This window comes from Suillus clintonianus (genome assembly GCF_016758775.1).
Source record: "Suillus clintonianus strain FC179 chromosome Unknown DEU56scaffold_82, whole genome shotgun sequence".
Classification (NCBI taxonomy): Eukaryota; Fungi; Basidiomycota; class Agaricomycetes; order Boletales; family Suillaceae; genus Suillus; species Suillus clintonianus.
In genome coordinates, this window is record NW_024539306.1 from 55,003 (window position 1) to 169,291 (window position 114,289).

General features: G+C 48.6%; 38 protein-coding genes across 38 annotated transcripts; 16 read left to right on the forward strand and 22 right to left on the reverse strand.

Moving 5' to 3' along the window:
* Nucleotides 1–591: 591 nt before the first annotated feature.
* Nucleotides 592–3,100, forward strand: DEU56DRAFT_892178 (FAD binding domain-containing protein). The gene is made up of 12 exons (XM_041356314.1): nt 592–789; nt 846–965; nt 1,022–1,180; nt 1,243–1,441; nt 1,497–1,597; nt 1,654–1,688; nt 1,745–1,921; nt 1,983–2,038; nt 2,092–2,101; nt 2,156–2,180; nt 2,232–2,258; nt 2,310–3,100. The coding sequence occupies exons 1-12, from the start codon at nt 760–762 to the stop codon at nt 3,000–3,002; spliced, it is 1,632 nt and encodes a 543-aa protein (XP_041204796.1). The 5' UTR covers nt 592–759; the 3' UTR covers nt 3,003–3,100.
* A 969-nt stretch (nt 3,101–4,069) lies between these two features.
* DEU56DRAFT_872983 (uncharacterized protein) lies at nt 4,070–7,137 on the reverse strand (the record flags this gene model as incomplete). The annotated part of the gene is made up of 14 exons (XM_041355823.1): nt 4,070–4,329; nt 4,379–4,523; nt 4,563–4,591; nt 4,661–4,863; nt 4,903–4,909; nt 4,934–5,050; nt 5,154–5,216; nt 5,270–5,423; nt 5,509–5,893; nt 5,988–6,097; nt 6,150–6,321; nt 6,371–6,564; nt 6,619–6,990; nt 7,045–7,137. 14 exons carry the CDS (start codon nt 7,135–7,137, stop codon nt 4,070–4,072), a joined length of 2,304 nt encoding a protein of 767 aa, XP_041204797.1.
* A 1,923-nt stretch (nt 7,138–9,060) lies between these two features.
* Nucleotides 9,061–9,873, reverse strand: DEU56DRAFT_916242 (uncharacterized protein; the record flags this gene model as incomplete). The annotated part of the gene is made up of 4 exons (XM_041357841.1): nt 9,061–9,184; nt 9,239–9,575; nt 9,628–9,705; nt 9,759–9,873. 4 exons carry the CDS (start codon nt 9,871–9,873, stop codon nt 9,061–9,063), a joined length of 654 nt encoding a protein of 217 aa, XP_041204798.1.
* Nucleotides 9,874–10,145: 272 nt separating this feature from the next.
* On the forward strand, nt 10,146–14,726 carry DEU56DRAFT_916243 (uncharacterized protein; the record flags this gene model as incomplete). Its single annotated transcript, XM_041357842.1, has 15 exons — nt 10,146–10,490; nt 10,549–10,922; nt 10,978–11,006; nt 11,091–11,109; nt 11,167–11,273; nt 11,327–11,961; nt 11,997–12,126; nt 12,182–12,231; nt 12,289–12,629; nt 12,686–13,039; nt 13,096–13,292; nt 13,355–13,628; nt 13,683–13,713; nt 13,779–14,536; nt 14,600–14,726. The coding sequence occupies 15 exons, from the start codon at nt 10,146–10,148 to the stop codon at nt 14,724–14,726; spliced, it is 3,771 nt and encodes a 1,256-aa protein (XP_041204799.1).
* Nucleotides 14,727–19,919: 5,193 nt separating this feature from the next.
* Nucleotides 19,920–20,702, reverse strand: DEU56DRAFT_916244 (uncharacterized protein; the record flags this gene model as incomplete). The annotated part of the gene is made up of 3 exons (XM_041357843.1): nt 19,920–20,327; nt 20,383–20,568; nt 20,646–20,702. 3 exons carry the CDS (start codon nt 20,700–20,702, stop codon nt 19,920–19,922), a joined length of 651 nt encoding a protein of 216 aa, XP_041204800.1.
* A 265-nt stretch (nt 20,703–20,967) lies between these two features.
* On the forward strand, nt 20,968–24,088 carry DEU56DRAFT_960939 (uncharacterized protein; the record flags this gene model as incomplete). Its single annotated transcript, XM_041359324.1, has 7 exons — nt 20,968–21,053; nt 21,103–21,499; nt 21,552–21,842; nt 21,898–22,638; nt 22,708–23,647; nt 23,700–23,791; nt 23,888–24,088. 7 exons carry the CDS (start codon nt 20,968–20,970, stop codon nt 24,086–24,088), a joined length of 2,748 nt encoding a protein of 915 aa, XP_041204801.1.
* Nucleotides 24,089–28,904: 4,816 nt separating this feature from the next.
* On the forward strand, nt 28,905–31,480 carry DEU56DRAFT_892181 (FAD binding domain-containing protein). The gene is made up of 12 exons (XM_041356315.1): nt 28,905–29,129; nt 29,186–29,305; nt 29,370–29,528; nt 29,593–29,794; nt 29,843–29,949; nt 30,004–30,038; nt 30,103–30,279; nt 30,331–30,386; nt 30,440–30,449; nt 30,512–30,536; nt 30,586–30,612; nt 30,666–31,480. Exons 1-12 carry the CDS (start codon nt 29,100–29,102, stop codon nt 31,353–31,355), a joined length of 1,638 nt encoding a protein of 545 aa, XP_041204802.1. The 5' UTR covers nt 28,905–29,099; the 3' UTR covers nt 31,356–31,480.
* Nucleotides 31,481–35,359: 3,879 nt separating this feature from the next.
* Nucleotides 35,360–36,342, forward strand: DEU56DRAFT_872986 (6-phosphogluconate dehydrogenase C-terminal domain-like protein; the record flags this gene model as incomplete). The annotated part of the gene is made up of 3 exons (XM_041355824.1): nt 35,360–35,905; nt 35,959–36,004; nt 36,053–36,342. The coding sequence occupies 3 exons, from the start codon at nt 35,360–35,362 to the stop codon at nt 36,340–36,342; spliced, it is 882 nt and encodes a 293-aa protein (XP_041204803.1).
* An 89-nt stretch (nt 36,343–36,431) lies between these two features.
* Nucleotides 36,432–40,022, forward strand: DEU56DRAFT_560286 (uncharacterized protein). Its single transcript, XM_041346811.1, has 9 exons — nt 36,432–37,017; nt 37,076–37,146; nt 37,203–37,344; nt 37,403–38,228; nt 38,278–38,383; nt 38,431–38,578; nt 38,625–38,899; nt 38,950–39,723; nt 39,773–40,022. The coding sequence occupies exons 1-9, from the start codon at nt 36,748–36,750 to the stop codon at nt 39,915–39,917; spliced, it is 2,757 nt and encodes a 918-aa protein (XP_041204804.1). The 5' UTR covers nt 36,432–36,747; the 3' UTR covers nt 39,918–40,022.
* A 105-nt stretch (nt 40,023–40,127) lies between these two features.
* DEU56DRAFT_743291 (uncharacterized protein) lies at nt 40,128–41,489 on the reverse strand (the record flags this gene model as incomplete). Its single annotated transcript, XM_041349000.1, has 1 exon — nt 40,128–41,489. The coding sequence occupies one exon, from the start codon at nt 41,487–41,489 to the stop codon at nt 40,128–40,130; it is 1,362 nt and encodes a 453-aa protein (XP_041204805.1).
* Nucleotides 41,490–41,569: 80 nt separating this feature from the next.
* DEU56DRAFT_823528 (uncharacterized protein) lies at nt 41,570–42,904 on the reverse strand. Its single transcript, XM_041354204.1, has 2 exons — nt 42,821–42,904; nt 41,570–42,764 (listed from the first exon to the last, which is right to left on the reverse strand). Exon 2 carries the CDS (start codon nt 42,576–42,578, stop codon nt 41,691–41,693), a length of 888 nt encoding a protein of 295 aa, XP_041204806.1. The 5' UTR covers nt 42,579–42,764; nt 42,821–42,904; the 3' UTR covers nt 41,570–41,690.
* Nucleotides 42,905–43,539: 635 nt separating this feature from the next.
* On the reverse strand, nt 43,540–45,090 carry DEU56DRAFT_823534 (uncharacterized protein). The gene is made up of 9 exons (XM_041354205.1): nt 44,810–45,090; nt 44,663–44,755; nt 44,588–44,610; nt 44,494–44,527; nt 44,371–44,440; nt 44,266–44,316; nt 44,138–44,210; nt 44,026–44,083; nt 43,540–43,971 (listed from the first exon to the last, which is right to left on the reverse strand). Exons 1-9 carry the CDS (start codon nt 44,845–44,847, stop codon nt 43,773–43,775), a joined length of 639 nt encoding a protein of 212 aa, XP_041204807.1. The 5' UTR covers nt 44,848–45,090; the 3' UTR covers nt 43,540–43,772.
* Nucleotides 45,091–46,392: 1,302 nt separating this feature from the next.
* On the reverse strand, nt 46,393–47,707 carry DEU56DRAFT_823540 (uncharacterized protein). Its single transcript, XM_041354206.1, has 8 exons — nt 47,645–47,707; nt 47,501–47,590; nt 47,426–47,448; nt 47,332–47,365; nt 47,209–47,278; nt 47,104–47,154; nt 46,976–47,048; nt 46,393–46,830 (listed from the first exon to the last, which is right to left on the reverse strand). The coding sequence occupies exons 1-8, from the start codon at nt 47,680–47,682 to the stop codon at nt 46,613–46,615; spliced, it is 597 nt and encodes a 198-aa protein (XP_041204808.1). The 5' UTR covers nt 47,683–47,707; the 3' UTR covers nt 46,393–46,612.
* Nucleotides 47,708–48,634: 927 nt separating this feature from the next.
* On the forward strand, nt 48,635–50,664 carry DEU56DRAFT_823546 (uncharacterized protein). The gene is made up of 3 exons (XM_041354207.1): nt 48,635–48,770; nt 48,808–49,038; nt 49,096–50,664. Exon 3 carries the CDS (start codon nt 49,105–49,107, stop codon nt 50,488–50,490), a length of 1,386 nt encoding a protein of 461 aa, XP_041204809.1. The 5' UTR covers nt 48,635–48,770; nt 48,808–49,038; nt 49,096–49,104; the 3' UTR covers nt 50,491–50,664.
* A 717-nt stretch (nt 50,665–51,381) lies between these two features.
* On the reverse strand, nt 51,382–53,421 carry DEU56DRAFT_560440 (nucleotide-diphospho-sugar transferase). Its single transcript, XM_041346812.1, has 5 exons — nt 53,153–53,421; nt 52,999–53,088; nt 51,904–52,951; nt 51,762–51,851; nt 51,382–51,695 (listed from the first exon to the last, which is right to left on the reverse strand). Exons 1-5 carry the CDS (start codon nt 53,258–53,260, stop codon nt 51,505–51,507), a joined length of 1,527 nt encoding a protein of 508 aa, XP_041204810.1. The 5' UTR covers nt 53,261–53,421; the 3' UTR covers nt 51,382–51,504.
* Nucleotides 53,422–53,707: 286 nt separating this feature from the next.
* Nucleotides 53,708–54,764, reverse strand: DEU56DRAFT_743289 (uncharacterized protein; the record flags this gene model as incomplete). Its single annotated transcript, XM_041348999.1, has 6 exons — nt 53,708–53,811; nt 53,882–53,994; nt 54,077–54,195; nt 54,244–54,342; nt 54,406–54,519; nt 54,573–54,764. The coding sequence occupies 6 exons, from the start codon at nt 54,762–54,764 to the stop codon at nt 53,708–53,710; spliced, it is 741 nt and encodes a 246-aa protein (XP_041204811.1).
* A 153-nt stretch (nt 54,765–54,917) lies between these two features.
* On the reverse strand, nt 54,918–57,789 carry DEU56DRAFT_973997 (uncharacterized protein). The gene is made up of 14 exons (XM_041359532.1): nt 57,564–57,789; nt 57,406–57,498; nt 57,344–57,357; nt 57,183–57,288; nt 56,940–57,135; nt 56,776–56,887; nt 56,640–56,722; nt 56,304–56,591; nt 56,057–56,251; nt 55,949–56,007; nt 55,817–55,886; nt 55,687–55,766; nt 55,546–55,633; nt 54,918–55,486 (listed from the first exon to the last, which is right to left on the reverse strand). Exons 1-14 carry the CDS (start codon nt 57,765–57,767, stop codon nt 55,227–55,229), a joined length of 1,848 nt encoding a protein of 615 aa, XP_041204812.1. The 5' UTR covers nt 57,768–57,789; the 3' UTR covers nt 54,918–55,226.
* Nucleotides 57,790–58,196: 407 nt separating this feature from the next.
* Nucleotides 58,197–59,065, reverse strand: DEU56DRAFT_823565 (uncharacterized protein). Its single transcript, XM_041354208.1, has 3 exons — nt 58,852–59,065; nt 58,644–58,800; nt 58,197–58,585 (listed from the first exon to the last, which is right to left on the reverse strand). The coding sequence occupies exons 2-3, from the start codon at nt 58,644–58,646 to the stop codon at nt 58,358–58,360; spliced, it is 231 nt and encodes a 76-aa protein (XP_041204813.1). The 5' UTR covers nt 58,647–58,800; nt 58,852–59,065; the 3' UTR covers nt 58,197–58,357.
* On the reverse strand, nt 59,066–60,740 carry DEU56DRAFT_823575 (NADP-dependent oxidoreductase domain-containing protein). The gene is made up of 10 exons (XM_041354209.1): nt 60,656–60,740; nt 60,447–60,583; nt 60,310–60,397; nt 60,158–60,249; nt 60,023–60,103; nt 59,822–59,945; nt 59,697–59,763; nt 59,511–59,639; nt 59,398–59,447; nt 59,066–59,331 (listed from the first exon to the last, which is right to left on the reverse strand). The coding sequence occupies exons 2-10, from the start codon at nt 60,517–60,519 to the stop codon at nt 59,175–59,177; spliced, it is 861 nt and encodes a 286-aa protein (XP_041204814.1). The 5' UTR covers nt 60,520–60,583; nt 60,656–60,740; the 3' UTR covers nt 59,066–59,174.
* DEU56DRAFT_823581 (uncharacterized protein) lies at nt 60,571–62,105 on the reverse strand. Its single transcript, XM_041354210.1, has 6 exons — nt 61,979–62,105; nt 61,372–61,926; nt 61,274–61,316; nt 61,072–61,221; nt 60,824–61,016; nt 60,571–60,773 (listed from the first exon to the last, which is right to left on the reverse strand). The coding sequence occupies exons 1-5, from the start codon at nt 62,035–62,037 to the stop codon at nt 60,858–60,860; spliced, it is 966 nt and encodes a 321-aa protein (XP_041204815.1). The 5' UTR covers nt 62,038–62,105; the 3' UTR covers nt 60,571–60,773; nt 60,824–60,857.
* On the forward strand, nt 62,106–62,904 carry DEU56DRAFT_823584 (SOH1 family protein). Its single transcript, XM_041354211.1, has 3 exons — nt 62,106–62,385; nt 62,446–62,565; nt 62,615–62,904. The coding sequence occupies exons 1-3, from the start codon at nt 62,120–62,122 to the stop codon at nt 62,703–62,705; spliced, it is 477 nt and encodes a 158-aa protein (XP_041204816.1). The 5' UTR covers nt 62,106–62,119; the 3' UTR covers nt 62,706–62,904.
* On the forward strand, nt 62,722–65,107 carry DEU56DRAFT_560493 (triose-phosphate transporter family-domain-containing protein). Its single transcript, XM_041346813.1, has 7 exons — nt 62,722–63,126; nt 63,182–63,370; nt 63,456–63,544; nt 63,623–64,061; nt 64,119–64,258; nt 64,316–64,476; nt 64,541–65,107. The coding sequence occupies exons 1-7, from the start codon at nt 62,960–62,962 to the stop codon at nt 64,688–64,690; spliced, it is 1,335 nt and encodes a 444-aa protein (XP_041204817.1). The 5' UTR covers nt 62,722–62,959; the 3' UTR covers nt 64,691–65,107.
* A 503-nt stretch (nt 65,108–65,610) lies between these two features.
* DEU56DRAFT_916261 (uncharacterized protein) lies at nt 65,611–67,070 on the forward strand (the record flags this gene model as incomplete). The annotated part of the gene is made up of 8 exons (XM_041357844.1): nt 65,611–65,699; nt 65,751–66,140; nt 66,194–66,481; nt 66,539–66,611; nt 66,660–66,756; nt 66,809–66,828; nt 66,878–67,010; nt 67,060–67,070. 8 exons carry the CDS (start codon nt 65,611–65,613, stop codon nt 67,068–67,070), a joined length of 1,101 nt encoding a protein of 366 aa, XP_041204818.1.
* Nucleotides 67,071–68,821: 1,751 nt separating this feature from the next.
* Nucleotides 68,822–70,334, reverse strand: DEU56DRAFT_823604 (autophagy-related protein). The gene is made up of 4 exons (XM_041354212.1): nt 69,919–70,334; nt 69,567–69,859; nt 69,270–69,506; nt 68,822–69,206 (listed from the first exon to the last, which is right to left on the reverse strand). Exons 1-4 carry the CDS (start codon nt 70,236–70,238, stop codon nt 69,007–69,009), a joined length of 1,050 nt encoding a protein of 349 aa, XP_041204819.1. The 5' UTR covers nt 70,239–70,334; the 3' UTR covers nt 68,822–69,006.
* Nucleotides 70,335–73,909: 3,575 nt separating this feature from the next.
* Nucleotides 73,910–74,581, reverse strand: DEU56DRAFT_743356 (uncharacterized protein; the record flags this gene model as incomplete). The annotated part of the gene is made up of 1 exon (XM_041349003.1): nt 73,910–74,581. A coding segment is annotated over one exon (672 nt), but the record flags the coding sequence as incomplete, so codon positions are not given.
* Nucleotides 74,582–74,985: 404 nt separating this feature from the next.
* DEU56DRAFT_823611 (ClpP/crotonase-like domain-containing protein) lies at nt 74,986–76,777 on the forward strand. The gene is made up of 6 exons (XM_041354213.1): nt 74,986–75,472; nt 75,528–75,563; nt 75,615–75,706; nt 75,769–76,174; nt 76,235–76,318; nt 76,371–76,777. The coding sequence occupies exons 1-5, from the start codon at nt 75,199–75,201 to the stop codon at nt 76,282–76,284; spliced, it is 858 nt and encodes a 285-aa protein (XP_041204821.1). The 5' UTR covers nt 74,986–75,198; the 3' UTR covers nt 76,285–76,318; nt 76,371–76,777.
* Nucleotides 76,762–78,132, reverse strand: DEU56DRAFT_823620 (small subunit of acetolactate synthase-domain-containing protein; the record flags this gene model as incomplete). Its single annotated transcript, XM_041354214.1, has 4 exons — nt 76,762–77,064; nt 77,116–77,563; nt 77,613–77,808; nt 77,866–78,132. Coding segments are annotated over 4 exons (1,018 nt in total), but the record flags the coding sequence as incomplete, so codon positions are not given.
* A 720-nt stretch (nt 78,133–78,852) lies between these two features.
* On the forward strand, nt 78,853–80,391 carry DEU56DRAFT_872999 (uncharacterized protein; the record flags this gene model as incomplete). The annotated part of the gene is made up of 8 exons (XM_041355825.1): nt 78,853–78,988; nt 79,016–79,063; nt 79,098–79,284; nt 79,305–79,391; nt 79,413–79,561; nt 79,607–79,810; nt 79,870–80,120; nt 80,299–80,391. The coding sequence occupies 8 exons, from the start codon at nt 78,853–78,855 to the stop codon at nt 80,389–80,391; spliced, it is 1,155 nt and encodes a 384-aa protein (XP_041204823.1).
* A 591-nt stretch (nt 80,392–80,982) lies between these two features.
* On the reverse strand, nt 80,983–81,644 carry DEU56DRAFT_823626 (uncharacterized protein). Its single transcript, XM_041354215.1, has 2 exons — nt 81,166–81,644; nt 80,983–81,109 (listed from the first exon to the last, which is right to left on the reverse strand). The coding sequence occupies exons 1-2, from the start codon at nt 81,390–81,392 to the stop codon at nt 81,097–81,099; spliced, it is 240 nt and encodes a 79-aa protein (XP_041204824.1). The 5' UTR covers nt 81,393–81,644; the 3' UTR covers nt 80,983–81,096.
* Nucleotides 81,645–86,481: 4,837 nt separating this feature from the next.
* On the forward strand, nt 86,482–86,849 carry DEU56DRAFT_983084 (uncharacterized protein; the record flags this gene model as incomplete). The annotated part of the gene is made up of 2 exons (XM_041359931.1): nt 86,482–86,525; nt 86,579–86,849. Coding segments are annotated over exons 1-2 (288 nt in total), but the record flags the coding sequence as incomplete, so codon positions are not given.
* Nucleotides 86,850–88,099: 1,250 nt separating this feature from the next.
* On the reverse strand, nt 88,100–89,752 carry DEU56DRAFT_759080 (uncharacterized protein; the record flags this gene model as incomplete). Its single annotated transcript, XM_041350287.1, has 9 exons — nt 88,100–88,252; nt 88,447–88,607; nt 88,650–88,675; nt 88,736–88,861; nt 88,894–89,007; nt 89,170–89,284; nt 89,377–89,517; nt 89,580–89,608; nt 89,679–89,752. 9 exons carry the CDS (start codon nt 89,750–89,752, stop codon nt 88,100–88,102), a joined length of 939 nt encoding a protein of 312 aa, XP_041204826.1.
* A 515-nt stretch (nt 89,753–90,267) lies between these two features.
* DEU56DRAFT_561274 (uncharacterized protein) lies at nt 90,268–91,383 on the forward strand. The gene is made up of 3 exons (XM_041346817.1): nt 90,268–90,457; nt 90,512–90,586; nt 90,636–91,383. The coding sequence occupies exons 1-3, from the start codon at nt 90,378–90,380 to the stop codon at nt 91,276–91,278; spliced, it is 798 nt and encodes a 265-aa protein (XP_041204827.1). The 5' UTR covers nt 90,268–90,377; the 3' UTR covers nt 91,279–91,383.
* A 6,339-nt stretch (nt 91,384–97,722) lies between these two features.
* Nucleotides 97,723–100,080, reverse strand: DEU56DRAFT_916271 (uncharacterized protein; the record flags this gene model as incomplete). The annotated part of the gene is made up of 11 exons (XM_041357845.1): nt 97,723–98,067; nt 98,116–98,263; nt 98,331–98,431; nt 98,483–98,791; nt 98,847–98,882; nt 98,951–99,145; nt 99,193–99,281; nt 99,328–99,483; nt 99,562–99,690; nt 99,758–99,911; nt 99,964–100,080. 11 exons carry the CDS (start codon nt 100,078–100,080, stop codon nt 97,723–97,725), a joined length of 1,779 nt encoding a protein of 592 aa, XP_041204828.1.
* Nucleotides 100,081–100,294: 214 nt separating this feature from the next.
* Nucleotides 100,295–103,732, forward strand: DEU56DRAFT_960985 (uncharacterized protein; the record flags this gene model as incomplete). Its single annotated transcript, XM_041359325.1, is given in 14 exon segments — nt 100,295–100,616; nt 100,672–101,027; nt 101,059–101,184; nt 101,234–101,272; nt 101,304–101,436; nt 101,493–101,575; nt 101,656–101,768; nt 101,788–101,908; nt 101,963–102,138; nt 102,186–102,282; nt 102,340–102,412; nt 102,499–102,801; nt 102,975–103,037; nt 103,083–103,732. 14 exon segments carry the CDS (start codon nt 100,295–100,297, stop codon nt 103,730–103,732), a joined length of 2,655 nt encoding a protein of 884 aa, XP_041204829.1.
* Nucleotides 103,733–105,757: 2,025 nt separating this feature from the next.
* DEU56DRAFT_823674 (uncharacterized protein) lies at nt 105,758–106,045 on the forward strand (the record flags this gene model as incomplete). The annotated part of the gene is made up of 1 exon (XM_041354216.1): nt 105,758–106,045. A coding segment is annotated over one exon (264 nt), but the record flags the coding sequence as incomplete, so codon positions are not given.
* A 1,337-nt stretch (nt 106,046–107,382) lies between these two features.
* On the reverse strand, nt 107,383–107,912 carry DEU56DRAFT_561526 (uncharacterized protein). Its single transcript, XM_041346818.1, has 4 exons — nt 107,800–107,912; nt 107,698–107,748; nt 107,616–107,643; nt 107,383–107,505 (listed from the first exon to the last, which is right to left on the reverse strand). Exons 1-4 carry the CDS (start codon nt 107,830–107,832, stop codon nt 107,438–107,440), a joined length of 180 nt encoding a protein of 59 aa, XP_041204831.1. The 5' UTR covers nt 107,833–107,912; the 3' UTR covers nt 107,383–107,437.
* A 246-nt stretch (nt 107,913–108,158) lies between these two features.
* Nucleotides 108,159–109,296, reverse strand: DEU56DRAFT_743331 (uncharacterized protein; the record flags this gene model as incomplete). Its single annotated transcript, XM_041349002.1, has 3 exons — nt 108,159–108,264; nt 108,315–109,121; nt 109,175–109,296. Coding segments are annotated over 3 exons (1,035 nt in total), but the record flags the coding sequence as incomplete, so codon positions are not given.
* Nucleotides 109,297–109,811: 515 nt separating this feature from the next.
* On the reverse strand, nt 109,812–110,945 carry DEU56DRAFT_960991 (cytochrome P450; the record flags this gene model as incomplete). The annotated part of the gene is made up of 5 exons (XM_041359326.1): nt 109,812–110,263; nt 110,328–110,436; nt 110,492–110,498; nt 110,542–110,634; nt 110,692–110,945. 5 exons carry the CDS (start codon nt 110,943–110,945, stop codon nt 109,812–109,814), a joined length of 915 nt encoding a protein of 304 aa, XP_041204833.1.
* Between the last annotated feature and the right edge of the window lie 3,344 nt (nt 110,946–114,289).

Here is a 114,289-nt window from a genome sequence, read left to right on the forward strand (position 1 = left end):
CACCTACGATCTAGGACGACATTATTCTCATTTGATTATTGAGCCTTTTTTAGAGCACACACTGCCTGAGCGTTGTTCCTGTTCTCTCAGGCTCTCCTCGTGATATCCTGATCGCCTAAAGGCACCTATCTAAGCTTGAGCGCTCCTCCTGAGCGTTCCCGGCCCATCCTCAATACAGTCCCAACTTTCCCTCGTGCATTTTTTGGATTGCTGCAAGTAGCCCAGCGCTCGTAAGTTGTTTATCCACTACGCACATTACATCGCTTACAACAGGGAGACCGAGAGCGTCTTCCACTGGAATATATCGCGTTTATCCCTCGACAGTCGAGGCAAAGGTGTTGCTTATCGAGTTCACTTATACCGTCGAATCTCTTTTTCCCCGGATCCGAATATCAATTCGACGGGGCGATGGCCGCCCCTACTGACTCCGGTATCCAAGGAATTGTGATACCCTAGTTTCGCTCGTTCCTGGGATTCGGTCATCATAGCCTACGTGAAGGAATGAAGAATACTTTTGTCTTCCCTAAGGAGAAACCCCGCAAGGCACGTGCAAGTTTCTTCAAAATTGGAACAAACTTCAATACCATACTCAAAGGGCGCGCGTCTCGCATGAAATATTTAGTGAGCGTCTTGACAAATTATCTGAATCCGATAATAATGGTTATCTGTCCGACTTTGCGGCCCTGATGGACTGTGTTCTTATGATATAAGACACGATTGTCTGTTATACTAATCCAAAAACCTCTAAACTCTCCACACATGAACTCCACACGTCCTCCTGTACTAGTTGTAAGTAACACACTTATGATAGAAGGTTGTGCCTCAGCTGAATTCCTCGTTCTTAGGTAGGCGCTGGGCCAGCGGGTTTGGTAGCAGCGTTGACACTCCTCCAGAACGGCATCCCAGTCCGCATCGTTGATAAAGACCCTAACCCTCGCATCGGACAGCGTGGTCCCGGAATGCAGGTTTGTCATACATCCACTTCTCTGATGCCCCGCAGCCTCATCAATGTGTAATCTAGCCACGCTCCCTTGAACTCTTCAACTTTCTGAATGTTCCAGAAGTCCACGACCTGGGGAAGCGTCCCCCTATAATCCGTTCGTACAAGCCAGGGACTTTGGAAATTTTGAGCGAATCTTCCTTTTCCCCGTATATGGAACCTACACCTGCGATACCATTCGTGCGCAGAGACGTTGTCCTCCCAAGCTGTCATGCTGAAATGCGATTCATTTTGTTTTCTAGACTTCCAGGGTAATGGGTCAACAGCTCCTAGATACGATTATGCGACGCCACCTAGACAAGTTCTCTTGTTCTGTCGAAATGGGCACCGAAATGTGTTCGTTCGAGCAGACTGAGGAAGGCGTTACCGCTGTACTAGCAAAGGACGGCACATTAGAATCTTTCAATACCAAGTGGATGATCGGCGCCGATGGTGCTAAAGGTGAGATGCGGTCAAATTCAAATGCGGCAGAATGTGTCTGAACATTGGTTTGCAGGTGTCGTGCGCAAGCAGCTTGGGCTTACATTTCTGGGCGAAACTAGAGACGATACCCGGTTTATCACTGGAGATATTCGTTTGAAGGGTGTTGACAGAGTGGTGCATCCGATTTCTACTTGCTCGATAGAAGAGTGCTCCTGATCCTGTCTCGAAAGTGTTGCCACCGGTTTGGACATTTCCCAGAACGAGGGTATGTACCATTGGCATTGATGTACTGAGGCTTGGAGATGTATTGACGACCCACAGCATGTTATTGCGTCCAACAGACGAAATCGGCGAGGATGGCTGGCAATTTCTCATCTTTGGTAGTGACCTAGACATGACAAAGGTCACTCGGAGCGAGGAGCCGATCTTCGAGATCATCGCGTCAGTGATACCAACAGAGGTTATATTCAACAAGCTGGTCTGGGTGAGCGAGTTCAGGTGTGTTTCTCTTTGCTCTTTGTATATCGATGCACTTTCAACGTTTGTGGGTTTGCTTTAGGGCCAATATCCGGATGGTAAACAAGTTTAGCGAGGGCCGAGTGTTTGTTGCGGGTGGTATGTGGTTCTACTTTTGGATGATGTGCCTGTATTGATGGAATTCGCCATAGATGCTGCTCAGTATGTCTATTTTTCGAGCGTGTTCTTGGAAAACTGTTGCTGACATATGTCCAGCGTCCACAGTCCAACCGGTGGTCAGGTCTGTGTGCTCTCACCAACTGCCGATGCATACTCATTTCTCTATAAACAGGGACTCAACTCTGGTGTACAAGATGCTGTGAGTCTTGTAAATGTATCGTGTATACCAACTGACCGGGCTGTGCACTAGTTCAATCTAGGATGGAAGCTTGCGCTCGTCGAAAAAGGACTCGCCGACAAGTCCCTCCTCGAGACGTATAATGCCGAGCGTCTGCCTGTCATCTCCGAGATGCTCGAGATGACCACCTCGCTACTTAACCGAGCAGTAAAGACAGGAGACGTGACCATCCGACGAAGTCCTATCGTTTTCATGCTCGGTATCAACTGCCGGTTCAGCAGCATTGTCCTGGATGAATATATGACTCCAGTTGAGGGAAGACCGATTAACGCCTACGGGGTGCTTGACGAGGAGCATCTGGAGGCTGGAGATAGGGCGCCTGATGCTCCCAATATGCTCCAGGTGGGGCGCGGAGAGTCTCACGTAAAGACGCTCTTTGGTCTGTACAGACCTTGGTACCACACAATACTCGTGTTCGCACCTAGTCTTGCAGATTCTTCCCCAATCTTGGGCGCGCTGGAGGCATACGACAAAAGTGTTGTTCGATCGGCAGTCATTCTTCCTCCATCAACACAAGTAACGCCTGTTGCATCCCCTGCTAACCTCGTTCTTGTTGACGAGGAGAACTATGCTTATTCGGCTTATCTTGTGGAAGCTGGCCGTACGAAGGTGTTTGTGATACGGCCGGACGGAGTGATTGGAGCAATTGTACGCGGTGCAGAAGGCATGAAGAAATATTTCTCGGGAATATTTTTGGATGTGTAGTGGTCTGTTCTTTTTTACCTTTGTTATTATTTTATTTTATTTTATTTAATAGGATATTTGTAAATGGGTTATGGTAGATATGTAGGTTTATTACCCCCTGGGGGCCCCAAATTAAATATTGCATATTTAAGTTATACATTTCACAATATATGACCCAAAGAAATGTGATATGCACCACATTTGTACACTTACATACCACGAAATCACTACAGTTGTGTGTGATGGTCCGCCAATGCAACACATGCAACAGCAGACCATTATACAGAACTGTGTATATTAATAGTAACATATACATATACATAATGAAAGAGTGTGATGGTCTGCCTTCAAGACAGTTGCAATGGCGGATGTATATATTTAATAGCAACATATACATATAAATAATGAAAGAGTGTGATGGTCCGCCTTCAAGACAGTTGCGATGGTGGATGCATATATTTAATAGCAACATATGCATATATATAACGACATAGTGTGATGGTCTGCTGACACGACATATGCAACGGCAGACCATCACACTCTTTCATTATGTATGTGTATCCAAAACTCCCTGGCAGTATAATGTATTATATACTATAATTGTAGAAGGTATGTGATATATCCATACCTTTAATCCTTATATGGTGATGTATCCTGTCTGCTATGCCTTTCCCGTGACTTGAGTAGCTGATACATCACTGTCTGATGTATCACTCTGGGTTTCCTGCACTGGTGCCGTGATATATCAGTGATATATCATACTGTCTGGTCTGTCTGACATAGTAGTATGATACTCCGCCATGATATATCACTCGTGACTCAGCAATATATCACACTGTCTGGTATGCCTTTCTTGCGATCTGTGGTAGCTGATACATCACCGTCTGATGTATCACTCTATTCCCTGCACTGGCACCGTGATATATCACTCTGTTGAGTTTACCTGTGACTTAGTCGCTGATATATCAGCATGGTATGTGCCGAATTAAACATAGAACATAAACCTCCGTCATGCATAAAACATCTACCAAAAACGAATCTGTACGTATGCTAAAGTATTTGTATTAGTCCACAAGAGGCACAGCAGTTCATGAGGGGATGGCTTCCCACAACAACCTGAACCGCGCAGACATGCTCCGGCATAGCATTGCCTGGTGATGTGCATATGCAACTGCCCCCTCTGTGAATGCAGATGAGCCAAATTGGTGTTGCGAGCCTTGCGCATCCCACCATCCAGCCTGCCACTCCAAGAAGGCAAGAACACAACACACTTCCTCACGCAGGAGCTGGACTTCCTCCTCCCACCGATGAGCCCGCGCCTGCACCTTGCACCATTCCACACGTAATACTACAATATATCAATTGAGTGATACGCAGAGTCATAATCAAAGACTTACAATCCTGCAATCCTTCCTCCTGATTGTTTGATACCCCAGCCACTTTCCATATCCATGAAATGTTCTGTTGGCCAACCGTCTTCCCTTCGTCATGTTTGAGTGGGACTGCATCTTTTCTCCTGTCCAGTGGCTTCAGTATCCGCCGCTAGTCGTCATTCTTGCCTAGTTTTGATGCGAGTATAACAAGTGCATCTCGGGCAGCTGTGTACTTAGCTGATATTGCATCAATTCAGCTTTCAGCAGAATGGATGATGCTGTGAGCACAAGTGTTCGCACACTGACCTCGAATGAAGGCGTACTTATACTTGTAGAGGTGGTAGGTCATGTTGATGACAGTGTGGAGGTCATTTAGAGCATTGTTGGCCTGCGCTTGACGCAGATCCCATTCGTACTTTAGTAAGCAGTCGTCACATGGGAATGTCGGGGGCAGTGATGAAGGGAGAAAGAGGTTGATTTTATGGGCCTTGTCCTCAGAGGGAATGTCACTGGGTGAACATAGGCAGGAGATGTAGGGCATGTATAACAGTTGTACTCAGGACCAGGTGCCAATCCTACGGTGGAGGCTATTGATATGTTGGAGTATCTTGACTTTTTGGGCATCAGTGGCATGCTGTCTGATGGTCTTCACCTCAAACTCAACACGTCGTCTACATGAAGCTGCATGAGCGATGACTACAATACTTGTACTTGAATACTTACTGTTGATCCTCTAGTTCCATCCCCGATGATATAAGGACCAATGGCGATATATCATCGTCTAGGGATATATGTTCACCACACTCGATTTCTTCCACCTCAGCCTTCGATAATGCCAGATGCATGGCAGCCTGGGTCACAGCTCTCAAATTACTCCTCAGTGACACAGATCGTCAGGTACAAAACAATGCTCACTAGTTCTTGCTTTGACTTCAAACAGATTCGTCAAGGAGCGGTCTGACTCCCACATCTCGATCTCTTTCCGCCATCCAGCTAATTGATCTGCATCGAGGGCAGCCTCGAACTCCTTAAGATCACCGGCACATTCTTCAGCCTCAGGTATTGCAGCCTTATATTTACGGAGGAGAATGGTGTGAGTGCAACTTAGCATTGAATTGTTATTGATAGAAAAGTAAGTTACCCATGGTGCAGACCTTCTTCCAATTCCAGTTGTTGAAATGATCATCTATAGTGTCTCGGCTCGATCCAGGTCCCATCTCGCAGGTGCTTGTAGCGATAGGGTTGATATCTGCCCACCCGCGCTCCGGAGCTTCACCATCAGTCCGCCCAACACCTTTGATAAAGTTAAATGAGAACCTCGTTTGGCAACTGGTGATGTGCGCTGGCAGATGGAATTTAGGAACCAGGAATGTGACGAGCTTGTTGTCATGGTCAATGCGATACTTATGTGGGAATGCTGACATGTGTGACCAAAGGTTTTTGTTCCACTGGCAGGCTATGTCATAAGATATATTGAGGACGTGAATGTCGTGTGAAGACTGCATGCTTGAAAAAAAAAGGTAATCCATGTTTATGTACCTATTAATGGTGAGTTCAGAAACATAGCTATGATACGGTAAACAAAAGAAAGCACCTCTCCCCTTTTTGTAAGTCACCAACTGAACACGGTCACTTGAAATTGTGCCGTGCACAATCAACTGTGCCTACACCCGTTGCTGCAAGTCCACGTGAAGCTCTCGTATCCGCCAGGTTCACAGCGGAGTGGCTAGAACATGTGCTCTTCTATGTTTAATCATAGTTAGTGCTATGACTCGGGCAAACATATTAAACTTACCTCCTGAGCATTGCCCACCCTATTGCACGAAGCCAGGAAGCCCTTGTACCCAGTCTCCTCCACGAAAAATGTGTACCCATGATTCAACCCAGGATCAACAGCGTCTGATGATACATTACGCCGAACCAGTCGGAAGTTGGCGTCAATTGCAATGAACATCACATATAAAAATCTGTGGCCACATTAAGAATGAAAGTTAAAACTTTTATCAGCGTGCTTACTGGAATTCCGGTGGAGAATTTTCCCACCCAACAGGTAGATTCTTGTTTGGATGGGGACATGCAGGGCATAAGACGGCGCAAGCACCGGCCTCTGTTGCTTTAATGCCCCCCAGATGGTGACCCTGACCGCAGTGCTTCATTTGCATCACAAAACACCATTCACAAATCATCCAACGGAGACTATCATAATGATTCTGAATGATATGTGTCAGTAAGGATATGTTTGGACGCAAAACTACATTACCTACCTTGGGGACATGGGTGCCTATGTTTTCCGTGAGGCGAACAACAGTATTGTAAAACTCCCATGCCGATCCTTTAGATTCAAATGACAGCATTTGAAAATACTCTAACACGCGAAAGGTGGCGGCCGATTTAGGGTCTGATGTTGTGGCAGGAAACAAGTGACCACATAACAACTGAATGATGTGCGGCTGAGCAGACTGGCATGCACAGAAATCAAGTCCGACTTCGTGAATACCATTGCAGTCAAGGATAACGAAGTCGTCGTTGAATGCAGGGATCAGATTGATGCATTGGACACCAATGGGATGCCCAAGTTGAAAGCGGGCCCCCAAGGTCTTCAATGTAGTAATCTGAAACGAAGTACCGTTCCAACACTGCGGCAGCATTGTACTTTCAGATTTTTATTTGTGAACAAAGAGTGTACATACCTCAATCCTGTGTAATGGCTGCCTCTCGTGTATATGCACAGCACATGTGGGACACATCAACTCTCCACCATGACAGTCTTGGCACCGATACATCAGGTCTGCTTCCCTGCAGGAACATGCGGCATGCACAAAGTCCCCACGACCCTCCAAGCGAATAAACTCTAGCAGAAAGAGGTCAGCATCTGAATTCCACAAGCCCAATGGATCATCCTGAGGAGACCTTAGTTAGAATCATTACTGCGATATCAACCAACATATGACTTACTCCAGCAGTATGATTTCGCTTGCCAGACCCCACAAATGTGTCAGCATCCTTGCTAACATCATTGAATGATGAAAAATCAAAACCATCTGTTGGTAGGTGGTGTATGTCTTGCGAATCAGACTCTTGGAATCGGTGTTTGGCAGGTGAGTGTGGAACCATGTAGTATAATGAAGAAACAGAAAGAGAACCGCTGGGTGTTGCCTCAAAGCTAGTGTGCTTGCGTTGCTGCTCCTGGCGAGTCTCTTGTGGAGTCACTGGAGTGTCGTTGGTCTCATTTCTCACTGCTCTTCCTGCAGCATCATTGTGAGCAAAGAAATTTTGCTGGAAGTGCCAGAGTGTTCGCTGCCTTCGACTAGCAACCATAGTTGACGACAAAATATTCAGCACTAAGTAGACAGCGTGCCCTGTGCCAAACATCGGTTTTTTCCAGTTCATTTACCCCTATGTAGATCCAACTGCAACTACAGAAGTACTTATTATGACAGTATTGACCGAGTTAAGACAATATAATCAGATAACATGAAAACACAGACGCACAACTCGTTCAGGAGGCGTTTGCCAGCTGAGTGAACCTGCCGACACAGCATCGTCATATGCTTCAGTACCCCCTTGATCTACCACGGCAATAAACTCCCTTTCTGCAGCAAGTCGTCGTGTTGTGAGATGGAGCAATTGCTCACATTGCTGTGATAGAGCATTGTGCCCGATCCCTGGTGCGCATAGCCATACATTCTCAGCTAGGTTGGTAGCGCGCTGGTGCAAATTGCGCACAAAAGTACACACATCTTTGAGTTCAGGGGATATTACATCCCAACCTTCTGTATCGATGTGTTGGAGTACCGCACAAAAGTGACTCAGGATGGTATTGTGCTCAGGAACTCCTGCTTTGTAGCCGAGCTCCATGTATAGTGTATCAAGGTCTTGAAACATGGCAATAATGGACTTTGTAACAAACATAGAGATGGTGTTCAACATGTATCACGCGCTGTCACTCAAGGAAGATGTACATTGCTCATTTGAGACTGCTTTTGCCAACGATTTCATGACTTTGCCTGCTCTATAGCCTTGTTTCTAGAACAAACATTAATTCCAGAAGACAGCAAATTAATCAAAACTGACCTTGCATAGTGAGCTTGCTTGCTTTTCAATCTAGCATTGCGACGATCTTCGTCTGACTTGTATTTTGGTGGCATCTGAATCAATGATATCTGTAAGCTTCAAAGGGTAGTAAGCATTTGCAATTGATTTGCAGACAGGCCTTTCAAATGGTAGCCACACTTCGGGACAGACAGGTAATACACCCTTTTCAATATTAGCCACACTTCGGGACAGACAGGTACTACACCCTTCAATAATAGCCACACTTCGGGACAGATAGATTTCTACATTCTAGTATGCAACGCACAATTTCAATAAATTGAATTAAGCGAATTAAGCCAAGAATTCTGAGTTGCACGCAAAAGCTTACAGGATGGGTCCGTCAATGAGTCATATAAGACTCGTTGAGCATGTCCCACTCATGCGCAAAAGCTTATCAATTCACATAAGACTCGTTGAGCACGTCCCGCTCATGCACAAAAGTGTGTCAGACATTAAATCCAGAGTAACCATGGCAAATCGTTTATGAGACCCATTGAGTAAGACCGATTGAGCGTGGCCTGCAAGTTTAATATGTACAGCCATAGCGGAGTGTTTATAAGACCCAGCAAGCACATCCCGCAATATTTTAATATATACAAATGATGGAGTATCTAGAGCATAGTGGCCTCGCCACACCACATGTTCAACATACGCCAGAGATGTTCCCTGGCTGCATCGAGCATGCTAAAGTAATACACGGAAGTGCCGGTAGCACACATTTTGGGGGCAGTATAGCTTATTATGTATCATCAGAGACGGCACGGATCAAAATAAAAAAAGACCACGTACATGTCACTAAATAGTCCGACTCCAGAATGACCCACACTTACGAACCAGTTATACCGACTAGCAGGGTCAATATCAACAAGTGTTTCGACACTAGCATTGGCATCGATGGCCTGATATTCTGGCGCATCTTCTTCCCCACCACTGGTGAGAGGGTCGGACTGCAAACTGGAATCATCATCAGCATCATCAGCAACATCATCCGCGGGGCCGATCCAAATGTCATCGATTGAGACATCGGCGTGGTCCTCTGCAACTTGATCCGCAAGGCCACCACAGTCTGTGTCATCGACTGAGATGTCGGTGTTGTCGTCCGTAACATTCGTGAGGCTGTCGCCATCTGATTGTAAGTAGAATCAGCAAAAAAAAACTAGTAAGCAAGTCAGACATACCATGTTGTGCATGAATTAAACAGTCTTCACCTTCCGGGCAGTAAGGCCAACCATATGGTCCTGGAGCTTGGGGGGGAACTTTGGAAAAAGTATGTCAGTCAGTGCTATAGGGACTGGAGTAAACGACTTACCATATCTGCACTGAACCAACCAGATGGCCTCAATGAACTGCTTGAGTCTGAAGCAGGGATGAGGTAGCATTTGAACAGGTCGGTTGTGGGGGCACCTGATATCTGAGTGGGACATGTTTGTAAAGCTGAATGAAGGCAGTAAGTTCAGGTTAGCAGTAAAGAAAATAGTATTTGTACCGCTCATTGATTGATTGGCATTGATTGGTTGGCGCAATGAAAAAAAAAAAGCTGAGTAAGGATGTGGTGAGGAGATTTGCGCTTTGTTTGGTATACGCGAGCAACCTGTCTACATTCCCCCCCCCCCCCCTGGGAAACAACACGGGAAAATGTGAGCAAAGACCATACCAACCAGAACAAATGAATATCGCACTGACATTATATGTTCAGATGGCCCCTCCGAGGTGGACAACGGCAGAGGAGCTTTTATGGCTGCAAACCGAAGTGCCAACATACCTGCAGATGCAGAAAGAAAAAAAACTTAATCGATTCTTCGAACTTCTGTACCCAAAGTGGTTCAGCAATTTCCCTGAACACATGAGAATTTTTTCAAGTGAAAACTCACCCAACGAGGCCGCCAACATCAATCAATCTGATCTGGACTTAGAGGAGGCCATCAATGAGGTCAACACCGAGCTGGATCATGAGAACAGTATAAGTGATGTGGAAAAACTCACCAATTTGGACACAGAACAGACAAAGGTGCTCAATGACGCCATCAACCAACGACGTAAAGTGTGTTTCTTGATGTTGAGCTAAATATAGATTGGAATTCTGATTAGCAATTGAACAGAAATTGCGGGAGTGGTTTAGAAACAATACAAAAGGAAAGACTACACCTGGTGGGACATCGACCAGCAAAATGCTATCCGCGTTGCTTGGCCAGCGTGCACGAGGCACCCGAGACCTCAAGGAAATTGAAGTATACTCCCAACTTCACTATGAGTCAAAAGTCAAGCCCTTAGTTTCTGATGACATCAAGGAGAATAAACTGGTACTACCTGATCAAAAGCTTTGTGCTGTCCGGCAACACACAAGTGAATGTTTCGCAAAGGAGCCAGAAGATGTGAAGGACGAGGTTCACGATGAGACAGTACATATTAATGCTGCCAGAAAGTTGGGATCAGTTGCAGCAGGGCAAGATCGGACAAAGGAGGAAATTTACCAGTAAGCAATTGTTTGTTTTGTTTGACTTCAACTGATTAATTCCTCACTGATCAAGTGCAATTCAAGAGTTGCCCATCGTGCTGGGTCAAATATTTGAAGAACTTTCGACTTTAACGGGAGGATGACACTACTCACTTGTTATGGGTGGACCCGACCCTTTGTGCGAAGGCGATATCATGACATTGAGGTGCGTTTTCTTACTATTATATTAACAAGAATTTGATTCATCACCATTGTTTAACAGTTATCATCATGGTAAAACCCTGGAGGGTTTTAGCTTTAAGGCGTCAACGCCTAACTTCCATGAACAGTTTTTGTTGCCATTTGAAAGACACCTGGGTCGCATATATGGTATGTATCATCCTCGATTAGTTCATAGCATAACAACTGATTATTCTCAATAGGTTCTTCTGCAAAGGGAACTTCGGTTCCTACATCTACATCCAGTTCCCCTCCTCCATCGACTACTGACCTATCTTTGCCATCTCCACCTAGTTCGCCTCCTTTGTTGACCATGGACCTCACTCCAACATCCGCACTTGCTTCATCTCTTCCTCCATTGACTACTGACCTTGCTGTACCAACCCTGTCTCCTCCATCAACCATGGTTGATGTGTTGCCTGTCCACGAGGCCACATTGGCGCATAATTCAGAGCCCTTGGTATCCTCGGAACTCACTGTCACGACGCAAGCTGCGCTTAATCCAGAGCCCTTCATATCCTCGGAACTCACTGTCACGACGCAAGCTGCGCTTAATCCAGAGCCCTTCGTATCCTCGGAGCTCTCTGTCACGATGCAGGCTGCCAATAATCCAGAGCCCTTGGAACCCCTGGAGCTCGCTGTCACAATGCAAGCTGCCAATAATCCAGAGCCCTTGGAATCCTCAGAGCTTGCTGTCACGACGCAAGCTGCCAATAATCCAGAGCCCTTGGTATCCTTAGAACTCGCTCTCACGATGCCAACTGTGCATAATCCAGAGCCCTTGGTATCCTTAGAACTCACTCTCACGATGCCAGCTGCGCATAATCCAGAGCCCTTGGTATCCTCGGAACTCGCTGTCACGACACAAGCTAGACGCTTGGGACGCCCAGGATGTCCTTCCACTCAAGCAAAGGTCCAAAGGAGGCCAACAAAATTGGTGGTACCAGCTCGCAGCAAGGAACGAAGGCAGCACCTAAGAGGAAGTGCAACACTGCACAGCCCAGTGCTTTAAATTCCCCTTCATCATAGGTCAACATACTTAACATATGACCTTACAGTTTGGCTCACCGATAACAAAGGCGTCGCATCCGAGTTGGGTGCGAACACTGTGGATACGGGGCTGCCAAAGATCTAGAAGCAACATAGAATAGACACTCACCTTCAGGCAAACAATACAAGGACCAACTACGCTGGGCACGTCCGACGCGGGTGGGAATGGCTGGCGAGCCACTTCGACAATTTGAGCAGGTCTGCTACAAGCCCCAACAACGTGTCCAAAGACTCACCAGCACTTAGTATGCTGCCACTGCCTGCTGGTGTCGCAACAGATGCAGACGATGACGTATATGATGATCCTGCATTCAAGGACGTGTTCGATAGCATACCAAACGGATGCTCCGACAAAGCATTGGCACTCTTTATGTCTCTGAAAGGGTTCCATGAGAACTTGAGTAAGACAACTGTCGAGAGCATCCGTTCGGCATTTAAGAAGCTGTGGGAGCTATCGTGAGCATCATCATACATGAGTTAGAATAGTAACTGACCACTGACTTGTGTCCCAGAAATGGTGACAGATTCCGTGGTAAATGGCACTTCAACGAGGCCAAGCAGTGCTGGGAGGGAAATCCTGCTAATTCAGGGGATGTCTATGATGTGCTGTCATCGGTCAAGCACAAGGCAAGTGCGGAGGGCAGAGATCGGACTCACTCGATGGCAATGACAAAAGACTACATGAATCAGACACTTCGATGGCATCAGGCCACGTGTCCACTCGAGATCGCGCTGCAGATGATTTGGAAGGTAATGAGTGGCACTCAGCCTTCAGATGTGCATCTAGACCTAGAAACAAGATCACGACTCACCCGTCATCTCGAACAAGTCACGTTCGAAGCCAACACATGGACACTGTGGACGAGGTGCGAACTGCCGAGTTGTCCCCACACGCATATCTGACCTCCTAGTATATTTGCAGATGTTTTGAGCTCATCAAGTTGCAGCGAAAGGACATATCACTCGATATGCCCATGTTGGATGAAGTGCTAAAAATGTACCTCGCAGGCAAGACACTGGCACTAAGTGAGTGCCAGTCTCACTTTGAGATCTTCCTCTCGAACCGTAAAGGGTGGCAACGGAAGGTCGACAAGGGCCAGTGGGAAGCGGATTTAAGATGTAAGCCTCGGTCACATTAAGTCAAAAACGATAACGGATGGCTGAATCACTTACCTCGCCAGCAAATCACTACAAGATCTATCCACGCCCAGACATCCTGGCCTGTGACAACTTTTTTTGGACGTTGTTCTGGATCAAATGGCTGGAGCACTTTCACTATGGACGCTCACTTCAACCCAACGACTTCATCTTTCCCGCAATGGGTGCCAGCAGGGTGGTACAGCCTGGCCAACTGATATCTCATGATACAGTACAAAAGTGGATCAACGAGGCTACAACAGGCACTGGCATTCTCGGCAACTTCTCAACCCACTGCTTTCGTCGTGGGGGTGCACAGTACTGATTTATGTTTGCTCCCGTGGGTCAGCGGTGGACACTCACCAAAGTTAGGTGGTGGGGTGGATGGGCCAAAGGCGAGCATGTGCGTGTTTCAGTTTCTTGGATCTGGTGCTGCATTTTTTTTTTGCTCATCACGTCTATTTGCAGCGCGACACACTTGTTCGTTATCTACTCGATGAATTACATGCCTATGAGAATGACTACAGTGATGCCCTTGCCCCCATCACCCGTGGTGCTAACGCCTCCCTCACTGGTGAACAAGCTCTCATGAGACCGGTGTCTATAGAAGAGCTTCGCATGGTTCATTCATCTGTCACGACAGATGTCAACAACCTGCGCAACGACATCAGATCGGTTCACAACTCACTGTGCACGCTAACCAATGTGATGGTGCAGGCAGCCTGCACCACAGCAACTGCTCTGCAACTTCAAGGTGATTCCTCCCGGCGCTTCGCCATCATCTCTGACTCTCAGGCTGAGTCATGTGCCTCCAAGTCTTGCACACCACAGCCAACTCCACCATACACCCCATCCCGCGAAGGAGGACACCTCACAGCCACACACCGCCCTTCACCCAGAGCTGTCACCAGCCAGAGCAGCATCCTCACTTCACAACAACCCGCCGCTACTAAAACTACCCCACCATCCAAGAACACCACCTCCCAATCCCTCCCTACCGCTGGCCTTGTAATTCCCCATGTGCCTGTCACTCGTCCAAACGGCACAACCAGCCCGAAGAGTAAGTCCTGGAAGGAGATCGTCGAGCATTGGCTCGTCGGCAACCCAGACAGGGGATTGAGGATGCCACTCAAAGATTGGCCGAAGGAGTGGTACCAAGGCGCCAATCGACGATTCGCGTCAAAGTACCATCAAAGGGCAACCATCGTGCTGGAATTCATCAACGAGTAAGTCCACGCTGATACCATTTCCTTTGCCTGCACTACCCACCATCCATATTTCGGCTCCAGGTACGAGTCGAACGAGTCGTGTTTCCTCACAGCATATCCAGAGGCCGAAATGGGACACACGCAGTTGCTGAAGGCCATCAACAAGGCACGCACTGCCCTCATGCAGCACGTCTCTCGCAAAAAGTGATGCCGACTCGGACCACTCTTTTCAACCGCTACTGATATTTTTGCTACCCTTCGATTACAGCCGTAGTTGTAGTATTAGACCTACATATTATGGCAACTACCATTCTTACCATAGACACTTTTGACGGCAATTACCAGCAGCGCAATTTGACCTAATCCATGGCATTTGTCAGGCCCTATTTTGCTGGGTGTTTTGGCTTTCACAGCCGCATTTTTTGGATTTTTGAAACTCAACTATGTTTTCAGTCACAAATGTGTTTTCCACATTTGTCAGATGTTTTGGTATGTTTTATTCCGCAATTTTGGCCTCCAAAAGCGGAAATTCACAAAACACATCCTGTTTTGGTCACCTCCTCATGTCAGGCCTCCCCACATTATTCCCACACTCCGCATTTTCGCATTTTTAGCCACCTACTGTGGGAATTACCCCACAACACCCAAAACATCATCCCAATATGGGAGGGCATCTGGGAATTCGAATTTGCGGGTCCGTCCGTCCGTCCGTCTGAGTCTGTCCGGGTCTGTCCGTGCACAGGCTCTTTGTTGAGCCACATCTACTCCTCCTTGATGAGCTGACGAACCATTTGGATATGGCTTCCATCGACGCACTCGCGCTTGCAATCAAGGACTTCGAGGGTGGTGTGGTGATCGTGTCACACAACTTCCGTTTGTCTCTCGTTCGACTTTAGTTTCTCCTTCACACTCGCCGCCATTATCTTCAATCCGCCTTGCTCCCGTTCTGCACGACGCACGAGTCTTACGTGCAACTCCTACAAGACTGTAATGGAGAAGAGTTTTTGCCAGCACCAAACTCCTCTCGTCAAAATGATTTTGTTCCTCGCGTGTCCGTCGAATTGCTGTCTCTGACAAACAACACGTCGGCACTTCTCGCAGTGTCGTTTGCGAGCCACAACAAAGGAAGTGTCCCAAGTATACAAGGAGCAAGATTGGTTGCATGACATGTAGAGTCAAAAAAATAAAGGTATGCCACTCCACACTGCCACTCGAATATCTATTCATTCCCCAACTCAGTGTAACGAGGCGAAACCAAATTGCATGTGATGCACTCATGGGCAGCGAGACGTGCGTCTCGTCCTGTAGTATCCCCCAAAAACCACTAACAGTCGTGCAGTGCACATGGCCAGAAGGCGTTCCTGCCCGCAAGAAATCCACACCCCGGAAAGATAGTATCGACGGGCACCCATCCACTGCCGACTCATCAGGACTGTCCAAAACTTCAACACCTCCTACTCGGGACAGCACCCCTCCGAAACCTCGCGTATCTAACGACTACAACCGACCTCCAATGTCCCGTCGGCATAGGCATGTGCATCCCTTCATGGTACATGTTAATTACTAACCGGAAGTTTTTTTTTTTGTTTTAGCGATCTTTTCACTCCAGTACCTCAAGTGAAATACGAGGAAGACCCGAATCTCAGGCTCGGGCCAAGAGGTGGACGCTTGAGCCAGTTGTACGAGGATTATGATTATGTCCTCTTTGAAACGGCTCGCGATACTAATGAAATAAAAAAAAGGCGCTAATAGAGTCCCAGCTAATAACATCAGGCTGGCTCACGAGGTGCTGTAGTAAGTCGTGGAAAGTTCTCATGCTCGGTGTCTCGAGTCGAGTGTCGATGTCGGAGTAAATATTGTGTGTTCGATCTCGATTATTAGTGGACTAGTATGACACTAGTACTGGCTCTGTGGACATTAGCTAGACGGACAGAGCCGGGTGCAGGCGGTTGGACCCGGACAGACCCGTAGACCGCCAGACCCGGACTGCCGGAAATTCGGATTCCCAGACTTTCTGCAATATGGTATACCACATAATTATAATTATTCCCACACCCTCCCCACCTCACTGCAGCTTCACCACTACACCACAATAGGTCCCCCCTTGTATCTAAGTAGTAGTTTGGTATATACATGTATAATATTATATAATAGACCGCTTTTTTTATCAATTTGTGTGCCTGCTCATCCTCCAGGGCCTTTTTCAAACAGGGTAGGGTACAGAACATTTTCGCATTTTTGCCCCTTTGATAGGGGGGTGTTCCAGGACATTCAGAACATATTTATGAGCATATATGAGTAGATTCCCATCTTTATTTCACCCCTTGAAGTGTCCTACATCAATAGATATAGCACATATGCAAGAAAACACAGAATATGTTCTCATGTGATTATTTCTAGGTGAAGAGCCTTGCAAAAATGATTCCCAGCATCTATTTAACAATAGGAACAATGTATCAGGAGCCCAGGACCATAGGATAATTCCCTGTTGCATGGTGTGCCCCCCCTCTCCTGGTGGTTTACCCCCTGTGAAACTTTTTCCTGTAGGACCGGACCTCAATTGAGGTAGGGGGTCTATTCTTATGTATATTTGAGGTAAGTCTATCATATAGCTGGCCCAGGACACACATAGGATCCTGCTACAGGAACAAAAACATAGAAAATCGCATTTTTGACACTTTTGATTTTCTTAGTCCCTTACACTTGCGCAAATGACCAGGCTTGCTCATATATGATCAGTAGTACATTCACAAATATGTTTGTGCCAAGGATCAGCCCTACATAGGGTGCAAATGTGATATATGATGTACAGGGGCTTTTTCTACTGATAAGAAGCCTACATAGTAATCAAGCCTGTGATAAGTAATCAAAGACCTTGGACATGTCCTATATATGCCCCTGATGATATATTTGAAGATTTAGAAAGATCCATCAAGGACTGACTGAATGACAAGTAAAACCACATATGTGTGAAAAGTGACAATTGACATCTTTTCACACAAAGTTACATTTATATAAGATACAGGTCAAATATTTCATTAACAATATGTAGGATACATTGTAGACTACTAAAGGAACATATACTACATACTGCCCTGAGGTTGAAGGGTGGTGGAAGGGATGTGGTGTATATCTGAGTTGACCTAGCATTAAAATGCTACTATTGCTCAACTGACCATTTTCGATGTTTTGGGTCTTTGAACTTTCCCACACTCAATTTCTTATCTATTTCACTTCCTCAGCACTCAATTCTTGTAGGATTGTTCTGTACATTTAGGACTATGATACTGAGCATATTTGAAATCTACTCCAGGTGTCTGATTATTAAATTTCGATGTATTGAAAGTATGGGATCCTTATCAGTAGAAATAGCAAGTATTCACACTAACTCAAACCTCTGGCCTATTTTGAGCTGATCCTTGTCACAAAAAGCAAGTATATATACTATGATAATGATATATGAACAGGTTGTATTATTTATGCAAGTGTAAGGGACTAAAAAACATCAAAGTGTCAAAAATGCGATTTTCTATGTTTTTGTTCCTGTAGCAGGATCCTATGTGTGTCCTGGGCCAGCTATATGATAGACTTACCTCAAATATACATAAGAATAGACCCCCTACCTCAATTGAGGTCCGGTCCTACAGGAAAAAGTTTCACAGGGGGTAAACCACCAGGAGAGGGGGGGCACACCATGCAACAGGGAATTATCCTATGGTCCTGGGCTCCTGATACATTGTTCCTATTGTTAAATAGATGCTGGGAATCATTTTTGCAAGGCTCTTCACCTAGAAATAATCACATGAGAACATATTCTGTGTTTTCTTGCATATGTGCTATATCTATTGATGTAGGACACTTCAAGGGGTGAAATAAAGATGGGAATCTACTCATATATGCTCATAAATATGTTCTGAATGTCCTGGAACACCCCCCTATCAAAGGGGCAAAAATGCGAAAATGTTCTGTACCCTACCCTGTTTGAAAAAGGCCCTGGAGGATGAGCAGGCACACAAATTGATAAAAAAAGCGGTCTATTATATAATATTATACATGTATATACCAAACTACTACTTAGATACAAGGGGGGACCTATTGTGGTGTAGTGGTGAAGCTGCAGTGAGGTGGGGAGGGTGTGGGAATAATTATAATTATGTGGTATACCATATTGGGATGATGTTTTGGGTGTTGTGGGGTAATTCCCACAGTAGGTGGCTAAAAATGCGAAAATGCGGAGTGTGGGAATAATGTGGGGAGGCCTGACATGAGGAGGTGACCAAAACAGGATGTGTTTTGTGAATTTCCGCTTTTGGAGGCCAAAATTGCGGAATAAAACATACCAAAACATCTGACAAATGTGGAAAACACATTTGTGACTGAAAACATAGCTGAGTTTCAAAAATCCAAAAAATGCGGCTGTGAAAGCCAAAACACCCAGCAAAATAGGGCCTGACAAATGCCATGGATTAGGTCAAATTGCGCTGTTGGTAATTGCCGTCAAAAGTGTCTATGGCAAAACTGGTAGTTCCCATTTTACTAAGTCTAATACTACAACCAGGGGTGTCGATTAGTACCATACTAGCACTCTCCCTACCTTAGCCCACTCATCACTAACAAACACCACGTTCACATACTACTTACATCCAGCGCGTGCAAACACGTTCCTCGACACTTTGGTGCGTTTGATTTGAACCGCATTCTATTTTTCTTTGCTCTACTCTACGAGAAAACTCACGCTGTCATGCTGACCTGCGAGGTTCTGCGAACCCGAGCTCAAAAAGGTGAATGATCGAGATCACGTGCCTGCGCTTAGCGTTCTGGCTGAGCGCCACCGTAAATTTCTCGATATAAGTGTGTCTAATCTTTGGTGGCGTCAGAAAATTGACTATGTCATGTGACTAGAGGAAAGGGCCGAACTTCGTCGGCAGGGACCTTGTTTACCATTCATCATACTGTTTGAATGATAGATAATTGGCATTTGCTTTATAAATGCGAGTTGTGACGGAAATACAGACTCAAATATGAATCTGTACAGTAGTTGGTTGCTGTCATATCAGACGAAGAACTTGAATTCAATATTAATTGTACCATGGAGTTGAGCAGATATTAGCGCTGGCCTGCGACACAAAGATCGATCCTGCGCACTTGCTTAAAGGCCAGAGACGTGCCTGCAACGTTATTGACCGGCATTTGGCAGAAACACCAGCCAGGCGAGTGTGATCACAACCAGGAGGTGGTGTAGGAAAATTGAAGACTATCCAGAGAATTTCTGCAGCAAAAGAGTTGGTCACATGTTTGTCAAGGCTGCATACACTGGCATAGCAGCATCAATTATTGACGGAAAGACTCTGCACGTCATTGAAAAGATTCCCGTCAATGGTTGTGAACAGTCACAGCATTCTCACCCACAGCAGTGACAGCACCCATCGTCGAAATCTGAAGTTGGCGGGTCCAAGGGAAGAAATATATCCAGCTCATCGAGCTCAGCATTCAACTGTTTGACCCTTGCTGCCTCTTCCTGTTGGATTGAAGTGATGAACTCGAGATCCTGGGAAGCACGCCCTGCGTCGCGATCAGTCACCATGCGTGTAAAGAGCGCTGCCTCCTCAAATGCCCGAATAGTTTGATCCTCCTGCTCCTGCTGCTCACAATCGATGAAATCTCTGAGCCTCGAGAGCTTCTCTGCCTCCCAAGCCAAAGCCATTGAAAGATGCCGGCGATGTTCAAGTTCTGCCTCCTTGTAATAAGCAGCACGGCGCACTCCTTCAGAGGACAACCGCTGCAAGCCCTGAGAAAATATTTTGCAGGTCTAGAGACGTGATTAAATGTCACTGAGAGTCGGAGCATAAAGTATTGTAACATACCATATCATCGTCAAGGTCTGAATCCATACCGCCAGTCAATCGTCCCATCACGCTTGCCATCTTACGCTCAGCCTGCGGAGTGGGGGGAGTTTTCCAGACATAAGGGTGGTAACTGGACTGCAAATTCTGCTTTAAAACGTATGCCACCCCGCCTTTTTGTAGTGGGTGGACCGACATCAGCATGTCCTAAGGAAGTGACAGATGCTGCAAAGATTTGAATTAAGTGTTGTCTGAGGTGTTTTCTGAGATGATATGATGAGTACCTGGGGGTGATGAGGGACAAAGGCTACTAGGTGGAGAAGAGCTTTGGGGGCTATCATGGTAGACGCGAGTGAAAGCTTCAGCATAATCAACCTTTGGGAGAATCAGACTTGACTTTGAGCTATGCAGTGGACTGGTTGGCGGGGTTTCGCCACGCGGATACTGGAACAGAGACTCTGGAGGATACATAAGTGGTGTCTCAGTCGCTTGGTGTGCACTGTGTTCAACAGCAAGCCCCAACAAAAGTCGGAGTTTCAAAGACTTAGTGCTTTTCGAGTGGTGTGCAAAGTATCGCACTGGTGGTACCTCAGAGTGGTCATTCCTATGGCGTATCCTCAGCTTTACGATCCATATAACCCCGGTTTTCAGCACAAGGAACCCGACTCTGAGTTCGCAGAGTTGACTGAAAAGTGAGCAGTACTGTGCGGTGTTAAATGACTCACTGATCTATTTCTCCAGTTCGCCCTTCAACGTTGCTGTCGTCTTGTGTCCTAACTGCAAGAAACAATACCAATCAGCCGAGGCAATAATTGAGCATCTAAATAGTGCAGACTCATGCTGGCCAGAGAACCTCACCAACAGATCAATGCTTCCAGTACCGCAGGCTCTACAGCGACCGCCAGAGCAGACAAACTTATCAGCAAAGTATCACCCCACCTCTGGCTACCATTACATTCTTCCAGATCAACTGCCTGCACAAAATATGTTTCAAGAAATGCAAGACCATCCTCTTCAAGAAGCCAGGGAGACTAATGTATGGTATCCATTTGATGGGCTGGGTGAATGGTCACTCGCGAAATTCCTTGTCGAGAACCTCTCTCAGACGCAGATCGACAAATTTCTCAAGTTAGATTGGGTGCGTTGTCTAATTGTCATCAAGTAAATACTTAAATGACATACTACTTCAGTTCCAGATGAGAGAGCGGCCGCAATTCAAAATGAAGGACAAGTTGTTCTTCTACATGCAGCAGCTTCCTGGCTGTGGGCCGAAATGGCAGTGTACGAAGCTTAAGCTCAAGGGCTACGAGAGTGAACGACCGATTCACCTCATTTGGAGGGACGGGTTGGAGGTTACGAAGCAACTTTTTGCAAACCCCGTTTATGCGAAACACATGTGCTATGACCCACACCATATCTATCAAGGACAAGAACACCAAATTGGAGAATTTTGGACTTCGGATGATGCATGGGAGATTCAGGTAAGTAGTCGCACTTTTGTTTAGAGCTACTTGAGTGATTGACACTTGATAATAGGATCAACTACCGGAAGGGGCGACTATCGTTCCGATCATCGCTGCTTCTGACAAAACCCCAGTTACAAGACACACAGGTGGCCTCGAGATGCACCCATTATTCCTCACCATCGGAAATATCCAGGCCGATGTCCGCATGAAGGCTACATCACATGCGTGGCGATGTACTGCGTTCATGCCAATACCGACTTTCATTGTCAACTCTGATTTTCAAACTCTACTCCGGGCGCGTCTGTGGCACAAGTGCATGGATCTCGTATGTTCCAATTTGAAGGTCGCAGCTCGTGTTGGCAAGTATATGGTCGATCCCTCGGCCAAAATCTGTTACTGTTTCACGCCTCTAATCAGCCACATCGCCGATCTCCCCGAACAATTGATGATCGCATGCATCATGAAAAACTCGTCTCCCGTCACCACAGCGACCCACAAAGAGTTTGGTGATGAGACACCGCATCCTCCACGGAATGGATCGGACACCTACGCGCTTATCCAGCAGCTTTGCAACCGTGTTGACCCATGGGATCTCATTATATACGTTAGAGAGTCCAAAAAGCTCCATCTTAGTGGGGTGCACTTGCCGTACTGGAGAAACTGGAGGTGCTCCAATCCCGCTAGATTCCTGACGCCAGAAATTCTGCACATGCTACACAAATTCTTTTTCGATCACGTCCTTAAATGGATCAAGCAGATCATGGGTCATGAACTTGATGTACGGTTCAAGAGTCACCACAAGCGCACTGGTGTGCGCCATTTCTCTGGGGGTGTCTCTCATGTCAACCAAATGACAGGATGAGAGCACCGAGATATTCAGCGCACAATTGTGCCGACGCTGTGGGGTATCACAAGCCCTGGTTTCATCCACGCTGTGCGGGCAATGATTGACTTTATCTACCTTGCTCAGAATCCCCTTCACACTGAATCCAGCATCGCCTCCATGACTCAAGCACTTCAAGACTTCCATGATCATAAGCAGGCCATCCTCGATGCAGAGGCACGCCAGGGAAAGAGCGGTGCTAAAGACGACTTCTTCATTCCGAAATTGGAACTCATGCAAAATTTCGCTCGTGCGATCTCCCACGTCGGTTCGCTCATGCAGTGGACAGCAGACGTATCGGAACGTCTTTTAATTACTCACTGCAAACATCCGTTTGAACGCACGAGTCGTCAGAGAGACTTCGTCTTGCAGATCGCTCGCATCCTCGATCGGGAGGAGTCCATCCGGCAGTTCGACCTTTACACACTGTTGTCCTCGTCTGTATCTACACCTGGTCAGGACCCACTCATGAACACTGTCATCATGGAGGACGAAGAGATCGCTAGTACGGAGACAGATCCCACCTTTGCTTGGGTCTCCAACGCAAACCCAGCTGCCCAGCTATGTCTACAAGCGCCGCGCCCTGTTCGCAATCACTTCTTGAAGGGTATTTTGTCGGACAATGCACGGATTGCCTTCAATGTGACTGTGAAAGCAGATCACAATCGCCTTGATGCGTCTCAACTGCAGTCGTCGTACGACATCACTGATTTTTCTCATGCTTTACACCTCTACGCGACCCGCAATGGTTGTACACTCTCCGACCAGCTACTATTCAATACATGGTTGAAATTTCGCATCCAGTTATTTTCCGCATTCCATACTTGCAGGATCATGCCGAGCCAACAAATTCACGCCGAGCCACCTTCCAGTAATTTTCCTAGAGGGAACTGCAACGCCGTATTATTTAACCAGAGGGTCGATGGTCGTAACGATGGTGAGTATTACTAGATTTACCGGTGGTGACATTTCCTGATGGGCCTCTACAGGATCTTATGTCGCTCAAGTACGAGCCATATTCCAGCCAACCCTCCCCAGAGGTTCTCGTGCGCAGCTCCCCGAGCGCTTGTCTCAGGTGCTGGTATATATCTAGCATTTTGACTTCGTCGTGCCTGGCCCCGAGCCATCTACGGGCATGTGGATGGTCAGACGATCTTATACTCGATATTCAGCACAGTCGGAAAGGGTGATCAGACGCGGATCCATAATTCCTCTCACAGACGTTACGCATGCGGTGGAGATTATACCTGTCTATCAAGGACCATTGGGCAGGGACGTGAATTCTGGGAACTCAATGGAGGTGTTTGACGACTATTTCTTGAATAATTTTGCAGACAAAGAGCTGTACCACTCGCTATCAGTGATCTCAGATGCCTAGATAGATTTTCATGTAGCGCAGTTATCAATCTCAATCTTGGACTGATTCGATATCTTGATCATATCATGAGCCCATCTCTTGATCTTAGACGGGTGCCGATCTGCAAATTTGGTTTCCGAGAGTTATAATACCAAAAAGGGCTGTGTACGAGAGTATCCCTGAACTATCCCAAAAGCATCACTCTCAAGTGTCTCTCAAGACGAGTCCAAACATAGATGTACTACTCATCACAATTTATCGTTTTGTTATGGTTTCTCCCGATCGATCGATCTTTCGAAGCTTCGCATCGTATAGTGCACACATTGCATTGCATCCATTGCACTCTCGCAATGCAAAGGTAAGACACTACAATCTATATAGTAAGTCCATCACCAAAATTACTGAATCCAGACATTACCTTGTTTACAAGGTCACTCACAGCTTGTAATTGTGGCTGAAGGATAAAGTTATGCATCCGTGGGAAGTAATAGACAAATTTAAGTTGTATGCATACGATGCTCGCAAAACCAGAAATACTATCACTACCAGTCACTACTTAGTACGACTGCTACATATCGAATCGATAAGTTCTTCTCCTGATTTCCGCGTCTTTTTATACCACCATTTCTCGGTCTCCATGTCCAACTTTGCCAATCTCTCATCTTCAATTCGCGAGGTTTGCAGGGATGTGCCATCAGCAACTTTCCATCTAAATATCGCAACAGTCGAATATCGACACTGCCATGCCAGGGCAACATACACGTTGAATATGTCAGCACACCATGACTAGGAAGTGTTACAATATCTATAATGGAGTTGCTGATCATCTGACCTTGTGATGGTACGTCAGTTCCACACCGCCGACGCAAACTCCATCAGAGATCCTCCCAGTTTTGGTCAATCATCTGTCGGAGACCGCTCCGAGTATGAGCTGGCGACAGGGCCAAGGGTATCGAAGTAGGAGTCTAATTTTATTAACCAATACCAAGGTAAGCTTCGTTGTTTCATGTGGCAGCATGCGCTCATCTATTGATAGGATGTAGCCTGAATGATAGGGTTAGATAACTGTAAGGTGGTACATATGCAAATTTGTGTTTCTACTTTCGACGATTTGGTGTGTTGACGTCTTTATTTGTAGTTTGTAGAACTACGATTACCATTGAATGTAGCACTTCGTGAACTTTGTTTTTTGCCTTACGAGGATGATTGTTACAGACACTCTTTATTGATTGTTTCTGCAAGTGACCACCATGCCCGCAAGCCAAACCAGAGGCCGCCGAAGAGTTGTGCGGGAAAGTCACACCTTTAGATCCCCCCCTTCGTATGCTGACTCCTTATTGCACGATGACAGGACGTGCCCATCATTCGACAACCGGGACTGAATGTCGCTGGACACTCATCAGCAGATCAGCTGGGCTGCACATCAGAGATCCCAGAGTCGATGGGCATCCCTGAATTGCCCCCTCACATCTATCCTCCCCCTGTTTTCTCGCACGATGGCTACAGCTCAATGCCGCCTAATTCCCAGGACAGCATGCCTTTACCAAGGGCATCACACTTCTCTGGGACAACCCCTCGCGCGCCGGGGCCTGATCGAGTCCAGCGATCATTTGCACCTTCGGGCGATACCGCGTCTCGGTATCGCATGGTGTATGCTTATTTACCGCTTCGCGGTGGAGAGAAATCCCGCCAAGAGTATACGGATGGTGTTGTTTATGTGAGCCTTATATTTATATCCTCCGAGTTGTACTTATTCATGTATTAGAGAGACAACACGACGGGTGTACAAAAATCGACTACATGATGGTACCAACTCCCTCCCATTAGACCCCCAAGGGAGTCACATTTGTCGGATTCGGAAACTACGCCAATCGCTACTACCTCTCAACGCTCTACGTCAGTCCGTGCAGGTCGCCAGTACAGTCAAGGGGACCGCTCCAGCACCACGACCACAACAGTACCTTTAATCGACAAAAACAATTTGAAAATCATTACGAAGGACGCGAAGGACGCCATCATCAAAGAGACACTTAATCGATGTGGCTTCCACGATTCGTCGAGTCGATTAAGTGTAGTACAAGCTGCTCTGACTGATGCGTGTTCGTCCGTTATTGGCGAAGGTGAGTTTCCCGTTGGTGCTACAGCTAGGATACGTGCTAATGGGTAGTGATGTGCATGGCCCGGCTTCAAGCCGTGGGCCGAGCCAAGCCGGGCCAAATTAGGCCGGGCCAAGCCAGGCCAAACTGACGGCCTGACCAGGGCTTTGGCCCGGCTTGGAATTCTGAAAAGCCAAAGCCGACGGCCTGAGCCGCGGCTCCTAGCCTCTACCATCGACAACGACAATGAACATTTTGACACCAAATTTTGGTATATAATTTGGTTCATAATAAGTTATAACACATGCTGAACTTCGAAACAAACAAACGAGGACCAACACACACAACTTACAAGTCGGTCTGTGCTTCAACCAATTCAGCTCTTGTGATCCGCATGGTCAATACAACTCAACGTCACATTACAATTACTAATTACTGCTTGCGCCAGTCTTACCTTGATAGTTTTTTCAACGTTGGCGCGCAAATTTGGAATGGTCTGCTTGGCTAGGTCGAACGGACTCGTGCCAAATTGAATCAAGTTGAACAACCCCAGCGGGGCCCGTGTACCAGCCGTCGCACACATCCAGCCTCAAATCTTCCAAAACCCTGCAACCTTTGATCTTGAGAGTGCGACTTTTGCTTCTCAGGCTTGTAATTCACACTTTTGCTTACAATAGACGGGCGTTGGCAGGTCTTCACTGATCAATCAGGCATTCGGAGTGGACAAAGCGGTAGGCTGCTCATCATCTTAACACTGCTTTGAAATACCCCATGCAGGCGGGCGTTTATTGGAGACTGGCACGGAGGCATTCCTTACATTGAAGCGCGACGGAAAACTCGGAAATAGTTCGTTTGTTATCGCTCCATGCAGGTGACCGCTAACCCTGGTCCAAAGTTCCCGTCGTCGTAGTTTTCACAAAATATGATATGCTCATCGATCTCGTGGATCGTACTCTGGACAGCTCCTCTCTCACGCAGCGAAAGAAACACATGAGGAAACACGAGCCCATCTGAATCCGTCCGTCAGCATTTGGCGCCCGAAGTGTGAATCGTCGCGATTTGCATTCTGAGGCGCGCACTGGCAGGTGAGTCTTGTCAGAATCGCAAATTCCCTACTCGAGCCGCGGCTCAGGCCAGAGCCAGGCCAAAGCCAGCCGTCATTTGCGGCTTTGGCCCGGCTTGGATTTTTTGCAGGCCAGAGCCGTCTGAAGCCAGGCCAAAGCCGTGGCTTTTGGGCCAAGCCGGGCCGGAACATCACTACTAATGGGATAGCTACTAGAACACTTGATCAAACTTTGGATCGACGAAAACGCATCCGGGCTATATAAGACTGTCATCACACCAATGTCGACAATACTCAATCGTTTCAAGCAGTGTGCGCAGGACCTCGTCGAAACCCTATACCGGCTCCAAATGTCAATCTGGGCGGACCCGGTGGTCCAGGCCAATCACATCAAGTCGACCATCGATTTCCTCACCAGCAACAATTCCCTCAATTTTATATTTGGTGAATCAGTGAAAGTATGTACTATTTTTCGAATGCTACTGTTCGAAGGATGACAAATTATCAACAGATTGATGGCCACGAGTTGCGGTACCCGTTCGAGCACGAAGCAATCATCCAGATTGCAAAGTGTGCGGCATTTCGTGATGGCTACGGCAAATTCATCGACTCGGACAGTGGCTTCGACAACATCATGGCGATCTCTGGTACAGCGGCATGTTGTAGTTTGCAAGAGTTTGCGACTGGTGAATTCAACCAAATTGACTTTACTTACACTACTTTTCACGCAATGTACGAGAGACTCCTGAAGTTCATTCGCGAGGATATTAGGAGCTCTTTGACATTGCAAACTCGGTGGAACAAATTGCATCAACTTTTTCGTAGCGGAGCTCGTTGATTAGTAGATCATTATCTTACGAGTTATCTTCAAGTTGTAGATATGATAATCTCAATCAAATCGGCATCTCTTGTGGATTTAGTCAGGACTTGACCTTCCACCAATCGCATGAATGCGCTACTGAAGTCGTAAGTGTTCGTAACGCGCGTAAGTTAAGCGTTCATTTCGTCGTTTTGCAGATGCTAAGGCCTAGAAGGATCGAAAGGTACGACGCAATGCGAATGTTGTTTTCATTATCTACCTGATCTGGCCATATCAACCGTTACGGTACAAACATAAAATAATCAGAACCCATCGTACCACGCCATAGTGGGTTTTCACTGGGGACGACTTGTGCGTGTAAAGAAATTTATATGAGTGAATACTAAAGATCTGGGGATATTCGGGTTACTACGCGTCCAAAAATATTTTCGAGAAATACTTCTTCACGCCTTCTGCACCATGAACAATCGCCCCAACCATTCCGTCTGGCCGTAACGCTTCCTCGCGCAAGGCCTGAAGGCCTGACCCCTGAGTTCAAACAATAAAAACCCTCCATGAGTTAGCCCGTGACAGCATTCACACTACTCGCATGAATTCCCGATTTCGCTCCCGGACAAGGTCACAGTGTGGCTTCCAAGCAGCTTCCATAATTTTCGGGATCCCTTGCAACCGCCGTACGATGTACGTCCAACCAACCCCAAACCACTCCTCGGCAGCCTTGCACTGGGCTTCTAGAGACTTGTGAGAGAGGCTGGCGAGCATTTACGACGAACGGATTTAGCCTAGGAGGGTTTTCCTGCTATCACTCGGACCTTGTCCGGGAGCGAAATCGGGAGTTCATGCGAGTAAGTGAATGTTGTCACGGGCTAACTCATGGAGGGTGTTCAAACTTTGTTTGCACTTAGCGGTCAGGCCTTGCGCGAGGAAGCGTTTGTGCATGCCATTTGCCATCAGATGAGGGAATTGAGTAAGGTTCGGCTCCAAGTTGTATAAGAGGGCACCATGAATTCTCTGTGCTAACCCAACAACTTCTGAACTCAACAACCTCTACATATGGATTTCACTCATCCTCCTGTGCTAATCGTAAGTGATCTGCTTATGATAGAAGCCAGCACCTTTGCTGAATTTCTCTTTCTTAGGTAGGGGCCGGGCCAGTGGGCCTGGTAGCAGCGTTGACGCTCCTCCAGAACGGCATCCCAGTTCGCATCATCGACAAAGACCCTAACCCTCGCATCGGACAGCGTGGTGCCGCATACTGGGTTCGTCATATTATATATATATTCTTTTCATATCACCCTATGGTCTCATTAACCGCACGGACAGCCACGGTCCCTCGAACTCTTCAACTTCCTGAATGTCCCAGAAATCAACAATCTGGCGACTCCAGCCCTTCCCGTCCGTTCGTACAAGCCCGGGACGATGGAGCCTCTGATACAGCCCCAGTTACTCCCGACTATGAAACCTAACCCTGCGGTACCATTTGTGCGCAACACTGTCGTCTGCTCAATGCTCGAGTCTTCATGTTGATTGTTGGGTTTTGTTTTAGCATATCCTCATGATGATGGGTCAACAACTCGTAGATGTAATTCTGAAAGGCCACCTTGCGAAGTTCTCTTGCTCTGTCGAGATGGGAACAGAACTGTGCTCATTTGAGCAGTCCGACGAGGGCATTACTGCTGTTCTCGCGAAGAACGGCATATTAGAGACGTTCAATACCAAGTGGATGATCGGTGCTGATGGCGCTAAAGGCAAGATATGGTTAAATACAACAGAACGAGACTGAATTTGGTTCGCAGGTGTCGTGCGCAAGCAACTTGGGCTCACGTTTTTGGGCGAGACTAGACCCGGTGACCAACTTCTGACCGGAGATATCTGTTTGAAGAGCGATAGTATTGATAGAGTGGTGTGTTCATGTTGTACGTTCTCGATTGAAAGCTGTTCTGATCCAGTCTCGAAGCATTGGCACCAGTTTGGAAACTATGCTGAACGAAGGTATGTTCCGTTTCTGCTCTTGCGGCTTAGAGATGTGTATTGACGGTGCATTGACGACCTACAGCGTGTTGTTGCAGCCAACAAAGGAAGTTGGAGAGGACGGCTGGCAATTTTTTTTCTTCGGCCCTGAACTAGACATGCCGAAGCTCGCTCAGAGCGAGGAGCTTGTCTTCGAGACCATCACGTCCTTAATACCAGCGGAGATCACGTTCGACAAGGTGGTTTGGATGAGCGCATTCCAGTGCGTTTTGTATTCCTCTAGGTGTCGACACGCGTTCACGAATTTCTTTAGAGCCAATATCCGAATGGTGGATAAGTTTAGCGAGGGTCGAGTCTTTGTTGCAGGCGGTATGTGGTTCGATTTTAGACGTGTGTAGCCGTGTTGATAGGAGTGGTGGTAGATGCTGCTCAGTATGTCTCTCTTTGAATGTCTTCCGAGGCTCTTCATAAGCTGCTTCTAACACATATTCAAGTGTCCATAGTCCAATGGGTGGCCAGGTATGGTGGTTTGATCGGTGCAAATAATTACTCATTTGTCTATGAACAGGGACTCAATTCAGGTGTGCAAGATGCTGTAAGTCAGGTAGATCCAGCATGTACGACACAGCTAACCGTGCTCTACGCCAGTTCAATATAGGATGGAAGCTTGCGCTCGTCGAAAAAGGACTCGCCGACAAGTCTCTTCTCGAGACATACAGTGCCGAGCGTTTGCCTGTCATTTCTGAGTTGCTCGACATGACCACCACGATTCTCGACAAGGCAATCTCAGGAGATTTCTCGCTCGCACGAACCCCGAAGCTTTTCATGCTCGGCATCAATTGCCGATTCAGCAACATCGTCCTGGATGAGTTTGTGCCTCCAGTCGAGGGCAGGCCTATCAACGCCTACGGGGAGGATTACGAGGGGCATCTGGAGGCTGGAGACAGGGCGCCTGATGCGCCCAATATGCTCCAGGTGGGGCGCGGAGAATCCGATGTGAAGACGCTTTTTGGTCTGTACAGACCCTGGTACCACACGGTGCTTGTGTTCGTGCCGAGTCTCGCTGATGCTAGCCCGATCTTGGGAGCACTGGAGGCATTGGACAAAAGTGTCGTGCGTTCGGCAGTCGTTCTGCCCTCATTGGCGTTAGCGACGGATGTCGCATCTCTTGCGGACCTCGTCCTTGTTGATCAGGATGGCCATGCCCATTCGGCTTACCTCGTGGAAGCTGGCAAGACAAAGGTGTTTGTGATACGGCCAGACGGAATGGTTGGGGCGATTGTTCATGGTGCAGAAGGCGTGAAGAAGTATTTCTCGAAAATATTTTTGGACGCGTAGTAACCCGAATATCCCCTCTTTAGTATTCACTCATATTTTCTTTACACGCACAAGTCATCCCTGGTGTATCACGTTTGTAACTGGATTACGATATAGAATTACACCAATTTGTAGGAGTTCGAAACAATTCGCTGCTCGAGCGGGACTCACGCAATACGCAGCCTTGTTCACTGCTGAGGCTGTTTTCATGCAGTTCATTATCACGCCCTCCTTCGGGCCGTTTGAACAAATTCTTGTAAAATGCTTCGACGACGTGTTTTACGACAGTGTCGTTGACCAACAACAGCGTGCCTGTGACACTATGTTGAACCCGGATAACTCCAGCTGCGAGGTGGTGTAAGCACACTGGCTTACTTGAGTTCTCATAATCAATACATATACTGTCGCTGGTACTGAAGACTAAGTCTTCAGTATTTCTCCCTTTTGGTGTATCGGTTATGCGGCGCGGCAGCTGACCTACTTACAGGTGGATGACTTTGTGTGTCTTGTCTTTTCATCGCCGACAGCGGTACGACAGCGGTCTGTCCGGGACTGTCTGACGTCACCTGCCCAACACTAAACAGGAAGGCACCTCGGTCTATTGAATGCTGCCTTAAGCTTATGACGAACAACCTCAGCGTCCCTCACTCCCAAAAACTTCAAGTCGCCGATCTCGCAGGCGCTGAGACTACCCCTCCCCGAAAACTAAACTCACACCTGTCAATCCTCAGCCTCTTCAAGAAATCAAATATGGCCTTCCCAGTTACTGGCCATGATTTGCGCGATGAAGAAAACGACACAGGATGAGTAGTGGGCTGAGTGGTGGGATAAGGCGGGGAGTGGGGATATGGAAACTGTGAATGAAGTTTAGGAGAGGCAGAGAGGGGTGGTGGGTGAGGTTAACCGAGTCTCTAGAGGTAATGTGTAGCGCCTCACTCAATTCAAGCCTGCTGTCGACAGATAAGAGCGCCTGGCCTTGCCCGGCACCGGATTGACGTTTCCCGATTGCCACACAAGATGGAAAGACACTCGAGCGATTGAATCCTACCTGTGGTGTTGATCTCGTCGTTCTACACCTACGACAACGAATCGATGTGGGAGGTTGATTAGCGAACGAGAAACACCGAAAACTAGTTGGGCCGGGAGTTGGCCGAAAAACCAAGATGGAAGACGACGCTGTAAGCAAGGCTGTGGCACTTGTGAAAATGATCACATAGGTGTTTGGATAAAACGCGCCTGGGAAGGCGGAAACTCCGTCGCATCATTAGTAGTTGATTTGAGATTCGAAAAAAAGATATTTGCAAGCAGCCTTACCATTCACGTTTCGCTACGAGCGATGAGGGAGGGTGACTATATTGTGAGTTCAATAAGACCACGGTCCGATATCTCAGAAGTAGCAGATAACATACCCAGATTCCGGAACCACGCTGTGCGATGCGAGGGTTTTGGTTTGTATCGAGTCTTTATCGATGAAAGGATGTTTTGGAGGGGGGCGGAGCGTCAACGCTGCTACTAGGCCCACTGGCCCGGCACCTACCTAAGACAAATAAATTTAGTTCAGGTCACTTACAATTAGCATAGATGGGTGAATGGAATTCATATGTAGCGCTCGCGAGAGGACTTCCAAGACAAGTAGTTCGAAGTCCAGGGGATTCAGTCAACGGAATCGTGTGAAATTCAACTGCGTATTAGTATCAGCATCCTCAGGTCCTGTTTGTCATAACAAACTAGGTGCGACCGAGTATTGCATTGCAAAGCTTCAAGTGCGCAGACTCGTGTTGCATCGCCCAAAAAAGTGACGGGGTTGGCTGCCATGGGGACAAGCTAACAGACTAATTCAAGCACGTTGTCGAGACTCGACAGACAAGAATGCCTCCATTTGCCCGGCACCAGATTGACTTTTCCCGATCGTCGCAAAAGATGAGAGCGCGCTGGAAGCAAGGCTGCGAATGCATCTCAAAAATATTATCATGCAAATGCGCTTTGGAAGGGGAAGGGGAAGGTAACCGAAGGTTGCAGAATTAGTAGTGGGTTTGAGACGCGAGAAGAAAGAAATTTGGCTGCACCTGGTGCACACGCAGATCTTGGGAGTCGACGAAATGAATCGGTGACATTGCAGTAAGATAAATGCGTCAGGACAAGTTAAATGGTGAGGCTGCGATGTGCTGGAGAACCTGCTCGACACGAGAAGGATATATAGCTGTCGGCCAGATCTGAGCGCTGGGAAGTATTAACTGCATTATCACAATTGGATGCGATGGGATACATGCTGAAAGATATGGAGATAAAAGTCGGATGTACACAGTGCAGAGGCAGCGGGAGGGCATACTGTCGAGAAAGGCGGGTATGACAATAGGGAGCATCATTGACCTTCTCTTCGTCCTTTGTTTCTTTATGCAGGAAGAACTGCATGCAGCCCATCTCCCAAGTACGTAGGATTTCAGGAGTTAGTTGCCCTGCAGTAAGAAACGGAGGTTTGCTTGCCGAAGTTTGTTCAACACACGCAAATTTGGTCGTGGAAGCCATAGCCGTGGTGGAGATGTCGGATTTGGATGATTCTGATTGTGAGGATATATGTGTGTTTGTTAGCGAGGGTGGACATGAGATATTTAGGGAGGTTAACCCTGTTGAGGGTTGTGATGGATCTGAAATAACAGCAGGTGTAAGGGTTCCACTTGTTGTGGTGGTAGCCTTGCTACGGCTACGAGTTGTAACTGTCGTAGGAGGAGCGGTACAACAGTGAAGGCAGCTTATTGTTGTTCAGTGCAGGTCTTGACATAAGTCAGTACCCGACGGATGTATTCTTTTGGGTAGTCGGCGAGGAACAATAGTTACAGTAACAGCAGCGTAACGGTGGACAGAAGATTAATGCTCGGCTGATCATTAAACAAAAGTGGAAAGCCGTCATGTTTGACGGTAAACACTGAGCGGTCAAACAGCAACGAGGAAGAGCATAAGATTCTTGAGACAGTAAGAGGCTGATCTACAAGTATAACTCTAGGGGCTATATATAGGGATCAGTAATGTGTAGCCAAATATCTGATAACAAACTGCAGTGTCCAATCATAGTGAATCGTGCGATGAGCATAAGAAACACCTACTGTAGTCATGCGTTACAGAAAATGGCTAGGGAGATGTAATTGTCGCTTAGTCCAGACCAGAGAACATACATACCGAGCTGATGATGAGAATATAAGACCTGACTAGATGAAAGCCGGGAGTCATCCGAGAACAGATACTGGACCACGGCGAGTAGTAGACCTTATAATGCCCTAGGTCATCGAACGGTTTAGCTTGTTCGTATGCGACTGGAGATCGACAACGAAAACGAGCGTCTACTCTGCTCTCCGTTATCCGATGCGGAAAGAACAAGAAAAGTGGACCACAGAACTGGCAGAAAAGCGAAATCTTGGCGGGGGATTCAGAAGTTCAGGGGTTAGGCACCCGCTGCAATTAAGCGATGTTCGAGTCAGGAACAGTCTGGGGCAACGATTGTAAGAACACATCGCTTCACATTTAAACTATTGGTACGTACAGTCGATCATTTAGAGCTTCTACCCATCTTGCGACTGCTCAAGCAGACTGGGCTGGTGATGACTGACAGGCGAAGATATAAAGGGCTATCCCGACAACTGTGAAGCCAAAACAGCACCTAGGAAATGCGTTCCTGAGTGTAGGGAGTGAATAGTAACAATCAAGCCGTTGTGAAGGATATTCTCTGACACTCGTGTACAGTAGTAGTCATACACAAGGTACTCGTAGAGTCAAGGTTTGGCGTGGCAGAGCGATGGTAGCAACCATGTCATGCCAAAGACTGTCGACGTCAATATATTGATCTCAAACATGCGATGTATACGTAGCTCAATGTGCGAACTATCAGGTGCGTTGGACTGCTAAGTAACGGACCGTAGCGGGCCTCATTCGGCTTGTTCCAGAAATAACTGTCGATGACTATAAATAGAGCTAACTGCTATCGGTATCTTCACAAGATATGATATTTGGATTGAACAGTCATGTCGTCTGCAATGCCGCGTCTGGCAGTAGTCGCCGCTGGGGCCATGGGCTCTGCCGTGGCGAAGCGCCTAGTCAGCTTCGGCTGTACAGTATACACCAATCTTGATGGCCGCTCTGAAGCCACGCGAAAGCGCGCCCAAGATGCAGGGATGATTAACGTTTCCATCAATGAGCTTGTGCTCAAGTCAGATTGGATTCTAAGCATTTTGCCACCAAGGGACGCTGTGTCGTTTGCCGAAAAGATACAGGATGCTGCTGCCAAACATGGGAGCGCATTTCCCTCCCCACGAACATTTGTGGACTGCAACGCTGTGAACCCGGAAACGGTAAAGCGTATCGCGGCCCTATTTGCAGGGACGAGTGTCAAGTTTGTCGATGCTGGCATTATTGGAGGGCCCCCGAAAGGCAACTATGATCCTACATTCTATGCATCAGCAGAAGACGGGAAGATGTTGGATGAATTCACTGCGCTGTCGAACTATGGGTTGAAAGTATCTCCTCTGAAAGGAGAAGGGGTCGGGGTCGGGGACGCTAGCGCACTCAAGATGTCATATGCTGTAAGTGAAAGAGCAGACGAATAAGTTGTACGTTGCTTGAACATGTTGAACAGGGAATAACAAAGGGAACGACGGGTTTGTATACCACGATGGTACTAGGTGATTGCTATCTCCTTGTGAAGAAAACGAGTGATTGACGGAAGGCAGCGGCTCATGCATCGTCGCCTGCGACCGCAGATGCTCTCATGAGAGAGCTACATATGTCCCAGCCTGTTTTGTTGAACCGCCTGGTTGAGGCTGTACCGCCCATGCTACCGAAAGCGTACAGATGGATTGGAGAGATGGAAGAAATTGCTGACTTTGTTGGTGGGGGTGAGGGGGACGTGTACCGGGGTATAGCGAAAGTATATGAGCGGATTGAAAAGTCGATAGCGGGTGACGAGGTGGACGTAGCGACGTTGAGGAAATTTGTAGAGAAAGCAAAGAAATTGGACTAGCTAGGACCTGCTAGGACACGAGCTGGTTGTCAATGAAAATTCTTGATGGATGAGGTTAACGTTTGGTTACAGCAACGTAAATGAACTGCTGTAAACTTATATTGACCTGATACACTTGTTCCGAATTCGGGAGGATCGATTACGGCCTTGCAGGGGGTTACTATCTTTAAGCGATAGTCGAAACGTTGACTGCGTCGGACCCGTTAACCTTCAATTTTCTCTTCTTTGATTTCCTAGTTTTTGGTTGTCTCCTTATTGCTTTTTCGATTGGAGAAATCAACTCAGTTTTCGTGGTCGTCGTCGTCCTGGTGCTCATTACGTCCATCGATTATTGTCCCTTTGGCGCCTGGGAAATCTCCAGCTCATCCGCTTTTTTGAATCGTCAAGAGGCGCCATTTCTTGAACATGGCCGTTGCTGTGGGCGAGATAGCCGCTGATCTGAAACCACTTTCTCTGTCATCAGACACTCAGACAGCCCCTGGGTCACAGGCACCCTCTGCAACCGATCTAGACGCAAAGACCAATGGACATACCACGGACACTTCTGCTATACCCCAGGTAAACGTCAATGGGGAACCCATGCGCAGTCCCCGCCCGTCAGCAAGTTTTGGCCGTGTAGACGCAGAGGATGCGAGATGGGGCTCCAATTTTTGGGTGACTTTAGTAGATCCGCAGGTATTCATCTCGTCTCGATCGTCGACATGGTTTCATGTTTAGAACGCACTTTTAAAAGACTAGCACTGTATTCTTCGCGTGCCCTGCCACTGGACAAGTGAGCTGGGATCCACCAGCTGGTACGTTTGTGTGCGTGATGTCATAATTTCAAATATTGAGCTCTGTTCTTACCTGTGTTTGTGCAGTTTGCCTCCGAGCACAGAGGGAGAGTGGTGGGAGCTCAGTGATGACTCCCGTGGTGGAATCCCATACTACTATCAAACCAAGACGGGGGAGACGGTCTGGGAACGTCCAGATGGTTTTGTCATTCCTTTGACTATCATTCAAGTAATGCATTCACGTTAACTGATTCTTCTTACAAGTGTAGCTAACACTTCTCCTACAGCAATCCGCCCTGGGTCGTCGTCTTTCGCAGAATGGCATGCGCAAAACCAATCCTGAAGTCCAGGAATCCACCGCAGCGCCAGGTCGGTCCCCCTGTCGAACTCGGACTCGATCACAGGCAAGTCTAAAAGACGCACGCCATGTGTCACCCCGTTCCAACGAAGAGCCTCCGTTGCCGCGACATTCGTTGTCATCAGCACGGAGTTCGCCAGGAAGGATATCAGCTTCTGGGGCTAGCCCGACCAAGAAGTCTCCTACCGTAAGGCGCTCATTTACCACAGACCAATACGGTCACGCAAACTCCCCTCGTGGATGGACAAATGGACATCATCTACCCCCTATACCCGCATCCCCTTATGCAACTGAACCTTCTACACCAACCTCGCGAAAATCACTGTCAACGCCACCTGCCAAAGTCGCAGCGAACGGAAGCACACGATCGAGCCCTCGCAACAAGGAGAAAGAAAAACGCCTAGCTTCAGATACTGATGACAACTCACCATCGCGATCGCGGGCCAAATCATCCTCTTATGTATCACACCGACCCCCCATCCCGCAGAGTCTCAACGCGGCTGTGGAAATGCTGACGTTGTCTGAGCGGCGAGCTGCTTCTGACACTGGTCACGGGCAAGCACCGTCATCACCACCAGCCATGGATAAACCACGGCCGAGCACAAGCCATTCTCCAAAAGAGAAGGCAAATGAGAAACGAGAGGTTCCTCAAACTCCCAAACTGGCCGCAAGTAATAGTTTCTGGATGACACGCAGTACGTCGACCCATCCCACAATACTCGGCAAGACTATTAGTAGCCCTGTTCTCAACAAAGGTACGCTTTTCACTGCCGATACTTTCTTGGCTGATTGCCTGCGATCCAGAGGCAACTAAGAACATGAGCGCCGTCAAGAACCCAGCAGGAGGAAAACCGATTCCAATCACTAGGCAGCCTACTCCCCATGCCCCTACTGCTACTTTAGCATCTGGGTAAGTACGCCACATGCATGGATTGAATATGTCTTATACTTTCTCAGCACATACCCTGTCCTTCCTCATGACCTCGCGTCAGACATCCAACAATTCGTCGAATCCGACTATGCAAGGCAATACTTCTCGACACATCGTACTGGCTTCATATTCAGGCGCAAGGTTCCCGTCGCACAAATGATGACATGGCAAAAGGTTGGTGACGGTCTCTCGTCCTTACAGCTAGTTGACATACATCCAGGCACCGCTCAGCTCGCCACTTCTCACATTGAATCGCTCGCTCAAGAACGATGCAGTCCGGATTTTCAAGGTTATCCAACATATCATGGGCGACCGTGAACGTGAGAAATCGGCTGGTATTCCAATTCACAATGGTTCTACGCACTCCCTCACGGGGAGCACCGTCGGCCTACTAGAGGAAGAACGGTGGTTGCTGGGAGAGGGTTTGGCTCATGGCGAGCTAAGGGATGAGATATATTGTCAGTTGATGAAACAGCTCAACGGGAATCCCAATACGTATGTCATCCGTCTACCTTTGTTGTCCAGCGATCTCACAAGTGTTTCAGAGAAAGTGTCTTCAAAGGCTGGCAGATGCTCTGCGTACTCCTCACTGCGTTCCCGCCCTCAAAAAACTTTGAGACGTACCTGCGTTCTTTTATGCAACAGCGGACAGGTCAGCAAGAGGGCAGGGTTGACGTGATAGCCAAGCACTGCCTTCGCCGTCTAGTTGCGATCTCAAAGAAAGGTCCACGCGGAAAGCCTCCGACGATGGCAGAGATCGAGACGGCATCGGACGCCGCCTTCAACCCATCCACGTTCGGGGAATCGCTGGACGCAACCATGCGCCTGCAAGAGCGCAACTACCCACACGAGAAGATCCCCATCATTCTCCCGTTCCTCGCAGACGGGATCCTTGCTCTCGGGGGCATGAAAGCGGAAGGCATCTTCCGCGTCCCTGGCGATAGTGACTCCGTGTCGGAACTGAAGTTACGCATTGATAGGGGCTATTATACTCTTGACAGCGTTGATGATCCCCATGTCCTGGCTTCGTTGCTTAAGCTCTGGTTACGTGAGCTATGCGACCCACTGGTGCCTGAAGAGATGTACAACGACTGCATCACGCATTCTCGCGAACCTGAGACGTGCATACAGCTTGTCCGGCGTCTGCCCACGATAAACAGAAGGGTCGTGGTTTTCCTGATCAGCTTCTTGCAGTTCTTTTTGGAGGAGAAGGTGCAGACGGTGACGAAGATGACATCGGCGAATTTGGCGTTGGTGATGGCGCCGAACTTGTTGAGGTGTAATTCGGAGTCTATGACCGTTGTGTTCACAAATGCCCAGTGCGTATTACGATGGTATTCTTGTAGCTCTGTGCTGATGTCTTTACAGGTACGAACAAGTGTTCGTCTATAATCTTTTAATGCACCTCAAGTGCGATCAAATTGATACGGAATATGTTCCCGTCCATGGCCTTGGTGCCAGCCTACCATCACCCCCACAACCTCGCGTTTCTAAATCTCGCAGCAGAAAGTGACCCATGCTATCGTATATCCACCATCTTTTTCTATACCCACCATCCAACTTGGAATTGCATTCATGTACATACAGATTTCTTCTTTCGGTCCTCGCAAGTGTACCTGCTATCATTTATCATCTCTCCAACTCTACTGTCATTCATCGCGAGTAGCACAAGCTCCTACCTCTCCTTGGTTAATTACGACAAAAAAATGTATCGGTTAATACGCTATTTGAATTCTAGACGATCTTCGCCTGGTATTTTGCCATCGAGCCAATCATCCAGCCCTGTCCGTTCTGAATCCTGTTCCCGACGCCTCGGCTTCGGCTTCGGCTTGCGAGAACCACTCCACTGACCAAACTCATACCCATCCTGAAGGTCCTCCTTGAGCGCGTCCCCCTTCCACGCATCAAAAGCCGGCGCCCTCTGCTTGCCCGACGCTTTCCCCTTCCCCTGCTTCCGTCTCGGCTCCTTAATAGCAAGCTGCTCGATTTTAGCCAACATCCCAATAACCTCCCCACTCCCAAACACAGATTCCTCTTCCCAAATAGTGCGTGCGCCTACTTCGCGCCGTAGTTTTTCGACGAGCTTCTTGGTTCTGCCATCGGGCTCGACACCGTTCACGCGCATCTCTTCGAGGGCGTCGTGTACGCCTTTGAGGTCGCGGAAACATGACCACCGAGTTTCTATGAGCTCGTTGTATGCGGGCGTGGTGCACCCGAATACGTAGCTTGGGATGCTTAGATGGCGGGCGTAGTCAAAGATGGAGAGGGCGAGGTGGGGGTCACGGTACTTGTCACGGAAAGAACGCATGAGATGCGCGATGAGGTAAGGATAGGTCGGGTGTTGGAGGTCAGGGTGCGAAGATGCAGGTTGTGTTAGCTGTGGTTGTGGATTTGCGCTCGCGTTTGCATTTGCGTTCGACGCCGCTGGAGTTGGGGCATGTTGCTCCTCAGCTTTTGCAATAGCATTCCGCGCACGTTCCTCGTATTGCTGAGACTGCCCAAACACTTCCCGCATAGCCCATTCAAGCAGCTGCTGATCCGTATCGCAAAGCTCCATTTCTTCCTTCTTCTTATCAAATTCCTGATCCGCCTCTGTCGTCCATTTCAACCGTTTTGAGTGTCGTCTGAGTTTGCCGAATAGGTCTGTCATTGGGGCTTGGCCGAATGGTTTGCGCCCTATTCCGTTGAGGACGGCGAGTGGGTCGTCTTTCTGTGGTGAGAGCCTGGCGGAGGGGTTCTTTTGCTCTGAGACGGCGTCGAATATCATGTTGAACATTTCGTCAAACGCGCTGACTTCGCGGGCTGTCATTGCTTGTCTGCGTGCGCGGGTGTGTCCTGGTGTTTCTAAACCGCCAGCACGCAATCCCTTGCGTGCTGGGGTGGGGAGGATAGGTGGTATGTCATTGATGGAGTCGCCCAGAATACGGTCCCAAGGAGATTCTTTGGTGGCGAAAATGGAGTCGGTTTGTGAGGAAGTGCTACTGCTTGACGAGTCGCTAGGTGCAGCAGAGGACGTCAGGCAGCGTGCAGCAGCCCTTGCAAGACTTGCACACGCATAATTGGTGACTCGATGGTAGACGAGCATGAATGGTGGCAATTTCCAATTTGGACAAAATTGAGCTTCACGTTGTTTTGCCGGGTTGGACTTGACCGTAACACTTCACAGCCTCTTCAAGTCACATCTGTGCAGATGAGTTGCGCGTCTTGAGACTGAAGCAAGCCAGGACACAAACTCGTTCATCTAATACAAACGTTGTTGCAAGACTAATCTATAGGGTATTGCGTTTCATGTTGTCTTAGGAAGACTGTCAATACAGTCCCGAATAAGACGCAAGGTCTCGACCTTGTCGTACAACACACACGTGCAGTCATTGTTGGGGCATTTGGCATCCCAACACGCCTTCGCCTCGGGCCACTCCGTCAGTCCGATATCGACAACCGTATCTCCTAGCGGGCGTACATCCATCTCCATCACCACTTTATACTTGAGCTCTCTCCATGTATGATGATCAATGATCCACCTGCAGCGCGGGCAAGATGCCGTCGTGCTTCCTGTCACGAACGGCTGCTCATTAAGTCGTTTCTTAATACCCTCGCGTCGGTCGCGATGCAGGTTTAAAAGGTCAAGCACAGCGCCCGTGCGTAGTTTTCGGAGGATGGGTTGATGTTCTGGTGCGTAGATGTTGAGAGCGAGCGACTGCGCGGACGCATGTTTGGCCTCTTCTTCCCATCCACAACGGGTTGCAGCTGCGTAAAGGCGCAGAGGCTGATCTAAGAGCGGGGGCGTCATGATAAGAACGCGTACGAGCGACACAGGCCCCGGCATGTCGTATTTTTCCGCGGCGTATAATAATGCATCAACCTCGTCATATGTTGTGAGTGGGTTGATTGGCAGACCACAGATCATAAGGAGGAGGCTCTCTAGTGTGTAGGCGTCTTCGTCTAGATTGATGGTATCGGGGTTGTTAGGAAGTGGGTTTTGTTGGGGCATGGAGAAGAGGGATCGGAACCAGCCCGATGTCGTTTTGAGGGTCCATGAGTGGACACGGAACAGGGTATGGTTTTTGGCACCGAGTATCACATCGGCTTCTGGAGAACAGAAGGACGGGTGGAAAGCACCCTCACCCGCCATTCCGACTAAAGCCGCACCAGGAATGAGCTCCGTTTCCATCATCGGGGCTGCAATCAAGTAAAGTGAGGCGTGGTAGACTAGAGCAGAATTTGAGGTCGGTATCTTACTTCTTTCAAGTCAACGGCCTGACTTCGTAGTACCTTGCAGACCTTGCAATTGAGGCTGTCAGGCTCGTCGAAGGTGGTTGAGACACGCGAGTGATCACGTTGCTCAGTGTCTTGTCAAGTGGTACGTACCGTGCACCTTATTATATCACCCTTATAAGTAATAACCCCTGTCTCTAGTACTCGAGGCAGCAAAATCAATCACGAACTTTGCACCACAACTCAGCCAGTTGTTCAACAACTGCCATCTCACGAGGATCATCGTAAAGGCTGTGAATGTTTTTGCCAGTGATGTATGCTATTTTGGTTTCGAATATTTCCCTGGCTCTTAACTGGTTTTAATCAGCTTGAATCTCCTGGTGTGATGCGAACAACTTAATTCCATTCTCCAGTGCCTTCTACCGGGTACTTGGTTCGGGTAGATCCCCAAGGATACCGCCCAGAAGCAATTCGCGTAGCCAAAGTTCCGCGTCTAAAACACAGAAGAAAATTTCTACCTCGACCTCTGACGCAGAGCACACCTACGTGCTCCCAATTAACGGCGAACTCTGCAAAGTTCCCCGCATCTGCGCAACCAATTGTGTCCTTATCGAATCACAATTTCACCCTCATCCCGGTAGTATCCATTTTCGTCCATATGTGTTCTCCGACACTGGCAAGGGCCCTGGAATGTCTCCTGCTGGACCGTCAGCTACAAAGGCGGTCTCGAATAAAGCGGGACGATTAACGACCATTACAGACGGCGTAGATATGTATATGTGTATCCGTCCGCACTCACACACGCTTTATGCGACCGCGAATTACCCAGGCCTGCCAAGTAGAGTATTAATGCTCGACAGTTCAACGACTCGACGGTACCGTAAAGTTAACATCTCGACGTGCGCAACTTCTCTCTCGATCTGGCGTCGTAAAACGTTAAACATTGTCTATTGAATTCCAAACTTGAATATATAGATAGAAGCCCATCAAAACAGCACAACTATTGCAAACTATTACATGAGAGACGAGCGACCTTATAAATACAAGCAATCGAGTCAGCCTATGGAACACTGCTACGAAAACAGGGATAACATTGAGATCCAGACCTCACAGAGTAGCAGATATTTGAGGGTACCAATTTCGCATTCCTTCATTAAGCCTGGACGATCGAGTAATGTCCAGAGGCGTCGCGTTTGAGGGTCCAGGTCGTGCTTTCTTTAAGGGCGGCGAGGTTTTGTGACCAGATCGCAGGGGTATCGACGGGTTCCGGTAAGACTGCGGTTTCTGGATAGTCCGAGGTGATGTAGGCTCGTAGAACCGGAATGAACTCAGCCATGACGTCCCTGCCATCTCTGTGTTTTGTGTTGTGAGCTCTCTGGAGGAGAAATGGAGGGAAAATAGCATACTTGACTCCACTGAAGAAGAGTGCAGGAGTAGGTATCAGGTCTCCTTTGTTCATGAAGCCTGAAGGTGGGATACGTTGAGTTGAATGAAAAAGAGAAAATGGCGGTCACAAACCGACTGCAATGTCCTGGGTATCCCCAGTGTTGTTCACCGCCTGCACGACACCAGAGGTTACCGCCTGAGGGGGCTACACGAGTTATTTGTGAGTTGTCGAGATAAATATCAACGGAAGCCAGACTTACTGAGAAATGGAAGACATTGTTGGACTCGGTCAAAGAGGTTTTCTCGCCGTCCTATATCGTGATTCGCGTTAGCTAGGAATCGCAGGGTAGATGAGAGGCGCTCACATTGATCTTGACGCAGGTTTCAGCACCAACGATGTTCCCATCCACGAGCTGCGGTTTCGAAAAAGCGAGCCTATGCGTTGAATAAGCGATGTTCATGAGCACTATTTGCGTCATTTGTCTTACTGGCTCGTGTAGGTCGCGTGCGCTTTGTAAGGACCTAGGACGAGGGATTATATGTAAACTGTCAATTAACTAGCAAAAATGTGGGAACACCCACCCGTCTTCCTGAATGAGCTAACCCTAAATAATTGCAAGGTTTGAAATCATCGCGGGCAACAGTAAGCGCACTTACTTCCAAACTACGGGAAAGACATCCCGGTAGAGGCTGCCTTCCATGTTTTTATCGAAAGTGAGCATGAGCGATACATCCTTGCCAAGGTCGTTTCTGTGAGACGGTCAGGTGAAGAACTATGCGGGGTGATAATGCAAAGACACTCACGACTGAAAGGTCAAGTTTCTGACAAATGCGTGCGACATCGTTTGAGATGGAGAGTGGATTGTATATAAGCTAAGACAGAGACACGCTCAGTGGTTGAGAACAACGACTTTATGATTGTAGTACCTAAGACAGAGACACGCTAGGAAAATTATCGTAAGAGACGGCGTGATAACTAGAGACCATGAAACTGTGATTGAGAACAACGAGTGAGGTATGATGATACGAGACGATGCGATAAGTAGACACATGATGAGACACGTGATGGACAGAATAGGAAAAATGGAATAGGGCTTGAGTTTGCGGCAGTCAGAGCGCTCAGCAAGGAGGTCATTTATATGCAAGCCAGTTTCGACTTCTTGGCCCTTCAATGTCTCTGTAGTACCTGCCGCTGAGGGCCCGATAATTCTGGTATCCGTGTCCAGCTGATCCACAAGGCGGTAGTACACGTTAGCGCTTGTCTTGCTTCTCCACGATGCTTTTCCCGTGCAATCTTGAGCCTTCATCGGAGGTTCGTAACTGCAGTTCCAAGTAGTACCCCTTGTACCTGTCCTTCACGCTCACCTCCTATTCAAGTTGTGCCCAATCATAGCATCACCAGTGGACAGGGGTCAGTACTGAGAGTTAGTCTGCCCTCTAAGGAAGGACGGGTCGATATAGCACCCTCACCTGCCATTCCGACTAAAGCCGCACCAGGAATTTCAATGTCAACGGCCTGACAGTACCTTGCAGATCTTGCAATTGAGGTTGTCGGGCTCGTCAAGGGTGGTTGAGACACGCGAGTGATCACGTTGCTCAGTGTCTTGTTAAGTGGTACGTACTGTGCGCCTTATTATAATTAGGCCCTTGTAAGCAATAACCCTGTCTCTAGTACTAGAGGCAGCAAAATCAATCACGGACTTGGCACCACAACTCACCCAGTTGTTCAACAACTGCCATATTCGCTGGGATCATCGTAAAGGCTGTGGATTTGTTGGCCCGTGATGTGTATCATTTTTGGTTTCGAATATTTCCCTGGTTCTAAACTGGTTTTAATCAGCTTGAATCTCCTGGTGTGACGCGAGCCACTTAGTTCCATCCTCCAGTGCCATCTGCCGGGTACTGGGTAGATCCCCAAGGATTCCGCCCAGAAGCCATTCGCGTGGCCAAAGTCCTGCGTCTCAAACACAAAGAAGAAAATATCTACCTCGACCTATGACCCAGAGCACACCTACGAGCTCCCAATTAACGGCGAACTCTGCCAAGTTCCCCGCATCTGCGCAACCAATTGTGTCCTTATCGAATCACAATTCGACCCTCATCCCGGTAGTGTCCATTTGCGTCCATGTGTTCTCCGACACTGGCAAGGGTCCTGGAATATGTCTCCTGCTGGACCGTCAGCTACAAAGGCGGTCTAGAATGAAGGTCGATCAACGACCATTACATACGGCGTGGATATGTTTATTCGTCCTGACTCACACACGCTGTATGCGACCGCGAATTACCCAGGCCTGCCAAGTAGAGTATTAATGCTCGACAGTTCAACGACTCGACAGTACCGTAAAGTTAACATCTCGACGTGCGCAACTTCCCTCTCATGAAATATTAACATCGACTGTTGAATTCCAAACTTGAATGTATAGATAGAAGCCCACCAATCAAAACAGTACAACTGTTGCAAACTATTACATGACAGACGAGCGACCTTATAAAGACCAGTAACCGAGTCAGCCCATCGGAACGCTGCTACGAAAAAAAGGGAAAACATTGAGATCCAGACCGCGCAGAGTAGCAGATATTCAAGCGTACCAATTTCGCATTCCTTCATTAAGCCTGGACGATCGAGTAACGTCCAGAGGCGAGGTCGCGTGTGAGGGTCCAGGTCGTGCTTTCTTTAAGGCCGGCGAGGTTTTGTGACCAGACCGCAGGGGTATCGATGGCACCTCGTAAGATTGCGGTTTCCTGATAGTCCGAGGTGATGTAGGCCCGTAGAACCGGAGTGAACTCAGCCGTGACGTGACTGCCATCTCTGTGTGCTGTGAGCTCTTCGGAGGAGAAATGGAGGGAAAATAGCATACCCAACTTCATTGAAGTAGAGTGCAGGAGTAGGCATCACGTCTCCTTTGTTCATGAAGCCTGAAGGTGAATTGCGTTGAGGTGAATGAAAAGGAGAAGATGGCGGTCACGAACCGACTGCAATGTCCTGGATGGCCCCAGTGTTGTTTACCGCTTGCAGGATACCAGAGGTTCCCGCCTGAGGAGGCTACACGAGTTATTTGTGAGTTGTCGAGATAAATATCAACGAAAGCCAGACTTACCGAGAAATGGAAGACATTGTTGGACTCGGTCAAAGAGGTTTTCTCGCTGTCCTACATCGTGGCTTGCGTTAGCTAGTAATTGCGGAGTAGACGAAAGGCGCTCACATTGATCTTGACGCAGGTTTCAGCGTCAATGATGTTCCCATCCACGACCTGCGGTTTGGAGAAAGCAAGTCTATACGTCAAATAAGTGACGTTCATGAGTACTAGTTGCATCCTTTGTCTTACTGGCTCGTGTAGGTCGCGTGCGCCCTGTAAGGACCTAGGACGAGGAATTATATGTAAACTGCCAATTGGCTAGCAAAAATGTGGGAACACCCACCCGTCTTCCCGAATGTGCTAACCCTGAAAAATTGCAAGGTTCGAAATCATCGGGGGCAACAGTAAGCGCACTTACTTCCAAACTACGGGAAAGAAGTCCTCGTAGAGGCCTTCCATGTTGCCATCGAAAGTGAGCATGAGTGTTACCTCCTTGCCGAGGTCGTTTCTGCGAGACGGTCAGGTGAAGAACTATGCGGGGTGATAGTGCAAAGACACTGACGCTTGAAAGGTCAAGTTTCTGACGAATGCGTGCGACATTGTTTGAGATTGAGAGTGGATTGTAGAGCTTAGGTTCTGCAGTCAGAGGCTCAGCAAGGAGGTCTTTTATATGCTTCGGGTCGTATGGGCTGTACTTCCTTCACTGCTTTGCGATATAGCCAGCTTCGCCTTGGTAGGCTTGCTTGTACCTTCGTACCTCGGTACCTGCTGTCAGGGACCTGATGCATTATACCACCCTTACCTTGGTTTGCTATATAATAGTATATCAAGCCAGTTTCGAGTTCTTGGCCCTTCAGGCGGTAGTACATGTTAGCGCTTGGCTTGCTTCTCCACGATGCTTTTCCCGTGCAATCTTGAGCCTTCATCGGAGGTTCGTAACTGCCGTAGGTACCCCCTTCACGCTCACTTCCTATTCAAGTTGTGTCCAATCATAACGTCATCGGTGGACAGCCTGGGATCAGCACTGAGAGTAAGTCTGCCCTCTAAGGTAGACAACTTTGAAAATCCGAACAGTGAACCTATAGTACTTGTAGGAAGTCAAGTTGCAGTCGCGAGTACTGGCGGGTGAGCACGGACATGCGCTCATGGCACATTTCGTGACGGATGACTGCAGAATCATTATATTGCTGCTGTATGTAGCACATAAGTAGTACTCGGGTGGACCGGATTATCGAACGAGCTGCCAGGCGGAAGTTGAGTTACGGAAAACCGATGAACGTGCGTCGACTGGTACAAAAGTGGGGTACCAACTCCGCAGAAGTTGCCTAAATTGCTTGCAAGGGTCAAGTGCATTAATGTTGGCTGTAAGTCAGCATGGCGTCGGCTGAGTTTTGTCTGCTCATCTAGATTTAGAGCAACATCCAGTGATCCAGCTAGTGTATTGACTCGGAAAAACAAACTTTCGAGTTATGACTAAGCAAATGCCAACGCGCGCTAGTAGCTTTGTTGGTAACCACAGCGTCTACTCACCAGGTTAGCCCCTATATACTTGTTGGATTTAGTCAAGCGTGCGCTACGTCCAGCGACGACAACGTGCGCTACTATTGTTTCTCGCTTACCTATTGTCTCGATCATATGGTCTGTCTTTCGTATTACTTATGTCGGCTGAATCTTTTGTCTGCTTAGACCAGGACCCCCCCTTTTCTTTTGTCTATGGACTCATACCCTATCTCTACGAACAAGAGCATTCGTTCTTACTTATACTCGCAGTATCGAGCTCGTATACCTCAGACGCATCCGCGTGCACGATCTGAGGTAAGACATTTAGTTTCCACTTACATTCACCTATACTTACTTTGTGTTAGCTATCTACTTGATATAGATCCACGCGAAACGAGTTCATAACTTGCACAATACTACCTCGTATCAACACTCCCTTGCGTTGGTCCAGACGAGGTAGGTCCATTTACTCTCATTATTTAAGCCCTCATCTCACTAGGATTTTTGTGACAGTCGCAAAAAATGTCGCAAACGTCACAATCTGAGTGTTTCATCCACTCGCTTCCCACAGAGACGGTGTGCAACATCCTCAAGACTTTACTTTATGACATTATCGAAGATGATATGATAAGAACTCCTGAAGCCAAGCACCGGGTTCTGGCAGGAGGACTACCGTTCCTTCACACCATGGCATTGGTGTGCAGACATTGGCGAGACATCGTGTCTTCTACACCCGAGTTGTGGACTCGGATCTTTTGCGTTTTTCCCCAGGAGGAGCTCCGGTGGATGAAATCCCAACTCAAGAAGACCGTCAGATACCCAATCCATCTGACCGTAATTCTGAATCACTACCCTGATGATGCCGTAGACTGGGTCTGTCGTGTTTTCCGCGTCATTGCACGGAATCTTCAAAGACTGAAGAGCCTTAGAATATCCAAGTTCTATGAGGAATACCAGTCGTACGACACGCGGCCGCATCGCCACCTCGACAAACTAAAAGGATATGCGCCCCAACTCGAGTTTTTACGATTCACAGATGGAGGGAGAGATGCCAATCGTCATTTCAACCAACCGTGTTTGAAATTGGACTGTCCAGCCCTTAGGACACTTCATATCGACACGAACGCGATTTGCGGCTCGGATCAACGGTGGATGCACGAAATTCTGACACATATTGAAAACATGATCATATCATATGAATCCGATCCTCTAGCCTATGGATATTCAAATGAGACGCTTGCTCGGGCGTTGAAGGCAGTATCGCGGCCAATACCTTGCCTCACTCTCGATAACTGGAATCTGAGATCGCTTTTCGGCCGCCAAGTCGACTACAAAATTGTGGCAGAGAAAGTGATCCTGCGCACACGCTTTGATGCTTTGACCGTGCTCGATAACGATTGCCAGACGATTGTTCTTCACCAATGCAATACTATCCGTGATCTTCATGGCATACCGTTACCTTCCTTCAATTCTCTAGAGTTGAATGGGTGCTCTAGCAAAGATCTGCAGCATATCCCTAGGGTCTGCAAATGGGACGGTACTACGGTGACCATCACGAACAGCCACTTCTCCTGCATAGAGATCATCCTATACTTCCTCGGTGCACCTTTCAAAAGCCAGAGTTGCTCCCTGTGGCCCCGTGTCACCACACTCAAGCTCGTAGCCGAAGGCGATTTTGACATGGAGTTGCTGTTGACAACATTGCAGGCAATGATCAGCAGCCGGAGGGAGGCTGCGGGGCAGGAGAACCTAGGGAAGGACGAGGAGGAGCTGAATAGCATGAGATTCGAAGGCGTGCGTCCGATTATGGTACTTCATGTGCACGGCGGACAACGTCTGTCGCACAAGGAGAAGGTGTGGTTTGAGGAACGGGTGAGGGACTTTGTGTGGGATCACGAGAAAATGTGAAGGAGCAGTTGATATGCCTGGATTGGTCTAAAGAAATGTACATGTTATCTATCGTTTGCGTTCGGTCATTATTCTAGGTGTAACCGCACATAAATGTCCTAGCTCCGTCCTGGACGTTCTAAATTTGGAGTAATCCCTTGCTACTTAGGCTTGAGTTGGCCGGACAGCCTCTAACCTTCTCCGAGTTCTGACTTGAACAGTGGACACTGACAAGGGCCCTGGAACACGTTTCTTGCTGAAATCCCCAGACCACACTCCCCCTTCCCTGGGCCCCATTCACATCTCAACTATTCCTCTCTCTTATCTATCAAGGAGCCGTCTCGATGTTATCCGATACCTGGCCGAAGCGGATGTCTGCGGACCTTCAGGTCTTGAATGAAGGGGAACACTGATAAGCATTTAGTACGGCGCGTAGATAGGTGCAGTTTATTTTTGCACTCCTGCCTTCTAGCTCACGCTGTCTGCCGCCATACGAATAACCCCTGTTAAGTTGAGTAGCTCGACGACTCGACATTAACACCAAGTTAACATCTTGCCAAGTACGACTGCTCTCGGCTATCACCTGTTATCACAGGTAAAATGTTAATATTAATTGAATTATGTTATGCTCGAACAACAACGACGATCTCCTCGTTCACTGGCTGTGACGTGGGAGCATCAACATCAGTATGTATCTGCCACAGCGTGCGGATCAACTACTGTCGCATTGTAACTACAAAACCCCAAAAAAACCATCACAAGCGCAGCAAAAACATTGATGACGTGTAACATCAAATCAGTCCATATCGGAAAACGAATAAGTACCCATTGACGAACACCACATCCAAAAGTACATAGAAGATTAAACGAAGGCCTCGAAAAAAGGTATGATATAAGCTTCACAGTCAGTTTCAGAGAAAGTTTATGAGCGTGTGAGATTCAAAAAATCCCGTTTTCCACGAGCATCCATTTGTGCGCTATATAGTCCGTTTGGTTTCCGATTCATTCTCCAAGTGTCCAAGAATACGATATTCTTCAGAGGAGCTGTTTCCAGCCCGCATCACGGCACTTCTTCACGAGGCGCTTCACCTCTTGCGAACGTGCACGCGTCGTGACAAGAAGCGTGTCGGGCATGTCGACGATAACCAGATCATCAACACCAAGACACGTGATAAGACGCCCTGAGCCAGGAACCACAATTCCACCCGCAACTTGTTCAGTTAGCACTGTTGAACGGAGATGAAAAAATCAATCACGGCGACTTGATAAGAAGAGGTAAATATATTGTTTACCTAAACAGCTGTCCCCAAGGACACGAGGTTGATTAGATTCTGCAGGCAGGAGGTCTGCGAGCGAGGAGAAGTCACCGACGTCATCCCAACCTGATGTCCGATATCAGTCACTGTAGATGAAGATGAAATGTAGGGGACATACCGAATGTCGCTGGTACTACGGCAACCTTGCCCTCAGCAGCAGCAGGTTCTGCAACTGCGTTGTCGATTGGAATCTTCTCAAGCTCGGGCCAGATTTCGTTAAGAGCGGTCTGGCGTAACGCTTCGTCGTGCCATACAGCGGCAATCTTTTGTAGCCCGTCGTGGAGGTCGGGCTTATAGTCCTTGAGAAGGTCCATGAGGACAGTAGCTTTCGTGACGAACATCCCTGCATTCCACCGGTAATTTCCAGTCCCAATATACGCAGCAGCAGTGCGCGCATCAGGTTTCTCCTTGAAGCTGGAAACAAGTCTCGCATTCGGAGCTTCCTTCATGCCTAGTTTATTTCCGAGGCGGATGTAACCGAACCCGGTAGAAGGATGCGATGGTGCAATACCGATAGTGACGAGATAATCTTTTTTCGCAACCTCTACGGCTTCTGCAACGGCTGATAGGAAGGCGTCATCACCTGAAATCATGTGGTCTGCTGCAAATGAACCGATGACGGCATTGGGATCTCGTTTGGCAAGTACAGCCGCAGCAAGTCCGATGGCTGCCATTGAATCCTTTGGACCAGGCTCGCAGAACAAGTTGTGAGAGAGAAGGTCGGGCAGTTGCTCGCGGATGGACTTGACATGACCCGGACCTGCGACCACAGTAGTGCGGAGGGGCGACGAAAGTGGGAGGAGACGATCCCAAGTGGCTTGGATCAAAGAACGCCCCTTAAGAGTCAAGTCGAGAAGGAATTTTGGGTGTTCTTCTCGTGAAAGCGGCCATAGCCGAGTACCAGCACCTCCTGCGGGAATTACAACGTAAAACCCGGGAATGTCACGAACGCCAAATTGGAATGGTGTGACCGCATTATCACCTAACGGAGAGGGGAAGTGACCTGTGGGTGAGGCGACGAGGGATGGAATACTGTGCGGGGATAGGAAAGGGGATTTGGCTCGGAGTTGGGGGCTGCCGGGCACGGGGGTTACGAAGCCAGAGCCCATGCGCGAGCTGGCGTAATAGTTTCCGTTCCCGTTTTGTTGCTGCAAGTGGAAGGGATCCTGGAACTTGAGAATCCACAAAGTGTAATGGTGACTTTTGCTCTCACCTGAAACCCTTCCCGGATCTGTCGTTCCAAGCTCGCATTCGTCATCCGTAGGTCAGCGCATTCCTGCCGGAGATCAGATATCTCAGCTTGCTATTGTACTGGTGCATTAGCGACTGTTTTTTTCGAGTGTCTTACATGGACAAACGGGACTTACAGATTTCTGAACTGCGCCCATAATCTGAGCGAACATGTATTCAATAGGCGGCGCGCTACCGCTAACCTGCGCGGTAGGCAACGCAGCAGAACCAGGCGGGAGGGACATTGATAGGTGAATGTCGAGAGAAATCGGTGTCAAGGGTATTGTGTTAACTGTCGGAGTGCAGCTTTATATAAGGTACTAGGGTCGCGCGTTTTTTGCAAACGTGTATAAGGCTTAGCGCTAATTATGATCCATTTCGGGAATTGCCCAACTATTCGGTAAAGTCACGGAACATGCTATGTAAACCGAATGCCTAGGATAAACCTTTCATCATGACAACCTCATCAACGTTGGAGCACGATGGACCGCAACATGCGTTGTCGTATTCAAGTCGTACTACGGCAAACTAAGAGTTGGAAGATGGATAGCTCAACCTTGATGAATGTTTTACTCGTTGTCAATAACACCGCAGTAGTACTTGAACAGGATCCGGCCATTTGGCAATGCCCAGACGCCAGAGATAACTCGGAATATGTTTAAAGCCCCACCGCACATGTGACATACACAGAACTAGTCTTCATCGCTCTCGAATTCAAGAGCTTGGTACTTCCTTGCCTTTTTATTCGGGTTAGCCAAAGATGCGCCCTTCGGAGGTCGGGAGCTTGCTGAAGGTTCTGCCAAAAGTAGAGTCAGCTGCTTTGCCTTCTGTACGTGGCACACGCATTAAATAAAAAGGCTTACTACTAGATGTCGTATCACCCGGCGGGGACCTTTCTTTGGAACGGGCAAGTTCCGCCTCAAGAGTTTTGATTTTACGTTCGGCCACCGGATTGACAGCAGCAGGGACAGGATCTTGACTCAGGCCCAAGGGTGTGCGCTTCGGCGCAAGGGTCGTGGCTACGAGTCATGAGCTCGATAGTACGCATCAAATCTTTTGACAAAAAGGAACGCAGCGGACCTGAATTAGCGTGGGAGGACTCTGGGATAACGGTGATGACGTTGCGGGACGGGAAAGGGGGGTTTAGCTGGCATTTGCGGGACTGGGCTTGTAGTGCGATCTTGACACGAGTTAAAGTATTGAGCTGCTAACGATTCATGTGCCTTACTTCAGTGAACACTGCAGTTGCGTGCGATGCAGCTTCAGCTGCGGATAGTGATTTCAAAGCCATGTGTAGTGGATGCTTGGCGGTGAGCCCAAACGTGAGCTAATAAAACGTCCTGCGTTGTCGGCCTGGGTATAAATCCATAGCATCAAGAGTAATATTCACGTTGATGTCAGACTCCCCCTCAGTCCATTCTCCAATGGTGAGGTCACCGTTTACAAACGTTGTCCGAAGCTTTTCAGCAAAGTTCTCAAGCACCTGAGGGCCTGATTGCACGCCCTGGAACGAGAACGATCAGGGTAAAGGGGAAGTCAAAAGACTTTGACACTAACGGTAATGTTGAGGATATGTGTGGCTGACCAGGAGCCTCGCCACCACCTGCCTTCCGGTCCCTTGAGGCCTAGGTAAATCGACCATGCAGATTCCGTTACTTGTGATAGCGCGACAAATCGATCAAGGCCCTGGTAGATGACTTGTATGAGTTCGTCAAGAACCCCAAAATGCGACAGGACGTCGGTGGACATGATGAAAGCTGTCAGATGGGCCAACTAACCATTTATGTAAGTAGTATTGCCTTCCAAATCGAGCACCATTAATATTGTGGGTATCGACACAAAGTCCCCACGCACAGACCATCAACGAAAAAATCTATATAAGCATGTGCTCCAACTTTGTTGGTTCTTCAGAACATACTCAGCTAGGATCTATTTTATAGAAACTAACTCGAGTCTCGCATGTTTACACATGCCACATCCTTCAATTCCGCTGGATGACACTAGCGCTCACTCGTTCGACAGAGAACATGGTTTCCGCTTGCGGAGATCTCGAGGACGTTTGGGTTTGTGCATTGTCGAGCTGCTTGCAGCCTGGTGAAGCCGAACTCAGCGAGTTGAGCGTCTGTCTGACGGAATAGGACCACACGATTATGTTGTAGCATTTGTACGTTAGTATACGAACAATTCATCCACGTTGTGAAAAGAACATTATTACATGAGTCCTGCTTCCGAAGCATGGCGCCTTAACTTGTGTGCCCATCCATGTCTCTCAGCGTCTACGTCTCCACTGACCACCTGTGTCATCGACGACGTATTCGAGTGTTCAAAACCGCCTTGGTATTTCCTTGTCCATTGATGGTTTGTGAAACCTTGCTCCCGTATTTGTTTAGACGCAGTAAAAACATTCCAAGATGTTGCATTGCTGAAGAAATCATCAATTTGCTCGAGAGGACGACCTGAGGTTTCCGGATCTGTGAAATGGAACCGCGTCAATAGGATCTCATTGATAATAACAAGACGGATGCCGTACACATGAAAATGATAAAGGGAATTACAAATATGTTGAGGCCGAAGAGGAGCAGGAGTACACCATATTCGATTGCCTGAAACAAGAAAGGCTAGAGTAATATCCATTATTCGTTTGTCAGTATTCAATTGTTCAACAACTTACAGTAATCATAGTCACGATGCCATTACCTATAGACCATCCAACAACAGACCATGCACCTCCTTTGGCGCGAACATACGTAGCTGCATTGTGTTAGAAAACAAAATCGATCAAAGGAAATGACCTCACTCACGAAAGAGTTCAGTTGGGTAAAGCCACGGAGTTACTAACCAAGTGGCGCCAAACGTGCCAGTATACAGGAACTGTAATAAAAGGCACATGAGTTACAAAAATGACTTCACGATGTCGTGAATCGGTTACTCACCGTCATCGCTACGACACCTGCGCCGTATGCTCGTTGATTGGGCCCTCCTGTCTGCGCGTCTATCAAGAGATATGAGTGATGTTCGGACGCTGAGTAAACGCATATCACATTTGTCCAGGATACCACCAATAAGCAGAAGCAGCGCCATGCCAGCCGCCCCCCATACCATCGTGCTTCGCCGGCCGAACCTATCCAAAGTGAACACGGCAAAGAGCACGCTAAACATGTACGACAAGTTGTTAAACCCTGCCAAGAGTTTTGCCTCGTCTTGGCTAAAGCCAGCGCCCTGAATGAGATCGATGGCTGCATATGACGTCAGAGAAGTAGGGAGAGCCGGGAGAAGAAAGTGCTTTGCCGTAGACAGTGATGACTCCGATGCCAACGAGCTCTTGCATAATCTGCAGCCACACGCTTAGTACAACTCTCCACCGTAGCTCGCGCTGGCTCTTTGTCCTCGGGAATATCATGCGAAGATAACGGTTGTTCTCGGTGTGCTGTCGGTCGTGCATCACATTCCGTACTATGGCGCTGAGCTCGGCCTCGACGCCGTCGCTGCGAGTGGCTTGCAGAACTGTGCGTGCTTCGGAGACACGCCCAACTTTGGCCAGCCACCGAGGGGACTCCGGAAAGAAAGGTATGAGCACTGCGGTGGGTTCACATAAGTGAGATGAGGTAAAGGACACAGACGAACCGAGAATCGCGAGCAGAAAAACAACCTGCAGCGCTAGAGGTGTGCGCCACGCCATAACCTGATTGTGGTTCATGCTCGCAAATCTACAAATACATCAGACCGTCAGTTTACAACAGGGTGTTTGGGATGGGCTGACATCTCTATCCAATATGCTAATGACAGTCCACTTATGTTCAGGAAGAATTCAATGGCGAGAAAGCTTCCTCGCGCTTGATGTGAAGAAACTTCGCTGCTCCAGACAGGAATGACTTTGATGAAAATGAGTGTGGGGGATCAAGATAAGACCAACGGGTTATTTACCTGCGTCGATGGCTCCGACACCAAGCCCAGTCACAACTCGTGCACAGCACATCCAAGTGATGTTCATAGCGGAGGCTTGAAATACTGCTCCGATGATCGAGATAATGACACCCAATATTATGGCAGTTATCCGTCCCGACCTGTCGGCGATGGAACCGCCAAGGAGTGCTCCGATGAGGGAACCGCCGTAATAGACCTGATAGACATGTAGGAAAGACTACTCTCAGAAACTTTCCAACTCACAGATACTATTCCCCCAAGTGCCGCGAGGTTACGTGAGTTGCCCGTCGTAGGGTATATGCCCATCACTTTCAAGTAATCCTCGTTAAGATTAACTTGGGACATAACCCTGCTCATCAATGCGTTCAACAGTCACTCAAGGGAGGAAATGCAGAAAGTTGTACCCTTGGTCATAACCCTAGTCGATTAATGAGCTTTGATAAGCGAGAAACATGGAGCTACTGACATAGAAAAGGATCGCTAGACCGGCAAGTAGGTTATTAGCCCAGTTATACGAGCTTGGGTTACTGAACTTGAACATTCGCGAAGCTGAATAACCCTGCAGGTGTGGTGTGCATCGCCGGTAAGCGTGTCGAAGGTATAATCCGGAGAAAGTAGACTTACGGGCAAATACTTACTCATCCACCACTCGGGTGTGACAGGAACTTTCTCGGCATCACTTGCTACGACAATGGTTGCAGAAGTATTGAAGGAAAGTACATCGTTGCTAGCACCAGTGAAAATTGTAGAATCTACGGAGGACGATCGTTGTGCTGAATTGGTCCGCATTTCGCGCGAGGTGTAGGGTGAAAACCGCTCTGTTTCCATGGAGTACGGTAAAGAAATGGATATGCTCTCCGGTGCGATAAATCAGACTGCAGAACTGGAGGCTTACCACCGTCCGTATTTATAGTCAGTCAGGTTGAAAACCAGCCTATGTTCCTGTCACAGACGGTGATGTCAGAACGCCGCGAGGTAAGCTCGACCTATGTCTCGGTCATCGACAGCCGGTAGGCTTAAGATCCCGAGTTAAAGGTGATCCTTGTGGGACGGACTGAAATCGTCCAAGATCCTGAAAGGATCAAAGGTATACTGGATTCGCAATCACAAACGTACCGAATGTGTAGATACAAAATCCATTGTGAAATAACGGTGCCCGGACCATGCACTCCCCCCACAATGATGATTACACCATCTAGAACAATGGGCTCCAATCCCATCGGCAGGAGCATAAACTCGAAAACTTTCAGTCGATTGCCTGTTAAAACTTGAGTTTGAGCGCAGATTCGGGGCCGAACACCCGCGGCCGGCGATGCCATTCAAACACCAGAAGCTTCGAATCATCAATGCATCATGAGTACAAAGCCAAGGTTCAAACGTTCTAGGGAATCCCCTAAACCATCATTTAGAGTGCAGAGCTAGCTTGCGGGTGATGATTTTACGTAAGAACGTGGATAGTTGTTGTCGGAGTTATATCGGAGAAAGTAAAGTCTGATCCACGTGGATCTAAAGAAGTATGCCACCTGGACCAGAGCTGGCGAGGCTTTTACTATTAGTAGTACGAGTAGCGCGTTGCAAGTGCTCATTGATATGATCAACCAGTTCGTCATGCAAACACGGTGGAGCTGGCATGTGCACTCGCTGAGCTTGAACAAAAAAATCGACCATGAGGTCTAGTTGCGTAGTACCTACGGGCCCACGTACCATTCGCTCGCTCCAACCAGATCATGACATCCCATGCAACGAAATACGTCTCACTGACCTTATATTAATCTAAAATGATTGTGTGTGAGGGTTGTGCTATTAGTGTTGATTTGGGTTCCAATTCCCCAATCCTGATGCATTCCTACAAATGGCAGTGCTGGTCGAGGAGCATCAAGTCATCTTCTCGCAATCGAAATTAAGTGCTCACTTTAAGTTTTATGCAACATTGCCCGCAATAAGTCCCAGGTAGTAGTCTCAACCACATGGTCACTCGTGGGTTGCGTTGGTGTGGATACACTGGTCCAATTTCATTTCGCCTGCTTCGTCTTGTTTGTCAACTCATCGCCTCATGATAGATATCGATAGATACCAAAGGCGTCGGAACGAGGAAACCCGCTGTGGTAACCCTTTCTGAGCGACGAAGGACGACAAAGGATCATGTGACAATTAATGTCGTGGGTTAAAAACTATATTTAATCGATAAGCCTCTCATCTTGGATGACGCTCCCTCCTTGGAAATTAAAACAATAATTACGGAGCATCAACAGGGTTCCAGCTAATACATCCTTCCGCTCCACGGTCAAGTCCGTCAAGTTGCACCATCTCTTCGGGTTCAAGCTCAAAATCATACACTTGCGCGTTTGATCTGATTCGTTGTGGCGTTGCTGATTTGGGAAGCGGCACGAACCTAAGTTTGTAAAAAAACCCAACGTAAAACTCAGCTCGAAAGATGAAAAAAGATGGCGCGACCAACCCTTTTTGTAATGACCATCGAAGGAGCACTTGGGCTGCGTCTCGGCCATGCTAAATATAATATTATTCAGTCACATGTGGTGTAGCGCTTCATAGATCGCAACGTTGACTGACATTCTGTGCTATTGTTTGAATGATCGGATTATCCATTTTCCCTCGTATGATCGGACAATAGGCTTGGACCACGATCGAGTGTTCACGGCAATAGTCCACTATGGGCCGCTGCTGGCAGAACGGGTGAAGCTGCCAGCATGAAGCAATGAACAGGGTGTAACTCCTCATCAAAATACAACAACATACCTCAATTTGATTCACCGCGGGCATATCATATTTCGCATTTGCAATCTCTTCTAAATGCTTGATTCCGCTGTGTGTTACCGAACTCTAGCTCTCGTCCACCGATAAACCGAGGGGAGAAAACACACTAGTTTGAAACACCGACAGAGCGTATTTTTCCCGCACTCCGGGCATCTTGCAAAGCCCTGTATGTGGCTAGGCGGCGCTCAGTGCCAGAAAACGGATCATGGATAAGAAACAAGTCAATGTACTCTTGTAAAATTTTGAATTGTAAAAGACGTAAGAATGCTAGAGTTTCGCTCAAAAACACGAGGCGAGGGGTGACTCACCAAAACCAAACTTGGCAAGAGATTCTTCGACGCCTTTCAACGTGCTCTCGTATCCATGATTTTTACTGATACATTTCGTCGCTTGACATTTCGGTAAGATATCGAAGCCTCATTTCCTGGGCCGCCGTTACGCACTAATGAAAAGTTCGCTTCGGTCGATGCCGCTATCTCTGACGGCCTCTCCAACAGCCGTTTCATTGCGGTAAGCTTGGGCGGAATCCACATGTCTGCAATGGTTCATTGCAATGAGGGACACATCACCGACGTCACTCGGATGCCGTCATCACCTGTAGCCCGCTTGCAACGCCTCAAGAACTGACGCTCGAGTGGTGTAGTTTTGATATACGCCAAATCCAAGCAGTGGCATTGTGTGACCTATGGGATTCTCAGCCACAGACAGGTATTAAAAATTTCGAATTATTACCTGACATCAGTTCAATTCTGGAGTCGATCGTGAGCACCATACTTCCAACTCGAGGGAGACTGAGCGTGTTCATCGTGCACAAGGATCACTGCTTCAGTTGGTAACACTTCGCCTTATTTGTAAACCCCCTTGTCAGACTTTCCCGATTTAAAAAGACCGCTGAGACGTAAGAACAAAGTTACGCAAGGAAAACGTCAGGAACAACAAACTTGTGTACGTGAACTCGAGGAGGTCAATGGTAAGTATTATTCACACTGCATCTCTATTCTCATCATGAGTCAAAGTGATGGTGATACTGCGGTAAAAAGGTGTCGTGCTCTCAATGCACTACGCGCAAGGTCAGCTGTGAGATCAAGTCAAAGCTTCGAAACCCTTACTGCGACTACGTATTAAATCCATGTCTATACATTTTCAAGAATGCATCTCCGAGTCTCTTTGTCTCTCTAAGCGCTCTTGCATCACTTTCTGCGCATCTGCTTTCGCCGAGTCAAGTTTTCCAGCCTTTGCTAGGGCCAATAACAAAGCATGCACAAGGCCAATGTGGTTATGGCGACGCGAGCTGTTCTCAAACTTTGGAAATCAAATCAAAAGGGTGGCGTCGGCGACAGAACACTAGATAACTCACTGCCCAACGCTCGCGCTTGGAATTTTCATTGGAAAATCTATCCATAAGTTCGCTCAATTCAGCGTCCCTTGCTGAACCCTGGAGAGCGTCTAATCGTCTTCTCATTTCAGGTATTGGATCATCCCGAAGCGCGAGCAAGCTGAACTCGAGCTGCAGAATATGAGTTGAAATTATGGAACACAAAATCCATATGTTTACTCACTGCTCCAGTCGGGTAAGTGTGTATCCGGTTCTCGATGACTTCCCTGGAAAACAAGACAATTCAATAGTGAACCACGATGAATGCGTATCATTCAGTACCTTGCTTTTTTAACCCATCCCTCACCGGATTCATCATATTCTCCATGCCGCACTGGGAAAGGTTTCAGCCCGTCAAGTTCATACAGACTCCCCAGCACCGGAAGGTATACGACAAAATGGTACGCTTCTTCGCTCTTCTTTGGAAGGTCTAGACCATCCAGTGAGATGGCACTAGGTGGCGAAAGGGCATTATGAGCTTCTCGAAGCCAATCCGCGCTTGTGATAGTCATCCCACACGTCTGCGGGTCCATGCCCGTAGTAAAGCTCATGAGGTCCATGAATTGCGGTCCAGCAGTGAGAGAGGTAATGTTTCCCAGGGCGTTGACGACAGCAAGCGTAGCACAAGCATTGTTCACAGTTTGATGGGCGAAGAATCCCGGGAAATCTGAATCATAGTGACCAGCGCCCACACCGGGCTCGTCGTCTGGTGATTCAGGGAACCATTTGAACAAGAAGATTAGGGCATGTAAAGGCTGTAGTGCAGCCAGCGATTCTGGTTCAAGTGAGTAAAGGTCATCGACGATATAGGGCACTCCGAGCCTCTTCAGTAACTCTCTGTGACCGGTTGCGTGAGTGAGATAGATCAGTTGTCATTGTTTCGACATACGTGAACACCCCAGGGTCAGATTCTGTAAGTTGCCAGCCACTAGAGTCCTCGTCCGACATCGTTTTACAACTTGAACGCGGTTGTAAAGCAGAAAGAAAGCCGCGTCGAAGGCCTTGGTTTTACACGTGACCTTGTTTGGCGATGGCTTGTGTTCATAACAAGCCTTTTTCTCCGCTTGATACGATGGCTTCTGACCCTGCACAATCGCCTCAAGCCACGCCAGAAGATGATCCCCGAGCTGCCAATCGCGAAAAATTTGAGCTCGAGCTAGAATTCGTGCAGTCGCTGGCAAACCCATACTACCTCCATTCTCTCGCACAGCAGAACATCCTCGACCAACCTGCATTCATACACTATCTGGAGTATCTCATGTATTGGAAAGAGAAGGATTATGCGAGGTTCATACAGTTCGTCTATACTTGGTTTGTGAGCGGTTTATTATGCTGCAACCGATACTTTTTGTCTAGCTACCCACATGCGCTGCATCATCTTGACCTGCTCCAGCATGCGCAATTCAGGTCAGAGATGAAGAAAGACGAATGGCGCGAATATCTCAATCAGAAGCAGTATGATCACTGGCGAACATGGTATGAGATAGATGTTTACCAGAGGCCGCTTCCCTAACCGTCGCGTCAGGCGAGATTACCCAGGGATTAGTAGTAGTGTTACCCCCACTGACCCTCAAGAAACCGGTGTGCAATCGCAAGAGAATGCTCCTTATGGGTGACATGGTTTACCGGATGTCTTGGCGGAAGCTTAAGGATATGGCGCTTTGGATAATGAAAAAGCACCATGAGTCCATGACGGGTTGCCAAACATACAAGAACTTCCGTTGACACAAGGAGTTAGGGACGTCGACATATACTTTTTAATAGTGGTTTTGGATATCCTTGTGGAATCGAAGAAAATTTCTCACGCCTGTTAAACACTTCACGCGCGGTACCGCGCCTTCAGAAGCTTCTAGTTGAAGCCACACTGTACATGGACAACTATGCTGAAAGTGACTCTCATCGCCACCACTCATACATACCGGTGGAATCAAACTTCAGGGAGGGTGCCCACGACGAATCCCATATTGCGTCGCCTGCAGAGAAACGGCGAATATGGTGGAGAGCAGCCATCATTAACGCGTGCTTTATAGCTTCGTGGTACGTGTACTTTCCTGCCAGGCCCCTGACGCAGGTTTATGTATCGGCCGCATAGGTACATATTCGCAACCGTACTGTCTCTGTACAACAAGTGGATGTTTTCGCCAGACCTCTTTGGATTTCCGTATCCACTCTTCGTGACTACCTTGCACATGTTTGTTCAGTTTGTCTTGGCTGCTGCACTTCGTTTCTGTTTCTCGCATCATTTCCGCCCAGAAAGAAGTCCGTCTGTGAAAGATTATGGGTACGTGTATTCTTGCAACAGTTAGTACACGTCGGGCAGTCCGTGTCCTCACTGGGCACCGAATCTGATTGTAGCCTCTTTGAAGCAAGAAGGCAGTTCCTACTGCTGTTGCTACCGGTCTCGACATCGGTCTATCAAATCTATCACTCAAGACCATTACTCTATCATTTTACAGTGAGTTCTGAACTTCCCCAGACGCTGCCCTCATTCTTAATATATAACTTGATGCTTAACTCACCTGATTGCCTACAGCAATGTGCAAGTCGTCTTCTCTCATCTTCGTGTTATTCTTTGCATTTTTCTTCCGTTTGGAAGTGTTTTCGCTGCGACTCGTCGGCGTCATCCTTCTCATCTTTGGTGGGGTGATTCTCATGGTTGCGTCTGAAACGGCCTTTGTTCTTCCTGGATTTTTGCTTGTGATGACCGCTAGCGCATTCGGAGGTCTCCGCTGGAGCCTCACGCAACTCCTCATGAAGAACAAGAATCTGGGTCTAGATAATCCAGCGGCAACTGTATTCTGGCTAGCTCCTGCAATGGGCATCACAACAGCCGTCCTAAGCATCTTCTGGGAAGGATGGTTTACGATATTTGCATCACCATTCTTTCGGGACACATCCTCGACCATGCGTTCGGGCCTGTTTCTGGTGGCTCCCGGTATATTGGCGTTCTGTATGGTCATGAGTGAATACTAGTACGTGTACGACCCATGCACTCCGCACCACGGGGTCAACTAATTATGTGATAATAGCATTATCCAGCGTGCCGGAGTCCTGCCAATGTCAATAGCCGGAATAGCCAAAGAAGTTTCGACAATTACAGTCTCGGCTTGGTTTTTCGGAGACGAGCTTACGCCACTCAACATAATCGGCGTCGGAGTCACAGTTTGTGGTCCGTTTTTTCGAAGCTAGTATGTGATTGCGGCATTTCTAATGACCCGATCTGTAGGCATTGCCCTTTTTACGTTCCACAAGTATCGCAATTCCATCGATGGCAAATTATCATTGGACTCGCAAGGGAACATAAGAGCGATAGACGAAGGCGGTTCTGTGCATGGAGTCAATTTCGAGCTTAGGGCGGCTAACCTAGGAGGTCGAGAGCACCTTGCGGTAAGTTGTATCATTACGGCACTAGGTTCTAGAATTGTATTACTCATTTGAAAACGCCACAAAGGAGCAGGAGTCAGATGATGATAACGACGCACATCACCGTCTGCTTGATCATGACGATGATCATGAAGGTGAAGAAGATGCCGAACTAGTTCGAAGCATTCAGTTTTCCAGGTTCGATTGGGATGCCGAAAGAGGTATAGACGAGAATTAGGGCCCCGGGTGGGCTTCCAATTACTGTAGTGCATATGCAGACTAGTTACTGTCAGTAGTTTTTCAAGAAGCTTCACTAATACCCTAAAGGCATAAGTGGGTCCTGCTCATTGCCTCCTCTCTATGGTTGATTATTAAGCTTACGTTTCAACCGCAATAATAGTGAACAGTTTGAGTTATGGTTCAAAAATTATTGATCCGAGGACAGCTGAGCTCTAGCTGACTTTTCTTCCGTTGAAGCCGGGAAGCACGCGACCTCACGCGACCCGTCACGAAGTTAGTTGTCAGTGATGGGATTGGGCCAGAGACGGTTGCAGGTTACTGCGGACAATCTGATGGGATCAATTTTGTCAGCACAGCAAGAAAGAGAGATGGTACTTGGATACGGTGTGAAAATTTGGACCTGAGTTCCTCTAAAGTGCCTGTAGGAGGCGATGAGCGGCCTCGCGCACTGCGCAGGCCCATCAAGGAGCCGGACACTCCCGCAGGTCAAATTAGAAGGCGATAATCGGACTGCTGCTTTATGACGTGTAATAGTCTAGAGCCCTATGTGATGCGGCTAGTAAGTGATATTATTTCCCGCACGTTTTTTTTTTTTCGCTGCATCAGTGATTAAGTGCTTCATGCTGATTGTCAATCCTATTACGATATGAAACCAGAAGAAACGGCCATTCACGGATTGACTAATACATTTGCTAGATCGTTGAAATGCTGGCTTATTGGCGACGTTCTGTTGGGTAAGAGGCCCGATCCATAGTCGCTTATGGAACGCGTATGGGCACGGCAAGTGGGAAATCAGCGCGATATTCACTTTTTGATCTGACTTCGTTGGGTGTACAGATCTCACACAACGGCCTCGAGGTATTTAGGCTGTGATATATAAATCCGGGCGTTTCTGCCTTTTGATTTATTCACTTCATCATGGACGGTTTTCAATTCATTATCGAGTCCCCCCAGGAGACACAAGGTCACAAGAAACGCCCGCGTCTTGTGACTTCTTGCGATAACTGGTGCATGCTGCTGAATCTTAATCAACTAACACAATGCTCATCATCACCTAGCCGCCTCAAAAAAATAAAGTGTCTCCAATCATCCCCCGAGACACAATGCGAGGCATGCAAGGCAGCAAAAATTCCATGCAAGTTTCGTGATCGCGAACGATATTTTGCTGAGCGCAGTCGAGCTATTGCGGGCCCCAGTTCGGCGCCACCCTACACTGGATCATCGAATAGAGCACCCACCGTCGTCCCAGAGTCTTCGGAGCGTTCCAATTCGGGTGGCTCAAACGAATACGCCACCGCGCCATCCACACCGTACTCGCCACCATCCCAAGGCTATGCCAACTCCACCATGTCCCGTTCTCCGTCCTACTCGCCACCAGGGACAGCATCCACCGACCATGCCCGCTATCAATCCTATCCAGATCATTCCAGGCTTTCCACAACTCATAGGTAATGCATCCCCACCTCTCAGATATCGACATTCATTGACAAAGTCATGGAAGACATACCGCTTCTGCCGAAGATCACGGTCGTCGATACGGAACTCCCGGTCCAGGTCAGGCATTGGGTCGTCCTCATCTCACATCGGGCAGTTACCGGCCAACTCAAGTCTTCGACCCAATGCACCCTCAAATGCCACAACGCAGCTGGATGCCCCATTTCATCCAGATATTCATCAGTCAGCTTGGCAGCCAATGCGCATTCATGACTTACGACGACCTATATGAAAAGTTCCGACATCAGACTCTATCCCCATTACTCTCCAACTGTATTGCAGCTCTAGGCGCAAGGTCTGTCTTCTGGAATCTGCACATGCGCTCAATTTGGATATGAATGAGGTACAACAGGTTCTCTGACATACCGGATGTTGTCGCGCGTGGTCCGCACAACGTTGCAGATATTTTCTGTGAGAACGCCAAGGTTCGTGGTCAATGTGTGTGAGTTCTGCTGATCTAATGAATTGAGTAGGAGATGCTGTCCGCGGCGCTTAATCAACCGTCCCTCGACGTTCTTCACGCTGTCATCACCCTGGCATGGACAGAATACAAAACTGGCCGTCTTCTTGGTAGGTACTGGGAATGTTCCCCTTGCTATCCGGCTGAATATCTGTCTTCTAGGATTCCGACAATACGGTGATGTAAGTGAACTTGGAACGGCTGACTATTCATTCTCTGACATCCAAACAGCTTGCCATGAGAACCGCAATGGCTATAGGATTGTCTGAAGAATCTACCAGGCAGATGAGCCCTTACGACAGCTACCAAAATCGTCTTCGTCTGACATGGCAAAGTGTCTCCCAACTGTACGCCTCATCAGCATGTGAGTTCTCAGGCCTATTGTATTTCAAACCGCCCTAATCATGGAGAAGTGTCGGGATAATTTGAACGGTCAACCAATCTTTCCACACTGGCAGAGCCAAAATGTTGCTTTGTCGCTAATACTCCAAATCTTACCCCCCCTCTTCCGTGGCTTGGTACCTCTGGAAGACGGTTTGGGTTTATCATTTCCACCCGGAAACCTCTGGGAGGCTTCCTTCATGGACTGTATTTCCTCATGCTGCCCCTATTTATCTACCTGACATATAGATTAACTCACGTATCAATAATACCACCAGACTGCACGTTACATTGATTAGATATGTACAATCATATTCATGCATACACAGAATTTCAAGAGCGAAGTTGAAGCAAACTGCAAGAACTGGGAGCTCAGTTAGCCTGTACAGCGTATCACCATGGGAAAATCGATCATCACCGATGGGCCATCAAGTTCAAGATCAGCAGTCGTTTGACTCCGAACATTAATCATGCGCCGATCAGGCGCAGTAACTGTGCAGGGCTGCTACGCTCCCCAAACCCGTAGTTCGCGCATTAACTACTTACGAAGCCGGCGGCGGCCGCGTACTACTGTAGAGCCAATTCAAACACAGGGTCCATAACAATTGTACGACTGCAGTACCCCACTCCGTGTTCGTTCTAACCAAACATGTGCATCATTTATTTAGCTTGATCAATAAGCTTAATCACGAAAAAAGAAAAAGATGACGACAATGACATTTGACGATGCGTGCTGTACATGTAATTTATTGATAATGAGCCGCACCGAATATTGAGTAAGGTAACGCTATATATCATTCCGAGGGCTTTGTGGCACAGCCTGCTCGATCAGAACCTTTCAATGCAATGGAAGTGTTCTGTCACATTTTTTTCTAATTCTGCAGCAGGCCTGTAGGGTCGGGACCGTCATGCACGCTGTTGACTTCCTTCTATGGGTCTGATCATGGCTATGGGACTTATAAGCATGCTCAGGGCAGTTGGATTACCTACCGGTACTGCGAGAGCGCGTCTCGGGGTTCGGTACAGTGCAGTGTTGCCCGTAGCTGACAAGTGATCCGTACAACATGTTCAAAAAATTTACAGTATGTTCCGACGGTACAAAACATACTCGCCGGTGGAACACCGACGGCAGTGCAAAAAAAAACGACAAAGTCACACTGGCATCTGGAAACGGGTTGCCGCGTTCAAAGGACAAATTCATAGGGTGCATCGCGGGTACATATATATGTGGTCCCAGGCCTGCAGAGTTGCAAATTTCAAAAAAAAAAGTTGAATAGGCTCAATATTTATCATGAGGTATTGGTTTCCCGGAATCAGTGCATGCCTGAGTTTTACACAGGTTTCCTTTTAGTCCCGCGTTTCAATACAACAATAAGTCTTAGTCATTTGTGGGGTGACGATCGGGCTTCTCGGAGAGGCTGTTCTGACATGGCGGTCAGCCTGACTTCGTGTGTGCTTTATAATTTTAAGCTTGCTCATCCCCGCCGACAGTGGACTTCGAGCGCCCAGGGGGTTGGTTTTATCCGTAGCTTCGCGGAAAGCTCCTGGACCCTGTAAGGAGAAGGGCAGTCTGAGTGAAGCATAATGGTATAACAGGGTTCAAAGGTTTAAGCTTGTGCCACCGTGACCGGTTGCAAAACCGTGCAAGTGTTGCCACAGTCCGTATCATCTAGCGCCAGTCAGGGGCTTCAAGGCATTTTAAATACTTGTCATCAACTTATGATGCGGTGTCTCCGCATGCTCTTGTTGTTGTGACATCTGAACTGGGGAGGCATCAGACGGAGCCCGTGGGTAGACTTGATTAATAAAATATATTGAGATCTGGACATGACGGACGTAATAGAACCCACGATGACCGAGGAATGAAGTTGACATGCAAGAGCTGTTCTCAAAAGCTGACTCACGCAGCAGTGGAGAAAGGGTATCTCATTCGTTTACCGCCCAGAACGGGGGGTCAGTCACAAATGCTCTACAGCTGCCTACCGTGCGATGCCCACACAAAGACTTACCCATCCATCTGCACCCGCCATACAAGCCCCTAGCCATGCCATCTCCGCATCAGGGGGCACCAGCACACCGTGCATCAGAGCATACGCGAGTTCTGGGCCAGAATATGGTGTGGGTGGGAAGAGGAGGGGAAGATGTGTAGATAGATAATGCGCAAGGGTATGCGCAGAGCCTATTTAGTGACGCGATCAGTTTCACCAATCCTTCACCAGCAGTCCTACGGAGGAAAACCCACCATCGTCAAGGTTCGGAGGGACAACATCTTGCATCACGGGCCCATCAGGTAAATACAACCTAACTGGGACACTGCGAACGTTATAAGCGTTATCACGGTCCGACGCACTCTGCGGGTCTACAGATGGTGGCCGTGTATGCATTGATGGATTCGAGGAAGGTGGTGGAGAACCTGACCGTGCAGGTGCGGTTGTAGGCACTATCTTCGATGCGACGCGCCAATATTCATCAAAGTTATCTGGAAATGACGAGGAGGCATACTGAGACGCGCATACACAGAGTGAAAAAGCTGGCTTACGTTCTTTGATGCCTTCCCAGATACCATCCTGGTCTTGCTTCCGAAGACCTGTCATGCGCTTCGTGTTTCCCCATCGTACAAAGTCTGCCTCCTTGAGCTGCCCCATGAAGGCTTGTTTGCATGACTCGGCGGAGGGCGAGAGAAGAAGCTTCTCTGTAGGAGGTGATGCAAGGTGGAGAATGAGCTTCAAGGGTGTCACTTGCAGATTGTAATGCGATGTTGAAGTCTGAGACGGAGGTCGAATTGAAGCAGAGATGGTGTGGTTATCGTAAATCAGGCCTAACGGCCAGTGCCTACCAGAAGATCATGTTCAGGATACATTGCATACCACACTACAAGGGTCGGAACTAACCACTTCAACAGCGTGCCTTCCTCGCTCTCAAACCACCATTCTTCCTCCTTCAGTATCTTCCCAGCTGCCTCATCGAATACGACATCCATCAAGAACCGCCGTATCTCTGGCATTAGAAGAGGCAAGTAGCTGACGCGAGGAGCTTGAATATAGTAACATTCTAGGCCGCGATCGGAATTCGCTGGCAACTCTTTCGAGTCTACACGAATTTCAAGGGGAATGGTACCCTCCCATGTCAGCCGGCGAAAAAGGGTTGTTGATGCTGGGGTTGAGTTCGCAGATGGTTGACCATGATGACGCGTAGTACCGTATGTAGACATCAGAACTCCGCCGTGATGGCAACGGGTTTGCAAGAAGCGCTTCTAGTAGAGCAGCAGCAAGTGAGTACTAGTGAGTGCCAGTACTGGCACAATGTTATGATTGTTCGTTCACGTGACTCGACGCGCCTGATATGTACTCGTGTGTCCTACTAGCTAGTAACTAAGTACTAAGTACGAACGCGCAGATCTCATGTCGCGCCAGCATTGATGTCGCTGGACCGGTTCAAGTTAGTGCCAAAGCCATGTTGGGGCATATTCACAGGACACACACAACTCTGTCAAGACCCTTCCTTGGCTTCGAGACGGATATTTGCAAGAACGAGATGCATGTCATCCCTTGTTTTCCCGATAAAATTCAAGCCTAATGAAGTTCGAGAGTACAAGTAATCGTAGCGGTCTGGATGCCTTTGGAAAGACCACACGGACTCACCTCTGGCTTCACCCGCACCAATCAAGAGCAGATGTACGATGCACTTCTTCTACTAATCGCCGCCGCCGCCGACGCCGCCTGATTTATGAACAGATTAAGCGGCAACGCATTCCTCACCCCGCTAAAATGAGCAAAGATCTTCCAAGGTTGCAAGCCTCGAAATGTTTCGTACCGGCCATCGACCACCCCATATTGTGAGTGCCACCGTTGTCTGACAAATACATTCAAAAGAACGATTTGGGAACGCAACGCATGGCGTCCATGATAGAGTTTTGATGTGTTCGCCGCTACCAGGGTTATGGACGTATCGAAACGGGGGTCACTAAGCACTTTCGACTGCCAGGGAGGTGAAGGACGGGTATCGGCCCCAAAACCTTACACTCCGATAGGAAGATCCTCGGCGCGATCAGGGCTGCAGGAAATGCGTCAATGCCACATGGGAGGTCACGGCGACTCCATATTCCAACGAAATTCGGACAATTCAGGACCTTGCCGCGAAAGAAAAGTGTCGGTCCGGCGTCGCCACATGAATTCAATTATCGTGAGTAATGTACCGTCGAGTCGGATATAGGGCACCGAGCGGAGTCGTCGATCAGAGAGAAGAACATTCAGAAAGGCAGCCGGCATCAGTGGTATCATGATCGTCAATAGGAGTCGTTCCGAAATCCTTGATGAGTGTGATACCTTGAGATCGATGTTCGGTTTCATCTCCGCCAGATCATAAATTATCCCTGAGGACCTGGATTTCTAGCTCAGCCAGGAGCGTAGTCACGAAAAAAAACATCGCTAGCGGGCCGCACAACGCAAGCTTGGACTCGAGTTACCTGGCAGCTGTTAAGTCCCTTAATAACCATCCTTGCATCGCGAACCGTTGCAATGATAAGTGGCTCAAATATAGATACATATATATAGATTAGACGTACGTGTAAATCAAACAGTCCATCGTGAATCATATACTGACAAGCGGTGAGGTTAACCTGGTTCTGACAACCTCTGATAATGTTTCCACCGCGGAAATAACGTTCTGAGGCTCTGAATACTTTCTCAGGACATCTAGCACCCAGTCTATTCGCTCATCAAGCGTCTCGAGGGCAAGCCTGTCCAGCGGGATATATTCAAGCGTCAACTCCGCGAGGGCTGGTAAGATTTCCACACAGTCATCGTTGCCTGAGAGATATACGCTAGGGAACGCATCCCATGCGCTAGGTACGAGTGGCGATAATTTTTCCCTTGAGAACATATCATGGAGTGGAAGTTCCAAGGGCATTGAAACAGCCGTGATCCGCAGGAAAATACCGGCAAGGTAAAATGCGTGGGGGTTGCTGTCCGCGGCTTCGGCCATAAGGCTGATGCACCTGTTCATATGGTCGTCTTGGGAAAGGCGACAGCGCCATGCAGGATTCTTTACGAGGGCAAATAGGAGTTTCAAGTAACATCCATCACGCCCTTCGTCGAACACGGCATCATGACTACCGTCCACACTAGCATCTTCACTAGGGGAGATAGCGGTGAGGATTGCGGGGGAAAGCGCGAGTAGTTTCTCCCGTAAACCGCCATAGCCATCTATATCTTCCATAGCAGCCAGTAGCGTTTTTCGAGTTTCGTATGTAGCACGCAAAGCAGCGTAACGCAACCGGGCGGGCTGTTCCGGTCCCATGGATGACAATAGGATTTCGAGATAAGCCGCCTCTTTCGCCCGACTTCCGAGGCTCCTCATAGCACTAAGTGCTAAGAGCGCATCCGCAAGAGTATCCTCCACCTCATAACCCTCGAGCTCTCGCAGTTCGCAGACATAATCGATGAGCCAATCAAAATCATGGGAAGAACGAGTGTCGTGCGCCCAGCTAAACTCTCCATACCAATATAGGAAGGAGTCGTCTGGCTGGTAGATGTTTCCAAGAGGGCCGTGAGGGATACATATAGCTGTGTGAAGCGCAGCTCCTGCTTCGGACAGGCGTCTCTGCATGTCTTCTGAGTCCTCGGTTTTGTTGTCGGACATCGTCGAGCATTCGAGGAAGATTTCTTGGCAGCAAGCAAGGCCCGCTCGGAAAAACGAGCCGTCAAGCGGAACCGCGCGGGTCAGCTCAATGATGCGAAGGGCATGGGGGAGACATTTCTTGGCTCGGGAAGCGTAGTGTTGTGGGTGTGTTCCATCAACGCAGCATTGTAGGCAGGCGAGGAGTTTAGTGACAAGAACATCGATATCAGCGCTTTGGTTGTAGTCAGATAGACGATCTAATGGAAAGCAATTGGCACACCTTTTGTCAACCTTCACGAGTACCGTTTTGTCGACATTTAGCCCGAGCAAGATGCCAGCGAGAAGTGTACAATTAGCGAGCACTTGAGAGGACGGGGATTTGTTCGGTACTTTGGCTTCAAGGAGCATCGAGATTATGCTCAACGCTAAATCCTCCATCTGCGCGAGCTCGTCTATGTCTTTATGGAGCAGGAAAACATATGGAAGGACTTGAGAGAGCCACAACAAGGTAGCATCAGATGCCGAAGAGAATGTTGGTGTATCTCGGAAGAAACGATATGTGTAATCAGCTATCCACTTCTGCCCAAGGTTAATCTTCAAGGCATAATCAGTGTCCAGCGATTCCAAGCTGAGGAGGTGCCAGAAGTGAAGATATCTAGGTTGGGAAGGATACTGTGCAGCGGAGTAATATTCCCCGTCCAGTCGAAGGTATTCCCTTCCACTGAGATGGACGAGAGCTGTTGCACAAGCTAAAGCTCGTTCTTTCGCTGGCGCTAACAGCCGATCCTTCGTATCGAAGCAGCTTCCAAGCGCACGATGCAAGAGAGAAATTATTCCGGAAACATCAAAATCGAATGGCCATTCAACTTCGGGGACCAGGTGACACGCTGCAATGAATACGTTGGGATCCGTGGACGTTTCGAGCAACCATTTTACGGAAGGAGCATCCGAGGATGCGACGGAAACGATTGGGAATTCGTAGGACAACGAAATTACGGGAAGGCAGGGCTCTGTTACTGTAGAGGGAAGTTTGCCGAACTCCAGATCACAGATCGCGGGGGCACGGGACTGCGCAGATAAATGAGATCGGAGAGCTCGGATGGAACGCAAACAGGAGCTGAGAATAGTCCGATGGAGAGCAGACAGCATGCTTCTAGCACTAGCGAAGCCCGTAAAAAGTGTTTTACCGAGCGCCACACCTAGCCCAATGTATCGCGGGGCATATCGCAATTGGCATAGATCATACAACTGAACCACGCGGACTTTTGTGAGCTGCCAAGCAAGTCTGATGACAACAGAGACAGGAGTTTGAAAAGGACAGTCCGAGGACATGAGGGACGCGAAGACGGTGAATCCATAAAGCGAAACGCCAAACGATGTGATGCAGATTATGACACGTGCGATAGTCTGTTGCTGAGACCACATGTTGATACTGAGGGAGGCACCGAAAAGGAACAATGAAACCTGCAACAAAGCCGGGAAGGACTGAACCACGGCATCAAAGTACCACGTCCTTAGCGCTTCCATCTTCTGTTGCCGTCGCCTTCCACGATCCTCTAATGAACCATGACCGTGTCTGTTAGACTTGTAATAGCCTAGCCACTGTTTGCCCAGAATTGCACCAAAGGCAGCCAAAAGGCTAAGTAGAAGACTGGCGTATGCTAGGCTTTGCGCCCACACACTACTAGGTGAGTACCCTGCTGGTTGCGGAAGCGTGATACTCTGGGGTGCTGAAGTACCATTTGCCGCGAGCAATATGAGTTGGGTCAGCAGTGCATTGGTGGTGTCCGCTGCATTAGGCTGCGATGCGATTATGAAGGAGGTGGTGACAGCTGAAAAAAGACCCGCCTGCAAGATTACATCAATATTGGGATGGTTCGCGACTGTCCTGAGGAATGAAACGCACAAAAGTAGGAATGATGTCGATATCACCATTATACCGCCCCAGGAACTCGCTGTCGACCTCCTCTGCGACCACCTCATATGTCTCCCAGAACTGTAATCGGATGTCCTTGTCCGCTTTCTCCGCTAGTTCTGAGCGCTTAAGGACGTCAAGAATTTCGTTCTGCTTCTGGAGAAGACTGCACAATGTTGGGACACATTCAGTTCGCAACAGCTCGAGTGAGTTTCAAGAGTCAACTGAGCTACTCACGAGCTAAGGACCTCCGATTGCTTGTCGTGTTCCATGGCACCCGACGAGGGGTGCTCGTTCGGAAATAACCTTGACTAATATTGCCAAGGCATCATCAAGACTAAAAATTCCACAGTAATCAGGAACGACATCATATCAACTGGAAGATAATTAGCAACTGTCAGTGTCCTGAGTCAAGTGTCAGTATCATCGTGTACGAGCACATCATGAAATGCCGTTGATCACTGCCTGCGGCTTGAAGGCTTGATGGACCGTTCAAGATCAGAAATGTGACTCGGAGTAATTTTGCTGAGGACTAACATGTCGACAGCGTGGACGGGCCGCGGCACGGAACTCGGCAACTTCGAGCGACCCGGCCGTAGGCTCGGAGCTTCCCCACAGTACTCTCCTCCGGTCCACAATGTCGTTCGTCGTACTCTCCCGCTCAACACTCCGCCATGTAAGCAGCACCACACGTTTCTTCTCCACTAGCTTGCGTGCCAAGCGCGAATACGCCAATGTCCTTGTCTCACGGCCCAGCCCAGGCGTGGCACTCATCACTCTGAACAGACCCAAGGCACTCAATGCGCTCAATGCAGCGCACATTCAAGATATATCTGATGCAATGAAGGAGGCTGATGAGGATGCTAGTGTGGGTGCTATGATTCTCACTGGGTCAGAACGCGCGTTTGCGGGTGTGTTTCTCAGTCATTCGGATCATGAACAAGACTAGACATATTCATGCAACAGCTGGTGCGGACATCAAGGAGATGAAGGACAAGTCTTGTGAGTATCTCTCCTCACCGATTCAATAATTTTTGATAACGTCCCCCGAAGTCGCAGAAGCCTACACCACCAACTTCCTAGCTAATTGGGAAGTCATCCCTAAACTTAAAAAGCCAGTTATTGCAGCTGTCAGCGGTTACGCCGTATGTCTTCAAAATTATCTGCTGTCAGTTATTGTATTTTCATCCAGGTCCTTTCCCTTTAGCTTGGTGGTGGCTTGGAGCTTGCATTGCAGGCTGATATTCTTCTCGCGGCGCCTTCGGCACAACTTGGCCAGCCAGAAGTTAACCTCGGAGTCATCCCTGGCGGCGGCGGGACCCAACGTCTTGCACGCCTCATTGGTAAATCGCGTGCCATGGAACTCGTTCTCACAGGACGAATAATCGGTGCGGACGAGGCAGAACGCTGGGGCATTGTACGAGTTGTACGAGAGGGTAGTGTCGTCGATGAGGCCGTGAAAGTAGCAAGTGATATTGCAAGCAAGGGACGTATCGCAGTGGGTGCAGGCAAGGAGGCTGTGAATGCAGCATTTGAGATGAGCCTCGCTGAGGGGTTGAGGTTTGAGAAGCGGTTGTTCCATGCCTTGTTTTCAACCAAGGACCAGAAGGAGGGCGAGTGTCTTTTCTTTGATGTCTGACTAGGTTTGCACTGATCATTTTGAATTTCACCAGGTATGGCTGCTTTTGCTGAGAAACGCAAGGCAGAGTGGACGCACTCATAAAGGGGCGTTCTGTATATTAAGGGGAATCCCGCTCGTCAATACTCCCGTATTATCCTGCATTGACCCGCTTTGATTCTAATATATAGGTCCGATTTTTCAATATCACGGCCTGATTTTACATCACTATGGTGCCCAGCTGTTAAAGATGAGGTTAAGCAATGTCGTTCCGATTATCGGCTTATCGGCCCTTCAGCCAGACAGCGATGTTCGCAAGCGACCTCAGTATTTTGTGGCAAGATTCAACGCCATTCATCTTGTTAAGAATTTCTGGCGGTCGTATTTCTTCTACAAACGGACTTCGGGTTCGATTTTGTAATTACCAATTTCATAAGCACATTGCTGCTGCAGCTACCAGATTCGCGGGATACGAGGGTGTATTTCTTCCAGCTGTAAACGGTGAAATCAGCATAAAGCAGCTTGTGCGACAAAGCAGTGGACAACATTCGCGAATATCTCGCAGGTGAGACTAGCGGTGGATCCCAGTATAAAGCAGAGACCAGCTCCCCGATGGGACAAGAAGTGGACAACACCCGCGAAGACTTCGCAAGCGCGACCAGCGATGGAAACCATCCTACAAGGAATTGCTCTCGAAGACCAGTGTGAAAATTGCTGGAATGGTATATATTATTTAATACATATCACACGACGGCCGCTTCAACTAATCAAAGACCGCCTAACCAGGAGGAAGAAGGCTGGCGTCCACAGTGCCAACCTCGTCTACCGCATCGTCAGAATCATCCGAGGAACGTGAGATAGGTGTCCGCGGCATTGCCATAAGACCTACAGACAATGAACTTCACTTCACTTCCACAGACGTATGACAAGACTTACCAGTCCGAGCTGACTCCAAAATTCCAAATGGTTTGAGTAAACTCAAAAATGCGACAACGCGGTTTGTTTTTGCAGTGAGCTCGACGATGACGCTGTTCTCGCTCACATCGACGATCTTGGCTCCGAATTGGTCGGCTAAGACGGAGACAGATTGAAGGTGTTGGTGTTTAAGGCGGAGAGCCTCGGAGGGTGTCAATGGGGGTGGAGAATGTGATTCTGCGTGAGAGTTGGGGTGGGCACCACGCTCAAAGTTGTGGGCGAGCGCAGTCTCTTTTTCGAGCTTGGTCTCGCGGTGAGGTGGGTGGGGACCCCGTCTCGGTTCATGGGAAGGTCCACCTACAAATTGGTCCTCCAAATACTCGGGACCGAGAATGGATACTTTGACCAGGAGCAATTCACGCGTGATGACGCGGGTATCTGTATAGTCGAGAACAGCCCATACAGGCACCTGTTCTGCGATTAGAAAGGCGAAAGGGAGCGTTATACAAGATACTTACCAGGTCCTCCAGCTGTCTCCTCGCCTGCTCAACAACTCCATCCTGCCCACTAAGGACAATGGACATGCGACTTAGGTCGCGAATTTCGGTCCGGCACACCACGAGAGAGTCAATGTTGAACCCGCGTCCAGCGAGGATGCCGGACACGCGAGATAACACACCAGGTTCATTTTGTACCAAGCAGTTAAATATATGTCTATGTGGGACACCATTAGCAAAATCATAAAACTTTAGCTTATAAAATGAAACATACTTTTTAAATGGCTGTAGACTTGGAGGAGGGGTGTTATAGAGGATATTTGTCACAGCTTCTTCCGCACTTCTGGATCTTGGAAGGTCCGTGGTAGGAAGAGGTGGTGGACGAGTCCGTTGTGCAGTTTTGTAATCCAGCGCAGAGGTGGAGTCATCGATGGATCGTGGAGGTTTTGGTGCACCATCGGGAGCGTTAAGACGCGTCGAAGTCGAGAAAAACCGCGGATTTGCTGCTCGAAAGGCACAACGCGACCGAAGTGCTAACATTTTTGGTGACGAGTAGAACAGCTGGCAGCTTTGGCAAAACTGACTCACTTCATTTTGCTTAGTCATACGTTTGGTGCATTCCGAGCTCAAGTTGTTCCCCTCAAAAATCCACTATCAATTTGGACAGTCGTATTTACTTGTCAACATCTCAACCATATGGCGTTGTCGCTGGCCCTTCGGCGACTTCTCGGGTCTGGGAGCTCTGAGACAACCTCTTCGCGGTTCCACACCTCGTCAATGCCGTTGGCTCAATTGCGTAGGTTTATGTCTGTCCGTTTTCTCCAAGATTCAATGTCATTAAACTTGCTTTATTTCACTAGCCCACCACTACGCACCCGCCTAGCAGTATCGCTCGAACCTGCAGGAAAGGCCAAGAGGTTGGGAAACTTGCGATAGCACCAACACGTCCGGAATTCAAGCGTGATGCTGTCCCACATCAATGCCTCGCGCCGCAACAACGAGAGAGCCCACCTAGGCGGAGGATGGCTCCTGAACCGAGAATCATCACAAAGCGCTGGGCACAAACTGGCGATGCCGATGCTGGGACTCAGGTCAAGAATTGAGTTATAAAAGCTCATTCAGAGCGCGTAGATAAACACAAGGCGGTAGCATGTCAACCCCCACATCTCAAGTCCATCTTTTACAAGAGGAATTCTATTTGTCTGGATCAGCCGCTTCCTCAAGCAAAGACCTTCCCACTCGATTCTCTTCTTCACCCTTGATGCCTGGCTCGTTGCAGAGTTTACAGGAGACACTAGGAACGGAAGCAAGCCCGAATGCAATGCAAGCATCCCCAACGAAACACCTATTCGAAGAACACGTCGTAGGCGAGAAGTACAAGGAGTTCCTTCTTTCCAGTGATACATGATCCGGAAAGTCTATAGCATACCTCCTCCCCATACTTCAGGATCTCAAATGCACAAAGCACAACAGTCTAACACTATTGCCCATCATTCATCTCGCAAGCCTCTCAATCCACGTGCGCTCGTACTGCGCCTACGCACGAATTTATCCGCCAACTTGCGAGCTTTGCGAAGAGCTTGTCCTATGTCATCAATTTGCGCGACATGTGCGCTCGCAAGGTTAATTCACCAAGTCTAGTGGAACAGCTTCAAAAATGGAAGGAATTTTCGAGGGAGCTGGCGCTGAGTTCGTCATTTCGAAAACTTCAAGTGGGTCAAGACCGGTAGATCTACTAGTCGGCACTCCAATGAAGCTTCTTGACATGGAGCGCGGGAGAGGTTGGAACTGGAAGGAGCGGTCATGAGAGCCAGCGATGAGGATAGGGAAGAAAGCCGAAGAGCACGAGGATGTGAAGGAAGAAGACGGGGGCGACAAAGACTCACCGCGAGAGTTCTGGATTGACGAACCCGAGATGGGCTCGGAGAACGTGGAGTGGGTAGTTGTAAACGAGGGAGACGTCTTGTTCGGTGTGTATTTAACTCGAAATACATGCGCTCACTGACACTATGCAGATCTGGACTTCCAAGAATACACTAGCATGCTTCTTGTAGATATTGCAGCAGCACGTGGATTGCCTGTCCAAGTGGTCCCTTCCTCAGCCCTATCCTCGACCCCGGATTCAGAAATATCCGCACAACCAATTTCCTGCCCATTCAACTTCATTCTCACCAGCGCAACAATCCCCACGTTCCTGACTATCTTTCAAACAACCACCCGTCCCTCACTCGCCTTGCATCCCCGCGGCTGCATCACTTCCCCTCGACTCTCCGCACAGAAGACACCTCATGGACAGACGGCAACAAGAGCACAGACATCGAACGCCGCATTTGTCGTGTATGGGCCGAAGACGCCCTCGTGCACTCCAAGACCGCCACAGGCCCCGACCCCATCAAGCTATCCAAGCTCTTCGTCTTCTGCAACAAACGGCACAAAGTCGAGCAATTCGCTGCCTTCCTCGACGGCCGTGGCTTCAAAACGCGCAAACGAGGGTTGAATCACCATCTTGATGTGTCCTTGAAGACGCGGGTGGGCCTGAAGCGATAGGACCGTTGTTGTCTGATCCTGCTCAGATGCCTCAAGTGCTTGTATTCAACGTCGTTTCTTTCGCGGGGACCGGATTGTTTGCCCACGATCACATGTGTTCATTGTTGATGAGCTGAGGAATATAATAGACTTTTTGCATCGGGCTGGAAGGGCGGGTTAGGCAGGGAATGTGGTGGTGTTTGGGAGGGCAAAGGGGAGGGCGGTTGGGCGGACGGAGGAGGTTAACCAGAGGGTCAGGGCCGTTGCTGGGTAACGGTGGTGGCGGCCGTAGGTCGTTTTAGATCGGTATGGTCGCTTTGACTGATGTGATATGTGTTATCGATAGGCGTCTAATAATCCCTGCTCACGGGTTTTGCATTCTGTGATTTTCTTTGTGACCATCGTCGTCGCACACAATGCAAAGCTAGATTTTGCGTTGCTAAACTAGCCCCTAGTCAACCTCCCACCAAAGTAGGTGTCGGGAACCTCCTCAAGTTGCTAACGAAGTACGCGCAGTCAAACAATTGCAGGCAGAATGCTGCTCGGAGCCGTTACTCCCCACGTATGGAGAACAGTTGCTGCCGTGTCTATCAAACCTGCCCGCTTGTTCGTGTCTCACTTATGCTTTCACGCCTCACGCGCACGTCCTGCATATACTTTCACGCACCATTTGCGTGGTTCTCTCGTCTTCACCACCTTTGTAAATACACATGTCGCGATGACATGTTGTACTGTAATTACAGTGTACACAGTGAATTACACATTTCATCTCACTCAGAACATTCGTCGTGCTCTCACAAACTAGCAGCAACATGAAGAGTATCACGCAGTCAGCTCCCCAGCAAGTCGTTCGCTCGGACAACCCTGATCTCAGACGGAATGCTGGGTATAAAATAGAACACGAAGTATTATCCACTCGGTATCACATTCAAGTTGTATCTGAAATCTCCACATTGTAACAATTACTGGAATGGGATCATCATTGTCGAGTCCTGCAAGTGTGGGTTCAGCAAGTGCGAGAGACGGAAAAGGCTTTGAAGATACTCACTCCTCTTGCCAGTGGCACTTTCGCCAGTGTTGTCCATGTGCCATGCGGCTCAAATCAAGCTCTGGACCCCCTCTAGGTATCACTAATTCAACCCTAGGGGTATAAAATAGGCGTCGAGAAGCAGGTGGTACCCAGAACAAGAGCTGATGGTTGGGTCCTAACATCCATCCACTGTCACGAAGGAGAAAGAGGGTCGGACTGCGATCATCGTGGGATGCTCCCTCCATTAACTCAGCAGTGTTGCATAGTGCATGAGCAGAGTTGGGTGAGAAGCGAATGGCGTGATTAATCCAAGTGTCGGCGGACTTTTGCAATGGCTGCCTCGTCGCTGCATCCCACAGCCGCACAGTGGAATCATCTGAACCAGTCACGATGCGAGCGCCATCCGGCGAGAACGAGACTGAGTAAACCGGTTTGGTGTGCCCCAGCAAGGGCTCGCCGACTGGCTGCCCCGTAGCTGCATCCCACAGCCGCACAGTGGAATCGTGCGAACCAGTCGCAATGCGAGTGCCATCCGGCGAGAACGAGACTGAGTTGACCCCATCAGTGTGCCCCCGCAAGGGCTCACCAACTGGCTGCCCTGTAGCTGCATCCCACAACCACACAATGGAATCGTATGAAGCAGTCGCAATGCGAGTGCCATCTGGGGAGAACGAGACTGAGGTAACCGATTTTGTGTGCCCCCGCAAGGGTTCACCGACTGGCTGCCCCGTAGCTGCATCCCACAGCCGCACAGTGAAATCGCCTGAACCAGTCGCGATGCGAGTGCCATCCGGCGAGAACGAGACTGAGTTGACATGATCAGTGTGCCCCCGTAAGGGCTTGCCGACTGGCTGCCCCGTAGCTGCATCCCACAGCCGCACACTGGAATCACCTGAACCAGTCGCGATGCGAGTGCCATCCAGCGAGAACGAGACTGAGTAAACTGATTGAGTGTGCCCCCGCAAGGGCTTGCCGACTGGCTGCCCTGTAGCTGCATCCCACAGCCACGCGGTGCGGTCATATGAACCAGTCGCAATGCGAGTGCCATCTGGCGAGAACGAGACTGAGTAAACTTGAACCGGTTTAGTGTGCTGCTGCAAGGGTTTGCTGACTGGCTGCCCCGTAACTGCATCCCACAGCCGCACAGTGGAATCATACGAACCAGTCGCAATGCGAGTGCTATCCGGCGAGAACGAGACTGAGGAAACCCGACTAGTGTGCCCCAGCAAGGGTTCGCCGACTGGCTGCCCTGTTGCTGCATCCCACAGCCGTACAGTGAAATCACTTGAACCAGTCGCAATGCGAGTGCCATCTGGCGAGAACGAGACTGAGAAAATAAATCCAGTGTGCCCCCATAAGGGCCCGCTAACTGGCTGCCCCGTAGCTGCATCCCACAGCCGCACAGTGGAATCATATGAACCAGTCGCAATGCGAGTGCTATCCGACGAGAACGAGACTGAGGAAACCCAACTAGTGTGCCCCCGCAAGGGCTTGCCGACTGACTGCCCTGTAGCTGCATCCCACAGCCGCACAGTGGAATCATATGAACCAGTCGCAATGCGAGTGCCATCTGGGGAGAACGAGACTGAGGTAACCGATGTAGTGTGCCCCCGCAAGGGTTCGCCGACTGGCTGCCCCGTAGCTGCGTCCCACAGCCGTACAGTGGAATCATCTGAACCAGTCACGATGCGAGTGCCATCGGGCGAAAACGAGACTGAGGTAACCGATTTTGTGTGCCCCCGCAAGGGTTCGCCGACTGGCTGCCCCGTAGCTGCATCCCACAGCCGCACAGTGAAATCTTCTGAACCAGTCGCAATGCGAGTGCCATCCGGCGAGAACGAGACCGAGAAAACCGATTTAGTGTGCCCCCGCAAGGGTTCGCCGACTGGCTGCCCTGTTGCTGCATCCCACAGCCGCACAGTGGAATCGTCTGAACCAGTCGCAATTCGAGTGCCATCCGGCGAGAACGAGACTGAGAAAACCGCTTTAGTGTGCCCCCGCAAGGGCTCGCCAAATGGCTGTCCCGTAGCTGCATCCCACAGCCGCACAGTGGAATCGTTTGAACCAGTCGCGATGCGAGTGCCATCTGGCGAGAACGAGACTGAGTTAACCATACTAGCGTGTGCGAGCACAGTCTGAGCAGCCGCCCAGTTCATATCACGTCCAGATGCCACACGAAGAGTATTCGGAAACCGTTCAGAAAATATTCCAGATAGTGCAAATTTGGTAGGCGAGAATGGGAGTGCTGATACATAAAGATGTGGGGTACTGTATGAGATGATGGCGCCGAAGACTTGAATGAACCGCTGTACATCAAGTGCAGTCGATGAGACCTCTTTGAATGCGGAACGGCCCTGTGGTTGTGCATGAGCATGATATCTCAAACTCAGTAACTATGTGTTCACCTTCGCCCACGTGGAAATCAGCGGAAGGGCTACAACTGCACCACTAAGCGCATTGATAAGGGCGAGTAACTCCAGCCAGAAAAACAGCTGCTCGTGGTCGAAGAACATTTTTACTTCTTTCGCGAGCTCCTCGTCGAAGTCTGTGATTCCTACATGCGTAATCCAAAATCGACTGGAATAGGACAGGTGTGGGGGGATGAATGTTTTGACTCGTTCTTGCAGCCCGGGATCCTCGCAATTCGGGAGATATGAAGACTTCAAATCGCAGATATTGAAGCGAAGACCATCCTTCATCACTCGAAGTGACGCAAAAGCAAGGTCACGTTGTACCTTTGACACGTCCACGAAAAACTCCTTACTGTCTGATTGTTCGGTGAGGAAATCGCGGAAGGATGCATGAAGGGGTCGAATGGGGGTAGATGAATCAGTAGTGCCGCTGAGGAGGGATCCCATCGATCCCAGGATGACCTTCACCTCGTAATGCTCGCCTTTGTCTGGAAAATGGCTCCGCATGGCATGCAAAGACGCCAAAGACAGGGGTTCAGCTGCGCCAAGCAGTTGGCCCATCACAGAACGAAACCTCGCTAACCGGAATTCGACGTTGCGTTTATGTGTCTGCATGATCCCTCTCAACATAACGCCATATATTTCGTACAGCAAGTTTTCCCGCGCGGAAGGATCACTGGACACCACAGCATTGAAGGCATCATTTTCATCGGAGCCAGTGGGAGGTGTGTTGATGAATGCGCAAGCAAGACGGGCCCACTCGAACAGGCCATCAGCTGTCTTAGCCAGGACTGTATACTCCTTGTCCCCAAAATGCGGAAGCGCTTCTAGCTGCTGAGATATGTAAGCGTAGATGTCCCTTTCCGCGACTGCTGGTGGAATGTTGTCCATGGACATACGTAGAATATGCTGAGCATTAGCAAATGCCTTATTGATGTCGGGAAGCGGGCGAGAAGTAACTATGATTCGGAAGTTTTGTGGAAGTGCCGTGATTTTGGTGATAGCTGGATCTCGATGTGTACCGGCAAGAATTGAGAGAATTTTACGTCGCGTCTCGTCTGTCCCACTCTCGTCCAACGCCTCGATCACGATCACGACAGGGCCCACCGTTGGTACCGACAGCTTCCCTAACGGTTCGATAAGAAACTTCTGCCACTGCTGGAACACATCTGTTGTAGTCTTGAGCGCAGTGTCGTTCTGAACTGTCTCCGCCAGGGCTCGTCTCATCTCCGGATGACGGTCAGCCAGGTCCCGCGCGATGGTGGAGAAAACCTTTTCATGACGATTCTCGGCAACTTTCGCTTGGTCGAAGCAGTAACAGGAACCAAACCCCCCCACGCCGATGAATGAGCTGGCGATTGTGTGAGAAATGGCTGATTTACCTGTCCCAGCAGGGCCAGATAACCATAGCATACGTGGAACGTCTTCTCCGCTGCTGTTGATCCATCCCATGATATCGGAGAGAATGTCCACGCGGGTCCCTTCTAAGCATTGTTTCCCGGTATCTAATCCAGCGCCCGCTGCATATGTCATACCATTAAGGTTTACTTCATCACCTGAAGAGGGATGAATGAACGTTGGATCAGAAGCGCGTCTCAAATCCGTACCTGTACTGTGGACGATGAGTTTCACGTCCCGGATGGCTTCGTCGCGAAAGTTTTGCATGAGGGTATCCAACACGTTGTTGTACTCTTGGATTTTCTGATTCGTTTCCGATAAGATGTTCTTTCCGAGTCTCTTCCCTATGATGATAGTAAGAGTTTGAGAAGGAGCAACATGCAATGGCTTGTAAGACTCACAAAAGTTCTTGGTCTCCGAATAATCTGTGATAAAATGGGCACATTCAAGGGTCTGCTGTGAGATCCGTCCAAGGACAGCTGGCTTCAATAAAAAGCAAAAGCCCTTGTCTTCCGTCATGAAGGCGTAAACCTCAACTAACTTCTTGAGAAGCGCAAGTACTGCTTTATCGCGATCTGCTTGAGCAAGAATGATCTGGACGAATGATATCTGAGCAATAAATAGGAATGAGGACGAAGAGATACATACTTTTGAGGCACAAGACAATACACCCAGTGCCATCTTGGCATACGGATGTACCTGTGAAACGGGATTCTAGTTCCGTTCTGTTCGAGAGAAAGAGTCCATACATTCGCGATTTCCCCGATAACAGTGTCGAATATCCTGAGAGGTTGGAGATATGTGTCCTGGAAATCGTCTGCAGTACTGAGACCCGCTTGTGCATCACGACCGGCAGACAATGCAGTTTCCTCATGTTCCGAAAGTGACTTTATGCCTATCGTAGCAGCTGCTGTGGCTTCTTGAATGGCCTGTTCGGGATCAGCACGTTGTTCCATGCTAGACAGGGCATCCTGAACATTTGAGGCCACCTGAATTTAGGGGAAGTGCAAAAGTTAAGATGTTTGAGCACCTACCTCAATACGCGGAGTCGACGAAGAACTGGCTATCGAGGGAACTGGGTCGGGGGTGCGGGAACCCTTCAAGTGCTTTTGTACAATCTCAGCTTGATTCTAGAAAATTTGTATCCTCGTCAACTCACCAAAATCTTTTTGGTCTTCCCAACAAATTTACGCATTTTGCGACGGGCTCGGCCCTAGGCGAAGGAGGCAGAGTCAGTATATCATAAACAAGTGATCCTGATGAGCTATAGTACGTACTGAGCCCTCTAGATTCAGGATCAGTCTGAGGCGAAGTACTAGGGTGCGATGAGCAGGTTCGAGGAAGGATCCCAGGCTGTTGACATTCGAGGGTTGGGTTGGCCTCGAGGCAATTGTTTGCTGCAGTATTGGCTTCAAGCGCTAATGAAGTTCGTTGGCGGGCCAGGGAATTCCGGACCCAAATCACACCATGAGAGCCCGAGCGCCTAACTTCATTTTGTCGTCTGAAGAAACACTCGGCTGAATCTGATCAAACTGCACGTCGCGGACATGCATGGTTGAGCATACGCACGTAAGTATCATGATACATGTCTCCCCTGGGCCCTTATAACCCTTTAGTTGAAGAAGTGTCCAGTAGAAATCAACATGATCACGATTCGATCATCATCGGGTATTTGTCATTGCCGAATCCCGATTCGAATTTTGCTTTGTATGACTCTCGCAACTCTTGTATGCGTAGTTGCTGGCCCTTCGACGACTTCTTGGGCCTGGGAGCTCAGATCTCAGAGACAACCTCTTCGCGGTTCCACACGTCATCTGTGGTATTGGCTCAATTGTGTAGGAAAATCGAAAAGTTCAATGGCAAGCCATGTAAGTCTTTTACGTCTGCTAGTCTGTCCGTTTTCTCTAAGATTCAATATTCAATTTCATCAAACTTACTTTCTTTCATTAGTCTCACCACTACGCACACGCCTAGCAATATCACTCGAACCCGCAGGAAAGGCCAAGATGTTGGGACACTTGCGATAGCACTAACACGTCCAGAATTCAAGCGTGATGCTGTCCCACATGAATGCCTCGCGCCGCAACAACGAGAGAGCTCATCTAGGCGTAGGATGACTCCTGAACCGAGAACCATCCTAAAGCGCTGGGCACAGATTGATGATGCCGATGCTGGGACTCAGGTCAAGAATTGCGTAATAAAAGCTCATTCAGAGCGCGTAGACAAACACAAGACGGTAGCACGTCAACCCCCACATCTCAAGTCAATCTTTTACAAGAGGAATTCGATTTGTCTGGATCAGCCGCTTCCTCAAGCACAGGCCTTCCCACTCGATTCTCTTCTCCACCCTTGATGCCTTGCTAGTAGCAGAGCTTACAGGAGACACAAGGAACGGAAGCAAGCCCGAATGCAATTCGAGTATCCTCAACGAAGTATCTACTCAATGAACACGTCGAAGTAACTGATATCCTCGACAAGACAATTCATTGACGGGTGCGTGACGACCGAGCAGTGTAGTCCTTTTCCTTGGATACAGGAGCGTGCGTTTTTGCTATAACTGGCGGTACACAGGTTGTGACTCACAGTGCTTGCGGACAAGCTCACGTCCTTCCCATTCAACTTCCTTCTCACCAGCGTAACAATCCCCACACATTGATCTTTCAAACAACCACCCATCCCTCACTCAACTTGCATCCACGCGGCTGCACAGAACGCACCTCATGGACAGGCGGGAACTAGAGTGCAGTCATCGAGTGCATCCGTTGCATATGGGCCGAAGACGCGGTCGTACACTCCAAGACCGCCACAGGCCCCGGTCCCATCGAACTCCTCGCCTTCTGCAACAAAAGGGACACAGTCAAACAACTCGCTGCCTTCCTGGACGGTCGCAGTATCAAACGCGTAGCGACGCGCGCAAACGAGGCTCAAACCACCACCTTGATGGGGTTTTGAGTCGGGGGTTTGTGTGATCCGGCTCAGACGCCTCATGTGTTCGCCTCATGTGTTTGTCACGCATCTACGTAGCACTGATCAGCGCCGAGCTTCAATGGAAATTCGCATTCGGACCCATTTGTTCGTTCATGTTTATTCACGGTCCCTTTACAAATTCCAATCAGGGCTCCAGTTCGTAACGACTCCCTCCTTCAAGTTGAACCTTGCTTGCGAAAAGTGATCGTTCCTAGGACCTTGGCGGCGCCAAGTTCATAGATCTTGAAGCAGTCCAGATTGCCGTCGAATGCAATTGTAAAGCAGACACAAGACACGATGTTCCTCTCCAGGGTATAAATGTTCTGAGACTGGAAAATGAGAAATTTCGAGTCTTCTGAGACATCGGCTCATCAGAAGGTCTCTCAAAAATCCTATCACGGAATATGCAGAGAATCGTCAGGTCAGCTGCAGGTGGCATAGTGTTAGTATACAGCGAGAACGGATTTTACGCTCACAGTTTACTTTCAACATGGCATGGTCTCGTGCGACACAACGTAATAACTGGCTCCGATGCTGCTGAGTTCATAGATAATAAGCCGAAACCTAGACGCGATGTTCCTCTTTCAGGGCACGCCGCACGTATGTTCTGAGACTGGAGGAGACATGTTCTTGTGTGTAATTTAGGGTCAATGAGATTGAGCTCATAGGTCGCGCTCCGGGGAGCTGTCCAGAATGTGTCAACAGGTCACGTCAACCTGCACGTACTAGTCTTGACTCTTGCCCCAGTAGTACTATCTGTATACAAATAACCGATCATGATCGATCTCGGAATACATGTAGATCTAGCTCACGTGGCATGCAACGAAGGAGAAGGTTCAAGATTAACGTTCACCGTCTCCACCAGATCATCATCAACATTCATATGTTTTGTCGCGACCGCGATCCCCCGCCTGGGTCTGAGCCTTCTAAGCTCCGGCCTTTGTTACATCGTAGGTACATAGTACCTCACTGATTTGCGGCATGTCTGATAGCGTTTTCTGTTTGGCTTTTAAGCTTGTAGGCTTCCCAGTCATTCTCTCGCGCTGTGACAACCCTGCCAGGATTTTCGGGTGTTTCCTGAGCACTAGTAACGTGATTCATGCACAACGCTATGTATCTACTATCGGTCACTAGGAAGACCTTGGCTGTAATCGACAACGGCACGTTTTTTTTGCACTATCCCTGAAAGGGGGGCCAGGGCATGCAGCTCTTCCAAGCATCTTGGCTTTCAGATCGTGGCCCTTACTACCAGCAGTTACCACGTCGTATTAGGCCAGTGAGCGATCCAAGCCTAAGTCCAAGTCCACGACCCTCGACTCCGACGCATTTGATCTGGTTCATGAAGAGTTTCCTAGTAAACACTATATTCCTTGCGCCAAAACATGCGATGTTTCTGTCAGGACACACACAGTAAGAGCAATTCATTCGAAGGATGAGGTCGCCGTCCACTTACTCATGTGTTCGCAGAACTTTGTCTCACATTTCATTTCACGGCTACTTCCGCAGCGTGCAAACAAAGCGGCGACAAGATCCCAAAGATCGCAATTGAATGGCAAATACTGCTGCCGCACACTCATTAGGCCTCGATCAGGGCCTGGCCTGGAGTTAGTGAATGTAAATCTTTTCAGTCTGCTAACCCGACGGTGCGATACTCACGATCAAATTGCACGGGAAGGACACCGACACTATTGTCAAAGCTATCGTAACAGCCGTACACTCATCTTCTTTCTTGGTGCACAGTCTACGTCTTCGTACACTCGCTTCTTGGATTCGAAGTGGACTTGGTCACCATGTGCAAGCAGCACTAGGGACCCGACATGATGGGCCATGGCTGACTTTACGTTGTTGGAAGTTGATAGCTGATGCGTCTGTAGCCTACGTGAGTATCGGGGCCGCCGGTATCGACATTGGATGCCGTATCTACGGTCAAGGCTGCTGAACGCTAATGTTATCCTGGCTCATCATATCCTCCCTGGATATCGTGTTGAAAAAAGGTTACGAAGCGAGAAGCCTATTTACGGTTCTCTCACTCGGTGTTGCCGAGATACATTACCACACCTCCGCAGCAAGTATGCGTCCCTTTCCTCCCAGTTACGAATTTCGCTGATTCCTCGCTACGGCCATGTAGCCGACGAAGTTCTTTTGACATACTCTACCGCAGGGAGGCCCACGCGTACACTTCTGTACCGTATCCTATAACACACGGCGACTCATCCGCATCACCACCTGGCTGATTGGCATCAATTCTTATTGGCCCCTCTGAAGCGCTGTACGGCATCAACGTTTTGTATGTTCGGATATGTGGTTTCACGGAAAGTTCAAGAGTATTTTCCACTCGGTTTCCTCAGGAAGAGGTCGCCGATTGGCAGCATTCAGTACTATAAAGACTCATCATGATGACCGGCTTCCCAAAACCGCCATATTCAGGAAGCCTCCACTGCCTTTGCCTCACATATGGATACATTTGCATTACCTCAATCCCCGCGGTCTTCATCGCCATACCTTTGGGAGCATGATCCAGACGTTGACGTTAGGTGAGAAGACTTGTCATTTACACCAACGAGTATTAGGTCTCATGCTGTGTCTAGTTTTCATGATGGACGGTTCACAGGCACTAGTGAAGTACAAACTCTCCCTCGAGGGCTTTATTATCCTCCGCCCATGTACGTGTTTCTCGCGAGTCTATTACCTTAACACTCATGTGTGTTCCAGAGATATAGCGCACACTCATGCAGGCTCGCAGGAACATTTCAATGGGCCACCCCTGATCGACGTCAGGGCTTGGGGAACCGCGTCAAATCAGCCTTATGAAGGCTTCACATATAACTCGCCGTTAGTACCCAATCATTGGCAGCACGGTTATCTGCCGCTCGCGGACCATGAATACCCCGCATCCGACAACTTCATGTATAGATCTCCTCAAAGTGAGTGGACGACATCACCGGTTGATGTTCTTCCACCGTCCACGTCATTCGGCCCGGGGCCCACATCCCCCTCAATACCTTCAGCATCGCACGTGCCTCCTTCGGTTGACCAAGATCTTCATAACTCGGATGAGATGTTCTGTTGCCCGCTGCTGTCTAGCGATGGAACGTGCTGCAATGCACACATTCCCTGCAATGAAACCGACATCACAACACACCTACGCAGCGTCCACGCGCTGCGCGCGAAGCGCCTGGAGGTCATCACTTGTCCGTGGCCCAGATGCGAGTGTCGCATGCAGGCAGCGAGCATCCCTCGTCATATCATAACGCTTCACGTCAAAGCGCGTTTCCAATGCTCGTACTGTGGAAAAAGCCTCACGCGAAAAGACGGCAAGTTGAAACACGAAAAGATCTGTCATGGAAAACCGTGATGCAGTCTCATTTTCATCGGGTTATTATTGCAACGCTATCGATCATACTTCTCGGCCTGTTGCTTTGCGCGGTGCTTCATTTAAACTTAGTTTCTCTTGCATTAATTACAGCTTTTCAATTTTATACCACGCAGCTTGTTGCATATGTGAGCTTTCGTATACCATCCCCGTCTTGTTCTGTAGAAATCTCTTGTGTCGGTGATGCCCGCTCAGATGGCTTTTTGTGCACTACTGTATTGATTGTGCGAGGGTTGATAATGCGAGGGTGGTCTTTTCTTCTGCGACGTTTTGATTCGGCGCGACCGATGCCAGGATGGCCGATATAGCGTCTTTATCTCCCTGTCTGAGCAACAGTGATGCAAGATGCTCGTTGCAACTGCAAGGAAAGACGTCCTCGTCAAACTGGGTGCCGGCCACCCCGGAATTATACATCTACACTGGACCTCCCAGGACGAATGGAACTAGAAGAGGTGCCAGATTATGATCTTGTGTTGCAGTCAAGGGCCAGTCAGGGGAGGGTGACGCCAGGGCCGAAAGAAGATCTGGAGGAGACAGAGACAGTCGTTGGCGAGCGCGAGCACGGAACGAAGAATGAGACTGATTGAAATTGTCCGGACAACACTATTCATAACAATAAAGACTCTCCTTGAAATCCACTCCGCAAACCAAATGACCAAATAAGTACCACGACGACACTTGAATCGAGAAAAAACCAAATTCTCCATCTCCCTGCAGAGCACCAGACAACTGTCAACTACCGAGCATCTCCCGTGCTACACACCACTGCTAGTCGATATGTGCACGCGCTCCTGGAAAGCGATCGAGGTCATGCCTGTTGCTGCGTCGGAGTCAGTCACAAGCTTAGCGTTAAATTCTCGAACGCCCAGGATCAAGCGTGGTCCCAGCACAAACATCTGCACAAACGACAAAATTTGAAGTGAACCGTAGTAAAAACCAAGTCCCAGAAGGGAACTTGGGTCCTATGGATATGATGAACTGCGGTTGCATATAGAGACTAGACAGATCAACATACCACTGTGATCGTTGGAGACAGAAAAACAATAAGGTTGAAGCAAGAGACAGCAACAAAGCTAGCATGTTCGATCCTTGAGCGGGAAAGGGAACGACATTCAAATGAACTCACCTCGCAAAGTAAAGCACCTGGGTTTTCATCAACACCGTGAAACAGTCCGCCATAGGCCCTCCTGCTGAATATTGCCGCAGTTCACGAAAGTGTTTTACAGCAATCCAGACTGCGAGACACAGAACGAGGACCTCCCACGCGGTGCCGCATATCCAAGTAATGGAATCCAGAAGTATGATATCTCCCCCATAGGTAATCGCGCACTCATAGGTGCCGGAGAGAATGTATTCCTCTGGTATTCATCAATGAGCCGCATGCACATTGTTATTCATCCATAATTAAACGTACCCCCTGAAGTATACTTCGTTGACATTGCGGCGATCACTACGTTGAAAATGGTGGCAGCCATGAAGGTGACAACGAGAAATATCAGCATCTTTCTAGATTGTTGGTACATGGCATGTATCCGAGCAATCATGATGACTTGTAATATTTTTCAGTCAAGTCAATATCAAGGTCTTGCAACTGAAAAACTCACCCCGCAGCATTGGAAATACCACAACACCCGTACAATTCATTACGATGTACAGAATCCAGCCTGATGTATCCAGTTAGTGATCTGCCTCTGGTGGAACACAGACCAAACAGACTCACATCTGGGACAGTCATTGTGGCAAACCAAGAAGCTGGTCAAAAATCACACTCACCCCTACATAGCGCCACAGTTAATTGGAGGAGAATAGTAGGTATCAGTGCAGAATACTTACTGCATCTGTCAACAAGATCGTCGGAACATTGACTGCATGCCGTGGTCAGAAGAAGCAAGGGCGGTGAATGTGAGAAGATATACTCAATATGTTCATGCTAATTGTGAGATATGGTTCATTAGCACAACGACAATGCTGAGAGTTTTAAACATACATAGCATAGATTATCCCAATATAGCGCACCTAGGATGTTTTCAAGAGTGAGCACGAGTTGCCAACTATGATGCAAGCTACATACCGCCAGATACAGAAACGTCATAAGGGACCAATTTTGCCTCTGTCGCAAATCAGTGTTGTTTTTCTGACGTGGAACTCCGCTCACCCAGATCAGTTCGACCTACAAAACCATTCTTAGTGAGATGGCTGCTCCAGTCACAGCATCAACATACCTCTTGTCCGAATGTAAGTGCTGGAAATACTTTAGGACTCCGTCAGTACTTCTTTAATACTATCATGCTCACCCCAATCATATGTCACTCCAATGGAGGAGCCAACTGCGAAACCGCAGTCAAGGTTAGATCGAGACATCAGCGTCAACATTTGACTGCTCTCCACGAACCTACAAAATAGCTGGAAATATGCCAAGCAGTAACGTACAGCCATACGCTAGGGTCATTTGAGACTATGGTCATATTGTTAGAGGATGGATATGGGAGCGGCGAACTTGATGGACATATAAAGATGACATTCGTGCTTGTTATACCACCAACCAGCGCTCTAATCACCAAAATGAGATCAAGAGGTGATATCTGTTGCTGCCTGGTCAATCCAGAGGCTCAAAGTAGAACTTGGTCGTAAACCATTTGCACAGGTGGAACGCTTGAACACCGCAAAAGATGGAAGGAATTTCAGAATTGTTAGTGTTCTGATGCCATTCTCGAGAAGTTTCTGATACACGGGCCCATCAGTCCATCAACGCAATGCTACTTCATCCGTCTAACATGTGCTGATCGTGATGTGACCATCAAAAGCCCGCTGACTCCACTCTCCGGGCCTCGCCAGCACAGGTCCAGGGATAAAAATAGATCCTCCAAGGTCCCGTCAAAGTGGGGGAGAGCCACATGAAGCAAAAGATAACTCACTGGTCCTACCCGGGTGCGAGCACATGTCTTAATGCACAATATCCCTGCTGCTCATCCTCAGCCCATTTGTCGCTTCACGCACCTTCTCGCTCTCTGCCTCGGACTCATTGGGCTATCGTATCACAAAAACGGTGAACCGGGTGAACATACAACGCCATATTGACGCCATCCCTAGATCAAGACAGTGCTGAGAGATGACATGAGAAAAGAAGAGTCGGACGCACCGCTATGACCGCATGAAGCCTGACATATTGTTGTTCAAATTGTACAGGCTGATTTCATAAAACGAGCCTCAGCAGCGTCTATAGCCCAGGGCTCTTAACAATGGTCGAAGGCGGTAACATTAGTATTCTGTTGGCACGCCGAATCAGCTGAAAAACGCGACGCAAAATTCATCATGCAGATGAAGACAGTATTAATGAGAGTCGAGCTCTTCATCCATTGACACGCGCTTTTTGTAGGGTAACCTGGCTGTGCACGCAGAAGGGTTAGGCTATGCATGCTGCAACATGACGGAGTGAAGTAACCATGAGTCTCATTTGGTCTTTAATTAACGGTTCCAAAGTCGGGTTTGGTCCCACGGGTGCTAACTCACACCTATGATACAGCCATTTCTCTATTACTATTCTTCATTCCGTGACTTTCCTTTCTTCAAGTTCACATGCACCACCACCGTCAGCAAGGAGGTCGTAGTACCTTATCAAGGGAATTTGGAGGATACGTCTGGCAGTACGGCAAATCGGAGCGCTTCTCCGAATGAAATTTACAAGGCGTAGATCGTTGCCTATGATATCCAAGGCAGTGACTCTTATCAAATGAAGTCCTGAGGCTCCAAATTTCAGCGAGCACTGCTGTGCACCACACAGGATATTCATGAACACGAGGACCACAGATTGATATGCGACAACAATGAAATAAGTAGACCAAGCGCACCCAAGCCAGATTTATACCTAGATCAATCACAGCACCTATAGGACTCGTAACGGTTCAGTGTGGACACGCCTTTGAGATGTTAAGTTAAGTTAGGCTGGTCACGAGCCCCAGACCCAGATCCCCAAAACGAACGGAACCTTCCTATAATATCTGTGCATGCATACCGATACCAATTACTACATACCATCGGAATCCCCAGGTCGAGAAGCACAAAAACCTTTGTCAAGCGTTCAGATGGCATGAAGACGGTTTGCATTACATTTGGATATCATCCGAATTCTGATCCCGCATCGTCATGCCTGAGTCCATCTGGAGATGCGCATGTCCCTGAGCGAGCGCTGCATTCACCGCCATGTCTAGCACTCAGGCAGCTCCGTTTGAATCTGACGTGCCATTTCACATCACTCCTTGTTGAATACCTCGGCATACCAGCGAACCGTAGAGCTACCAGGTGAATAACGTCGTCTGGAGTATAGATTCTCCAAGTGAGGTGTTCGACCAAGAGCATATTTGCCACGCAGCAGAATGACTGCTGTTGGTTGTAGTTTTTCGGGATTCCTACAAACCCAGATATCATCAACGCTATACCCCAAGTGATCGTTGACCCTCGATTGAATTCGCATTGCTGTAAAGTAGTCAGCTGCCGCGCCTCATAACCGTTACAACAAAAAGTAGAATAACTGAAAGCTTAGCTGTCAGTACCAGCGACAGTATATGTATTGATTATGAGAACTCAAGTAAGCCAAGTGTGCTTACCATTGCATATAGTTGCGCATGGTGTTTGAGAACAATCGAGAATCGTTTGCCGCAAGTCAACTCACGGGATCGATCACGCAGAACCTGGCGCACGGTAATCGGAAGCAACGCATTAGGTAGACAGCTGCTGTGCCGCGAAAGATCGCTTAAAAATTGTCCTGCTCACTTGATATCTGGCTCGGTGTGTCCGAGGATTGTGTCCATTTATTCCATGATCGATAGCATATCTGAAGCATATGTAGGGACTCGGACGGGGCTGGATGGCAAGATGTCAGGCGAAGACCATCCAGAATTCATATAGCGTACTAACCGATGCATTTTGTCGTAATAAACCAAGAAGAGGTAGAAGCTCGTGCTACTCACGATGAATGCCAGTAGGGTTGGGAGACGATAAATGATAGCAAGTACACTTGCGAGGACCGAAGAAGACATCGTTCATGTACTGATATGAACGCAATTCTAAGTTGGATGGTGGGTATAGAAAAAGATGGTGGATATGCGATATCATTGGTCACTTTCTGCTGCGAGATTTAGAAACGCGTTAACGAGACTACAGGGCATCAGAGAAATAGTGTTATGACAAACCTATATTCCGGGACCACGTTGTTCGATGCGAGAGTTGGGTGCTTGATCGATGATGTAGACTGGGATGCTGTTCTGGTGGAATGTCAACGCTGCTACCAGACCCGCTGGCCCAGGGCTGGCCGTTGAAAAGAATGATCACACAAGTCTTGGATTGAACCACGCCTGGAAAGGCAGAAACTCCTCCATCACAGAATTAGTAGCCGATTTGAGACGCAAGGAGAAATAAATCTGGCTGCGTCTGGTGCACACGCAGATCTTGGGAGTCGACGAAATGAAGAGGTGACAACTACCCCGTGTCTTGGGCGTCTACGTAAACGAGGTGGGTTAATGTAGTGGAGTAATATAGAAACACACACTACACGCACCTCTGCAGCTTAGAGAAAGACGCTCCCAAACCCTCCAAAGTCTACCTCGACCGTGCTCAACACTATCAACCTCCGGTGAAATGTCGAAGCTCAATCCAAGCACCACACCCCTTCGAGAGTTCAAAGGTCATGAAGAATGTGTAAGCGCAATTGCAGTTTTCCCCAGTAGACGAAGAATGGTTACGGCCTCGTACGACAAGACAGTTCATCTGTGGGACTTGAAGACAGGTGTTGTGTTGAAGAAGATGGAGGGACATACCGGTTGGGTAAATTCATTGGCGGTACAGTTGAAATGCTCATAATGCATATGCTAACAATGCATAAGTCTCATAATGCATGGACTTTGTTGGATCCCGACGGCGTTCCCATGTAATTGACTGCATAATGCATATTGCATAATGCATAACCTTTGCATACATCAGCAAATTATAGGGTTCCTTAATCTTTCCTTAAACTGCCTTATTCACCTTATTTTGCATAATAAGGAACATTTAAGGCGGCTAAAAATAAGGAGAAATAAGGAGATCCCCTTCCTTAAACTAAGGAGATATGGAGGAAATCTCCTTAAACTAAGGAAATCTCCTTAAACTAAGGAACTCTAAGGCGGATAAGGCGATCAAGCAAACTATTATTGAGACATAGATCACGAAAAAACAAAGTACGCTAAGGCGAAATAAGGTGAAATAAGGCGGTCAATTGAGTCCAGAGCATCCTTCAAAAATCACGTAGAAAATAGATGAAAAACAGGTCCAAAACTGAATGATGATAGCGCGAGCAGGTGTTGATGTGATTAATGACTTGAGGCAGGGGACGAGTGCGCATATGGTAGTGAACAAGTTCTGTCAAATGTCATAGTATCAGAGCGAGAAAATTTAAGAGAAAGAAAAAACACTACAGATGCGGATACGGGAGCGTGGATTTATGGGAAGCTGACTGTCGCCATCACCGGTATCGCCATCCTGACCCCTGCGGCGTGTACGCTTGATGTATGGTTGAGATCGCGCAATGATCTCCTGGATGCGATCAAAGGGAAGCTGCTCAATTAGCTCCATGTACGCGATTGTGTCAGTCTCCCAATTGCCCGCTGAAAATGCGGTACCAGTGTGGCTCATTTTGTTGGTTGCTTGATTGAGCGTCAATGCAATCTTGTGTTTCCCTTGGCCTGAAGTGTCCTCCAGAATGAGGTCGTCGCGAGCCAAAATTAGTGCGCGCTCGGCCTGCAAATGACAGATCAGTAAGTTTCACAAAGACGGTAGCAAACTCACAGCTGCAGCGGTCATTGCAAGGGCAGCTCCATATCCAGGTAATCCGAAGTCAAGTGTGTCCACTTTCTGGCGCCCTTGGATGGCGCCGAGGTGGGCAGCAAATGTGCGCAGGATGAACTCCGAGAAAAACGCTCCAGGTGAATCCTCGCTATCTGGGTCTTCATAAACAAAGCTGTGAATCTTCAAGTTGATATTCCGCGTATGCTTTCCGTGACTCCTGGGTCTCATATTCATCCATCGAGGCAAAAAATGCCATCAAGATGGTGACAGCAACAGAGCCGAAATTCCCCCTCCACTCGGAGATCCTTTGGCCTACCTGCCCGCATAGTAGAGTTAATACTGACACGCAGAACAGGGATTCACTCACAACACTGAAAGCACCGTTGCAGCTGTCAACCTCGAAGTCTCCAGGTTGGTTGTACACTGCCAAGTAGATATTATCAAGGGTATCGGAAAGGGTGTCATCGGGGATGGTCCATGGGTAGTTGCTATTTCCGATCCAGTACATGATTGTCGGAAGAAATTTCGAACACCAGTTTGAGTTCAGAGCACCAGAGGGCAAGTGTGCGTTTTTCGGTTTCTCTTTCTTGAGGTTGAGTACCAGTGGTGTACGTCCGGTTTCAGTTTTGATGTACTTCGAACTCTGATTGTCAGTCTCCACAACGCCAACTGACATCTGCAGGAACTTGTCAGCGCTTCTCATGCTACATCAGTTGATTTGAACCGCCTACGGAGGTTGTAAGCCGACTGGTTGTCGTTTCATAGACCTATAGAATCCCAGAATCATGGTAAGTGTCAATATCCATCTATCTCAGAGACCCAATGGGTGACTTACTTCAAGATCGTCCTCCTGATCCATCATCACGACATCGTCATCTACATCCTGGTATTCATCATCTTCGTCAGCATCATTGTCTTCCTGCATCTCGCACTGTTCTTCAGGTCCAAGATCCTCGACTGACACCGCGGACAAGGCACGCTTCTTTCCTCTCGGTGCATTATTGACAGTCTCCACCATGTGCACAATGCTCTGTCTTAAGTCAAGTATCTCCCCATCGCAAGTGTTAATTCACTCACCTGCGCACGCCGATTCCTGGTCACGCTATCATCAAATTCTTCAGGTGCGTTGTCATTTTCGAGCCATTCTGTATTGTCGTTTGCGACCACTGGAAATCTTGTTAGTGGTACGATTTGAAAGACTATTGTACCTACCGCCACGTGTACTTGGTGGTGTAGAGGGCTTCAGTTGGGACTTTGACGCTACACTTTTTGCCCACTTTGCCACACCGCCTCTCTCTGAAGGTATGGAGGACTCAGATGCCCTACGTTTCAGTGAGTGAAACACATCAAAATAATAAAGTGTTATTTCTGATAGAAGCAACATCATAGTTCAGATTAGGAACTTACAAGATCTTTTCCCATCAATGCTTCCAACACGTGTCTCACTTAAGGCCGATAAACCGCTGTTGGACACCTTTCGACTGGCGTTCACACCATCCTTGAACGTGAGCTTTAAACCTGGATGTTTCTTCTTCTGGATGTCAGCGTTCTGAGATGCTGATTTGGCCCCAACAGCTGTACAAGTTGGATAGGAGCGGTAAGTCCTTACAATAATGTTATGGATTGTATAAGATTTGCTTACATGTTTCAGGGTTCACAATCTGCGTTGCATCCTCCAGGGTTGACACCTGTTTCTTGGTCACCGGGCGTGGTTTTGGCTTTGGTCTGACGAGCCGTTCAGGGCCAGTACGCTGAACCATCTGCTCAACAGCCATAGCATCTTCCTCCGCAGCAACCTGTTTTTTCGCCTTATCGATGGCAGCGAACCTTGGACGCTTTGTCTGATACTTTCTTGTTCTTCTCAGCTGCAATTACATCTTTCGGGCGTGAAACTCGATTTGCATCGAGGACTACTTGTCCAGGATGCTTGTTAGCATTACCGGGACGTGTTGTGGGTCGAGGCATGGATAGGGAATGAGAGGAGCGTTGACAGTTGACAGTCGTCAAAAGTTGAAGGAATGTGAAGTAGAAAAGAGGTGATGCAACTGGTGAGGGTTTATTCCATTCAATTGAACATGTAATATTTTACGATTCACACACTTAGCAGTAGTCTAACCTGCCTCCTACACACTCCGCTTCCTGGTACCTGGCCTATCCATACAATCGCTCACCACTCAACATGGCCCCAGGGATTGTTAGGCTCGTTTGTCGGTTTCCAAACTGCAAGCGCATCTTCAAAAACAAGTCTGGCCTCACTAAGCACACACGCACACATCATCTGTTACCCCCGCAAATTCAGGGAGCTCTCAATCGAGCAGCCCCACCCGCAGGTCCTGGTTTTATACCTCCAAGAGAACGTTCTCCCACTCCGGCAGCAAGTATCGATGTCGATTTTAACCATGATGCAGCGGACGAGCAGGAGAATGATGGGTTTGTACCTGAGGAAGGTACTTGGGTGGACATGGGGCGTTTATTCCGCACATTCCATCCACACATGACCGGTAAGTGTTGGAGTTGTTCACACTATGTCACTGATATATTTGTTTTACAACTCAGGACTCAAATGTGATACTAACGGCATATTGATTGACCAGGATGCACCCCCACCGCCTCGTACGGATGCCCCATCGACTGATTGGACACCTTATAATAATAGGGTCGAATTCGAGACCGCAGAATTCCTATTCATGCGCAACCAAATGTCTGCGAAGCAGATCGACACAATCCTCGACTTGTGGGCCGCGACTCTAATACAACACCACGACGCTCCTCCTTTCGCTAACCACAGGGACATGTACGCAACGATTGATGCAACACCACTCGGTGATGTCCCCTGGAAGACCTTCTCGATGTGCTACAATGGAGGTAGACCCGGGGACAACGTGCCACCATGGATGGAGGGCAAATATGATGTGTGGTATCGGGATCCACTCAAGATTGCAGCGCAGCATGCTCGCAAACCCTGCCTTCGATGGAGGCATCGAAATTTCACCATACCGTGATTATACCACTGACGACAAACGATACTGGAAGAATTTTATGTCGGGTGACTGGGCATGGGGCCAGGCGGTACGTTCTTGATCATTCATTTTTGTAGCATACTGACGATCATCTCAAGGATCTCATTTCTCAAAATCAAGAGACTCATGGTTCAACAGTTCGTACCATTGATTATTGGCAGTGACAAGACAGTTGTTTCTGTCGCCACGGGCCAAACAGAATACCACCCACTCTATCTCTCAATCGGCAACATTCACAATAGCGTGCGACGCGCACATCAAGGCGGTGTTGTGCTCATTGGGTTCCTTGCAATACCGAAATGTAGGCACCCACACTTATTATTATTCTTATGCCGTATATTAATTTTGTTTGTTTAGCTACAAAGGCACACAATGGAGACACTAACTACAGAAACTTTCGGCTGCCAACTGTTCCAGCGGTCCCTTGCCAAGATTTTCGAGTCAGTGAAACCATTCATGGAAACCCCTGATGTCACACGCTTCCCAGATGGTCACTTTCGACGGACGGTATATGGCTTAGGCCCATATATTGCTGGACTATCCAGAGCAGTTAATGCTCTCTGGCGTTGTACAGAACTGGTGTCCACGGTACGACAAATTCGTTTCTTTTATTTTCAATGACTCATTAGTTTCGTAGGTGTCTGGCGAATAGCAAGGACCTTGACGCTGGTCAACCATGTTTGCATCGACGCGAAGCACACACTGAGTTGCTCATTGCGCAGCTACCGTATAAACAGGTTTGGCGAGAGTATGGCATTGTTGGCGATCTTGTCGTAAGTCGCTTGCTAAAACTTACCAGGCCTCATCTTACTTGTCCCCTCCACTAGCCATTCACTAATGATTTCCCTCGCGCAGATATTCATGAACTCCTCTCTCCGGATCTTCTACACCAAATCATCAAGGGAACTTTCAAGGACCACTTGGTTGATTGGGTGGAAGACTATTTGAATGTCACGCATAGTGCTCGCCACGCAGCCGAAATAATGGATGATATTGACCGCAGGTATGCAAACCGTCAATTGTTTGCTAATGACTACTGACAGCACACAGGATAGCAGCAGCAGCCCCATTCGCCGGGTTACGGCGCTTTCCCGATGGGCGTGGATTCCAGCAGTGGACTGGTGACGACTCCAAGGCGTTGATGAAGGTGCATTGCGGCGGTATTTCCTTCTGAGCACTTTGTGAGCTGACTGATATTATCTAGGTCTATCTAGCTGCAATTGAGGGCCATGTTCCTCAAGACATGGTGCGCACATTTAGTGCATTCCTCGATTTTTGTTATCTTGTACGGCGCGAGGCCCTCACTGAAGTTGACCTTGTACAACTCCAAGATGCCCTGGACCGCTTTCACAAATACCGGGAGATCTCAAAACGACTGGCGCTGTCCCAACATTCTCCCTTCCACGCCAACACTCCCTGTGTCACTACATATTGCTAATTCGACTTTTTGGGGCACCCAACGGCCTTTGTTCCTCCATTACCGAGTCTAAACACATCAAAGCCGTCAAAGAACCCTGGCGTCGGTCTAACAGGTTTAAGGCGCTGGGTCAAATGTTGCTAACAAACCAGCGCCTAGATAAACTTGCCGCTGCTCATGCAGATTTTGAGGCGCATGGCATGCTTCGTGGCTCTTGCCTGTCTGAAGCTTTGCGAGAACTCCGAAGGCGTGCGTGATCAATCGAGCTGATGGTTAGCCCTTCTGATGTCTCAAAACAGGTCAGAATGATCATGAAGACAATGACTCAGAATCAGATGACGGCGCAATGCCTGATATGGCACATGAACATCACCCTGGGCGCCTGTATGTCCATGAGCTGCAAAACCAATCCATTGAGGTAGACGCTGGTGAAATTATTGACGGACCAACTGTGGAATCCCACATCGAACTTGTGGTGAAAGCTCGTGAGTCAATCTGTTTACTTGTTGACCCTTGCTGATAATGCTTAGGTTGTGTATGCAATGTCCATACACTCGGCCTTGAACTCGACCTTCCGCAATTCACTCACATGGTTCAAGAGTTTATCCATGACCAGTGCCATTCGGAAGATGCCAACCCTCCCGAGTATGACCCTGCAACAGCCCAAGTATTCTTGGGCAGAGTCTCAGTCTTTAACTCCGCTGCAGCGTCGTTCCACGCTCCCAGCGATCTGAGCGGTACTGGAGGTATGCGTCGTGAGCATATCCGGGCAACATCGTCGTGGCGTGGTGGCGCTCCCAGGCATGATTGCATCTTCGTCAACGTGGATGCCGACTTAGACTCTCCCATGGGTGGACTTGCAGTTGCCCGGGTCCTGTGCTTTTTCTCCTTCAATAACCGGACATCGTATTATCCTTGTGCCGTTGTTCATTGGTATTCTCACGTGCTCGAGGGACGCGATCCTGACACAGGTATGTACGTCGTCGCACCCGCAACAAATGATAGTGGCGCTCCCGACATCTCGATTATCCACGTTGATTGTATTTTCCGTGCTGCCCATCTCATTCCAGTATATGGACCGGACTTTATCCCCATAATCAGTCCACACGACTCATACGATATGTTCAACTCCTACTACGTCAACAGATATGCAGATCACCACGCTTTCGAGATAGCGTGATTTACGGTATGTAATTGTGCACTTGAATTTATGCTTATATCTGACCATGTTTGCAGGAAAGATCCACTCTACCCCAACTACCTCCCATCCCCTCGAACAGCCGTTGTGGATCAATATGATCATAGACACGTTCGCTGCACTTGAACTCGCTACCGACCTTCGCTATACCGCCGCGAACCTCGCATACCCTCCACCCAACCACCCCTCGCATACCCTCCACCCAACCTCGTGTACCCCTCGCATACCCCCCCACCCAACCTCGTATACCCACTCTGGGATTCCGAAAGGGGGATGGGTGGGTAGGTACAAGGACTCGACCCTCATCATGCAACTACTACAGGACAACCTCGCATACCCTCCACCCAACCACCCCTCACATACCCTCCACCCAACCTTGCGTACTCCTCGCATACCCTCCACCCAACCTCGCGTACCCCTCGCATACCCTCCACCCAACCTCGCGTACCCCCTTGCATACCCCCCACCCAACCTCGTATACCCACTCTGGGATTCCGAAAGGGGGATGGGTGGGTAGGTACAAGGACTCGACCCTCATCATGCAACTACTACAGGACAACCTCGCATACCCTCCACCCAACCACCCCTCGCGTACCCTCCACCCAACCTCGCATACCCTCCACCCAACTATGTTCCCCTCCGTAATTTATACGAGAATGGGGAACACTCTGGGATTCCGAAAGGGGGATGGGTGGGTAGGTTGCCGACATTCGCTCTACTGCCTCGAACCTCGCATACCCTCCACCCAACCTCGCGTACCCCTCGCATACCCTCCACCCAACCTCGCGTACCCCTTGCATACCCCCCACCCAACCTCATATACCCACTCTGGGATTCCAAAAGGGGGATGGGTGGGTAGGTACAAGGACTCGACCATCATCATGCAACTACTACAGGACAACCTCACCCTCTGGACTTCAGACAAGCAGGATTCAGGTAAGTCGTCTTCCACCAATCTGACTTGCGTTTCTCAGCTAATTTACATAGAAACCAGATACAAAGTATGAGGCTCCCCGCCACCTATCCCTCACCGTCCCCCAACCAGACAAGTGCCTACTACGAAGACCCTGCCTAACGAACGACGACGATCAAGAACACGTGCAAGACTGGCGGCGCGGCTTTGAGTGACGGAGACGAGACCATTGTGAGTTTTCGTCAGGTTTGAGATATCCTTGTACTCACTGTGGTTTTCAGACATCCTACACTCGAGCGACACGTTCCGTCTCCATTCGACGACACGTTCCATCTCGATTCCTGCGCCAGAAGCAGCTCTTCACCCTCTGCCAGAAGCCCAGTGAAGCCTCCGTCCTTTCTGCTGTCGCATCCGCTTCCTCTGCAGCCGCCTCAGTGCTGATCGCAGCCTCCATCAAAACCTCTATATCCCCCCACTGGCGCCTCCTCCCTTGCTCGCGGTAGATAGATTTCAGGGTCATGTAGTCTACTAGTATACTGTCAATCAACGATACGTGACGAGTGCCAATAAAACTTACTTTGATGTTTCTGCGATAGCGGTTGAGTTATTTGTCGCGCGCTTATCTTTTGATCACTCAAAACAGCGCGCTGATGATGTAAACAAGCGGTGAAATTTGTTGTGCTCAACAGGCGCCTTAATCTCACTTTGTCGCAGAATCATCAACTTGCCGCCTTATGCTGCCTTTGCTGCCTTAAGTTCCTTAGACTTACTTGTAATGACCTCGCGCCTTAAAATAAATTGTACAAACGATAAAAATAGCGCCTTATTCGCCTTAGCCGCCTTAATTATATTTTTAAGTAACTTAAGGCGAAATAAGGAACCCTATGATTTGCTGATGTAGCCAATATGCATTATGAGGTACCAAATTGATAGGACGGGACAATAGGTACAACAATGTATTGCATAAATTTATTGTTCTGCTTCAGTGGTATTGTCTCGTTCGACTATGTATAGAAGCTAGCAAGTAATCACGACAGTACGATACCACACAACAATATTTGTCCTGCTTTTGGAGGTGGTGACTCATCCAGTGCAGACACGGTCCGCCACGAAATTGCCATTGTAAATGGTGAAGTTATCGAGGTTGATTCTGATGATGACAACGACGAAGCGGATCCATCAATCACTCGTCAAAATATTCTCGATTTGTGCCAGCAGCTTGAAGTTGGATGCATGCAATATGGTGATCCTCAATTTTCACTTGATTTATCATCACAACTTCTTAAGTTTCGCGCGAACCTACGACGCGAAGAACTACTTAATGCTAGACAAACTTCTTTAGAACGATTCTTCTCGGTATAATACATGTACTTCTGTAGGACTACCATCAGTGAATTGAGGAGTCCTTGATATTGTACCCGTGTGACCTATAGAGAGATATAAATTTGCTCTTGCTAGGTATGGGTATTTAAAGTGCGAGAAATTTGTGATGTTGCTATATACCTATGTAAGTCTGCGAATCTAGACGACATTTAGTATTTTGTGACGAGGTCACGTCTTCGCAACACCATGGCCGGTAAGAGATGACAGCATAGGTGTGTTCGCCTTGTCGAGCATAGTCGTTTCCGTTATTTAAGTTTTCAATTACAAGGGTATATAAGACTATCTCACGGGCAGCGTTTTTCGCAATGGTCCTCGTATCTGTATTTGCAAGGGAGTTTGCGATAATGTGTCGTTGTTGGGGCATCACAGCCGGTAAGAGATGACAGTATAGGTGTGTTCACCTTGTCGAGCATTGTCGTTTCCGTTATTTAAGTTTTCAATTGCAAGGGTATATAAGACTATCTCACGGGCAGCGTTTTTCGCAATGGTCCTCATATCTGTATTTGCAAGGGAGTTTGTGATAATATGTCGTTGTTGGGGCATCACAGCCGGGAGGAGATGACAGGGTATCCCAGTAACCCTGGTTGAACCTTCTCATATTCCCCAATTCAAGTTGTACATTATAAGGCAATTTTTCACGGTTTGCTGATGCCAATGTATGGTCTGCAATATGTCCCAACCGCAGACTAACAATTCCGCAACCAGTGCCGCACTTACCAGGGTATTGAATTCCCACAGGCAGACTACTATACGTTCAGCAGATGCCTATCATTAATTAATATTCTCGCTTCCAATCTGAAGTGAAGAACAAAGCCGAGCATTGCACTGGTGATGCATTGATGATTGTGGTTCACATTACTGTAGCGCACAAGATCGCTTGTCGTGAATCAGTCCCATCGTTGAGTGCATAGTATTTGGCTTTGACTCGGAATCATGACATCGAATCTGCATACCATACTGCTTATTGCCGACCAAAGGGGATCGCTTGTAGTACTTACAATAGATACGTGCGGACGATGCAGGAAAGTACAACGTAAACGATGAATGACCCCTTGCATGCTAAAAAAACAACGTGCAGAGCGCCCCCCTGTATTGACTCGGCGGGGTAGTATGGTCATTTGACACGTCTGGACAACATCATGACTCAAGATCCAGGGAGATGACACCTGTGAGGAGTGAGAATGCAGCGATGTAAGAAAGTAGGGAGGCGTACGATTGACCCTTGTCAGATTCAACCCAACACCTCCACATTCCAGGGACATCGAGCATGACCTGTGCGGTATTGCCCATCATGAAAACTCGGACAGCCTGATCTCTTTGACTACGACCCATCGACCCATGAAACCTAAACTGAAAGATTAAATTAATTCAGATAAGCAGGTACGAGGTCATCAGAAGATTCGCACTTGACATGGGGTATCTTCTTCTCCGCAAGGAAGTCGGAGATAAGTTTGAGACGCTCGTCTCCGAAAGATCAAAGAGGAGCGCGAGGCTGCTCAAGCCAAGAGGAAGGCTGAAGCACGAGAGGGAAAACGCAGCAGCGCACAAGCTTACCGTTGTGCATGAGACATTCGGTCCACTGCGAGATTATTATGGTCTGTATATAGCATCAGCACCACGATCGCTGTGGTCGTTGGACTTCAAGCCGCACCTTGTCATCAGGGCTTTGCATAGCCCACTTCCCCAGATGCTCCATCATTTGCTAGGAGACGAAATTCAAAAGGGGATTTCAAAAGAAAACACGACAACCTACATTCATCTTTGTGGAGGGGAGGAAGCGCGACATTGTTTTACCTTGACCTATGGAAGCAAGCACCTTCCTAGGGCTCCGACCTATGACCACTTCTCTCTCGTCTACGGCAACTTGCGTCAGATCATGCCAATGATAAGACGTGGCGACATACCTGGTATACTGCTACCTCCAACTTGAACGACTTGCAAAGACTCGAGGCCAGTGAGTGCTCCAAGCTCGTTGAATAGTGCTGCTGGTACTCCAGGAAAGGTTGATTGGCTGTATGCGGGTGAGTACTGGTCACGGTGCGCGTAATGTGTGGAGCGGACTCACAGATTTGCAACTCTACCGGAGCCATCGCAGGTGACGCCATTCCACATTCATTCACTCACTGCTCTGTAAAGCAGCTTCTTCCCCCTTTGCAACTCCCCGACCCGAATCTCAAATTCCAAAATGACGCGCCACAAAATAGCGCTTCCTGCAGTCCTGAAAATGATGTCAACCCATGACAGCCGGAGCAAAACGATATCACAAACCTTTCGCTCTCTGCAGCCGCAGCAAGTCCGCTCCTCGTCCGTTCGATCTCACTCTGCCATCGCACTTTCTCCCACCCTGGGACCCACACTTCTGCGATACGCCGTGAAATGCTCTTTTCTCTTGGGCCTCCATTGGCTGTGCTTTGTCCGAGTTGAGCCCGTACGCGACCCCAGATACCGTGCCCTTTCTCAGCTTCTAGAAACATGCCCAACACCAGGCTATTGTCCAAGTAAGTGTCGACGGCAATCTGTAGTCGATCCCTCAGGACAGCTGTCGGAGTAGGACGTCGTAGTATGACTGAATGATTGTACAGTAGCATAAGAGATGCAACCATCATGCTCTCTCTCCGACCAGGATTCTCATTAACACTGGCAGCAGGCTGAGAGTCTAAGACCGTGAGTGCCGCATCTTGAGATGAGGAAGTAAGCAGCTCGACAAAGGCTCGTAGTTTTATCCAAGCTTCCTGGTCCTTCCACTGCTCGTGAGCGCAGCTAATCGTATCATCGAGGCTGCGTTTTACACGAAGAACTACCATACCACCCGTACCCTCGATCTTGACTGAGCGCTGGATAACACGTAGTGCCGCATTTTCGTTACCACTAAGCCATTCCATCTCAGCCCAATCCCACCATAACTGACCAACGAAAGGCTGGGTGTGTGTGTGCTGAGAGGTTACGGGCACCGTTTGATAGACCTTACGGGCATCATCGACGTGCTCGCGCAAGCGCTCGAGACGTGCGTGGGCTGCCCAGTGCGGTAGGGAATCTCGAGCTGTCGACAAAAAAGTCCGCGAGAGCTTCAGAGCACTGCAACACCAACATAAGTGCTACTGACACACACATCAATAAATGAACCACACCTTTTGGTATTGAGGGCTGCCTCAAATGCTAAAGCGTAAATATCCCACTCATAGTCCTCGCTACCGCATCTAAGCTGGCTGAACACGGCTCGTACGAACTCCTTGTCGATCTCTTGCAGATCAGCCGCGGCTCAGGCCGTCGGTTTGACCCAGTTTGGCATGTCCCACGGTTTGAAGCCGGGCCGTGCACTGCACTGAGTTTCACTGGCCAAGATCAATCCCCCCAAATCATCATCGATCAACGCACCTACTCATCTAACCATCTTTCAACATGGGCCCCATGGATCCCGTAAGTAACCATCAAGTTGTGTTCATGCATGATCGCTGAAGCGATCGTTAGCAATTAGCACGTGCCCCAACTCTTTTGCCACCGAGGGCGCCTGATGTGCGCTACTATGGACGAAGAAGGTCTACTCACGTTGAGGCGGGTCGTTAGAAGATGCGGGTGATGCGAGATGTGACCGGAAGGGGTGCGATTGGGGGTTTGGAGGAGGCTCAAGGCGTTTCTCTGTTGTTGCAACGCTGGGCATGACACGGCGTGAGTTTGAGGTCCTGTGTGCTGAATTAAGGCGAGTCCGCTGTGTCTTATCAATGATAGTTTTCTTGTTTACCCTGTATTTTCAGAAGTCAGAGGAGATTATAGCATTCTGCAAGATTGTGCGCGTGTCTGTACGAATTTTAGTGTTAGAGATTGCTCCGAGACCGTGCCGTCGCTCAAACGGACATAATATGGTACAGGTATCTCGTCAACTTGTGTTGCAACCCGGAGGGAAGAATGGACTGGAGGGATCAGACGCAAGGACTCCCGACAAATGTTGTTCAGATATGGCAAGTTCTGCAAGGTGTTGTGTAAAGACTCGATTTCTTCAGGTGACAGTCGCGATATCGGGGTAGTCGGTACGATAGAGAGAGGTTCCGTACGAAGACGAGTCTGCAAGCCTGGATGTCTTGCAAGGAGCAGAAACGTCCACGTCAGAGCGAGAGATGTCGTATCAGACCCTGCGAACATGAAGGTATTGATGTTGTGCAATATATCTTCGTTGGAAATTCGCTGATCTGGTGGGAGGTCTGTCGCAATATTGGATTTCACTAAGAATTTGTCAGCCAACCGACAGAAAGAAATGACAGTTGACTCACGCAACATATGAGGAACCGCTCTTCTCTCCATCCAAAATCCTGGATTTCTCCTGCTGCTCTAGCTTTCCTGCTACGCGGCGAATAGTTTCTTGGCATCTGTGGACGGTCTTGGCCCTCTTATCGGGCTGCATTGCAAGCTCAGCCAGGATTACATTCATGAGTAAATTGATTTAAACGTACGAAAAGGCTATTTCAGGGATTGGAAAGTAAATCCCCAGAACTGTCCTAACCCCATCTCCCTGCGAGACAGCAACCTCGGACAATACGCAGCAAAGAGCTCGTCCGACTCGTTCTGTATAGCGTTGAAGTGGTGGTCAAGAAGCCTGTGGGTGATACGTGATGGTCAGGTAAGGATGGATGCACGACCCAACATGAGTTACCTGCTAACCCAATTACGTCGAAGGTCGCTCGGCTGATCCAGTGACAGACGTCTATTCCAAAACGGCGAGGAGTTCTGCTTGTCCGAGGCTGCCTGGTCTTCCTTCGCTTCCTGAATCGTATCTATCCATTTATCTTTGAGCTCCTCTCCTTTGCTAAAGACAAGAGGCACAAGTGCTCGCATATTCTGAATGGAAAATGCAGGAGTGGCAACGCGCCGTTGACGCTTATGAACATGACCCTCTGCAGCTGGCATACCACAACCAATGAGGCTCGTGATAATTCTTCGAGATTACCACGGTTTTTCGTAGATTATGCTTCTGTAGTACATGTGTGCTACAGAAACATGGGTAAAGGGTGAGAAGGCGTTCGTCCCACTGCATCGAACAGTTGTTCGCGAGTTTCGTGATTTAAAGAAGAGTTACTCACAGGACCAAGCCCTCTTATACGGACGTTCCTGCCATATTTCTCTACATAGGCAGCATGAGTTTTGGATGACCTGAGTGGTCGAGGGTTCGAACGAGTTGGGTAAGGGAGGTCAACCAATGTATGAGTGGGTTGGGGTGAGGCAAGTTGTGCTGGGCGGCGGCTCCTTGGCACCTCTGCAGACGCCGTGACCGACGAGGCCAACTGTAGCGTATGCCCGTTTAGAGGGGCGATAGAAGCGTACCATGATAATATAAGGGCCTGAGTGTGTTCGACGCCGACCCTCTTGACAACATATGCCAGGAACGGGTAAGTGAGCGTTGGCCTGTCGAAGATGAATGTGTAATTGGCTGGCAGGGAATGACCGTAATGTGACTCGAGGAGTCAGATGACATGGTTTGATACGTGCTTGACGGTATTCGTGTGTACAAAGATAGTGCCAGGCCTAATGGACGTTTGTGTGAACGATGGAGGCCGGCACTCGCGAGTCAGAGCAGCCAATCTGAAGGACCTAAATGACAGTAATAAGAAAACGTGGCTAACAACGGAGGGGGTGTGCGGAAAAGGCACAAGGCACACCTGGAGTTCTGCGGCATGGTGGCCGAGTCCTAAAGAAATAGGGATTATCTTTGATTATACCTTTGTGCCCACTCCTCGTTGGCGTTGAGGGGGTCCCTGTGTGCCATTGGGCCGAGTCATGATGTGAAGGTTGAGAGGCGAAGGGCAGGGGTGGTGAGTCTTCGTAGATCAGTAAGACTAAGCAACTGACTGAGGATTGAATTGAGGGGCCCATGCACTGAGCGTGGAGGTGTTCTAACCTAATGGATAGTTAGCTTGCTTCGGACGTTATGGTGTGCAGTGGTCTTACCGAATGACCGCCGTTCAAACCGGGCGGTTATCGGGTAACGGAACGTGCCCGGTGGGCTCATGCGGTGTTGCGACAGGACGTCTACATAGCTTCGGAGCGAGACTTGTCAAGGGGGACGCCAATTTTGATAGGTTGAAATTCCATATGAGACCTGGCCGTTAGTAACGGATAGGGGATTGAATCGGGGTCCGATGTGCAGTGCCGGTTTGGACGGTGTATATCCTGCGATTGAGAATTATGAGTTTTTCTCTTCATCTGCGAAGACTGGCCGCAATAAGTGACAATTCAGTTACCTCTTCTTCATCGCCACCCCCCATAAACCGTCACGGTTACTGCCCGTATCCGCCTCGAGGTTGCCACTGCCTGCTGCACCAACAACATCGCCCAATGGTTCACTCCCCAGGGAGTCCCTAGCCATCCTGCGCATGTTACTGGATACCCTATGCCTAACTGAGTGTGCATAAACATATCCCGATCCACGAATCTGGTTTAAAGGGTGAGAAGCGCCATTACAAGAGCCAATGGCTGCACTCACATCCCAACATTGTGTGCCTCCCAGTCGTCCAGCTCTCCTTCAAAGCGTGCCCTCGGTGGAGCCAGCCACCTAACCCAGGTGATGCTTCACAGGTTGCCCCTATCGCCGGCCCAAATTTCCGCATGGCATATAGCCAGCGCGCAGGCCCAATACCGGTGAGTGTCATACCCCCCCTTAAGAACTTTGCCAGCATGACGTCATTGACAAGGGCGGCGACCTTCGTTTCCGATACCCGGCTGCTGCTCTCCCTTAAGAACTTTGTCAGCATGACGTCATTGACAAGGGCGGCGACCTTCGTTTCCGATACCCGGCTGCTAGTTCATTCCAGAACACGTCATGGGCTGTCATGAGTTGCTTCATGCATTCCTCCATCAATCGCAAATTCATGCTGACTCAGAACTGTCCAATCAATCTGCACCCATCATATTAGAAAACGGGTAAAAGGTGGAGGGAGGGGGAGGACCTGCGGCAGAGTACGGTCTCTTCTTCAGCCACCCGCAACACATGGCGCCTGTGATCCTGTTTGGCCAACTGCGCGGGCCCCTAGGAAGGGCATGGAATCCTCGCCAGTGGGTAGATAGAGCCTCCCAAATGCCCAGTTCACACTCATGGATGATGTCAACAACCAGCATACGCAATAGATCGAGTCCAAGCGATCCTGCGAACGCCGATTTGAGCTAATCGTGACCAGGACGGAACCGATCGCACTTGGTGAGCTTGAACTCTGAGAAAACTAGATAGAGATGATGACGATTAGTTAAATGCTGACCATAAATGAGTAGCTGCAAACCACGCACGGCCATATTGAATCTTTGACCTCGTCTAGAGATATGAAGCTGATACTTTCTTCTTTTCCTGCTGCGTTATATTGCGGAGCCAGCCCGTTATTGTCACGGGGTTCATAATCGCCTGCCTCTTTGCCCAAGGGATGGCGAGTTGTTCGGTCGCACTAAAATCCTTCAGCAGCCTTTTCACGACGTTGGTACTGCCAGCCTCAGCTGAACACCTTTCGACCTCGTTTGGGGATTTTAAACTGGTAGATGCCAACGACACAGACCCAGAATGCCTTGAACTAGTACTGGCGTCGTGGGCGCTGGCATTGCGTGGATATGGATGGATGCAATGTGATGTGATACGCCGGCGGGGATTGCAGCCGATCGCCTTCTGGTGCACCTCGTGGGTCCTCGGGGTCATAATGAAGGGTGCATTAGCCTGAGTAAGCTTGAGCTCGAAGGAAGAGAAAGATAATGATCATGAGGTGTAAACCACAACGTAAGACCTATGCACGTCGGATTTGTGACAAATTGCGAAGATTCGGTAGGTTAAACGGCGAAGCTGAGAAGCTGGACTTCGCCAAATGCAAAATTACTGAATCTTGGCTATGATAGGGGGAAGTGTTTCAGGGATCAATGGAGTCAGTTAAAAATTAGGGCACGGACGTTTAAGGAACTCACTTGAAGCGCCGTCGACGGTGATTAAGTACCTTGCTCGCGAGCAAATCTCGAATATTTACGAGACTCGCCACCACGATATAGTGAGCTCGCTGATCAGCGCGACTCGATATATGATGATCTCTTGGATCTCTGAGTCATCTCCAATAAAGTTCGTCTGGTGGAAATTTCTCTCGACTCTATTATTCAATAGGAAGCTGCAAATTAACAATTCATTGACTCACTGACTGTGTAAGGCGCTAGAACAGCCCCTCAATGAGATTTTACAGTCACGATCATCAGCGTAGTTTGATTCGTGATTGATGGAGGAATGATAGCCA

Coding starts and splice junctions, on each gene's coding strand:
- DEU56DRAFT_892178 (XM_041356314.1), top strand. CDS start 760: ATGAACTCCACACGTCCTCCTGTACTAGTT. Junction 1,181..1,242: donor CTACACCTGCGATACCATTC/GTGCGCAGAGAC, acceptor TTTGTTTTCTAG/ACTTCCAGGGTAATGGGTCA. Junction 1,442..1,496: donor CGGCGCCGATGGTGCTAAAG/GTGAGATGCGGT, acceptor ATTGGTTTGCAG/GTGTCGTGCGCAAGCAGCTT.
- DEU56DRAFT_892181 (XM_041356315.1), top strand. CDS start 29,100: ATGGATTTCACTCATCCTCCTGTGCTAATC. Junction 29,795..29,842: donor CGGTGCTGATGGCGCTAAAG/GCAAGATATGGT, acceptor TTTGGTTCGCAG/GTGTCGTGCGCAAGCAACTT. Junction 30,039..30,102: donor GGAAACTATGCTGAACGAAG/GTATGTTCCGTT, acceptor GACGACCTACAG/CGTGTTGTTGCAGCCAACAA.
- DEU56DRAFT_560286 (XM_041346811.1), top strand. CDS start 36,748: ATGGCCGTTGCTGTGGGCGAGATAGCCGCTGATCTGAAACCACTTTCT. Junction 38,229..38,277: donor TAGCCCTGTTCTCAACAAAG/GTACGCTTTTCA, acceptor CCTGCGATCCAG/AGGCAACTAAGAACATGAGC. Junction 38,900..38,949: donor CTCAACGGGAATCCCAATAC/GTATGTCATCCG, acceptor CAAGTGTTTCAG/AGAAAGTGTCTTCAAAGGCT.
- DEU56DRAFT_823528 (XM_041354204.1), bottom strand. CDS start 42,578: ATGATGGAAACGGAGCTCATTCCTGGTGCGGCTTTAGTCGGAATGGCG.
- DEU56DRAFT_823534 (XM_041354205.1), bottom strand. CDS start 44,847: ATGTCGCACGCATTTGTCAGAAACTTGACCTTTCAGTC. Junction 44,528..44,587: donor TAGCTCATTCAGGAAGACGG/GTGGGTGTTCCC, acceptor CCCTCGTCCTAG/GTCCTTACAAAGCGCACGCG. Junction 43,972..44,025: donor CTCTTCTTCAGTGGAGTCAA/GTATGCTATTTT, acceptor CACAAAACACAG/AGATGGCAGGGACGTCATGG.
- DEU56DRAFT_823540 (XM_041354206.1), bottom strand. CDS start 47,682: ATGTCGCACGCATTCGTCAGAAACTTGACCTTTCAAGC. Junction 47,279..47,331: donor CACGCGACCTACACGAGCCA/GTAAGACAAAGG, acceptor TTTGACGTATAG/ACTTGCTTTCTCCAAACCGC. Junction 47,155..47,208: donor AAACCTGCGTCAAGATCAAT/GTGAGCGCCTTT, acceptor GCCACGATGTAG/GACAGCGAGAAAACCTCTTT.
- DEU56DRAFT_823546 (XM_041354207.1), top strand. CDS start 49,105: ATGTCGCAAACGTCACAATCTGAGTGTTTCATCCACTCGCTTCCCACA.
- DEU56DRAFT_560440 (XM_041346812.1), bottom strand. CDS start 53,260: ATGTCCCTCCCGCCTGGTTCTGCTGCGTTGCCTACCGCGCAGGTTAGC. Junction 51,852..51,903: donor CGTAGTACCAGCGACATTCG/GTATGTCCCCTA, acceptor ATCGGACATCAG/GTTGGGATGACGTCGGTGAC. Junction 51,696..51,761: donor CCTTGGGGACAGCTGTTTAG/GTAAACAATATA, acceptor TCCGTTCAACAG/TGCTAACTGAACAAGTTGCG.
- DEU56DRAFT_973997 (XM_041359532.1), bottom strand. CDS start 57,767: ATGGAAACAGAGCGGTTTTCACCCTACACCTCGCGCGAAATGCGGACC. Junction 57,136..57,182: donor CACTTGGGGGAATAGTATCT/GTGAGTTGGAAA, acceptor CATGTCTATCAG/GTCTATTACGGCGGTTCCCT. Junction 56,888..56,939: donor TGTCGGAGCCATCGACGCAG/GTAAATAACCCG, acceptor TTTTCATCAAAG/TCATTCCTGTCTGGAGCAGC.
- DEU56DRAFT_823575 (XM_041354209.1), bottom strand. CDS start 60,519: ATGAACACGCTCAGTCTCCCTCGAGTTGGAAGTATGGTGCTCACGATC. Junction 60,250..60,309: donor GCGTTGCAAGCGGGCTACAG/GTGATGACGGCA, acceptor GAACCATTGCAG/ACATGTGGATTCCGCCCAAG. Junction 59,448..59,510: donor TTCAAACAATAGCACAGAAT/GTCAGTCAACGT, acceptor TATTATATTTAG/CATGGCCGAGACGCAGCCCA.
- DEU56DRAFT_823581 (XM_041354210.1), bottom strand. CDS start 62,037: ATGTCGGACGAGGACTCTAGTGGCTGGCAACTTACAGAATCTGACCCT. Junction 61,222..61,273: donor ACACTTACCCGACTGGAGCA/GTGAGTAAACAT, acceptor CATATTCTGCAG/CTCGAGTTCAGCTTGCTCGC. Junction 61,017..61,071: donor CCAAGCGCGAGCGTTGGGCA/GTGAGTTATCTA, acceptor TGATTTCCAAAG/TTTGAGAACAGCTCGCGTCG.
- DEU56DRAFT_823584 (XM_041354211.1), top strand. CDS start 62,120: ATGGCTTGTGTTCATAACAAGCCTTTTTCTCCGCTTGATACGATGGCT. Junction 62,386..62,445: donor GATTATGCGAGGTTCATACA/GTTCGTCTATAC, acceptor CTTTTTGTCTAG/CTACCCACATGCGCTGCATC. Junction 62,566..62,614: donor TATGATCACTGGCGAACATG/GTATGAGATAGA, acceptor CCGTCGCGTCAG/GCGAGATTACCCAGGGATTA.
- DEU56DRAFT_560493 (XM_041346813.1), top strand. CDS start 62,960: ATGGACAACTATGCTGAAAGTGACTCTCATCGCCACCACTCATACATA. Junction 63,127..63,181: donor GCGTGCTTTATAGCTTCGTG/GTACGTGTACTT, acceptor TCGGCCGCATAG/GTACATATTCGCAACCGTAC. Junction 63,371..63,455: donor CCGTCTGTGAAAGATTATGG/GTACGTGTATTC, acceptor GCCTCTTTGAAG/CAAGAAGGCAGTTCCTACTG.
- DEU56DRAFT_823604 (XM_041354212.1), bottom strand. CDS start 70,238: ATGTCTACATACGGTACTACGCGTCATCATGGTCAACCATCTGCGAAC. Junction 69,507..69,566: donor CTGGGAAGGCATCAAAGAAC/GTAAGCCAGCTT, acceptor CGTCATTTCCAG/ATAACTTTGATGAATATTGG. Junction 69,207..69,269: donor CCCTCCGAACCTTGACGATG/GTGGGTTTTCCT, acceptor GTCACTAAATAG/GCTCTGCGCATACCCTTGCG.
- DEU56DRAFT_823611 (XM_041354213.1), top strand. CDS start 75,199: ATGTCGTTCGTCGTACTCTCCCGCTCAACACTCCGCCATGTAAGCAGC. Junction 75,473..75,527: donor GTCAGAACGCGCGTTTGCGG/GTGTGTTTCTCA, acceptor TTCATGCAACAG/CTGGTGCGGACATCAAGGAG. Junction 75,564..75,614: donor GGAGATGAAGGACAAGTCTT/GTGAGTATCTCT, acceptor CGTCCCCCGAAG/TCGCAGAAGCCTACACCACC.
- DEU56DRAFT_823626 (XM_041354215.1), bottom strand. CDS start 81,392: ATGGAGGGAGCATCCCACGATGATCGCAGTCCGACCCTCTTTCTCCTT.
- DEU56DRAFT_561274 (XM_041346817.1), top strand. CDS start 90,378: ATGGATACATTTGCATTACCTCAATCCCCGCGGTCTTCATCGCCATAC. Junction 90,458..90,511: donor GATCCAGACGTTGACGTTAG/GTGAGAAGACTT, acceptor TGCTGTGTCTAG/TTTTCATGATGGACGGTTCA. Junction 90,587..90,635: donor CTTTATTATCCTCCGCCCAT/GTACGTGTTTCT, acceptor TGTGTGTTCCAG/AGATATAGCGCACACTCATG.
- DEU56DRAFT_561526 (XM_041346818.1), bottom strand. CDS start 107,832: ATGTCGCGCTTCCTCCCCTCCACAAAGATGAAT. Junction 107,644..107,697: donor TGCAAAGCCCTGATGACAAG/GTGCGGCTTGAA, acceptor TGCTATATACAG/ACCATAATAATCTCGCAGTG. Junction 107,506..107,615: donor AATCTCGCAGTGGACCGAAT/GTCTCATGCACA, acceptor TTCGGAGACGAG/CGTCTCAAACTTATCTCCGA.